Genomic DNA, 144,179 nt, shown 5'->3' with positions numbered 1-144,179 from the left:
TGAGCACTGAGCACCCAGCACCCCGAGCACTGCGCACCCAGCACCCTGAGTACTGAGCACCCAGCACCCTGAGCACTGAGCACCCACCACCCTGAGCACTGAGCACCCAGCACCCTGAGCACTGAGCACCAAGCACCCTGAGTAGTGAGTACACAACGTACTGAGCACCGAGCACCCCGAGCACTGAGCACCCAGCACCCCGAGCACTGAGCACCCAGCGCCCCGAGCACTGAGCACCCAGAACCCTGAGCACTGAGCACCCAGCACCCCGAGCACTGAGAACCCAGCGCCCCGAGCACTGAGCACCCAGCACCCCGAGCACTGAGCACCCAGCACCCTGAGTACTGAGCACCCAGCACCCTGAGTACTGAGCACCCAGCACCCTGAGCACTGAGCACCCAGCACCCTGAGTACTGAGCACCCAGCACCCTGAGTACTGAGCACCCAGCACCCTGAGCACTGAGCACCCAGCACCCTGAGTACTGAGCACCCAACACCCCAAGCACTGAGCACCCTGAGTACTGAGCACCCAGCACCCCAAGCACTGAGCACCCTGAGTACTGAGCACCCAGCACCCTGAGTAATGAGCACCCAGCACCCCGAGCACTGAGCACCCAGCACCCTGAGTACTAAGCACCGAGCAACCTGAGTACTGAGCAGCCAGCACCCTGAGTACTGAGCACCCAGCGTACTGAGCACTGAGCACCCAGCACCCTGAGTACTGCGCACCCAGCACCCTGAGCACTGAGCACCCAGCACCCTGAGTACTGAGCACCGAGCACCCCGAGTACTGAGCACCCAGCACCCCGAGCACTGAGCACCCAGCACCCCGAGCACTGAGCACCCAGCACCCCGAGCACTGAGCACCCAGCACACCGAGCACTGAGCACCCAGCACCCCGAGCATTGCACACCCAGCACCCCGAGCACCGAGCACCCTGAGCACTGAGCACCCAGAACCCTGAGCACTGTGCACCCAGCAACCTGAGTACTGAGCACCCAGCACCCCGAGCACTGAGCACCCTGAGTTCTGAGCACTGAGCACCCTGAGTACTGAGCACTGAGCTCCCTGAGTACTGAGCACCCAGCACCCTGAATACTGAGCACACAGCACCCTGAGCACTGAGCACCGAGCACCCTGAGCACTGAGCACACAGCACCCTGAGCACTGAGCACCCAGCACCCCGAGCAGTGAGCTCCCAGCTCCCTGAGCCCTGAGCACCCTGAGTACTGAGCACTGAGCACCCTGAGTACTGAGGACTGAGCACCTTGAGTACTGAGCACTGAGCACCCTGAGTACTGAGCACCCAGCACCCTGAGCAATGAGCACCCTGAGTACTGAGCACCGAGCACCTCGAGCACTGAGCACCCAGCACCCGGAGTACTGAGCACCCAGCACCCTGAGTACTAAGCACCAAGCACCCTGAGTACTGAGCACCCAATACCCTGAGCACTGAACACCCAGCAGCCTGAGTACTGAGCACCACGAGCACTGAGCACCCAGCATACTGAGTACTGAGCACCCAGCACCCTGAGTACTGAGCACCCAGCAACCTGAGCACTGAGCACCCAGCACCCTGAGTACTGAGCATCTAGCACCCCGAGCACTGAGCACCCAGCACCCTGAGCACTGAGCACCCTGAGGACTGAGCACCCAGCACCCTGAGCACTGAGCACCCAGCACCCCGAGCACTGAGCACCCAGCACCCAGAGCACTGAGCACTGAGCACCCTGAGTAATGAGCACTGAGCACCCTGAGCACTGAGCCTGAGCACCCTGAGTACTGAGCACTGAGCACCCTGGGTACTGAGCACCGAGCACCCTGAGTACTGAGCACCCAGCACCCCGAGCACTGAGCACCGAGCACCCTGAGCACTGAGCACCCAGCAACCTGAGTACTAAGCACCCAGCACCCTGAGTACTGAGCACCCAGCACCCTGAGTACTGAGCACCCAGCACCCTGAGTACTGAGCACCCAGCGTACTGAGCACCGAGCACCCCGAGCACTGAGCACCCAGCACCCTGAGTACTGAGCACCCAGCACCCTGAGCACTGAGCACCCAGCACCCTGAGTACTGAGCACCGAGCACCCTGAGTACTGAGCACCCAGCACCCTGAGTACTGAGCACCCAGCTCCCTGAGAACTGAGGACCCAGCGTACTGAGCACCGAGCACCCAGCACCCTGAGTACTGAGCACCCAGCACCCTGAGCAGTGAGCACCCAGCAACCTGAGTACTGAGCACTGAGCATCCCAAGTACTGAGCACCGAGCACCCCGAGCACTGAGCACCCAGAACCCCGAGCACCGAGCACCCTGAGTACTGAGCACCCAGCACCCTGAGCACTGAGCACCCAGCACCCTGAGCACTGAGCACCCAGCACCCTGAGTACTGAGCACCGAGCACCCCGAGCACTGAGCACCCAGCACCCTGAGCACTGAGCACCCTTAGTACTGAGCACTGTGCACCCTGAGTACTGACCACTGAGCACCTTGAATAGTGAGCACCCAGCACCCTGAGTACTGAGCACCCAGCACCCCGAGCAGTGAGCACCCAGCACCCTGAGCCCTGAGCACCCTGAGTACTGAGCACTGAGCACCCTGAGTACTGAGCACTGAGCACCCTGTGTACTGAGCACCCAGCACCCTGAGCAATGAGCACCCTGAGTACTGAGCACCCAGCACCCTGAGCCCTGAGCACCGAGCACCTCGTGAACTGAGCACCCAGCACCCGGAGTACTGAGCACCCAGCACCCTGAGTACTAAGGACCAAGCACCCTGAGTACTGAGCACCCAATACCCTGAGCACTGAACACACAGCACCCTGAGTACTGAGCACCCCGAGCACTGAGCACCCAGCATACTGAGTACTGAGCACCCAGCACCCTGAGTACTGAGCACCCAGCACCCTGAGCACTGAGCACCCAGCACCCTGAGTACTGAGCATCCAGCACCCCGAGCACTGAGCACCCTGAGTACTGAGCACCCAGCACCCTGAGCACTGAGCACCCAGCACCCCGAGCACTGAGCACCCAGCACCCAGTGCACTGAGCACTGAGCACCCTGAGTACTTAGCACTGAGCACCCTGACCACTGAGCACCCTGCACCCTGAGTATTGAGCACCCAGCACCCTGAGCACTGAGGAACGAGCACCCTGAGTACTAAGCACCCAGCACCCTGAGTACTGAGCAAGCAGCACCCTGAGCACTGAGCACCCAGCACGCTGAGTACTGAGCACTGAGCACCCTGAGTACTGAGCACTGAGCACCCTGAGCACTGAGCACCCAGCACGCTGAAAACTGAGCACTGAGCACCCTGAGCACTGAGCACCCAGCACCCTGAGTACTGAGCACCGAGCACCCTGAGTACTCAGCACCCAGCACTCTGAGCACTGAGTACCCAGCACCCTGAGCACTGAGACACCCAGCACCCCGAGCACTGAGCACCCAGCACCCCGAGCACTGAGCACCCTGCACCCCGAGCACTGAGCCTGAGCACCCTGAGTACTGAGCACTGAGCACCCTGAGTACTGAGCACCGAGCACCCTGAGTACTGAGCACCCAGCACCCTGAGTACTAAGCACCCAGCACCCTGAGTACTGAGCACTGAGCACCCTGAGTACTGAGCACCCAGCACCCTGAGTACTGAGCACCCAGCACCCTGAGTACTAAGCACCCAGCACCCTGAGTACTGAGCACCCAGCACCCTGAGTACTGAGCACCCAGCACCCTGAGTACTGAGCACCCAGCGTAATGAGCACCGAGCACCCCGAGCACTGAGCACCCAGCACCCTGAGTACTGAGCACCCAGCACCCTGAGCACTGAGCACCCAGCACCCTGAGTACTGAGCACCGAGCACCCTGAGTACTGAGCACCCAGCACCCTGAGTACTGAGCAATCAGCTCCCTGAGTACTGAGGACCCAGCGTACTGAGTACCAAGCACCCAGCACCCTGAGTACTGAGCACCCAGCACCCTGAGCACTGAGCACCCAGCACCCTGAGTACTGAGCACTGAGCACCCCGAGTACTGAGCACCGAGCACCCGAGCACTGAGCACCCAGAACCCCGAGCACCGAGCACCCTGAGTACTGAGCACCCAGCACCCTGAGCACTGAGCACCCAGCACCCTGAGCACTGAGCACCCAGCACCCTGAGCACTGAGCACCCAGCACCCTGAGTACTGAGCACCGAGCACCCAGCACCCTGAGCACTGAGCACCCTTAGTACTGAGCACTGAGCACCCTGAGTACTGAGCACTGAGCACCTTGAGTACTGAGCACCCAGCACCCTGAGTACTGAGCATCCAGCACCCTGAGCAATGATCACCCTGAGTACTGAGCACCCAGCACCTTGAGCACTGAGCACCGAGCACCCCGAGCACTGAGCACCCAGCACCCGGAGTACTGAGCACCCAGCACCCTGAGTACTAAGCACCGAGCACCCTGAGTACTGAGCACCCAGCACCCTGAGCACTGAACACACAGCACCCTGGGTACTGAGCACCCCGTGCACTGAGCACCCAGCACCCTGAGGACTGAGCACCGAGCACATTGAGCACTGAGCACCCAGCACCCCGAGCACTGAGCACCCAGCACCCTGAGTACTGAGCACCCAGCACCCTGAGTACTGAGCACCCAGCACACCGAGCACTGAGTACCCAGCACCCTGAGCACTGAGCACCCAGCACCGTGAGCACTGAGCACCCAGAACCCAGAGCACTGAGCACCCAGCGCCCTGAGTACTGAGCACTGAGCACCCAGCTCCCTGAGCACTGAGCACCCAGCACCCTGAGTACTGAGCACTGAGCACCCAGCACCCCGAGCACTGAGCACCCAGCACCCTGAGCACTGAGCACCCAGCACCCGAGTACTGAGCACACAGCACCCTGAGTACTGAGCACCCAGCTCCCTGAGTACTGAGCACCGAGCAGCCTGAGTACTGAGCACCCAGCACCCTGAGCACTGAGCACCCAGCACCCTGAGTACTGAGCACCCAGCACCCCGAGCACTGATCACCCAGCAACCTGAGCACTGAGCACCCAGCACCTGAGTACTGAGCACCCAGCACCCTGAGTAATGAGCACCCAGTTCCCTGAGTACTGAGCACCCAGCACCCCGAGTACTGAGCACCCAGCACCCTGAGTACTGAGCACCCAGCACCCCGAGCACTAAGCACCCAGCACCCCGAGCACTGAGGACCCAGCACCCTGAGCACTGAGCACCCAGCACCCTGAGTACTGAGCACCGAGCACCCTGAGTACTGAGCACCCAGCATCCTAAGCACTGATCACCCAGCACACTCAGTACTGAGCACCAAGTACCCTGAGTACTGAGCACCCAGCACCCCGAGCACTGAGCACCCAGCACCCTGAGTACTGAGCACTGAGCACACAGCACCCCGAGCACTGAGCACCCAGCACCCTGTGTACTGAGCACTGAGTACCCAGTACCCCGAGCACTGAGACCCAGCACCCTGAGCACTGAGCACCCAGCACCCTGAGTACTGAGCACCCAGCACCCCGAGCACTGAGCACCCAGCACCCCGAGCACTGAGCACCCAGCACCCGGAGCAATGAGCACCCAGCACCCTGAGTACTGAGCACCCAGCACCCCCAGTACTGAGCACCCAGCAACCTGAGAACCGAGCAGCCAGCACCCCGAGCGCTGAGCACCCAGCACCCTGAGCACTGAGCACCCAGCACCCTGAGTACTGAGCACTGAGCACCCCGAGTACTGAGCACCCAGCACCCCGAGCACTGAGCACCCAGCACCCTGAGTACTGAGCACCCAGCACCCTGAGTACTGAGCACCCAGCACCCTGAGCACTGAGCAAACAGCACCCTGAGTACTAAGCATCCAACACCCCAAGCACTGAGCACCATGAGTACTGAGCACCCAGCACCCCAAGCACTGAGCACCCTGAGCACTGAGCAGCCAGCACCCTGAGTACTGAGCACCGAGCACCCTGAGTACTGAGCAGCCAGCACCCCGAGCACTGAGCACCCTGCACCCTGAGTACTGAGCACCCAGCACCCTGAGTACTGAGCACCCAGCACCCTGAGTACTAAGCACCGAGCACCCTGAGTACTGAGCACCCAGCACCCTGAGCACTGAACACACAGCACCCTGAGTACTGAGCACCCCGAGCACTGAGCACCCAGCACCCTGAGTACTGAGCACCGAGCACCCCGAGCGCTGAGCACCCAGCACCCCGAGCACTGAGCACCCAGCACCCCGAGCACTGAGCACCCTGCACCCTGAGTACTGAGCACCCAGCACCCTGAGTACTGAGCACCCAGCACCCCGAGCACTGAGTACCCAGCACCCTGAGCACTGAGCACCCAGCACCCTGAGCACTGAGCACCCAGCACCCTGAGCACTGAGCACCCAGCAACCTGAGTACTGAGCACTGAGCACCCAGCACCCCGAGCACTGAGCACCCAGCACCCTGAGTACTGAGCACTGAGCACCCAGCACCCCGAGCACTGAGCACCCAGCACCCTGAGCACTGAGCACCCAGCACCCGAGTACTGAGCACCCAGCACCCTGAGTACTGAGCACCCAGCTCCTTGAGTACTGAGCACCCAGCACCCCGAGTTCTGAGCACCCAGCACCCTGAGTACTGAGCACCCAGCACCCTGAGCACTGAGCACCCAGCACCCGGAGCACTGAGGACCCAGCACCCTGAGCACTGAGCACCCAGCACCCTGAGTACTGAGCACCCAGCACCCTGAGTACTGAGCACCCAGCACACTGAGTACTGAGCACCGAGCACACTGAGTACTGAGCACCCAGCACCCTGAGCACTGATCACCCAGCACCCTGAGTACTGAGCACCGAGTACCCTGAGTACTGTGCACCCAGCACCCCGAGCACTGAGCACCCAGCACCCTGAGTACTGAGCACTGAGCACCCAGCACCCCGAGCACTGAGCACCCAGCACCCTGAGTACTGAGCACCGAGCACCCCGAGCACTGAGCACCCAGCACCCTGAGTACTGAGCTCCGAGCACCCCGAACACTGAGCACCCAGCGCCCAGAGTACTGAGCACCCAGAACAATGAGCACTGAGCACCGAGCACCCCGAGCACTGAGCACCCAGCATCCGGAGTACTGAGCACCCAGGACCCTGAGTACTAAGCACCAAGCACCCTGTGTACTGAGCACCCAGTACCCTGAGCACTGAACACACAGCATCCTGAGTACTGAGCACCCCGAGCACTGAGCACCCAGCATACTGAGTACTGAGCTCCCAGCACCCCGAGCACTGAGCACACAGCACCCTGAGCACTGAGCACCCTGAGTACTGAGCACTGAGCACCCTGAGTACTGAGCAACCAGCACCCTGAGTACTGAGCACCCAGCACCCCAAGCACTGAGTACCCAGCACCCTGAGCACTGAGTACCCAGCACCCTGAGCACTGAGCACCCAGCACACTGAGCACTGAGCACCCAGCACCCTGAGCACTCAGCACCCAGCACCCTGAGTACTGAGCACTGAGCACCCAGCACCCCGAGCACTGAGCACCCAGCACCCTGAGTAATGAGCACTGAGCACCCCGAGTACTGAGCACCCAGCCCCCCGAGCACTGAGCACCCAGCACCCTGAGTACTGAGCACCCAGCACCCCGAGCACTGAGCACCCAGCACCCTGAGTACTGAGCACCCAGCACCCTGAGTACTGAGCACCCAGCGTAATGAGCACCGAGCACCCAGCACCCTGAGTACTGAGCACCCAGCACCCTGAGCACTGAGCACCCAGCACCCTGAGTACTGAGCACTGAGCACCCCGAGTACTGAGCACCGGGCACCCCGAGCACTAAGCACCCAGCACCCCAAGCACCGAGCACCCAGCACCCTGAGCACTGAGCACCCAGCACCCTGAGCACTGAGCACCCAGCACCCTGAGTACTGAGCACTGAGCACCCAGCACCCCGAGCACTGAGCACCCAGCACCCTGAGTACTGAGCACTGAGCACCCAGCACTCTGAGCACTGAGCACCCAGCACCCGAGTACTGATCACCCAGCACCCTGAGTACTGAGCACCCAGAACCCTGAGTACTGAGCACCCAAAACCCCGAGTACTGAGCACCCAGCACCCTGAGCACTGAGCACCCAGCACCCTGAGCACTGAGCACCCAGCACCCCGAGCACTGCGCACCCAGCACCCTGAGTACTGAGCACCCAGCACCTGAGCACTGAGCACCCACCACCCTGAGCACTGAGCACCCAGCACCCTGAGCACTGAGCACCAAGCACCCTGAGTAGTGAGTACACAACGTACTGAGCACCGAGCACCCCGAGCACTGAGCACCCAGCACCCCGAGCACTGAGCACCCAGCGCCCGGAGCACTGAGCACCCAGAACCCTGAGCACTGAGCACCCAGCACCCCGAGCACTGAGAACACAGCACCCCGAGCACTGAGCACCCAGCAACCCGAGCACTGAGCACCCAGCACCCTGAGTACTGAGCACCCAGCACCCTGAGTACTGAGCACCCAGTACCCTGAGCACCCAGCACCCTGAGTACTGAGCACCCAACACCCCAAGCACTGAGCACCCTGAGTACTGAGCACCCAGCACCCCAAGCACTGAGCACCCTGAGTACTGAGCACCCAGCACCCTGAGTAATGAGCACCCAGCACCCCGAGCACTGAGCACCCAGCACCCTGAGTACTGCGCACCCAGCACCCTGAGCACTGAGCACCCAGCACCCTGAGTACTGAGCACCGAGCAAACCGAGTACTGAGCACCCAGCACCCCGAGCACTGAGCACCCAGCACCCCGAGCACTGAGCACCCAGCAACCCGAGCAATGAGCACCCAGCACACCGAGCACTGAGCACCCAGCACCCCGAGCATTGCACACCCAGCACCCCGAGCACCGAGCACCCTGAGCACTGAGCACCCAGCACCCTGAGCACTGTGCACCCAGCACCCTGAGTACTGAGCACCCTGCACCCCGAGCACTGAGCACCCTGAGTACTGAGCACTGAGCACCCTGAGTACTGAGCACTGAGCTCCCTGAGTACTGAGCACCCAGCACCCTGAATACTGAGCACACAGCACCCTGAGCACTGAGCACCGAGCACCCTGAGCACTGAGCACCCAGCACCCCGAGCAGTGAGCTCCCAGCACCCTGAGCCCTGAGCACCCTGAGTACTGAGCACTGAGCACCCTGAGTACTGATCACTGAGCACCCTGAGTACTGAGCACCCAGCACCCTTAGCAATGAGAACCCTGAGTACTGAGCACCGAGCACCTCGAGCACTGAGCACCCAGCACCCGGAGTACTGAGCACCCAGCACCCTGAGTACTAAGCACCAAGCACCCTGAGTACTGAGCACCCAATACCCTGATCACTGAACACCCAGCACCCTGAGTACTGAGCACCACGAGCACTGAGCACCCAGCAAACTGAGTACTGAGCACCCAGCACCCTGAGTACTGAGCACACAGCACCCTGAGCACTGAGCACCCAGCACCCTGAGTACTGAGCATCCAGCACCCCGAGCACTGAGCACCCAGCACCCTAAGCACTGAGCACCCTGAGGACTGAGCACCCAGCACCCTGAGCACTGAGCACCCAGCACCCCGAGCACTGAGCACCCAGCACCCAGAGCACTGAGCACTGAGCACCCTGAGTACTGAGCACTGAGCACCCTGAGCACTGAGCCTGAGCACCCTGAGTACTGAGCACTGAGCACCCTGAGTACTGAGCACTGAGCACCCTGAGTACTGAGCACCCAGCACCCCGAGCACTGAGCACCGAGCACCCTGAGCACTGAGCACCCAGCACCCTGAGTACTAAGCACCCAGCACCCTGAGTACTGAGCACCCAGCACCCTGAGTACTGAGCACCCAGCACCCTGAGTACTGAGCACCCAGCGTACTGAGCACCGAGTACCCCGAGCACTGAGCACCCAGCACCCTGAGTACTGAACACCCAGCACCCTGAGCACTGAGCACCCAGCACCCTGAGTACTGAGCACCGAGCACCCTGAGTACTGAGCACCCAGCACCCTGAGTACTGAGCACCCAGCTCCCTGAGAACTGAGGACCCAGCGTACTGAGCACCGAGCACCCAGCACCCTGAGTACTGAGCACCCAGCACCCTGAGCACTGAGAACCCAGCAACCTGAGTACTGAGCACTGAGCACCCCAAGTACTGAGCACCGAGCCCCCCGAGCACTGAGCACCCAGAACCCCGAGCACCGAGCACCCTGAGTACTGAGCACCCAGCACCATGAGCACTGAGCACCCAGCACCCTGAGCACTGAGCACACAGCACCCTGAGTACTGAGCACCGAGCACCCCGAGCACTGAGCACCCAGCACCCTGAGCACTGAGCACCCTTAGTACTGAGCACTGAGCACCCTGAGTACTGAGCACTGAGCACCTTGAATACTGAGCACCCAGCACCCTGAGTACTGAACACCCAGCACCCCGAGCAGTGAGCACCCAGCACCCTGAGCCCTGAGCACCCTGAGTACTGATCACTGAGCACCCTGAGTACTGAGCACTGAGCACCCTGTGTACTGAGCACCCAGCACCCTGAGCAATGAGCACCCTGTGTACTGAGCACCCAGCACCCTGAGCACTGAGCACCGAGCACCTCGAGCACTGAGCACCCAGCACCCGGAGTACTGTGCACCCAGCACCCTGAGTACTAAGGACCAAGCACCCTGAGTACTGAGCACCCAATACCCTGAGCACTGAACACCCAGCACCCTGAGTACTGAGCACCCCGAGCACTGAGCACCCAGCATACTGAGTACTGAGCACCCAGCACCCTGAGTACTGAGCACCCAGCACCCTGAGCACTGAGCACCCAGCACCCTGAGTACTGAGCATCCAGCACCCCGAGCACTGAGCACCCTGAGTACTGAGCACCCAGCACCCTGAGCACTGAGCACCCAGCACCCCGAGCACTGAGCACCCAGCACCCAGTGCACTGAGCACTGAGCACCCTGAGTACTGAGCACTGAGCACCCTGAGCACTGAGCACCCTGCACCCTGAGTACTGAGCACACAGCACCCTGAGCACTGAGGAACGAGCACCCTGAGTACTAAGCACCCAGCACCCTGAGTACTGAGCACCCAGCACCCTGAGCACTGAGCACCCAGCACGCTGAGTACTGAGCACTGAGCACCCTGAGTACTGAGCACTGAGCACCCTGAGCACTGAGCACCCAGCACGCTGAAAACTGAGCACTGAGCACCCTGAGCACTGAGCACCCAGCACCCTGAGTACTGAGCACCGAGCACCCTGAGTACTGAGCACCCAGCACTGTGAGCACTGAGTACCCAGCACCCTGAGCACTGAGACACCCAGCACCCCGAGCACTGAGCACCCAGCACCCCGAGCACTGAGCACCCTGCACCCCGAGCACTGAGCCTGAGCACCCTGAGTACTGAGCACTGAGCACCCTGAGTACTGAGCACCGAGCACCCTGAGTACTGAGCACCCAGCACACCGAGCACTGAGCACCGAGCACCCTGAGCACTGAGCACCCAGCACCCTGAGTACTAAGCACCCAGCACCCTGAGTACTGAGCACCCAGCACCCTGAGTACTGAGCTCCCAGCACCCTGAGTACTGAGCACCCAGCGTAATGAGCACCGAGCACCCCGAGCACTGAGCACCCAGCACCCTGAGTACTGAGCACCCAGCACCCTGAGCACTGAGCACCCAGCACCCTGAGTACTGAGCACCGAGCACCCTGAGTACTGAGCACCCAGCACCCTGAGTACTGAGCACCCAGCTCCCTGAGTACTGAGGACCCAGCGTACTGAGTACCGAGCACCCAGCACCCTGAGTACTGAGCACCCAGCACCCTGAGCACTGAGCACCCAGCACCCTGAGTACTGAGCACTGAGCACCCCGAGTACTGAGCACCGAGCACCCCGAGCACTGAGCCCCCAGAACCCCGAGCACCGAGCACCCTGAGTACTGAGCACCCAGCACCCTGAGCACTGAGCACCGAGCACCCCGAGCACTGAGCACCCAGCACCCTGAGCACTGAGCACCCTTAGTACTGAGCACTGAGCACCCTGAGTACTGAGCACTGAGCACCTTGAGTACTGAGCACCCAGCACCCTGAGTACTGAGCACAACGCACCCTGAGCAATGATCACCCTGAGTACTGAGCACCCAGCACCTTGAGCACTGAGCACCGAGCACCCCGAGGACTGAGCACCCAGCACCCGGAGTACTGAGCACCCAGCACCCTGAGTACTAAGCACCGAGCACCCTGAGTACTGAGCACCCAGCACCCCGAGCACTGAGCACCCAGCACCCTGGGTACTGAGCACCACGAGCACTGAGCACCCAGCACCCTGAGGACTGAGCACCGAGCACACTGAGCACTGAGCACCCAGCACCCCGAGCACTGAGCACCCAGCACCCTGAGTACTGAGCACCCAGCACCCTGAGTACTGAGCACCCAGCACACCGAGCACTGAGTACCCAGCACCCTGAGCACTGAGCACCCAGCACCGTGAGCACTGAGCACCCAGAACCCAGAGCACTGAGCACCCAGCACCCTGAGTACTGAGCACTGAGCACCCACCACCCTGAGCACTGAGCACCCAGCACCCTGAGTACTGAGCACTGAGCACCCAGCACCCCGAGCACTGATCACCCAGCACCCTGAGCACTGAGCACCCAGCACCCGAGTACTGAGCACCCAGCACCCCGAGCACTGATCACCCAGCACCCTGAGCACTGAGCACCCAGCACCTGAGTACTGAGCACCCAGCACCCTGAGTACTGAGCACCCAGCTCCCTGAGTACTGAGCACCCAGCACCCCGACTACTGAGCACCCAGCACCCTGAGTACTGAGCACCCAGCACCCCGAGCACTAAGCACCCAGCACCCCGAGCACTGAGGACCCAGCACCCTGAGCACTGAGCACCCAGCACCCTGAGTACTGAGCACCGAGCACCCTGAGTACTGAGCACCCAGCACCCTGAGCACTGATCACCCAGCACCCTCAGTACTGAGCACCAAGTACCCTGAGTACTGAGCACCCAGCACCCCGAGCACTGAGCACCCAGCACCCTGAGTACTGAGCACTGAGCACACAGCAACCCGAGCACTGAGCACCCAGCACCCTGTGTACTGAGCACTGATTACCCAGTACCCCGAGCACTGAGACCCAGCACCCTGAGCACTGAGCACCCAGCACCCTGAGTACTGAGCACCCAGCACCCCGAGCACTGAGCACCCAGCACCCCGAGCACTGAGCACCCAGCACCCCGAGCAATGAGCACCCAGCACCCTGAGTACTGAGCACCCAGCACCCCCAGTACTGAGCACCCAGCAACCTGAGAACCGAGCAGCCAGCACCCCGAGCGCTGAGCACCCAGCACCCTGAGCACTGAGCACCCAGCACCCTGAGTACTGAGCACTGAGCACCCCGAGTACTGAGCAAACAGCACCCTGAGCACTGAGCACCCAGCACCCTGAGTACTGAGCACCCAGCACCCTGAGCACTGAGCACCCAGCACCCTGAGTACTGAGCACTGAGCACCCCGAGTACTGAGCACCCAGCACCCCGAGCACTGAGCACCCAGCACCCTGAGTACTGAGCACCCAGCACCCTGAGTACTGAGCACCCAGCACCCTGAGCACTGAGCAAACAGCACCCTGAGTACTAAGCATCCAACACCCCAAGCACTGAGCACCATGAGTACTGAGCACCCAGCACCCCAAGCACTGAGCACCCCGAGCACTGAGCAGCCAGCACCCTGAGTACTGAGCACCGAGCACCCTGAGTACTGAGCAGCCAGCACCCTGAGTACTGAGCACCCAGCATACTGAGCACCGAGCACCCAGCACCCTAAGTACTGAGCACACAGCACGCTGAGCACTGAGCACCCAGCACCCTGAGTACTGAGCACCGAGCACCCTGAGTACTGAGCACCCAGCACCCTGAGCACTGAGCACCCAGCACCCTGAGCACTGAGCACCCAGCATACTGAGTACTGAGCACCCAGCACCCTGAGTACTGAGCACCCAGCACCCTGAGCACTGAGAACCCAGCACCCTCAGTACTGAGCATCCAGCACCCTGAGCACTGAGCAGCCAGCACCCTGAGTACTGAGCACTGAGCACCCAGCACCCCGAGCACTGAGCACCCAGCACCCTGTGTACTGAGCACTGAGTACCCAGCACCCTGAGCACTGAGCACATAGCACCCTGAGCACTGAGCACCCTGAGTACTGAGCACCCAGCACCCTGAGCACTGAGCTCCCAGCACCCCGAGCACTGAGCACCCAACACCCAGAGCACTGAGCACTGAGCACCCTGAGTACTGAGCACTGAGCACCCTGAGCACTGACCACCCAGCACCCCGAGCACCGAGTACCCTGAGTACTAAGCACCGAGCACCTTGAGCACTGAGCACCCAGCACCCTGAGCACTGAGCACCCAGCACCCTGAGTACTGAGCATCCAGCACCCCGAGCACTGAGCAACCTGAGTACTGAGCACCCAGCACCCTGAGCACTGAGCACCCAGCACCCCGAGCACTGAGCACCCAGCACCCAGAGCCCTGAGCACTGAGCACCCTGAGTACTGAGCACTGAGCACCCTGAGCACTGAGCATCCTGCACCCTGAGTACTGAGCACCCAGCACCCTGAGCACTGAGGACCGAGCACCCTGAGTACTAAGCACCCAGCACCCTGAGTACTGAGCACCCAGCACCCTGAGCACTGAGCACCCAGCACGCTGAGTACTGAGCACTGAGCACCCTGAGTACTGAGCACCGAGCACCCTGAGCACTGAGCACCCAGCACGCTGAAAACTGAGCACTGAGCACCCTGAGCACTGAGCACCCAGAACCCAGTGTACTGAGCACCGAGCACCCTGAGTACTGAGCACCCAGCACTCTGAGCACTGAGTACCCAGCACCCTGAGCACTGAGACACCCAGCACCCCGAGCACTGTGCACCCAGCACCCCGAGCACTGAGCACCCTGCACCCCGAGCACTGAGCCTGAGCACCCTTAGTACTGAGCACTGAGCACCCTGAGTACTGAGCACCGAGCAACCTGAGTACTGAGCACCCAGCACCCCGAGCACTGAGCACCGAGCACCCTGAGCACTGAGCACCCAGCACCCTGAGTACTAAGCACCCAGCACCCGGAGTACTGAGCACCCAGCACCCTGATTACTGAGCACCCAGCACCCTGAGTACTGAGCACACAGCGTAATGAGCACTGAGCACCCCGAGCACTGAGCACCCAGCACCCTGAGTACTGAGCACCCAGCACCCTGAGCACTGAGCACCCAGCACCCTGAGTACTGAGCAACGAGCACCCTGAGTACTGACCACCCAGCACCCTGAGTACTGAGCACCCAGCTCCCTGAGTACTGAGGACCCAGCGTACTGAGCACCGAGCACCCAGCACCCTGAGTACAGAGCACCCAGCACCCTGAGCAATGAGCACCCAGCACCCTGAGTACTGAGCACTGAGCACCCCGAGTACTGAGCACCGAGCACCCCGAGCACTGTGCACCCAGAACCCCGAGCACCGAGCACCCTGAGTACTGAGCACCCAGCACCCTGAGCACTGAGCACCCAGCACCCTGAGCACTGAGCACCCAGCACCCTGAGCACTGAGCACCCAGCACCCTGAGTACTGAGCACCGAGCACCCCGAGCACTGAGCACCCAGCACCCTGAGCACTGAGCACCCAGCTCCCTGAGTACTGAGGACCCAGCACCCTGAGTACTGAGCACCCAGCACCCTGAGCACCGAGCACCCAGCACCCCGAGTACTGAGCACCCAGCACCCTGAGTACTGAGCACCCAGCACCCTGAGCAATGATCACCCTGAGTACTGAGCACCCAGCACCTTGAGCACTGAGCACCGAGCACCCCGAGCACTGAGCACCCAGCACCCGGAGTACTGAGCACCCAGCACCCTGAGTACTAAGCACCGAGCACTCTGAGTACTGAGCACCCAGCACCCCGAGCACTGAGCACCCAGCACCCTGAGTACTGAGCACTGAGCACACAGCACCCCGAGCACTGAGCACCCAGCACCCTGTGTACTGAGCACTGAATACCCAGTACCCCGAGCACTGAGACCCAGCACCCTGAGCACTGAGCACCCAGCACCCCGAGTACTGAGCACCCAGCACCCCGAGCACTGAGCACCCAGCACCCCGAGCACTGAGCACCCAGCACCCCCAGCAATGAGCACCCAGCACCCTGAGTACTGAGCACCCAGCACCCCGAGTACTGAGCACCCAGCAATCTGAGAACCGAGCAGGGAGCACCCCGAGGGCTGAGCACCCAGCACCCTGAGCACTGAGCACCCAGCACCCTGAGTACTGAGCACTGAGCACCCAGAGTACTGAGCACCCAGAACCCCGAGCACTGAGCACCCAGCACCCTGAGTACTGAGCACCCAACACCCTGAGTACTGAGCACCCAACACCCTGAGCACTGAGCACCCAGCACCCTGAGTAGTAAGCACCCAACACCCCAAGCACTGAGCACCCTGAGTACTGAGCACCCAGCACCTCAAGCACTGAGCACCCCGAGCACTGAGCAGCCAGCACCCTGAGTACTGAGCACCGAGCACCCTGAGTACTGAGCAGCCAGCACCCTGAGTACTGAGCACCCAGCATACTGAGCACCGAGCACCCAGCACCCTGAGTACTGAGCACACAGCACCCTGAGCACTGAGCACCCAGCACCCTGAGTACTGAGCACCGAGCACCCTGAGTACTGAGCACCCAGCTCCCTGAGTACTGAGGACCCAGCGAACTGAGCACCGAGCACCCAGCACCCTGAGTACAGAGCACCCAGCACCCTGAGCAATGAGCACCCAGCACCCTGAGTACTGAGCACTGAGCACCCCGAGTACTGAGCACCGAGCACCCCGAGCACTGTGCACCCAGAACCCCGAGCACCGAGCACCCTGAGTACTGAGCACCCAGCACCCTGAGCACTGAGCACCCAGCACCCTGAGCACTGAGCACCCAGCACCCTGAGCACTGAGCACACAGCACCCTGAGTACTGAGCACCGAGCACCCCGAGCACTGAGCACCCAGCACCCTGAGCACTGAGCACCCTTAGTACTGAGCACCCAGCACCCTGAGTACTGAGCACTGAGCACCCAGCACCCCGAGCACTGAGCACCAAGCACCCTGTGTACTGAGCTCTGAGTACCCAGCACCCCGAGCACTGAGCACCCAGCACCCTGAGCACTGAGCACCCTGAGTACTGAGCACCCAGCACCCTGAGAACTGAGCACCCAGCACCCCGAGCACTGAGCACCCAGCACACAGAGCACTGAGCACTGAGCAACCTGAGCACTGAGCACCGAGCACCCTGAGTACTGCCCACTGAGCACCCAACACCCCAAGCACTGAGCACCCTGTGCACTGAGCACCCAGCACCCCAAGCACTGAGCACCCTGAGTACTGAGCACCCAGCACCCTGAGTAATGAGCACCCAGCACCCCGAGCACTGAGCACCCAGCACCCTGAGCACTGAGCACCCAGCACGCTGAGTACTGATCACTGAGCACCCTGAGTACTGAGCACCAAGCACCCTGAGCACTGAGCACCCAGCACGCTGAGAACTGAGCACTGAGCACCCTGAGCATTGAGCACCCAGCACCCTGAGTACTGAGCACCGAGCACCCAGAGTACTGAGCACCCAGCACTCTGAGCACTGAGCACCCAGCACCCCGAGCACTGATCACCCAGCACCCCGAGCACTGAGCACCCTGCACCCCGAGCACCGAGCACCCTGAGTACTGAGCACCCAGCACCCTGAGCACTGAGCACCCAGCACCCTGAGCACTGAGCACCCAGCACCCTGAGCACTGAGCACCCAGCACCCTGAGTACCGAGCACCGAGCACCCCGAGCACTGAGCACCCAGCACACTGAGCACTGAGCACCATTAGTACTGAGCACTGAGCACCCTGAGTATTGAGCAATGAGCACCTTGAGTACTGAGCACCCAGCACCCTGAGTACTGAGCACCCAGCACCCTGAGCAATGATCACCCTGAGTACTGAGCACCCAGCACCTTGAGCACTGAGCACCGAGCACCCCGAGCACTGAGCACCCAGCACCCGGAGTACTGAGCACCCAGCACCCTGAGTACAAAGCACCGAGCACCCTGAGTACTGAGCACCCAGCACCGTGAGCACTGAACACACAGCACCCTGAGTACTGAGCACCCTGAGCACTGAGCACCCAGCACCCTGAGTACTGAGCACCGAGCACACTGAGCACTGAGCACCCAGCACCCCGAGCACTGAGCACCCAGCACCCTGAGTACTGAGCACCCAGTACCCTGAGTACTGAGCACCCAGCACCCCGAGCACTGAGTACCCAGCACCCTGAGCACTGAGCACCCAGCACCCTGAGCACTGAGCACCCTGAGTACTGAGCACCGAGCACCCTGAGCACTGAGCACCCAGCACGCTGAAAACTGAGCACCGAGCACCCTGAGCACTGAGCACCCAGCACCCAGAGTACTGAGCACCGAGCACCCTGAGTACTGAGCACCCAGCACTCTGAGCACTGAGTACCCAGCACCCTGAGCACTGAGACACCCAGCACCCCGAGCACTGTGCACCCAGCACCCCGAGCACTGAGCACCCTGCACCCCGAGCACTGAGCCTGAGCACCCTTAGTACTGAGCACTGAGCACCCTGAGTACTGAGCACCGAGCAACCTGAGTACTGAGCACCCAGCACCCCGAGCACTGAGCACCGAGCACCCTGAGCACTGAGCACCCAGCACCCTGAGTACTAAGCACCCAGCACCCGGAGTACTGAGCACCCAGCACCCTGAGTACTGAGCACCCAGCACCCTGAGTACTGAGCACACAGCGTAATGAGCACCGAGCACCCCGAGCACTGAGCACCCAGCACCCTGAGTACTGAGCACCCAGCACCCTGAGCACTGAGCACCCAGCACCCTGAGTACTGAGCAACGAGCACCCTGAGTACTGACCACCCAGCACCCTGAGTACTGAGCACCCAGCTCCCTGAGTACTGAGGACCCAGCGTACTGAGCACCGAGCACCCAGCACCCTGAGTACAGAGCACCCAGCACCCTGAGCAATGAGCACCCAGCACCCTGAGTACTGAGCACTGAGCACCCCGAGTACTGAGCACCGAGCACCCCGAGCACTGTGCACCCAGAACCCCGAGCACCGAGCACCCTGAGTACTGAGCACCCAGCACCCTGAGCACTGAGCACCCAGCACCCTGAGCACTGAGCACCCAGCACCCTGAGCACTGAGCACACAGCACCCTGAGTACTGAGCACCGAGCACCCCGAGCACTGAGCACCCAGCACACTGAGCACTGAGCACCCTTAGTACTGAGCACCCAGCACCCTGAGTACTGAGCACTGAGCACCCAGCACCCCGAGCACTGAGCAGCAAGCACCCTGTGTACTGAGCTCTGAGTACCCAGCACCCCGAGCACTGAGCACCCAGCACCCTGAGCACTGAGCACCCTGAGTACTGAGCACCCAGCACCCTGAGAACTGAGCACCCAGCACCCCGAGCACTGAGCACCCAGCACCCAGAGCACTGAGCACTGAGCAACCTGAGCACTGAGCACCGAGCACCCTGAGTACTGCCCACTGAGCACACAACACCCCAAGCACTGAGCACCCTGTGCACTGAGCACCCAGCACCAAAAGCACTGAGCACCCTGAGTACTGAGCACCCAGCACCCTGAGTAATGAGCACCCAGCACCCCGAGCACTGAGCACCCAGCACCCTGAGCACTGAGCACCCAGCACGCTGAGTACTGAGCACTGAGCACCCTGAGTACTGAGCACCAAGCACCCTGAGCACTGAGCACCCAGCACGCTGAGAACTGAGCACTGAGCACCCTGAGCACTGAGCACCCAGCACCCTGAGTACTGAGCACCGAGCACCCAGAGTACTGAGCACCCAGCACTCTGAGCACTGAGCACCCAGCACCCCGAGCACTGAGCACCCAGCACCCCGAGCACTGAGCACCTTGCACCCCGAGCACCGAGCACCCTGAGTACTGAGCACCCAGCACCCTGAGCACTGAGCACCCAGCACCCTGAGCACTGAGCACCCAGCACCCTGAGCACTGAGCACCCAGCACCCTGAGTACCGAGCACCGAGCACCCCGAGCACTGAGCACCCAGCACACTGAGCACTGAGCACCATTAGTACTGAGCACTGAGCACCCTGAGTATTGAGCAATGAGCACCTTGAGTACTGAGCACCCAGCACCCTGAGTACTGAGCACCCAGCACCCTGAGCAATGATCACCCTGAGTACTGAGCACCCAGCACCTTGAGCACTGAGCACCGAGCACCCCGAGCACTGAGCACCCAGCACTCGGAGTACTGAGCACCCAGCACCCTGAGTACAAAGCACCGAGCACCCTGAGTACTGAGCACCCAGCACCGTGAGCACTGAACACACAGCACCCTGAGTACTGAGCACCCTGAGCACTGAGCACCCAGCACCCTGAGTACTGAGCACCGAGCACACTGAGCACTGAGCACCCAGCACCCCGAGCACTGAGCACCCAGCACCCTGAGTACTGAGCACCCAGCACCCTGAGTACTGAGCACCCAGCACCCCGAGCACTGAGTACCCAGCACCCTGAGCACTGAGCACCCAGCACCCTGAGCACTGAGCACCCAGCACCCTGAGCACTGAGCACCCAGCACCCTGAGTACTGAGCACTGAGCACCCAGCACCCTGAGTACTGAGCACTGAGCACCCAGCACCCCGAGCACTGAGCACCCAGCACCCCGAGCACTGAGCACCCAGCACCCCGAGCAATGAGCACCCAGCACCCTGAGTATTGAGCACCCAGCACCCCGAGTACTGAGCACCCAGCAACCTGAGAACGGAGCAGCCAGCACCCCGAGCGCTGAGCACCCAGCACCATGAGCACTGAGCACCCAGCACCCTGAGTACTGAGCACTGAGCACCCCGAGTACTGAGAACCCAGCACCCCGAGCACTGAGCACCGAGCACCCCGAGCACTGAGCAGCCAGCACCCCGAGCACTGAGCACCCAGCACCCCGAGCACTGAGCACCCAGCACCCTGAGCACTGAGCACTGAGCACTGAGCACCCTGAGCACTGAGCACCCAGAACCCTGAGCACTGAGCACCCAGCATCCTGAGCACTGAGTACTGAGCACCCAGCACGCTGAGCACTGAGCACCCAGCACCCTGAGTACTGAGCACTGAGCACCCCGATTACTGAGCACCCAGCACCCTGAGCGCTGAGCACCCAGCACCCTGAGCACTGAGCACCCAGCACCATGAGTACTGAGCACCGAGCACCCTGAGCACCGAGCACCCAGCACCCTGAGTACTGAGCACCCAGCACCCTGAGCACTGAGCGCCCAGCACCCTGAGTACTGAGCACCGAGCACCCTGAGTACTGAGCACCCAGCACCCTGACCAATGATCACCCTGAGTACTGAGCACCCAGCACCTTGAGCACTGAGCACCGAGCACCCCGAGCACTGAGCACCCAGCACTCGGAGTACTGAGCACCCAGCACCCTGAGTACAAAGCACCGAGCACCCTGAGTACTGAGCACCCAGCACCGTGAGCACTGAACACACAGCACCCTGAGTACTGAGCACCCTGAGCACTGAGCACCCAGCACCCTGAGTACTGAGCACCGAGCACACTGAGCACTGAGCACCCAGCACCCCGAGCACTGAGCACCCAGCACCCTGAGTACTGAGCACCCAGCACCCTGAGTACTGAGCACCCAGCACCCCGAGCACTGAGTACCCAGCACCCTGAGCACTGAGCACCCAGCACCCTGAGCACTGAGCACCCAGCACCCTGAGCACTGAGCACCCAGCACCCTGAGTACTGAGCACTGAGCACCCAGCACCCTGAGTACTGAGCACTGAGCACCCAGCACCCCGAGCACTGAGCACCCAGCACCCCGAGCACTGAGCACCCAGCACCCCGAGCAATGAGCACCCAGCACCCTGAGTATTGAGCACCCAGCACCCCGAGTACTGAGCACCCAGCAACCTGAGAACGGAGCAGCCAGCACCCCGAGCGCTGAGCACCCAGCACCATGAGCACTGAGCACCCAGCACCCTGAGTACTGAGCACTGAGCACCCCGAGTACTGAGAACCCAGCACCCCGAGCACTGAGCACCGAGCACCCCGAGCACTGAGCAGCCAGCACCCCGAGCACTGAGCACCCAGCACCCCGAGCACTGAGCACCCAGCACCCTGAGCACTGAGCACTGAGCACTGAGCACCCTGAGCACTGAGCACCCAGAACCCTGAGCACTGAGCACCCAGCATCCTGAGCACTGAGTACTGAGCACCCAGCACGCTGAGCACTGAGCACCCAGCACCCTGAGTACTGAGCACTGAGCACCCCGATTACTGAGCACCCAGCACCCTGAGCGCTGAGCACCCAGCACCCTGAGCACTGAGCACCCAGCACCATGAGTACTGAGCACCGAGCACCCTGAGCACCGAGCACCCAGCACCCTGAGTACTGAGCACCCAGCACCCTGAGCACTGAGCGCCCAGCACCCTGAGTACTGAGCACCGAGCACCCTGAGTACTGAGCACCCAGCACCTCGAGCACTGAGCACCCAGCACCCTGAGCACTGAGCACCCAGCATACTGAGTACTGAGCACCCAGCACCCTGAGTACTGAGCACCCAGCACCCTGAGCACTGAGCACCCAGCACCCTGAGTACTGAGCATCCAGCACCCCGAGCACTGAGCACCCAGCACCCTGAGTACTGAGCACTGAGCACCCAGCACCCCGAGCACTGAGCACCAAGCACCCTGTGTACTGAGCACTGAGTACCCAGCACCCCGAGCACTGAGCACCCAGCACCCTGAGCACTGAGCACCCTGAGTACTGAGCACCCAGCACCCTGAGTACTGAGCACCCAGCACCCCGAGTACTGAGCACCCAGCAATCTGAGAACCGAGCAGGGAGCACCCCGAGGGCTGAGCACCCAGCACCCTGAGCACTGAGCACCCAGCACCCTGAGTACTGAGCACTGAGCACCCCGAGTACTGAGCACCCAGAACCCCGAGCACTGAGCACCCAGCACCCTGAGTACTGAGCACCCAACACCCTGAGTACTGAGCACCCAACACCCTGAGCACTGAGCACCCAGCACCCTGAGTAGTAAGCACCCAACACCCCAAGCACTGAGCACCCTGAGTACTGAGCACCCAGCACCTCAAGCACTGAGCACCCCGAGCACTGAGCAGCCAGCACCCTGAGTACTGAGCACCGAGCACCCTGAGTACTGAGCAGCCAGCACCCTGAGTACTGAGCACCCAGCATACTGAGCACCGAGCACCCAGCACCCTGAGTACTGAGCACACAGCATACTGAGCACCGAGCACCCAGCACCCTGAGCACTGAGCACCCAGCACCCTGAGCACTGAGCACCCAGCACCCTGAGCACTGAGCACCCAGCACCCTGAGTACCGAGCACCGAGCACCCCGAGCACTGAGCACCCAGCACACTGAGCACTGAGCACCATTAGTACTGAGCACTGAGCACCCTGAGTATTGAGCAATGAGCACCTTGAGTACTGAGCACCCAGCACCCTGAGTACTGAGCACCCAGCACCCTGAGCAATGATCACCCTGAGTACTGAGCACCCAGCACCTTGAGCACTGAGCACCGAGCACCCCGAGCACTGAGCACCCAGCACCCGGAGTACTGAGCACCCAGCACCCTGAGTACAAAGCACCGAGCACCCTGAGTACTGAGCACCCAGCACCGTGAGCACTGAACACACAGCACCCTGAGTACTGAGCACCCTGAGCACTGAGCACCCAGCACCCTGAGTACTGAGCACCGAGCACACTGAGCACTGAGCACCCAGCACCCCGAGCACTGAGCACCCAGCACCCTGAGTACTGAGCACCCAGTACCCTGAGTACTGAGCACCCAGCACCCCGAGCACTGAGTACCCAGCACCCTGAGCACTGAGCACCCAGCACCCTGAGCACTGAGCACCCTGAGTACTGAGCACCGAGCACCCTGAGCACTGAGCACCCAGCACGCTGAAAACTGAGCACCGAGCACCCTGAGCACTGAGCACCCAGCACCCAGAGTACTGAGCACCGAGCACCCTGAGTACTGAGCACCCAGCACTCTGAGCACTGAGTACCCAGCACCCTGAGCACTGAGACACCCAGCACCCCGAGCACTGTGCACCCAGCACCCCGAGCACTGAGCACCCTGCACCCCGAGCACTGAGCCTGAGCACCCTTAGTACTGAGCACTGAGCACCCTGAGTACTGAGCACCGAGCAACCTGAGTACTGAGCACCCAGCACCCCGAGCACTGAGCACCGAGCACCCTGAGCACTGAGCACCCAGCACCCTGAGTACTAAGCACCCAGCACCCGGAGTACTGAGCACCCAGCACCCTGAGTACTGAGCACCCAGCACCCTGAGTACTGAGCACACAGCGTAATGAGCACCGAGCACCCCGAGCACTGAGCACCCAGCACCCTGAGTACTGAGCACCCAGCACCCTGAGCACTGAGCACCCAGCACCCTGAGTACTGAGCAACGAGCACCCTGAGTACTGACCACCCAGCACCCTGAGTACTGAGCACCCAGCTCCCTGAGTACTGAGGACCCAGCGTACTGAGCACCGAGCACCCAGCACCCTGAGTACAGAGCACCCAGCACCCTGAGCAATGAGCACCCAGCACCCTGAGTACTGAGCACTGAGCACCCCGAGTACTGAGCACCGAGCACCCCGAGCACTGTGCACCCAGAACCCCGAGCACCGAGCACCCTGAGTACTGAGCACCCAGCACCCTGAGCACTGAGCACCCAGCACCCTGAGCACTGAGCACCCAGCACCCTGAGCACTGAGCACACAGCACCCTGAGTACTGAGCACCGAGCACCCCGAGCACTGAGCACCCAGCACACTGAGCACTGAGCACCCTTAGTACTGAGCACCCAGCACCCTGAGTACTGAGCACTGAGCACCCAGCACCCCGAGCACTGAGCAGCAAGCACCCTGTGTACTGAGCTCTGAGTACCCAGCACCCCGAGCACTGAGCACCCAGCACCCTGAGCACTGAGCACCCTGAGTACTGAGCACCCAGCACCCTGAGAACTGAGCACCCAGCACCCCGAGCACTGAGCACCCAGCACCCAGAGCACTGAGCACTGAGCAACCTGAGCACTGAGCACCGAGCACCCTGAGTACTGCCCACTGAGCACACAACACCCCAAGCACTGAGCACCCTGTGCACTGAGCACCCAGCACCAAAAGCACTGAGCACCCTGAGTACTGAGCACCCAGCACCCTGAGTAATGAGCACCCAGCACCCCGAGCACTGAGCACCCAGCACCCTGAGCACTGAGCACCCAGCACGCTGAGTACTGAGCACTGAGCACCCTGAGTACTGAGCACCAAGCACCCTGAGCACTGAGCACCCAGCACGCTGAGAACTGAGCACTGAGCACCCTGAGCACTGAGCACCCAGCACCCTGAGTACTGAGCACCGAGCACCCAGAGTACTGAGCACCCAGCACTCTGAGCACTGAGCACCCAGCACCCCGAGCACTGAGCACCCAGCACCCCGAGCACTGAGCACCTTGCACCCCGAGCACCGAGCACCCTGAGTACTGAGCACCCAGCACCCTGAGCACTGAGCACCCAGCACCCTGAGCACTGAGCACCCAGCACCCTGAGCACTGAGCACCCAGCACCCTGAGTACCGAGCACCGAGCACCCCGAGCACTGAGCACCCAGCACACTGAGCACTGAGCACCATTAGTACTGAGCACTGAGCACCCTGAGTATTGAGCAATGAGCACCTTGAGTACTGAGCACCCAGCACCCTGAGTACTGAGCACCCAGCACCCTGAGCAATGATCACCCTGAGTACTGAGCACCCAGCACCTTGAGCACTGAGCACCGAGCACCCCGAGCACTGAGCACCCAGCACTCGGAGTACTGAGCACCCAGCACCCTGAGTACAAAGCACCGAGCACCCTGAGTACTGAGCACCCAGCACCGTGAGCACTGAACACACAGCACCCTGAGTACTGAGCACCCTGAGCACTGAGCACCCAGCACCCTGAGTACTGAGCACCGAGCACACTGAGCACTGAGCACCCAGCACCCCGAGCACTGAGCACCCAGCACCCTGAGTACTGAGCACCCAGCACCCTGAGTACTGAGCACCCAGCACCCCGAGCACTGAGTACCCAGCACCCTGAGCACTGAGCACCCAGCACCCTGAGCACTGAGCACCCAGCACCCTGAGCACTGAGCACCCAGCACCCTGAGTACTGAGCACTGAGCACCCAGCACCCTGAGTACTGAGCACTGAGCACCCAGCACCCCGAGCACTGAGCACCCAGCACCCCGAGCACTGAGCACCCAGCACCCCGAGCAATGAGCACCCAGCACCCTGAGTATTGAGCACCCAGCACCCCGAGTACTGAGCACCCAGCAACCTGAGAACGGAGCAGCCAGCACCCCGAGCGCTGAGCACCCAGCACCATGAGCACTGAGCACCCAGCACCCTGAGTACTGAGCACTGAGCACCCCGAGTACTGAGAACCCAGCACCCCGAGCACTGAGCACCGAGCACCCCGAGCACTGAGCAGCCAGCACCCCGAGCACTGAGCACCCAGCACCCCGAGCACTGAGCACCCAGCACCCTGAGCACTGAGCACTGAGCACTGAGCACCCTGAGCACTGAGCACCCAGAACCCTGAGCACTGAGCACCCAGCATCCTGAGCACTGAGTACTGAGCACCCAGCACGCTGAGCACTGAGCACCCAGCACCCTGAGTACTGAGCACTGAGCACCCCGATTACTGAGCACCCAGCACCCTGAGCGCTGAGCACCCAGCACCCTGAGCACTGAGCACCCAGCACCATGAGTACTGAGCACCGAGCACCCTGAGCACCGAGCACCCAGCACCCTGAGTACTGAGCACCCAGCACCCTGAGCACTGAGCGCCCAGCACCCTGAGTACTGAGCACCGAGCACCCTGAGTACTGAGCACCCAGCACCCTGACCAATGATCACCCTGAGTACTGAGCACCCAGCACCTTGAGCACTGAGCACCGAGCACCCCGAGCACTGAGCACCCAGCACTCGGAGTACTGAGCACCCAGCACCCTGAGTACAAAGCACCGAGCACCCTGAGTACTGAGCACCCAGCACCGTGAGCACTGAACACACAGCACCCTGAGTACTGAGCACCCTGAGCACTGAGCACCCAGCACCCTGAGTACTGAGCACCGAGCACACTGAGCACTGAGCACCCAGCACCCCGAGCACTGAGCACCCAGCACCCTGAGTACTGAGCACCCAGCACCCTGAGTACTGAGCACCCAGCACCCCGAGCACTGAGTACCCAGCACCCTGAGCACTGAGCACCCAGCACCCTGAGCACTGAGCACCCAGCACCCTGAGCACTGAGCACCCAGCACCCTGAGTACTGAGCACTGAGCACCCAGCACCCTGAGTACTGAGCACTGAGCACCCAGCACCCCGAGCACTGAGCACCCAGCACCCCGAGCACTGAGCACCCAGCACCCCGAGCAATGAGCACCCAGCACCCTGAGTATTGAGCACCCAGCACCCCGAGTACTGAGCACCCAGCAACCTGAGAACGGAGCAGCCAGCACCCCGAGCGCTGAGCACCCAGCACCATGAGCACTGAGCACCCAGCACCCTGAGTACTGAGCACTGAGCACCCCGAGTACTGAGAACCCAGCACCCCGAGCACTGAGCACCGAGCACCCCGAGCACTGAGCAGCCAGCACCCCGAGCACTGAGCACCCAGCACCCCGAGCACTGAGCACCCAGCACCCTGAGCACTGAGCACTGAGCACTGAGCACCCTGAGCACTGAGCACCCAGAACCCTGAGCACTGAGCACCCAGCATCCTGAGCACTGAGTACTGAGCACCCAGCACGCTGAGCACTGAGCACCCAGCACCCTGAGTACTGAGCACTGAGCACCCCGATTACTGAGCACCCAGCACCCTGAGCGCTGAGCACCCAGCACCCTGAGCACTGAGCACCCAGCACCATGAGTACTGAGCACCGAGCACCCTGAGCACCGAGCACCCAGCACCCTGAGTACTGAGCACCCAGCACCCTGAGCACTGAGCGCCCAGCACCCTGAGTACTGAGCACCGAGCACCCTGAGTACTGAGCACCCAGCACCTCGAGCACTGAGCACCCAGCACCCTGAGCACTGAGCACCCAGCATACTGAGTACTGAGCACCCAGCACCCTGAGTACTGAGCACCCAGCACCCTGAGCACTGAGCACCCAGCACCCTGAGTACTGAGCATCCAGCACCCCGAGCACTGAGCACCCAGCACCCTGAGTACTGAGCACTGAGCACCCAGCACCCCGAGCACTGAGCACCAAGCACCCTGTGTACTGAGCACTGAGTACCCAGCACCCCGAGCACTGAGCACCCAGCACCCTGAGCACTGAGCACCCTGAGTACTGAGCACCCAGCACCCTGAGTACTGAGCACCCAGCACCCCGAGTACTGAGCACCCAGCAATCTGAGAACCGAGCAGGGAGCACCCCGAGGGCTGAGCACCCAGCACCCTGAGCACTGAGCACCCAGCACCCTGAGTACTGAGCACTGAGCACCCCGAGTACTGAGCACCCAGAACCCCGAGCACTGAGCACCCAGCACCCTGAGTACTGAGCACCCAACACCCTGAGTACTGAGCACCCAACACCCTGAGCACTGAGCACCCAGCACCCTGAGTAGTAAGCACCCAACACCCCAAGCACTGAGCACCCTGAGTACTGAGCACCCAGCACCTCAAGCACTGAGCACCCCGAGCACTGAGCAGCCAGCACCCTGAGTACTGAGCACCGAGCACCCTGAGTACTGAGCAGCCAGCACCCTGAGTACTGAGCACCCAGCATACTGAGCACCGAGCACCCAGCACCCTGAGTACTGAGCACACAGCACCCTGAGCACTGAGCACCCAGCACCCTGAGTACTGAGCACCGAGCACCCTGAGTACTGAGCACCCAGCTCCCTGAGTACTGAGGACCCAGCGTACTGAGCACCGAGCACCCAGCACCCTGAGTACAGAGCACCCAGCACCCTGAGCAATGAGCACCCAGCACCCTGAGTACTGAGCACTGAGCACCCCGAGTACTGAGCACCGAGCACCCCGAGCACTGTGCACCCAGAACCCCGAGCACCGAGCACCCTGAGTACTGAGCACCCAGCACCCTGAGCACTGAGCACCCAGCACCCTGAGCACTGAGCACCCAGCACCCTGAGCACTGAGCACACAGCACCCTGAGTACTGAGCACCGAGCACTCCGAGCACTGAGCACCCAGCACGCTGAGCACTGAGCACCCTTAGTACTGAGCACCCAGCACCCTGAGTACTGAGCACTGAGCACCCAGCACCCCGAGCACTGAGCACCAAGCACCCTGTGTACTGAGCTCTGAGTACCCAGCACCCCGAGCACTGAGCACCCAGCACCCTGAGCACTGAGCACCCTGAGTACTGAGCACCCAGCACCCTGAGAACTGAGCACCCAGCACCCCGAGCACTGAGCACCCAGCACCCAGAGCACTGAGCACTGAGCAACCTGAGCACTGAGCACCGAGCACCCTGAGTACTGCCCACTGAGCACCCAACACCCCAAGCACTGAGCACCCTGTGCACTGAGCACCCAGCACCCCAAGCACTGAGCACCCTGAGTACTGAGCACCCAGCACCCTGAGTAATGAGCACCCAGCACCCCGAGCACTGAGCACCCAGCACCCTGAGCACTGAGCACCCAGCACACTGAGTACTGATCACTGAGCACCCTGAGTACTGAGCACCAAGCACCCTGAGCACTGAGCACCCAGCACGCTGAGAACTGAGCACTGAGCACCCTGAGCACTGAGCACCCAGCACCCTGAGTACTGAGCACCGAGCACCCAGAGTACTGAGCACCCAGCACTCTGAGCACTGAGCACCCAGCACCCCGAGCACTGAGCACCCAGCACCCCGAGCACTGAGCACCCTGCACCCCGAGCACCGAGCACCCTGAGTACTGAGCACCCAGCACCCTGAGCACTGAGCACCCAGCACCCTGAGCACTGAGCACCCAGCACCCTGAGCACTGAGCACCCAGCACCCTGAGTACCGAGCACCGAGCACCCCGAGCACTGAGCACCCAGCACACTGAGCACTGAGCACCATTAGTACTGAGCACTGAGCACCCTGAGTATTGAGCAATGAGCACCTTGAGTACTGAGCACCCAGCACCCTGAGTACTGAGCACCCAGCACCCTGAGCAATGATCACCCTGAGTACTGAGCACCCAGCACCTTGAGCACTGAGCACCGAGCACCCCGAGCACTGAGCACCCAGCACCCGGAGTACTGAGCACCCAGCACCCTGAGTACAAAGCACCGAGCACCCTGAGTACTGAGCACCCAGCACCGTGAGCACTGAACACACAGCACCCTGAGTACTGAGCACCCTGAGCACTGAGCACCCAGCACCCTGAGTACTGAGCACCGAGCACACTGAGCACTGAGCACCCAGCACCCCGAGCACTGAGCACCCAGCACCCTGAGTACTGAGCACCCAGCACCCTGAGTACTGAGCACCCAGCACCCCGAGCACTGAGTACCCAGCACCCTGAGCACTGAGCACCCAGCACCCTGAGCACTGAGCACCCTGAGTACTGAGCACCGAGCACCCTGAGCACTGAGCACCCAGCACGCTGAAAACTGAGCACCGAGCACCCTGAGCACTGAGCACCCAGCACCCAGAGTACTGAGCACCGAGCACCCTGAGTACTGAGCACCCAGCACTCTGAGCACTGAGTACCCAGCACCCTGAGCACTGAGACACCCAGCACCCCGAGCACTGTGCACCCAGCACCCCGAGCACTGAGCACCCTGCACCCCGAGCACTGAGCCTGAGCACCCTTAGTACTGAGCACTGAGCACCCTGAGTACTGAGCACCGAGCAACCTGAGTACTGAGCACCCAGCACCCCGAGCACTGAGCACCGAGCACCCTGAGCACTGAGCACCCAGCACCCTGAGTACTAAGCACCCAGCACCCGGAGTACTGAGCACCCAGCACCCTGAGTACTGAGCACCCAGCACCCTGAGTACTGAGCACACAGCGTAATGAGCACCGAGCACCCCGAGCACTGAGCACCCAGCACCCTGAGTACTGAGCACCCAGCACCCTGAGCACTGAGCACCCAGCACCCTGAGTACTGAGCAACGAGCACCCTGAGTACTGACCACCCAGCACCCTGAGTACTGAGCACCCAGCTCCCTGAGTACTGAGGACCCAGCGTACTGAGCACCGAGCACCCAGCACCCTGAGTACAGAGCACCCAGCACCCTGAGCAATGAGCACCCAGCACCCTGAGTACTGAGCACTGAGCACCCCGAGTACTGAGCACCGAGCACCCCGAGCACTGTGCACCCAGAACCCCGAGCACCGAGCACCCTGAGTACTGAGCACCCAGCACCCTGAGCACTGAGCACCCAGCACCCTGAGCACTGAGCACCCAGCACCCTGAGCACTGAGCACCCAGCACCCTGAGTACTGAGCACCGAGCACCCCGAGCACTGAGCACCCAGCACCCTGAGCACTGAGCACCCTTAGTACTGAGCACTGAGCACCCTGAGTACTGAGCACTGAACACCTTGAGTACTGAGCACCCAGCTCCCTGAGTACTGAGCACCCAGCACCCCGAGTACTGAGCACCCAGCACCCTGAGTACTGAGCACCCAGCACCCTGAGCAATGATCACCCTGAGTACTGAGCACCCAGCACCTTGAGCACTGAGCACCGAGCACCCCGAGCACTGAGCACCCAGCACCCGGAGTACTGAGCACCCAGCACCCTGAGTACTAAGCACCGAGCACTCTGAGTACTGAGCACCCAGCACCCCGAGCACTGAGCACCCAGCACCCTGAGTACTGAGCACTGAGCACACAGGACCCCGAGCACTGAGCACCCAGCACCCTGTGTACTGAGCACTGAGTACCCAGTACCCCGAGCACTGAGACCCAGCACCCTGAGCACTGAGCAACCAGCACCCCGAGTACTGAGCACCCAGCACCCCGAGCACTGAGCACCCAGCACCCCGAGCACTGAGCACCCAGCACCCCCAGCAATGAGCACCCAGCACCCTGAGTACTGAGCACCCAGCACCCCGAGTACTGAGCACCCAGCAATCTGAGAACCGAGCAGGGAGCACCCCGAGGGCTGAGCACCCAGCACCCTGAGCACTGAGCACCCAGCACCCTGAGTACTGAGCACTGAGCACCCCGAGTACTGAGCACCCAGAACCCCGAGCACTGAGCACCCAGCACCCTGAGTACTGAGCACCCAACACCCTGAGTACTGAGCACCCAACACCCTGAGCACTGAGCACCCAGCACCCTGAGTAGTAAGCACCCAACACCCCAAGCACTGAGCACCCTGAGTACTGAGCACCCAGCACCTCAAGCACTGAGCACCCCGAGCACTGAGCAGCCAGCACCCTGAGTACTGAGCACCGAGCACCCTGAGTACTGAGCAGCCAGCACCCTGAGTACTGAGCACCCAGCATACTGAGCACCGAGCACCCAGCACCCTGAGTACTGAGCACACAGCACCCTGAGCACTGAGCACCCAGAACCCTGAGTACTGAGCACCGAGCACCCTGAGTACTGAGCACCCAGCTCCCTGAGTACTGAGGACCCAGCGTACTGAGCACCGAGCACCCAGCACCCTGAGTACAGAGCACCCAGCACCCTGAGCAATGAGCACCCAGCACCCTGAGTACTGAGCACTGAGCACCCCGAGTACTGAGCACCGAGCACCCCGAGCACTGTGCACCCAGAACCCCGAGCACCGAGCACCCTGAGTACTGAGCACCCAGCACCCTGAGCACTGAGCACCCAGCACCCTGAGCACTGAGCACCCAGCACCCTGAGCACTGAGCACACAGCACCCTGAGTACTGAGCACCGAGCACCCCGAGCACTGAGCACCCAGCACACTGAGCACTGAGCACCCTTAGTACTGAGCACCCAGCACCCTGAGTACTGAGCACTGAGCACCCAGCACCCCGAGCACTGAGCAGCAAGCACCCTGTGTACTGAGCTCTGAGTACCCAGCACCCCGAGCACTGAGCACCCAGCACCCTGAGCACTGAGCACCCTGAGTACTGAGCACCCAGCACCCTGAGAACTGAGCACCCAGCACCCCGAGCACTGAGCACCCAGCACCCAGAGCACTGAGCACTGAGCAACCTGAGCACTGAGCACCGAGCACCCTGAGTACTGCCCACTGAGCACCCAACAACCCAAGCACTGAGCACCCTGTGCACTGAGCACCCAGCACCCCAAGCACTGAGCACCCTGAGTACTGAGCACCCAGCACCCTGAGTAATGAGCACCCAGCACCCCGAGCACTGAGCACCCAGCACCCTGAGCACTGAGCACCCAGCACGCTGAGTACTGAGCACTGAGCACCCTGAGTACTGAGCACCAAGCACCCTGAGCACTGAGCACCCAGCACGCTGAGAACTGAGCACTGAGCACCCTGAGCACTGAGCACCCAGCACCCTGAGTACTGAGCACCGAGCACCCAGAGTACTGAGCACCCAGCACTCTGAGCACTGAGCACCCAGCACCCCGAGCACTGAGCACCCAGCACCCCGAGCACTGAGCACCCTGCACCCCGAGCACCGAGCACCCTGAGTACTGAGCACCCAGCACCCTGAGCACTGAGCACCCAGCACCCTGAGCACTGAGCACCCAGCACCCTGAGCACTGAGCACCCAGCACCCTGAGTACCGAGCACCGAGCACCCCGAGCACTGAGCACCCAGCACACTGAGCACTGAGCACCATTAGTACTGAGCACTGAGCACCCTGAGTATTGAGCAATGAGCACCTTGAGTACTGAGCACCCAGCACCCTGAGTACTGAGCACCCAGCACCCTGAGCAATGATCACCCTGAGTACTGAGCACCCAGCACCTTGAGCACTGAGCACCGAGCACCCCGAGCACTGAGCACCCAGCACCCGGAGTACTGAGCACCCAGCACCCTGAGTACAAAGCACCGAGCACCCTGAGTACTGAGCACCCAGCACCGTGAGCACTGAACACACAGCACCCTGAGTACTGAGCACCCTGAGCACTGAGCACCCAGCACCCTGAGTACTGAGCACCGAGCACACTGAGCACTGAGCACCCAGCACCCCGAGCACTGAGCACCCAGCACCCTGAGTACTGAGCACCAAGCACGCTGAGTACTGAGCACCCAGCACCCCGAGCACTGAGTACCCAGCACCCTGAGCACTGAGCACCCAGCACCCTGAGCACTGAGCACCCAGCACCCTGAGCACTGAGCACCCAGCACCCTGAGTACTGAGCACTGAGCACCCAGCACCCTGAGTATTGAGCACTGAGCACACAGCACCCCGAGCACTGAGCACCCAGCACCCTGAGCACTGAGAACCCAGCACCCGAGTACTGAGCACCCAGAACCCTGAGTACTGAGCACCCAGCTCCCTGAGTACTGAGCACCCAGCACCCCGAGTACTGAGCACCCAGCACCCTGAGTACTGAGCACCCAGCACCCCGAGCACTAAGCACCCAGCACCCCGAGCACTGAGCACCCAGCACCCTGTGTACTGAGCACTGAGTACCCAGTACCCCGAGCACTGAGATCCAGCACCCTGAGCACTGAGCACCCAGCAACCCGAGTACTGAGCACCCAGCACCCCGAGCACTGAGCACCCAGCACCCCGAGCACTGAGCACCCAGCACCCCGAGCAATGAGCACCCAGCACCCTGAGTATTGAGCACCCAGCACCCCGAGTACTGAGCACCCAGCAACTTGAGAACGGAGCAGCCAGCACCCCGAGCGCTGAGCACCCAGCACCATGAGCACTGAGCACCCAGCACCCTGAGTACTGAGCACTGAGCACCCCGAGTACTGAGAACCCAGCACCCCGAGCACTGAGCACCGAGCACCCCGAGCACTGAGCAGCCAGCACCCCGAGCACTGAGCACCCAGCACCCCGAGCACTGAGCACCCAGCACCCTGAGCACTGAGCACTGAGCACTGAGCACCCTGAGCACTGAGCACCCAGAACCCTGAGCACTGAGCACCCAGCATCCTGAGCACTGAGTACTGAGCACCCAGCACGCTGAGCACTGAGCACCCAGCACCCTGAGTACTGAGCACTGAGCACCCCGATTACTGAGCACCCAGCACCCTGAGCGCTGAGCACCCAGCACCCTGAGCACTGAGCACCCAGCACCATGAGTACTGAGCACCGAGCACCCTGAGCACCGAGCACCCAGCACCCTGAGTACTGAGCACCCAGCACCCTGAGCACTGAGCGCCCAGCACCCTGAGTACTGAGCACCGAGCACCCTGAGTACTGAGCACCCAGCACCTCGAGCACTGAGCACCCAGCACCCTGAGCACTGAGCACCCAGCATACTGAGTACTGAGCACCCAGCACCCTGAGTACTGAGCACCCAGCACCCTGAGCACTGAGCACCCAGCACCCTGAGTACTGAGCATCCAGCACCCCGAGCACTGAGCACCCAGCACCCTGAGCACTGAGCACTGAGCACCCAGCACCCCGAGCACTGAGCACCAAGCACCCTGTGTACTGAGCACTGAGTACCCAGCACCCCGAGCACTGAGCACCCAGCACCCTGAGCACTGAGCACCCTGAGTACTGAGCACCCAGCACCCTGAGCACTGAGCACCCAGCACCCCGAGCACTGAGCACCCAGCACCCAGAGCAATGAGCACTGAGCACCCTGAGTACTGAGCACTGAGCACCCTGAGCACTGAGCACCGAGCACCCTGAGTACTGAGCACTGAGCACCCTGAGCACTGAGCACCCTGCACCCTGAGTACTGAGCACCCAGCACCCTGAGCTCTGAGGACCGAGCACCCTGAGTACTAAGCACCCAGCACCCTGAGTACTGAGCACCCAGCACCCGGAGTACTGAGCACCCAGCACCCTGAGTACAAAGCACCGAGCACCCTGAGTACTGAGCACCCAGCACCGTGAGCACTGAACACACAGCACCCTGAGTACTGAGCACCCTGAGCACTGAGCACCCAGCACCCTGAGTACTGAGCACCGAGCACACTGAGCACTGAGCACCCAGCACCCCGAGCACTGAGCACCCAGCACCCTGAGTACTGAGCACCCAGCACCCTGAGTACTGAGCACCCAGCACCCCGAGCACTGAGTACCCAGCACCCTGAGCACTGAGCACCCAGCACCCTGAGCACTGAGCACCCAGCACCCTGAGCACTGAGCACCCAGCACCCTGAGTACTGAGCACTGAGCACCCAGCACCCTGAGTACTGAGCACTGAGCACCCAGCACCCCGAGCACTGAGCACCCAGCACCCTGAGCACTGAGCACCCAGCACCCGAGTACTGAGCACCCAGAACCCTGAGTACTGAGCACCCAGCTCCCTGAGTACTGAGCACCCAGCACCCCGAGTACTGAGCACCCAGCACCCTGAGTACTGAGCACCCAGCACCCCGAGCACTGAGCACCCAGCACCCCGAGCACTGAGCACCCAGCACCCTGTGTACTGAGCACTGAGTACCCAGTACCCCGAGCACTGAGATCCAGCACCCTGAGCACTGAGCACCCAGCACCCCGAGTACTGAGCACCCAGCACCCCGAGCACTGAGCACCCAGTACCCCGAGCACTGAGCACCCAGCACCCCGAGCAATGAGCACCCAGCACCCTGAGTATTGAGCACCCAGCACCCCGAGTACTGAGCACCCAGCAACCTGAGAACGGAGCAGCCAGCACCCCGAGCGCTGAGCACCCAGCACCATGAGCACTGAGCACCCAGCACCCTGAGTACTGAGCACTGAGCACCCCGAGTACTGAGAACCCAGCACCCCGAGCACTGAGCACCGAGCACCCCGAGCACTGAGCAGCCAGCACCCCGAGCACTGAGCACCCAGCACCCCGAGCACTGAGCACCCAGCACCCTCAGCACTGAGCACTGAGCACTGAGCACCCTGAGCACTGAGCACCCAGAACCCTGAGCACTGAGCACCCAGCATCCTGAGCACTGAGTACTGAGCACCCAGCACGCTGAGCACTGAGCACCCAGCACCCTGAGTACTGAGCACTGAGCACCCCGATTACTGAGCACCCAGCACCCTGAGCGCTGAGCACCCAGCACCCTGAGCACTGAGCACCCAGCACCATGAGTACTGAGCACCGAGCACCCTGAGCACCGAGCACCCAGCACCCTGAGTACTGAGCAACCAGCACCCTGAGCACTGAGCGCCCAGCACCCTGAGTACTGAGCACCGAGCACCCTGAGTACTGAGCACCCAGCACCTCGAGCACTGAGCACCCAGCACCCTGAGCACTGAGCACCCAGCATACTGAGTACTGAGCACCCAGCACCCTGAGTACTGAGCACCCAGCACCCTGAGCACTGAGCACCCAGCACCCTGAGTACTGAGCATCCAGCACCCCGAGCACTGAGCACCCAGCACCCTGAGTACTGAGCACTGAGCACCCAGCACCCCGAGCACTGAGCAAGAAGCACCCTGTGTACTGAGCACTGAGTACCCAGCACCCCGAGCACTGAGCACCCAGCACCCTGAGCACTGAGCACCCTGAGTACTGAGCACCCAGCACCCTGAGCACTGAGCACCCAGCACCCCGAGCACTGAGCACCCAGCACCCAGAGCAATGAGCACTGAGCACCCTGAGTACTGAGCACTGAGCACCCTGAGCACTGAGCACCGAGCACCCTGAGTACTGAGCACTGAGCACCCTGAGCACTGAGCACCCTGCACCCTGAGTACTGAGCACCCAGCACCCTGAGCACTGAGGACCGAGCACCCTGAGTACTAAGCACCCAGCACCCTGAGTACTGAGCACCCAGCACCCTGAGCACTGAGCACCCAGCACGCTGAGTACTGAGCACTGAGCACCCTGAGTAATGAGCACCGAGCACCCTGATCACTGAGCACCCAGCACGCTGAGTACTGAGCACTGAGCACCCTGAGCACTGAGCACCCAGCACCCTGAGTACTGAGCACCGAGCACCCTGAGTACTGAGCACCAAGCACTCTGAGCACTGAGCACCCAGCACCCTGAGCACTGAGACACCCAGCACCCCGAGCACTGAGCACAAAGCACCCCGAGCATTGAGCACCCTGCACCCTGAGCACTGAGCCTGAGCACCCTGAGTACTGAGCACTGAGCACCCTGAGTACTGAGCACCGAGCACCCTGAGTACTGAGCACCCAGAACCACGAGCACTGAGCACCGAGCACCCTGAGCACTGAGCACCCAGCACCCTGAGTACTAAGCACCCAGGACCCTGAGTACTGAGCACCCAGCACCCTGAGTACTGAGCACCCATCACCCTGAGTACTGAGCACCCAGCGTACTGAGCACCGAGCACCCCGAGCACTGAGCACCCAGCACCCTGAGTACTGAGCACCCAGCACCCTGAGCACTGAGCACCCAGCACCCTGAGTACTGAGCACCGAGCACCGTGAGTACTGATCACCCAGCACCCTGAGTACTGAGCACCCAGCACCCTGAGTACTGAGCACCCAGCGTACTGAGCACCGAGCACCCAGCACCCTGAGTACTGAGCACCCAGCACCCTGAGCACTGAGCACCCAGCACCCTGAGTACTGAGCACTGAGCACCCCGAGTACTGAGCACCGAGCACACCGAGCACTGAGCACCCAGCACCCCGAGCACAGAGCATCCTGTGTACTGAGCACCCAGCACCCTGAGCACTGAGCACCCAGCACCCTGAGCACTGAGCACCCAACACCCTGAGAACTGAGCACCCAGCACCCTGAGTACTGAGCACCCAGCACCCTGGGCACTGAGCAACCTTAGTACTGAGCACTGAGCACCCTGAGTACTGAGCACTGAGCACCCTGAATACTGAGCACCCAGCACCCTGAGTACTGAGCACCCAGCACCCTGAGCAATGATCACCCTGAGTACTGAGCACCCAGCACCTTGAACACTGAGCACCGAGCACCCTGAGCACTGAGCAACCAGCACCCGGAGTACTGAGCACCCAGCACCCTGAGTACTAAGCACCGAGCACCCTGAGTACTGAGCACTGAGCACCCCGAGCACTGAGCACCCAGAACCCCGAGCACCGAGCACCCTGAGTACTGAGCACCCAGCACCCTGAGCACTGAACACACAGCACCCTGAGAACAGAAAACCCCGAGCACTGAGCACCCAGCACTCTGAGTACTGAGCACCGAGCACACTGAGCACTGAGCACCCAGCACCCCGAGCACTGAGCACCCAGCACCCTGAGTACTGAGCACCCAGCACCCTGAGTACTGAGCACCCAGCACCCCGAGCACTGAGTACCCAGCACCCTGAGCACTGAGCACCCAGCACCCTGAGCACTGAGCACCCAGCACCCTGAGCACTGAGCACCCAGCACCCTGAGTACTGAGCACTGAGCACCCAGCACCCCGAGCACTGAGCACCCAGCACCCTGAGTACTGAGCACTGAGCACCCAGCACACCGAGCACTGAGCACCCAGCACCCTGAGCACTGAGCACCTAGCACCTGAGTCCTGAGCACCCAGCACCCTGAGTACTGAGCACCCAGCTCCCTGAGTACTGAGCACCCAGCACCCCGAGTACTGAGCACCCAGCATCCTGAGTACTGAGCACCCAGCTCCCCGAGCACTAAGCACACAGCACCCAGAGCACTGAGGACCCAGCACCCTGATCACTGAGCACCCAGCACCCTGAGTACTGAGCACCGAGCACCCTGAGTACTGAGCACCCAGCACCCTGAGCACTGATCACCCAGCACCCTGAGTACTGAGCACCAAGTACCCTGAGTACTGAGCACCCAGCACCCCGAGCACTGAGCACCCAGCACCCTGAGTACTGAGCACTGAGCACACAGCACCCCGAGCACTGAGCACCCAGCACCCTGTGTACTGAGCACTGAGTACCCAGTACCCCGAGCACTGCGACCCAGCACCCTGAGCACTGAGCACCCAGCACCCCGAGTACTGAGCACCCAGCACCCCGAGCACTGAGCACCCAGCACCCTGAGCACTGAGCACCCAGCACCCCTAGCAATGAGCACCCAGCCCCCTGAGTACTGAGCACCCAGCACCCCGAGTACTGAGCACCCAGCAACCTGAGCACTGAGCACCCAGCACCCCCAGCAATGAGCACCCAGCACCCTGAGTACTGAGCACCCAGCACCCCGAGTACTGAGCACCCAGCAACCTGAGAACCGAGCAGCCAGCACCCCCAGCAATGAGCACCCAGCATCCTGAGTACTGAGCACCCAGCACCCCCAGCAATGAGCACCCAGCACCCTGAGTACTGAGCACCCAGCACCCCGAGTACTGAGAACCCAGCAACCTGAGAACCGAGCAGCCAGCACCCCGAGCGCTGAGCACCCAGCACCCTGAGCACTGAGCACCCAGCACCCTGAGTACTGAGCACTGAGCACCCCGAGCACTGAGCACCCAGCACCCCGAGCACTGAGCACCCAGCACCCTGAGTACTGAGCACCCAGCACCCTGAGTACTGAGCACCCAGCACCCTGAGCACTGAGCACCCAGCACCCTGAGTACTGAGCACTGAGCACCCCGATTACTGAGCACCCAGCACCCTGAGCGCTGAGCACCCAGCACCCTGAGCACTGAGCACCCAGCACCATGAGTACTGAGCACCGAGCACCCTGAGCACCGAGCACCCAGCACCCTGAGTACTGAGCACCCAGCACCCTGAGCACTGAGCACCCAGCACCCTGAGTACTGAGCACCGAGCACCCTGAGTACTGGGCACCCAGCACCTCGAGCACTGAGCACCCAGCACCCTGAGCACTGAGCACCCAGCATACTGAGTACTGAGCACCCAGCACGGTGAGTACTGAGCACCCAGCACCCTGAGCACTGAGCACCCAGCACCCTGAGTACTGAGCATCCAGCACCCCGAGCACTGAGCACCCAGCACCCTGAGTACTGAGCACTGAGCACCCAGCACCCCGAGCACTGAGCACCAAGCACCCTGTGTACTGAGCACTGAGTACCCAGCACCCCGAGCACTGAGCACCCAGCACCCTGAGCACTGAGCACCCTGAGTACTGAGCACCCAGCACCCTGAGCACTGAGCACCCAGCACCCCGAGCACTGAGCACCCAGCACCCAGAGCAATGAGCACTGAGCACCCTGAGTACTGAGCACTGAGCACCCTGAGCACTGAGCACCGAGCACCCTGAGTACTGAGCACTGAGCACCCTGAGCACTGAGCACCCTGCACCCTGAGTACTGAGCACCCAGCACCCTGAGCACTGAGGACCGAGCACCCTGAGTACTAAGCACCCAGCACCCTGAGTACTGAGCACCCAGCACCCTGAGCACTGAGCACCCAGTACGCTGAGTACTGAGCACTGAGCACCCTGAGTAATGAGCACCGAGCACCCTGATCACTGAGCACCCAGCACGCTGAGTACTGAGCACTGAGCACCCTGAGCACTGAGCACCCAGCACCCTGAGTACTGAGCACCGAGCACCCTGAGTACTGAGCACCCAGCACTCTGAGCACTGAGCACCCAGCACCCTGAGCACTGAGACACCCAGCACCCCGAGCACTGAGCACAAAGCACCCCGAGCACTGAGCACCCTGCACCCTGAGCACTGAGCCTGAGCACCCTGAGTACTGAGCACTGAGCACCCTGAGTACTGAGCACCGAGCACCCTGAGTACTGAGCACCCAGAACCCCGAGCACTGAGCACCGAGCACCCTGAGCACTGAGCACCCAGCACCCTGAGTACTAAGCACCCAGGACCCGGAGTACTGAGCACCCAGCACCCTGAGTACTGAGCACCCATCACCCTGAGTACTGAGCACCCAGCGTAGTGAGCACCGAGCACCCCGAGCACTGAGCACCCAGCACCCTGAGTACTGAGCACCCAGCACCCTGAGCACTGAGCACCCAGCACCCTGAGTACTGAGCACCGAGCACCCTGAGTACTGATCACCCAGCACCCTGAGTACTGAGCACCCAGCACCCTGAGTACTGAGCACCCAGCGTACTGAGCACCGAGCACCCAGCACCCTGAGTACTGAGCACCCAGCACCCTGAGCACTGAGCACCCAGCACCCTGAGTACAGAGCACTGAGCACCCCGAGTACTGAGCACCGAGCACACCGAGCACTGAGCACCCAGCACCCCGAGCACAGAGCATCCTGTGTACTGAGCACCCAGCACCCTGAGCACTGAGCACCCAGCACCCTGAGTACTGAGCACCCAGCACCCCGAGTACTGAGCACCCAGCAACCTGAGAACCGAGCAGCCAGCACCCCCAGCAATGAGCACCCAGCATCCTGAGTACTGAGCACCCAGCACCCCCAGCAATGAGCACCCAGCACCCTGAGTACTGAGCACCCAGCACCCCGAGTACTGAGAACCCAGCAACCTGAGAACCGAGCAGCCAGCACCCCGAGCGCTGAGCACCCAGCACCCTGAGCACTGAGCACCCAGCACCCTGAGTACTGAGCACTGAGCACCCTGAGCACTGAGCACCCAGCACCCCGAGCACTGAGCACCCAGCACCCTGAGTACTGAGCACCCAGCACCCTGAGTACTGAGCACCCAGCACCCTGAGCACTGAGCACCCAGCACCCTGAGTACTGAGCACTGAGCACCCCGATTACTGAGCACCCAGCACCCTGAGCGCTGAGCACCCAGCACCCTGAGCACTGAGCACCCAGCACCATGAGTACTGAGCACCGAGCACCCTGAGCACCGAGCACCCAGCACCCTGAGTACTGAGCACCCAGCACCCTGAGCACTGAGCACCCAGCACCCTGAGTACTGAGCACCGAGCACCCTGAGTACTGGGCACCCAGCACCTCGAGCACTGAGCACCCAGCACCCTGAGCACTGAGCACCCAGCATACTGAGTACTGAGCACCCAGCACGGTGAGTACTGAGCACCCAGCACCCTGAGCACTGAGCACCCAGCACCCTGAGTACTGAGCATCCAGCACCCCGAGCACTGAGCACCCAGCACCCTGAGTACTGAGCACTGAGCACCCAGCACCCCGAGCACTGAGCACCAAGCACCCTGTGTACTGAGCACTGAGTACCCAGCACCCCGAGCACTGAGCACCCAGCACCCTGAGCACTGAGCACCCTGAGTACTGAGCACCCAGCACCCTGAGCACTGAGCACCCAGCACCCCGAGCACTGAGCACCCAGCACCCAGAGCAATGAGCACTGAGCACCCTGAGTACTGAGCACTGAGCACCCTGAGCACTGAGCACCGAGCACCCTGAGTACTGAGCACTGAGCACCCTGAGCACTGAGCACCCTGCACCCTGAGTACTGAGCACCCAGCACCCTGAGCACTGAGGACCGAGCACCCTGAGTACTAAGCACCCAGCACCCTGAGTACTGAGCACCCAGCACCCTGAGCACTGAGCACCCAGTACGCTGAGTACTGAGCACTGAGCACCCTGAGTAATGAGCACCGAGCACCCTGAACACTGAGCACCCAGCACGCTGAGTACTGAGCACTGAGCACCCTGAGCACTGAGCACCCAGCACCCTGAGTACTGAGCACCGAGCACCCTGAGTACTGAGCACCCAGCACTCTGAGCACTGAGCACCCAGCACCCTGAGCACTGAGACACCCAGCACCCCGAGCACTGAGCACAAAGCACCCCGAGCACTGAGCACCCTGCACCCTGAGCACTGAGCCTGAGCACCCTGAGTACTGAGCACTGAGCACCCTGAGTACTGAGCACCGAGCACCCTGAGTACTGAGCACCCAGAACCCCGAGCACTGAGCACCGAGCACCCTGAGCACTGAGCACCCAGCACCCTGAGTACTAAGCACCCAGGACCCGGAGTACTGAGCACCCAGCACCCTGAGTACTGAGCACCCATCACCCTGAGTACTGAGCACCCAGCGTAGTGAGCACCGAGCACCCCGAGCACTGAGCACCCAGCACCCTGAGTACTGAGCACCCAGCACCCTGAGCACTGAGCACCCAGCACCCTGAGTACTGAGCACCGAGCACCCTGAGTACTGATCACACAGCACCCTGAGTACTGAGCACCCAGCACCCTGAGTACTGAGCACCCAGCGTACTGAGCACCGAGCACCCAGCACCCTGAGTACTGAGCACCCAGCACCCTGAGCACTGAGCACCCAGCACCCTGAGTACAGAGCACTGAGCACCCCGAGTACTGAGCACCGAGCACACCGAGCACTGAGCACCCAGCACCCCGAGCACAGAGCATCCTGTGTACTGAGCACCCAGCACCCTGAGCACTGAGCACCCAGCACCCTGAGCACTGAGCACCCAGCACCCTGAGCACTGAGCACCCAGCACCCTGAGTACTGAGCACCCAGCACCCTGGGCACTGAGCAACCTTAGTACTGAGCACTGAGCACCCTGAGTACTGAGCACTGAGCACCCTGAATACTGAGCACCCAGCACCCTGAGTACTGAGCACCCAGCACCCTGAGCAATGATCACCCTGAGTACTGAGCACCCAGCACCTTGAACACTGAGCACCGAGCACCCTGAGCACTGAGCAACCAGCACCCGGAGTACTGAGCACCCAGCACCCTGAGTACTAAGCACCGAGCACCCTGAGTACTGAGCACTGAGCACCCCGAGCACTGAGCACCCAGAACCCCGAGCACCGAGCACCCTGAGTACTGAGCACCCAGCACCCTGAGCACTGAACACACAGCACCCTGAGTACAGAAAACCCCGAGCACTGAGCACCCAGCACTCTGAGTACTGAGCACCGAGCACACTGAGCACTGAGCACCCAGCACCCCGAGCACTGAGCACCCAGCACCCTGAGTACTGAGCACCCAGCACCCTGAGTACTGAGCACCCAGCACCCCGAGCACTGAGTACCCAGCACCCTGAGCACTGAGCACCCAGCACCCTGAGCACTGAGCATCCAGCACCCTGAGCACTGAGCACCCAGCACCCTGAGTACTGAGCACTGAGCACCCTGCACCCCGAGCACTGAGCACCCAGCACCCTGAGTACTGAGCACTGAGCACCCAGCACACCGAGCACTGAGCACCCAGCACCCTGAGCACTGAGCACCCAGCACCTGAGTCCTGAGCACCCAGCACCCTGAGTACTGAGCACCCAGCTCCCTGAGTACTGTGCACCCAGCACCCCAAGTACTGAGCACCCAGCATCCTGAGTACTGAGCACCCAGCTCCCCGAGCACTAAGCACACAGCACCCAGAGCACTGAGGACCCAGCACCCTGATCACTGAGCACCCAGCACCCTGAGTACTGAGCACCGAGCACCCTGAGTACTGAGCACCCAGCACCCTGAGCACTGATCACCCAGCACCCTGAGTACTGAGCACCAAGTACCCTGAGTACTGAGCACCCAGCACCCCGAGCACTGAGCACCCAGCACCCTGAGTATTGAGCACTGAGCACACAGCACCCCGAGCACTGAGCACCCAGCACCCTGTGTACTGAGCACTGAGTACCCAGTACCCCGAGCACTGCGACCCAGCACCCTGAGCACTGAGCACCCAGCACCCCGAGTACTGAGCACCCAGCACCCCGAGCACTGAGCACCCAGCACCCTGAGCACTGAGCACCCAGCACCCCGAGCAATGAGCACCCAGCACCCTGAGTACTGAGCACCCAGCACCCCGAGTACTGAGCACCCAGCAACCTGAGCACTGAGCACCCAGCACCCCCAGCAATGAGCACCCAGCACCCTGAGTACTGAGCACCCAGCACCCCGAGTACTGAGCACCCAGCAACCTGAGAACCGAGCAGCCAGCACCCCCAGCAATGAGCACCCAGCATCCTGAGTACTGAGCACCCAGCACCCCCAGCAATGAGCACCCAGCACCCTGAGTACTGAGCACCCAGCACCCCGAGTACTGAGAACCCAGCAACCTGAGAACCGAGCAGCCAGCACCCCGAGCGCTGAGCACCCAGCACCCTGAGCACTGAGCACCCAGCACCCTGAGTACTGAGCACTGAGCACCCCGAGTACTGAGCACCCAGCACCCCGAGCACTGAGCACCCAGCACCCTGAGTACTGAGCACCCAGCACCCTGAGTACTGAGCACCCAGCACCCTGAGCACTGAGCACCCAGCACCCTGAGTACTAAGCACCCAACACCCCAAGCACTGAGCACCCTGAGTACTGAGCACCCAGCACCCCAAGCACTGAGCACCCCGAGCACTGAGAAGCCAGCACCCTGAGTACTGAGCACCGATCACCCTGAGTACTGAGCAGCCAGCACCCTGAGTACTGAGCACCCAGCATACTGAGCACCGAGCACCCAGCACCCTGAGTACTGAGCACACAGCACCCTGAGCACTGAGCACCCAGCACCCTTAGTACTGAGCACCGAGCACCCTGAGTACTGAGCACCCAGCACCCCGAGCACTGAGCACCCAGCACCCTGAGTACTGAGCACCCAGCATACTGCGTACTGAGCACCCAGCACCCTGAGTACTGAGCACCCAGCACCCTGAGCACTGAGCACCCAGCACCCTGAGTACTGAGCATCCAGCACCCCGAGCACTGAGCACCCAGCACCCTGAGTACTGAGCACTGAGCACCCAGCACCCCGAGCACTGAGCACCCAGCACCCTGTGTACTGAGCACTGAGTACCCAGCACCCCGAGCACTGAGCACCCAGCACCCTGAGCACTGAGCACCCTGAGTACTGAGCACCCAGCACCCTGAGCACTGAGCACCCAGCACGCCGAGCACTGAGCACCCAGCACCCAGAGCACTGAGCACTGAGCACCCTGAGTACTGAGCACTGAGCACCCTGAGCACTGAGCACCGAGCACCCTGAGTACTGAGCACTGAGCACCCAACACCCCAAGCACTGAGCACCCTGAGCACTGAGCACCCAGCACCCTGTGTACTGAGCACTGAGTACCCAGTACCCCGAGCACTGCGACCCAGCACCCTGAGCACTGAGCACCCAGCACCCCGAGTACTGAGCACCCAGCACCCCGAGCATGGGGCACCCAGCACCCTGAGCACTGAGCACCCAGCACCCCGAGCAATGAGCACCCAGCACCCTGAGGACTGAGCACCGAGCACCCCGAGTACTGAGCACCCAGCAACCTGAGCACTGAGCACCCAGCATACTGAGCACCGAGCACCCAGCACCCTGAGTACTGAGCACACAGCACCCTGAGCACTGAGCACCCAGCACCCTGAGTACTGAGCACCGAGCACCCTGAGTACTGAGCACCCAGCACCCCGAGCAATGAGCACCCAGCACCCTGAGCACTGAGCACCCAGCATACTGAGTACTGAGCACCCAGCACCCTGAGCACTGAGCACCCAGCACCCTGAGCACTGAGCACCCAGCACCCTGAGTACTGAGCATCCAGCACCCCGAGCACTGAGCACCCAGCACCCTGAGTACTGAGCACTGAGCACCCAGCACCCCGAGCACTGAGCACCCAGCACCCTGTGTACTGAGCACTGAGTACCCAGCACCCCGAGCACTGAGCACCCAGCACCCTGAGCACTGAGCACCCTGAGTACTGAGCACCCAGCACCCTGAGTACTGAGCACCCAGCACCCCGAGCACTGAGCACCCAGCACCCAGAGCACTGAGCACTGAGCACCCTGAGTACTGAGCACTGAGCACCCTGAGCACTGAGCACCGAGCACCCTGAGTACTGAGCACTGAGCACCCAACACCCCAAGCACTGAGCACCCTGAGCACTGAGCACCCAGCACCCCAAGCACTGAGCACCCTGAGTACTGAGCACCCAGCACCCTGAGTAATGAGCACCCAGCACCCCGAGCTCTGAGCACCCAGCACCCTGAGTACAAAGCACCGAGCAACCTGAGTACTGAGCAGCCAGCACCCTGAGTACTGAGCACCCAGCGTACTGAGCACCGAGCACCCAGCACCCTGAGTACTGAGCACCCAGAACCCTGAGCACTGAGCACCCAGCAACCTGAGTACTGAGCACCGAGCAGCCCGAGTACTGAGCACCCAGAACCCCGAGCACTGAGCACCCAGCACCCTGAGCACTGAGCACCCAGCATACTGCATACTGAGCACCCAGCACCCTGAGTACTGAGCACCCAGTACCCTGAGCACTGAGCACCCAGCACCCTGAGTACTGAGCATCCAGCTCCCCGAGCACTGAGCACCCAGCACCCTGAGTACTGAGCACTGAGCACCCAGCACCCCGAGCACTGAGCACCCACCACCCTGTGTACTGAGCACTGAGTACCCAGCACCCCGAGCACTGAGCACCCAGCACCCTGAGCACTGAGCACCCTGAGTACTGAGCACCCAGCACCCTGAGCACTGAGCACCCAGCACCCCGAGCACTGAGCACCCAGCACCCAGAGCACTGAGCACTGAGCACCCTGAGTACTGAGCACTGAGCACCCTGAGCACTGAGCACCGAGCACCCTGAGTACTGAGCACAGAGCACCCAACACCCCAAGCACTGAGCACCCTGAGCACTGAGCACCCAGCACCCCAAGCACTGAGCACCCTGAGTACTGAGCACCCAGCACCCTGAGTAATGAGCACCCAGCACCCTGAGTACTGAGCACCCAGCTCCCTGAGTACTGAGCACCCAGCACCCTGAGCACTGAGCACCCAGCACCCTGAGTACTGAGCACTGAGCACACAGCACCCCGAGCACTGAGCACCCAGCACCCTGTGTACTGAGCACTGAGTACCCAGTACCCCGAGCACTGCGACCCAGCACCCTGAGCACTGAGCACCCAGCACCCCGAGTACTGAGCACCCAGCACCCCGAGCATGGGGCACCCAGCACCCTGAGCACTGAGCACCCAGCACCCTGAGTACTGAGCACCGAGCACCCCGAGTACTGAGCACCCAGCAACCTGAGCACTGAGCACCCAGCAACCCCAGCAATGAGCACCCAGCACCCTGAGTACTGAGCACCCAGCACCCCGAGTACTGAGCACCCAGCAACCTGAGAACCGAGCAGCCAGCACCCCCAGCAATGAGCACCCAGCACCCTGAGTACTGAGCACCCAGCACCCCCAGCAATGAGCACCCAGCACCCTGAGTACTGAGCACCCAGCACCCCGTGTACTGAGCACCCAGCAACCTGAGAACCGAGCAGCCAGCACCCCGAGCGCTGAGCACCCAGCACCCTGAGCACTGAGCACCCAGCACCCTGAGTACTGAGCACTGAGCACCCCGAGTACTGAGCACCCAGCACCCCGAGCACTGAGCACCCAGCACCCTTAGTACTGAGCACCCAGCACCCTGAGTACTGAGCACCCAGCACCCTGAGCACTGAGCACCCAGCACCCTGAGTACTAAGCACCCAACACCCCAAGCACTGAGCACCCAGAGTACTGAGCACCCAGCACCCCAAGCACTGAGCACCCCGAGCACTGAGCACCCAGCACCCTGAGTACTGAGCACCGAGCACCCTGAGTACTGAGCAGCCAGCACCCTGAGTACTGAGCACCCAGCATACTGAGCACCGAGCACCCAGCACCCTGAGTACTGAGCACACAGCACCCTGAGCACTGAGCACCCAGCACCCTGAGTACTGAGCACCGAGCACCCTGAGTACTGAGCACCCAGCACCCCGAGCACTGAGCACCCAGCACCCTGAGCACTGAGCACCCAGCATACTGCGTACTGAGCACCCAGCACCCTGAGTACTGAGCAAACAGCACCCAGAGCACTGAGCACCCAGCACCCTGAGTACTGAGCATCCAGCACCCCGAGCACTGAGCACCCAGCACCCTGAGTACTGAGCACTGAGCACCCAGCACCCCGAGCACTGAGCACCCAGCACCCTGTGTACTGAGCACTGAGTACCCAGCACCCCGAGCACTGAGCACCCAGCACCCTGAGCACTGAGCACCCTGAGGACTGAGCACCCAGCACCCTGAGCACTGAGCACCCAGCACCCTGAGCACTGAGCACCCAGCACCCAGAGCACTGAGCCCTGAGCACCCTGAGTACTGAGCACTGAGCACCCTGAGCACTGAGCACCGAGCACCCTGAGTACTGAGCACTGAGCACCCTGAGTACTGAGCACCCAGCATCCCGAGCACTGAGCACCCAGCACCCTGTGTACTGAGCACTGAGTACCCAGTACCCCGAGCACTGCGACCCAGCACCCTGAGCACTGAGCACCCAGCACCCCGAGCATGGGGCACCCAGCACCCTGAGCACTGAGCACCCAGCACCCCGAGCAATGAGCACCCAGCACCCTGAGTACTGAGCACCGAGCACCCCGAGTACTGAGCACCCAGCAACCTGAGCACTGAGCACCCAGCACCCCCAGCAATGAGCACCCAGCACCCTGAGTACTGAGCACCCAGCACCCCGAGTACTGAGCACCCAGCAACCTGAGAACCGAGCAGCCAGCACCCCCAGCAATGAGCACCCAGCACCCTGAGTACTGAGCACCCAGCACCCCCAGCAATGAGCACCCAGCACCCTGAGTACTGAGCACCCAGTACCCTGAGTACTGAGCACCCAGCAACCTGAGAACCGAGCAGCCAGCACCCCGAGCGCTGAGCACCAAGCACCCTGAGCACTGAGCACCCAGCACCCTGAGTACTGAGCACTGAGCACCCCGAGTACTGAGCACCCAGCACCCCGAGCACTGAGCACCCAGCACCCTGAGTACTGAGCACCCAACACCCTGAGTACTGAGCACCCAGCACCCTGAGCACTGAGCACCCAGCACCCTGAGTACTAAGCACCCAACACCCCAAGCACTGAGCACCCTGAGAACTGAGCACCCAGCACCCCAAGCACTGAGCACCCCGAGCACTGAGCAGCCAGTACCCTGAGGACTGAGGACCGAGCACCCTGAGTACTGAGCAGACAGCACCCTGAGAACTGAGCACCCAGCATACTGAGCACCGAGCACCCAGCACCCTGAGTACTGAGTACACAGCACCCTGAGCACTGAGCACCCAGCACCCTGAGTACTGAGGACCGAGCACCCTGAGTACTGAGCACCCAGCACCCCGAGCACTGAGCACCCAGCACCCTGAGCACTGAGCACCCAGCATACTGAGTACTGAGCACCCAGCACCCTGAGCACTGAGCACCCAGCACCCTGAGCACTGAGCACCCAGCAACCTGAGTACTGAGCATCCAGCACCCCGAGCACTGAGCACCCAGCACCCTGAGTACTGAGCACTGAGCACCCAGCACCCCGAGCACTGAGCACCCAGCACCCTGTGTACTGAGCACTGAGTACCCAGCACCCCGAGCACTGAGCACCCGGCACCCTGAGCACTGAGCACCCTGAGTACTGAGCACCCAGCACCCTGAGCACTGAACACCCAGCACCCCGAGCACTGAGCACCCAGCACCCAGAGCACTGAGCACTGAGCACCCTGAGTACTGAGCACTGAGCACCCTGAGCACTGAGCACCGAGCACCCTGAGTACTGAGCAATGAGCACCCAACACCCCAAGCACTGAGCACCCTGAGCACTGAGCACCCAGCACCCCAAGCACTGAGCACCCTGAGTACTGAGCACCCAGCACCCTGAGTAATGAGCACCCAGCACCCCGAGCTCTGAGCACCCAGCACCCTGAGTACAAAGCACCGAGCAACCTGAGTACTGAGCAGCCAGCACCCTGAGTACTGAGCACCCAGCGTACTGAGCACCGAGCACCCAGCACCCTGAGTACTGAGCACCCAGAACCCTGAGCACTGAGCACCCAGCACCCTGAGTACTGAGCACCGAGCAGCCCGAGTACTGAGCACCCAGAACCCCGAGCACTGAGCACCCAGCACCCAGAGCACTGAGCACTGAGCACCCTGAGTACTGAGCACTGAGCACCCTGAGCACTGAGCACCGAGCACCCTGAGTACTGAGCACAGAGCACCCAACACCCTGAGTACTGAGCACTGAGCACACAGCACCCCGAGCACTGAGCACCGAGCACCCTGAGTACTGAGCACTGAGCACCCAGCACCCTGAGTACTGAGCACTGAGCACACAGCACCCCGAGCACTGAGCACCCAGCACCCTGTGTACTGAGCACTGAGTACCCAGTACCCCGAGCACTGCGACCCAGCACCCTGAGCACTGAGCACCCAGCACCCCGAGTACTGAGCACCCAGCACCCCGAGCATGGGGCACCCAGCACCCTGAGCACTGAGCACCCAGCACCCTGAGTACTGAGCACCGAGCACCCCGAGTACTGAGCACCCAGCAACCTGAGCACTGAGCACCCAGCAACCCCAGCAATGAGCACCCAGCACCCTGAGTACTGAGCACCCAGCACCCCGAGTACTGAGCACCCAGCAACCTGAGAACCGAGCAGCCAGCACCCCCAGCAATGAGCACCCAGCACCCTGAGTACTGAGCACCCAGCACCCCCAGCAATGAGCACCCAGCACCCTGAGTACTGAGCACCCAGCACCCCGAGTACTGAGCACCCAGCAACCTGAGAACCGAGCAGCCAGCACCCCGAGCGCTGAGCACCCAGCACCCTGAGCACTGAGCACCCAGCACCCTGAGTACTGAGCACTGAGCACCCCGAGTACTGAGCACCCAGCACCCCGAGCACTGAGCACCCAGCACCCTGAGTACTGAGCACCCAGCCCCCTGAGTACTGAGCACCCAGCACCCTGAGCACTGAGCACCCAGCACCCTGAGTACTAAGCACCCAACACCCCAAGCACTGAGCACGCAGAGTACTGAGCACCCAGCACCCCAAGCACTGAGCACCCCTAGCACTGAGCAGCCAGCACCCTGAGTACTGAGCACCGAGCACCCTGAGTACTGAGCAGCCAGCACCCTGAGTACTGAGCACCCAGCATACTGAGCACCGAGCACCCAGCACCCTGAGTACTGAGCACACAGCACCCTGAGCACTGAGCACCCAGCACCCTGAGTACTGAGCACCGAGCACCCTGAGTACTGAGCACCCAGCACCCCGAGCACTGAGCACCCAGCACCCTGAGCACTGAGCACCCAGCATACTGCGTACTGAGCACCCAGCACACTGAGTACTGAGCAAACAGCACCCAGAGCACTGAGCACCCAGCACCCTGAGTACTGAGCATCCAGCACCCCGAGCACTGAGCACCCAGCACCCTGAGTACTGAGCACTGAGCACCCAGCACCCCGAGCACTGAGCACCCAGCACCCTGTGTACTGAGCACTGAGTACCCAGCACCCCGAGCACTGAGCACCCAGCACCCTGAGCACTGAGCACCCTGAGGACTGAGCACCCAGCACCCTGAGCACTGAGCACCCAGCACCCTGAGCACTGAGCACCCAGCACCCAGAGCACTGAGCCCTGAGCACCCTGAGTGCTGAGCACTGAGCACCCTGAGCACTGAGCACCGAGCACCCTGAGTACTGAGCACTGAGCACCCTGAGTACTGAGCACCCAGCATCCCGAGCACTGAGCACCTAGCACCCTGTGTACTGAGCACTGAGTACCCAGTACCCCGAGCACTGCGACCCAGCACCCTGAGCACTGAGCACCCAGCACCCCGAGTCCTGAGCACCCAGCACCCCGAGCATGGGGCACCCAGCACCCTGAGCACTGAGCACCCAGCACCCCGAGCAATGAGCACCCAGCACCCTGAGTACTGAGCACCGAGCACCCCGAGTATTGAGCACCCAGCAACCTGAGCACTGAGCACCCAGCACCCCCAGCAATGAGCACCCAGCACCCTGAGTACTGAGCACCCAGCACCCCGAGTACTGAGCACCCAGCAACCTGAGAACCGAGCAGCCAGCACCCCCAGGAATGAGCACCCAGCACCCTGAGTACTGAGCACCCAGCACCCCCAGCAATGAGCACCCAGCACCCTGAGTACTGAGCACCCAGTACCCCGAGTACTGAGCACCCAGCAACCTGAGAACCGAGCAGCCAGCACCCCGAGCGCTGAGCACCAAGCACCCTGAGCACTGAGCACCCAGCACCCTGAGTACTGAGCACTGAGCACCCCGAGTACTGAGCACCCAGCACCCCGAGCACTGAGCACCCAGCACCCTGAGTACTGAGCACCCAACACCCTGAGTACTGAGCACCCAGCACCCCAAGCACTGAGCACCCCGAGCACTGAGCAGCCAGTACCCTGAGGACTGAGCACCGAGCACCCTGAGTACTGAGCAGACAGCACCCTGAGAACTGAGCACCCAGCATACTGAGCACCGAGCACCCAGCACCCTGAGTACTGAGTACACAGCACCCTGAGCACTGAGCACCCAGCACCCTGAGTACTGAGGACCGAGCACCCTGAGTACTGAGCACCCAGCACCCCGAGCACTGAGCACCCAGCACCCTGAGCACTGAGCACCCAGCATACTGAGTACTGAGCACCCAGCACCCTGAGCACTGAGCACCCAGCACCCTGAGCACTGAGCACCCAGCAACCTGAGTACTGAGCATCCAGCACCCCGAGCACTGAGCACCCAGCACCCTGAGTACTGAGCACTGAGCACCCAGCACCCCGAGCACTGAGCAACCAGCACCCTGTGTACTGAGCACTGAGTACCCAGCACCCCGAGCACTGAGCACCCAGCACCCTGAGCACTGAGCACCCTGAGTACTGAGCACCCAGCACCCTGAGCACTGAACACCCAGCACCCCGAGCACTGAGCACCCAGCACCCAGAGCACTGAGCACTGAGCACCCTGAGCACTGAGCACCGAGCACCCTGAGTACTGAGCACTGAGCACCCAACACCCCAAGCACTGAGCACCCTGAGCACTGAGCACCCAGCAACCCAAGCACTGAGCACCCTGAGTACTGAGCACCCAGCACCCTGAGTAATGAGCACCCAGCACCCTGAGTACTGAGCACCCAGCTCCCTGAGTACTGAGCACCCAGCACCCCGAGCACTGAGCACCCAGCACCCTGAGTACTGAGCACTGAGCACACAGCACCCCGAGCACTGAGCACCCAGCACCCTGTGTACTGAGCACTGAGTACCCAGTACCCCGAGCACTGCGACCCAGCACCCTGAGCACTGAGCACCCAGCACCCCGAGTACTGAGCACCCAGCACCCCGAGCATGGGGCACCCAGCACCCTGAGCACTGAGCACCCAGCACCCCGAGCAATGAGCACCCAGCACCCTGAGTACTGAGCACCGAGCACAACGAGTACTGAGCACCCAGCAACCTGAGCACTGAGCACCCAGCACCCCCAGCAATGAGCACCCAGCACCCTGAGTACTGAGCACCAGGCACCCCGAGTACTGAGCACCCAGCACCCTGAGCACTGAGCACCCAGCACCCTGAGTACTGAGCACCCAACACCCTGAGCACTGAGCACCCAGCACCCTGAGTACTAAGCACCCAACACCACAAGCACTGAGCACCCTGAGTACTGAGCACCCAGCACCCCAAGCACTGAGCACCCCGAGCACTGAGCAGCCAGTACCCTGAGTACTGAGCACCGAGCACCCTGAGTACTGAGCAGCCAGCACCCTGAGAACTGAGCACCCAGCATACTGAGCACCGAGCACCCAGCACCCTGAGTACTGAGCACACAGCACCCTGAGCACTGAGCACCCAGCACCCTGAGTACTGAGCACCGAGCACCCTGAGTACTGAGCAGCCAGCACCCTGAGTACTGAGCACCCAGCATACTGAGCACCGAGCACCCAGCACCCTGAGTACTGAGCACACAGCACCCTGAGCACTGAGCACCCAGCACCCTGAGTACTGAGCACCGAGCACCCTGAGTACTGAGCACCCAGCACCCCGAGCACTGAGCACCCAGCACCCTGAGCACTGAGCACCCAGCATACTGCGTACTGAGCACCCAGCACCCTGAGTACTGAGCAAACAGCACCCAGAGCACTGAGCACCCAGCACCCTGAGTACTGAGCATCCAGCACCCCGAGCACTGAGCACCCAGCACCCTGAGTACTGAGCACTGAGCACCCAGCACCCCGAGCACTGAGCACCCAGCACCCTGTGTACTGAGCACTGAGTACCCAGCACCCCGAGCACTGAGCACCCAGCACCCTGAGCACTGAGCACCCTGAGGACTGAGCACCCAGCACCCTGAGCACTGAGCACCCAGCACCCTGAGCACTGAGCACCCAGCACCCAGAGCACTGAGCCCTGAGCACCCTGAGCTCTGAGCACTGAGCACCCTGAGCACTGAGCACCGAGCACCCTGAGTACTGAGCACTGAGCACCCTGAGTACTGAGCACCCAGCATCCCGAGCACTGAGCACCCAGCACCCTGTGTACTGAGCACTGAGTACCCAGTACCCCGAGCACTGCGACCCAGCACCCTGAGCACTGAGCACCCAGCACCCCGAGTCCTGAGCACCCAGCACCCCGAGCATGGGGCACCCTGCACCCTGAGCACTGAGCTCCCAGCACCCCGAGCAATGAGCACCCAGCACCCTGAGTACTGAGCACCGAGCACTCCGAGTACTGAGCACCCAGCAACCTGAGCACTGAGCACCCAGCACCCCCAGCAATGAGCACCCAGCACCCTGAGAACTGAGCACCCAGCACCCCGAGTACTGAGCACCCAGCAACCTGAGAACTGAGCAGCCAGCACCCCCAGCAATGAGCACCCAGCACCCTGAGTACTGAGCACCCAGCACCCCCAGCAATGAGCACCCAGCACCCTGAGTACTGAGCACCCAGTACCCCGAGTACTGAGCACCCAGCAACCTGAGAACCGAGCAGCCAGCACCCCGAGCGCTGAGCACCAAGCACCCTGAGCACTGAGCACCCAGCACCCTGAGTACTGAGCACTGAGCACCCCGAGTACTGAGCACCCAGCACCCCGAGCACTGAGCACCCAGCACCCTGAGTACTGAGCACCCAACACCCTGAGTACTGAGCACCCAGCACCCTGAGCACTGAGCACCCAGCACCCTGAGTACTAAGCACCCAACACCCCAAGCACTGAGCACCCTGAGTACTGAGCACCCAGCACCCCGAGCACTGAGCACCCAGCACCCTGAGCACTGAGCACCCAGCATACTGAGTACTGAGCACCCAGCACCCTGAGCACTGAGCACCCAGCACCCTGAGCACTGAGCACCCAGCAACCTGAGTACTGAGCATCCAGCACCCCGAGCACTGAGCACCCAGCACCCTGAGTACTGAGCACTGAGCACCCAGCACCCCGAGCACTGAGCACCCACCACCCTGTGTACTGAGCACTGAGTACCCAGCACCCCGAGCACTGAGCACCCAGCACCCTGAGCACTGAGCACCCTGAGTACTGAGCACCCAGCACCCTGAGCACTGAACACCCAGCACCCCGAGCACTGAGCACCCAGCACCCAGAGCACTGAGCACTGAGCACCCTGAGCACTGAGCACCGAGCACCCTGAGTACTGAGCACTGAGCACCCAACACCCCAAGCACTGAGCACCCTGAGCACTGAGCACCCAGCACCCCAAGCACTGAGCACCCTGAGTACTGAGAACCCAGCTCCCTGAGTAATGAGCACCCAGCACCCTGAGTACTGAGCACCCAGCTCCCTGAGTACTGAGCACCCAGCACCCCGAGCACTGAGCACCCAGCACGCTGAGTACTGAGCACTGAGCACACAGCACCCCGAGCACTGAGCACCCAGCACCCTGTGTACTGAGCACTGAGTACCCAGTACCCCGAGCACTGCGACCCAGCACCCTGAGCAATGAGCACCCAGCACCACGAGTACTGAGCACCCAGCACCCCGAGCATGGGGCACCCAGCACCCTGAGCACTGAGCACCCAGCACCCCGAGCAATGAGCACCCAGCACCCTGAGTACTGAGCACCGAGGACCCCGAGTACTGAGCACCCAGCAACCTGAGCACTGAGCACCCAGCACCCCCAGCAATGAGCACCCAGCACCCTGAGTACTGAGCACCAGGCACCCCGAGTACTGAGCACCCAGCAACCTGAGAACCGAGCAGCCAGCACCCTCAGCAATGAGGACCCAGCACCCTGAGTACTGAGCACCCAGCACCACCAGCAATGAGCACCCAGCACCCTGAGTACTGAGCACCCCGCACCTCGAGTACTGAGCACCCAGCAACCTGAGAACCGAGCAGCCAGCACTCCGAACGCTGAGCACCCAGCACCCTGAGCACTGAGCACCCAGCACCCTGAGTACTGAGCACTGAGCACCCCGAGTACTGAGCACCCAGCACCCTGAGCACTGAGCACCCAGCACCCTGAGTACTGAGCACCCAGCACCCCGAGCACTGAGCACCCAGCACCCTGAGCACTGAGCACCCTGAGTACTGAGCACCCAGCACCCTGAGCACTGAACACCCAGCACCCCGAGCACTGAGCACCCAGCACCCAGAGCACTGAGCACTGAGCACCCTGAGCACTGAGCACCGAGCACCCTGAGTACTGAGCACTGAGCACCCAACACCCCAAGCACTGAGCACCCTGAGCACTGAGCACCCAGCACCCCAAGCACTGAGCACCCTGAGTACTGAGAACCCAGCACCCTGAGTAATGAGCACCCAGCACCCTGAGTACTGAGCACCCAGCTCCCTGAGTACTGAGCACCCAGCACCCCCAGCAATGAGCACCCAGCACCCTGAGTACTGAGCACCCCGCACCTCGAGTACTGAGCACCCAGCAACCTGAGAACCGAGCAGCCAGCACTCCGAGCGCTGAGCACCCAGCACCCTGAGCACTGAGCACCCAGCACCCTGAGTACTGAGCACTGAGCACCCCGAGTACTGAGCACCCAGCACCCCGAGCACTGAGCACCCAGCACCCTGAGTACTGAGCACCCAGCACCCTGAGTACTGAGCACCCAGCACCCTGAGCACTGAGCACCCAGCACCCTGAGTACTAAGCACCCAACACCCCAAGCACTGAGCACCCTGAGTACTGAGCACCCAGCACCCCAAGCACTGAGCACCCCGAGCACTGAGCAGCCAGTACCCTGAGTACTGAGCACCGAGCACCCTGAGTACTGAGCAGCCAGCACCCTGAGAACTGAGCACCCAGCATACTGAGCACCGAGCACCCAGCACCCTGAGTACTGAGCACACAGCACCCTGAGCACTGAGCACCCAGCACCCTGAGTACTGAGCACCGAGCACCCTGAGTACTGAGCACCCAGCACCCTGAGCACTGAGCACCCAGCACCCTGAGCACTGAGCACCCAGCATACTGAGTACTGAGCACCCAGCACCCTGAGCACTGAGCACCCAGCACCCTGAGCACTGAGCACCCAGCACCCTGAGTACTGAGCATCCAGCACCCCGAGCACTGAGCACCCAGCACCCTGAGTACTGAGCACTGAGCACCCAGCACCCCGAGCACTGAGCACCCAGCACCCTGTGTACTGAGCACTGAGTACCCAGCACCCCGAGCACTGAGCACCCAGCACCCTGAGCACTGAGCACCCTGAGTACTGAGCACCCAGCACCCTGAGTACTGAGCACCCAGCACCCCGAGCACTGAGCACCCAGCACCCAGAGCACTGAGCACTGAGCACCCTGAGTACTGAGCACTGAGCACCCTGAGCACTGAGCACCGAGCACCCTGAGTACTGAGCACTGAGCACCCAACACCCCAAGCACTGAGCACCCTGAGCACTGAGCACCCAGCACCCCAAGCACTGAGCACCCTGAGTACTGAGCACCCAGCACCCCGAGCTCTGAGCACCCAGCACCCTGAGTACTAAGCACCGAGCAACCTGAGTACTGAGCAGCCAGCACCCTGAGTACTGAGCACCCAGCGTACTGAGCACCGAGCACCCAGCACCCTGAGTACTGAGCACCCAGCACCCTGAGCACAGAGCACCCAGCACCCTGAGTACTGAGCACCGAGCACCCCGAGTACTGAGCACCCAGCACCCCGAGCACTGAGCACCCAGCACCCCGAGCACTGAGCACCCAGCACCCCGAGCACTGAGCACCCAGCACCCCGAGCACTGAGCACCTAGCACCCCGAGCACTGCGCACACAGCACCCCGAGCACCGAGCACCCTGAGTACTAAGCACCGAGCACCCTGAGCACTGAGCACCCAGCACCCTTAGCACTGAGCACACAGTACCCTGAGTACTGAGCACCCAGCACCCCGAGCACTGAGCACACAGCACCCTGAGCACTGAGCACCCATCTCCCCGAGCAGTGAGCACGGAGCACCCTGAGCCCTGAGCAACCTGAGTCCTGAGCACTGAGCACCCTGAGTACTGAGCACTGAGCACCCTGAGTACTGAGCACCCAGCACCCTGAGCAATGAGCACCCAGAGTACTGAGCCCCCAGCACCCTGAGCACTGAGCACAGAGCACCTAGAGCACTGAGCACCCAGCACCCGGAGTACTGAGCACCCAGCACCCTGAGTACTAAGCACCAAGCACCCTGAGTACTGAGCACCCAATACCCTGAGCACTGAACACACAGCACCCTGAGTACTGAGCACCCCGAGCACTGAGCACCCAGCATACTGAGTACTGAGCACCCAGCACCCTGAGTACTGAGCAACCAGCACCCAGAGCACTGAGCACTGAGCACCCTGAGTACTGAGCACTGAGCACCCTGAGCACTGAGCACCCTGAGTACTGAGCACTGAGCACCCTGAGCACTGAGCACCATGCACCCTGAGTACTGAGCACCCAGCACCCTGAGCACTGAGGACCGAGCACCCTGAGCACTGAGCACCATGCACCCTGAGTACTGAGCACCCAGCACCCTGAGCACTGAGCACCCAGCACCCTGAGCACTGAGGACCGAGCACCCTGAGTACTGAGCACCCAGCACCCCAAGCACTGAGCACCCCGAGCACTGAGCAGCCAGCACCCTGAGTACTGAGCACCGAGCACCCTGAGTACTGAGCTGCCAGCACCCTGAGTACTGAGCACCCAGCATACTGAGCACCGAGCACCCAGCACCCTGAGTACTGAGCACACAGCACCCTGAGCACTGAGCACCCAGCACCCTGAGTACTGAGCACCGAGCACCCTGAGTACTGAGCACCCAGCACCCCGAGCACTGAGCACCCAGCACCCTGAGCACTGAGCACCCAGCATACTTCGTACTGAGCACCCAGCACCTTGAGTACTGAGCACCCAGCACCCTGAGCACTGAGCACCCAGCACCCTGAGTACAGAGCATCCAGCACCCCGAGCACTGAGCACCCAGCACCCTGAGTACTGAGCACTGAGCACCCAGCACCCCGAGCACTGAGCACCCAGCACCCTGTGTACTGAGCACTGAGTACCCAGCACCCCGAGCACTGAGCACCCAGCACCCTGAGCACTGAGCACCGTGAGTATTGAGCACCCAGCACCCTGAGCACTGAGCACCCAGCACCCCGAGCACTGAGCACCCAGCACCCAGAGCACTGTGCACTGAGCACCCTGAGTACTGAGCACTGAGAACCCAACACCCCAAGCACTGAGCACCCTGAGCACTGAGCACCCAGCACCCCAAGCACTGAGCACCCAGCACCCTGTGTACTGAGCACTGAGTACCCAGTACCCCGAGCACTGCGACCCAGCACCCTGAGCACTGAGCACCCAGCACCCCGAGTACTGAGCACCCAGCACCCCGAGCATGGGGCACCCAGCACCCTGAGCACTGAGCACCCAGCACCCCGAGCAATGAGCACCCAGCACCCTGAGTACTGAGGACCGAGCACCCCGAGTACTGAGCACCCAGCAACCTGAGCAATGAGCACCCAGCACCCCCAGCAATGAGCACCCAGCACCCTGAGTACTGAGCACCCAACACCCCGAGTACTGAGCACCCAGCAACCTGAGAACCGAGCAGCCAGCACCCCGAGCGCTGAGCACCCAGCACCCTGAGCACTGAGCACCCAGCACCCTGAGTACTGAGCACTGAGCACCCCGAGTACTGAGCACCCAGCACCCTGAGTACTGAGCACCCAGCACCCTGAGTACTGAGCACCCAGCACCCTGAGCACTGAGCACCCAGCACCCTGAGTACTAAGCACCCAACACCCCAAGCACTGAGCACCCTGAGTACTGAGCACCCAGCACCCCAAGCACTGAGCACCCCGAGCACTGAGCAGCCAGTACCCTGAGTACTGAGCACCGAGCACCCTGAGTAATGAGCAGCCAGCACCCTGAGAACTGAGCAGCCAGCATACTGAGCACTGAGCACCCAGCACCCTGAGTACTGAGCACCGAGCACCCTGAGTACTGTGCACCCAGCACCCCGAGCACTGAGCACCCAGCACCCTGAGCACTGAGCACCCAGCATAATGAGTACTGAGCACCCAGCACCCTGAGCACTGAGCACCCAGCACCCTCAGCACTGAGCACCCAGCACCCTGAGTACTGAGCATCCAGCACCCCGAGCACTGAGCACCCAGCACCCTGAGTACTGAGCACCCAGCACCCCGAGCACTGACCACCCAGCACCCTGTGTACTGAGCACTGAGTACCCAGCACCCCGAGCACTGAGCACCCAGCACCCTGAGTACTGAGCACTGAGCACACAGCACCCCGAGCACTGAGAACCCAGCACCCTGTGTACTGAGCACTTAGTACCCAGTACCCCGAGCACTGTGACCCAGCACCCTGAGCACTGAGCACCCAGCACCCCGAGTACTGAGCACCCAGCACCCCGAGCACTGAGCACCCAGCACCCCGAGCACTGAGCACCCAGCACCCCGAGCAATGAGCACCCAGCACCCTGAGTACTGAGCACCCAGCACCCCGAGTACTGAGCACCCAGCAACCTGAGAACGGAGCAGCCAGCACCCCGAGCGCTGAGCACCCAGCACCCTGAGCACTGAGCACCCAGCACCCTGAGTACTGAGCACTGAGCACACCGAGTACTGAGCACCCAGCACCCCGAGCACTGAGCACCGAGCACCCCGAGCACTGAGCACCCAGCACCCCGAGCACTGAGCACCCAGCACCCCGAGCACTGAGCACCCAGCACCCTGAGCACTGAGCACTGAGCACCCTGAGCACTGAGCACCCAGCACCCTGAGCACTGAGCACCCAGCATCCTGAGCACTGAGTACTGAGCACCCAGCACGCTGAGCACTGAGCACACAGCACCCTGAGTACTGAGCACTGAGCACCCCGATTACTGAGCACCCAGCACCCCGAGCGCTGAGCACCCAGCACCCTGAGCACTGAGCACCCAGCACCCTGAGGTACTGAGCACTGAGCACCCCGAGCACTGAGCACCCAGCACCCCGAGCACTGAGCACCGAGCACCCCGAGCACTGAGCAACCAGCACCCCGAGCACTGAGCACCGAGCACCCCGAGCACTGAGCACCCAGCACCCCGAGCACTGAGCACTGAGCACCCAGCACCCCGAGCACTGAGCACCCAGCACCCTGAGCACTGAGCACCCAGCACCCGAGTACTGATCACCCAGCACCCTGAGTACTGAGCACCCAGCACCCTGAGTACTGAGCACACAGCACCCCGAGCACTGAGCACTGAGCACCCAGCACCCTGAGCACTGAGCACCCAGCACCCGAGTACTGATCACCCAGCACCCTGAGTACTGAGCACCCAGCACCCTGAGTACTGAGCACACAGCACCCCGAGCACTGAGCACTGAGCACCCAGCACCCTGAGTACTAAGCACCCAACACCCCAAGCACTGAGCACCCCGAGCACTGAGCAGCCAGCACCCTGAGTACTGAGCACCGAGCACCCTGAGTACTGAGCACCCAGCACCCTGATTACTGAGCACCGAGCACCCTGAGCACCGAGCACCCAGCACCCTGAGTACTGAGCACCCAGCACCCTGAGCACTGAGCACCCAGCACCCTGAGTACTGAGCACCGAGCACCCTGACTACTGAGCACCCAGCACCCCGAGCACTGAGCACCCAGCACCCTGAGCACTGAGCACCCAGCATACTGAGTACTGAGCACACAGCACCCTGAGTACTGTGCACCCAGCACCCTGAGCACTGAGCACCCAGCACCCTGAGTACTGAGCATCCAGCACCCCGAGCACTGAGCACCCAGCACCCTGAGTACTGAGCACTGAGCACCCAGCACCCCGAGCACTGAGCACCCAGCACTCTGTGTACTGAGCACTGAGTACACAGCACCCCGACCACTGAGCACCCAGCACCCTGAACACTGAGCACCCTGAGTACTGAGCACCCAGCACCCTGAGCACTGAGCACCCAGCACCCCGAGCACTGAGCACCCAGCACCCAGAGCACTGAGCACTGAGCACCCTGAGTACTGAGCACTGAGCACCCTGAGCACTGAGCACCGAGCACCCTGAGTACTGAGCACTGAGCACCCTGAGCACTGAGCACCCTGCACCCTGAGTACTGAGCAACCAGCACCCTGAGCACTGAGGACCGAGCACCCTGAGTACTAAGCACCCAGCACCCTGAGTACTGAGCACCCAGCACCCTGAGCACTGAGCACCCAGCACGCTGAGTACTGAGCACTGAGCACCCTGAGTACTGAGCACCGAGCACCCTGAGCACTGAGCACCCAGCACGCTGAGTACTGAGCACTGAGCACCCTGAGCACTGAGCACCCAGCACCCTGAGTACTGAGCACCGAGCACCATGAGTACTGAGCACCCAGCAATCTGAGCACTGAGCACCCAGCACCCTGAGCACTGAGACACCCAGCACCCCGAGCACTGAGCACCCAGCATCCCGAGCACTGAGCACCCTGCACCCTGAGCACTGAGCCTGAGCACCCTGAGTACTGAGCACTGAGCACCCTGAGTACTGAGCACTGAGCACCCTGAGTACTGAGCACCCAGCACCCCGAGCACTGAGCACCGAGCACCCTGAGCACTGAGCACCCAGCACCCTGAGTACTAAGCACCCAGCACCCTGAGTACTGAGCACCCAGCACCCTGAGTACTGAGCACCCAGCGTACTGAGCACTGAGCACCCAGCACCCTGAGTACTGAGCACCCAGCACCCTGAGCACTGAGCACCCAGCACCCTGAGTACTGAGCACCGAGCACCCTGAGTACTGAGCACCCAGCACCCTGAGTACTGAGCACCCAACACCCTGAGTACTGAGCACCCAGCGTACTGAGCACCGAGCACCCAGCACCCTGAGTACTGAGCACCCAGCACCCTGAGCACTGAGCTCCCAGCACCCTGAGTACTGAGCACTGAGCACCCCGAGTACTGAGCACCGAGCACACCGAGCACTGAGCACCCAGCATCCCGAGCACCGAGCACCCTGTGTACTGAGCACCCAGCACCCTGAGCACTGAGCACCCAGCACCCTGAGCACTTAGCACCCAGCACCCTGAGCACTGAGCACCCAGCACCCTGAGTACTGAGCACCGAGCACCCCGAGCACTGAGCACCCAGCACCCTGAGCACTGAGCAACCTTAGTACTGAGTACTGAGCACCCTGAGTACTGAGCACTGAGCACCCTGAGTACTGAGCACCCAGCACCCTGAGTACTGAGCACCCAGCTCCCTGAGCAATGATCACCCTGAGTACTGAGCACCCAGCACCCTGAGTACTAAGCACCGAGCACCCTGAGTACTGAGCAATGAGCACCCCGAGTACTGAGCACCGAGCACCCCGAGCACTGAGCACCCAGAACCCCGAGCACCGAGCACCCTGAGTACTGAGCACCCAGCACCCTGAGCACTGAACACACAGCACCCTGAGTACAGAAAACCCCTAGCACTGAGAACCCAGCACCCTGAGTACTGAGCACCGAGCACACTGAGCACTGAGCACCCAGCACCCCGAGCACTGAGCACCCAGCACCCTGAGTACTGAGCACCCAGCACCCTGAGTACTGAGCACCCAGCACCCCGAGCACTGAGTACCCAGCACCCTGAGCACTGAGCACCCAGCACACTGAGCACTGAGCACCAAGCACCCTGAGCACTGAGCACCCAGCACCCTGAGTTCTGAGCACTGAGCACCCAGCACCCCGAGCACTGAGCACCCAGCACCCTGAGTACTGAGCACTGAGCACCCAGCACCCTGAGCACTGAGCACCCAGCACCCTGAGCACTGAGCACCCAACACCCGAGTACTGAGCACCCAGCACCCTGAGTAGTGAGCACCCAGCTCCCTGAGTACTGAGCACCCAGCACCCCGAGTACTGAGCACCCAGCACCCTGAGTACTGAGCACCCAGCACCCCGAGCACTAAGCACACAGCACCCAGAGCACTGAGGACCCAGCACCCTGAGCACTGAGCAGCCAGCACCCTGAGTACTGAGCACCGAGCACCCTGAGTACTGAGCACCCAGCACCCTGAGCACTGATCACCCAGCACCCTGAGTACTGAGCACCAAGTACCCTGAGTACTGAGCACTGAGAACACAGCACCCTGAGCAATGAGCACCCAGCACCCTGTGTACTGAGCACTGAGCACCCAGCACCCCGAGCACTGAGCACCCAGCACCCCGAGCAATGAGCACCCAGCACCCTGAGTACTGAGCACCCAGCACCCCGAGTACTGAGCACCCAGCAACCTGAGAACCGAGCAGCCAGCACCCCGAGCACTGAGCACCCAGCACACTGAGCACTGAGCACCCAGCACCCTGAGTACTGAGCACTGAGCACCCTGAGTACTGAGCACCCAGCACCCCGAGCACTGAGCACCGAGCACCCCGAGCACTGAGCACCCAGCGCCCCGAGCACTGAGCACCCAGCACCCCGAGCACGGATCACCCAGCACCCTGAGCACTGAGCACCCAGCACCCTGAGTACTGAGCACCCAGCACCCTGAGTACTGAGCACCCAGCACCCCGAGCACTAAGCACACAGCACCCAGAGCACTGAGGACCCAGCACCCCGAGCACTGAGCACCCAGCACCCTGAGTACTGAGCACCCAGCACCCTGAGTACTGAGCACCCAGCACCCTGAGCACTGAGCACCCAGCACCCTGAGTACTAAGCACCCAACACCCCAAGCACTGAGCACCCTGAGTACTGAGCACCCAGCACCACAAGCACTGAGCACCCTGAATACTGAGCACCCAGCACCCTGAGTAATGAGCACCCAGCACCCCGAGCACTGAGCACCCAGCACCCTGAGCACTGAGCACCGAGCACACTGAGCACTGAGCACCCAGCACCCCGAGCACTGAGCACCCAGCACCCTGAGTACTGAGCACCCAGCACCCTGAGTACTGAGCACCCAGCACCCCGAGCACTGAGTACCCAGCACCCTGAGCACTGAGCACCCAGCACCCTGAGCACTGAGCACCCAGCACCCTGAGCACTGAGCACCCAGCACCCTGAGTACTGAGCACTGAGCACCCAGCACCCCGAGCACTGAGCACCCAGCACCCTGAGTAATGAGCACCCAGCACCCCGAGCACTGAGCACCCAGCACCCCGAGCACTGAGCACCCAGCACCCTGAGTACTGAGCACCCAGCACCCTGAGTACTGAGCAGCCAGCACCCCGAGCACTGAGTACCCAGCACCCTGAGCACTGAGCACCCAGCACCCTGAGCACTGAGCACCCAGCACCCTGAGCACTGAGCACCCAGCACCCTGAGTACTGAGCACTGAGCACCCAGCACCCCGAGCACTGAGCACCCAGCACCCTGAGTACTAAGCACTGAGCACCCAGCACCCCGAGCACTGAGCACCCAGCACCCTGAGCACTGAGCACCCAGCACCCGAGTACTGAGCACCCAGCACCCTGAGTACTGAGCACCCAGCTCCCTGAGTACTGAGCACCCAGCACCCCGAGTACTGAGCACCCAGCACCCTGAGTACTGAGCACCCAGCACCCCGAGCACTAAGCACCCAGCACCCCGAGCACTGAGCACCCAGAACCCTGTGTACTGAGCACTGAGTACCCAGTACCCCGAGCACTGAGATCCAGCACCCTGAGCACTGAGCACCCAGCACCCCGAGTACTGAGCACCCAGCACCCCGAGCACTGAGCACCCAGCACCCCGAGCACTGAGCACCCAGCACCCCGAGCAATGAGCACCCAGCACCCTGAGTATTGAGCACCCAGCACCCCGAGTACTGAGCACCCAGCAACCTGAGAACGGAGCAGCCAGCACCCTGAGCGCTGAGCACCCAGCACCCTGAGCACTGAGCACCCAGCACCCTGAGTACTGAGCACTGAGCACCCCGAGTACTGAGCACCCAGCACCCCGAGCACTGAGCACCGAGCACCCCGAGAACTGAGCACCCAGCACCCCGAGCACTGAGCACCCAGCACCCCGAGCACTGAGCACCCAGCACCCTGAGCACTGAGCACTGAGCACCCTGAGCACTGAGCACCCAGAACCCTGAGCACTGAGCACCCAGCATCCTGAGCACTGAGTACTGAGCACCCAGCACGCTGAGCACTGAGCACCCAGCACCATGAGTACTGAGCACTGAGCACCCCGATTACTGAGCACCCAGCACCCTGAGCGCTGAGCACCCAGCACCCTGAGCACTGAGCACCCAGCACCATGAGTACTGAGCACCGAGCACCCTGAGCACCGAGCACCCAGCACCCTGAGTACTGAGCACCCAGCACCCTGAGCACTGAGCACCCAGCACCCTGAGTACTGAGCACCGAGCACCCTGAGTACTGAGCACCCAGCACCTCGAGCACTGAGCACCCAGCACCCTGAGCACTGAGCACCCAGCATACTGAGTACTGAGCACCCAGCACCCTGAGTACTGAGCACCCAGCACCCTGAGTACTGAACACCCAGCACCCTGAGTACTGAGCATCCAGCGCCCCGAGCACTGAGCTCCCAGCACCCTGAGTACTGAGCACTGAGCACCCAGCACCCCGAGCACTGAGCACCCAGCACCCTGTGTACTGAGCACTGAGTACCCAGCACCCCGAGCACTGAGCACCCAGCACCCTGAGCACTGAGCACCCTGAGTACTGAGCACCCAGCACCCTGAGCACTGAGCACCCAGCACCCCGATCACTGAGCACCCAGCACCCAGAGCACTGAGCACTGAGCACCCTGAGTACTGAGCACTGAGCACCCTGAGCACTGAGCACCGAGCACCCTGAGTACTGAGCACTGAGCACCCTGAGCACTGAGCACCCTGCACCCTGAGTACTGAGCACCCAGCACCCTGAGCACTGAGGACCGAGCACCCTGAGTACTAAGCACCCAGCACCCTGAGTACTGAGCACCCAGCACCCTGAGCACTGAGCACCCAGCACGCTGAGTACTGAGCACTGAGCACCCTGAGTACTGAGCACCGAGCACCCTGAGCACTGAGCACCCAGCACGCTGAGTACTGAGCACTGAGCACCCTGAGCACTGAGCACCCAGCACCCTGAGTACTGAGCACCGAGCACCCTGAGTACTGAGCACCCAGCACTCTGAGCACTGAGCACCCAGCACCCTGAGCACTGAGACACCCAGCACCCCGAGCACTGAGCACCCAGCACCCCGAGCACTGAGCACCCTGCACCCTGAGCACTGAGCCTGAGCACCCTGAGTACTGAGCACTGAGCACCCTGAGTACTGAGCACCGAGCACCCTGAGTACTGAGCACCCAGAACCCCGAGCACTGAGCACCAAGCACCCTGAGCACTGAGCACCCAGCACCCTGAGTACTAAGCACCCAGGACCCTGAGTACTGAGCACCCAGCACCCTGAGTACTGAGCACCCAGCACCCTGAGCACTGAGCAACCTTAGTACTGAGCACTGAGCAGCCTGAGTACTGAGCACTGAGCACCCTGAGTACTGAGCACCCAGCACCCTGAGTACTGAGCACCCAGCACCCTGAGCAATGATCACCCTGAGTACTGAGCACCCAGCACCATGAGCACTGAGCACCGAGCACCCTGAGCACTGAGCAACCAGCACCCGGAGTACTGAGAACCCAGCACCCTGAGTACTAAGCACCGAGCACCCTGAGTACTGAGCACTGAGCACCCCGAGCACTGAGCACCCAGAACCCCGAGCACCGAGCACCCTGAGTACTGAGCACCCAGCACCCTGAGCACTGAACACACAGCACCCTGAGTACAGAAAACCCCGAGCACTGAGCACCCAGCACTCTGAGTACTGAGCACCGAGCACACTGAGCACTGAGCACCCAGCACCCCGAGCACTGAGCACCCAGCACCCTGAGTACTGTGCACCCAGCACCCTGAGTACTGAGCACCCAGCACCCCGAGCACTGAGTACCCAGCACCCTGAGCACTGAGCACCCAGCACCCTGAGCACTGAGCACCCAGCACCCTGAGCACTGAGCACCCAGCACCCTGAGTACTGAGCACTGAGCACCCAGCACCCCGAGCATTGAGCACCCACCAACCTGAGTACTGAGCACTGAGCACCCAGCACCCCGAGCACTGAGCACCCAGCACCCTGAGCACTGAGCACCCAGCACCTGAGTCCTGAGCACCCAGCACCCTGAGGACTGAGCACCCAGCTCCCTGAGTACTGAGCACCCATCACCCCGAGTACTGAGCACCCAGCATCTTGAGTACTGAGCACCCAGCTCCCCGAGCACTAAGCACACAGCACCCAGAGCACTGAGGACCCAGCACCCTGAGCACTGAGCACCCAGCACCCTGAGTACTGAGCACCGAGCACCCTGAGTACTGAGCACCCAGCACCCTGAGCACTGATCACCCAGCACCCTGAGTACTGAGCACCAAGTACCCTGAGTACTGAGCACCCAGCACCCCGAGCACTGAGCACCCAGCACCCTGAGTACTGAGCACTGAGCACACAGCACCCCGAGCACTGAGCACCCAGCACCCTGTGTACTGAGCACTGAGTACCCAGTACCCCGAGCACTGCGACCCAGCACCCTGAGCACTGAGCACCCAGCACCCCGAGTACTGAGCACCCAGCACCCCGAGCACTGAGCACCCAGCACCCTGAGCACTGAGCACCCAGCACCCCGAGCAATGAGCACCCAGCACCCTGAGTACTGAGCACCCAGCACCCCGAGTACTGAGCACCCAGCAACCTGAGCACTGAGCACCCAGCACCCCCAGCAATGAGCACCCAGCCCCCTGAGTACTGAGCACCCAGCACCCCGAGTACTGAGCACCCAGCAACCTGAGAACCGAGCGGCCAGCACCCCCAGCAATGAGCACCCAGCATCCTGAGTACTGAGCACCCAGCACCCCCAGCAATGAGCACCCAGCACCCTGAGAACTGAGCACCCAGCACCCCGAGTACTGAGAACCCAGCAACCTGAGAACCGAGCAGCCAGCACCCCGAGCGCTGAGCACCCAGCACCCTGAGCACTGAGCACCCAGCACCCTGAGTACTGAGCACTGAGCACCCCGAGTACTGAGCACCCAGCACCCCGAGCACTGAGCACCCAGCACCCTGAGTACTGAGCACCCAGCACCCTGAGTACTGAGCACCCAGCACCCTGAGCACTGAGCACCCAGCACCCTGAGTACTAAGCACCCAACACCCCAAGCACTGAGCACCCTGAGTACTGAGCACCCAGCACCCCAAGCACTGAGCACCCCGAGCACTGAGCAGCCAGCACCCTGAGTACTGATCAGCCAGCACCCTGAGTACTGAGCACCCAGCATACTGAGCACCGAGCACCCAGGACCCTGAGTACTGAGCACACAGCACCCTGAGCACTGAGCACCCAGCACCCTGAGTACTGAGCACCGAGCACCCTGAGTACTGAGCACCCAGCACCCCGAGCACTGAGCACCCAGCACCCTGAGCACTGAGCACCCAGCATACTGCGTACTGAGCACCCAGCACCCTGAGTACTGAGCACCCAGCACCCTGAGCACTGAGCACCCAGCACCCTGAGTACTGAGCATCCAGCACCCCGAACACTGAGCACCCAGCACCCTGAGTACTGAGCACTGAGCACCCAGCACCCCGAGCACTGAGCACCCAGCACCCTGTGTACTGAGCACTGAGTACCCAGCACCCCGAGCACTGAGCACCCAGCACCCTGAGCACTGAGCACCCTGAGTACTGAGCACCCAGCACCCTGAGCACTGAGCACCCAGCACCCCGAGCACTGAGCACCCAGCACCCAGAGCACTGAGCACTGAGCACCCTGAGTACTGAGCACTGAGCACCCTGAGCACTGAGCACCGAGCACCCTGAGTACTGAGCACTGAGCACCCAACACCCCAAGCACTGAGCACCCTGAGCACTGAGCACCCAGCACCCCAAGCACTGAGCACCCTGAGTACTGAGCACCAAGCACCCTGAGTAATGAGCACCCAGCACCCTGAGTACTGAGCACCCAGCTCCCTGAGTACTGAGCACCCAGCACCCCGAGCACTGAGCACCCAGCACCCTGAGTACTGAGCACTGAGCACACAGCACCCCGAGCACTGAGCACCCAGCACCCTGTGTACTGAGCACTGAGTACCCAGTACCCCGAGCACTGCGAACCAGCACCCTGAGCACTGAGCACCCAGCACCCCGAGTACTGAGCACCCAGCACCCCGAGAATGGGGCACCCAGCACCCTGAGCACTGAGCACCCAGCACCCCGAGCAATGAGCACCCAGCACCCTGAGTACTGAGCACCGAGCACCCCGAGTACTGAGCACCCAGCAACCTGAGCACTGAGCACCCAGCACCCCCAGCAATGAGCACCCAGCACCCTGAGTACTGAGCACCCAGCACCCCCAGCAATGAGCACCCAGCACCCTGAGTACTGAGCACCCAGCATCCCGAGTACTGAGCACCCAGCAACCTGAGAACCGAGCAGCCAGCACCCCGAGCGCTGAGCACCCAGCACCCTGAGCACTGAGCACCCAGCACCCTGAGTACTGAGCACTGAGCACCCCGAGTACTGAGCACCAAGCACCCCGAGCACTGAGCACCCAGCACCCTGAGTACTGAGCACCCAGCACCCTGAGTACTGAGCACCCAGCACCCTGAGCACTGAGCACCCAGCACCCTGAGTACTAAGCACCCAACACCCCAAGCACTGAGCACCCTGAGTACTGAGCACCCAGCACCCCAAGCACTGAGCACCCCGAGCACTGAGCAGCCAGCACCCTGAGTACTGAGCACCGAGCACCCTGAGTACTGAGCAGCCAGCACCCTGAGTACTGAGCACCCAGCATACTGAGCACCGAGCACCCAGCACCCTGAGTACTGAGCAAACAGCACCCTGAGCACTGAGCACCCAGCACCCTGAGTACTGAGCACCGAGCACCCTGAGTACTGAGCACCCAGCACCCCGAGCACTGAGCACCCAGCACCCTGAGCACTGAGCACCCAGCATACTGCGTACTGAGCACCCAGCACCCTGAGTACTGAGCACCCAGCACCCTGAGCACTGAGCACCCAGCACCCTGAGTACTGAGCATCCAGCACCCCGAGCAGTGAGCACCCAGCACCCTGAGTACTGAGCACTGAGCACCCAGCACCCCGAGCACTGAGCACCCAGCACCCTGTGTACTGAGCACTGAGTACCCAGCACCCCGAGCACTGAGCACCCAGCACCCAGAGCACTGAGCACCCACCACCCTGAGTACTGAGCACCCAGCACCCCGAGCACTGAGCACCCAGCACCCTGAGTACTGAGCACTGAGCACACAGCACCCCGTGCACTGAGCACCCAGCACCCTCTGTACTGAGCACTGAGTACCCAGTACCCCGAGCACTGCGACCCAACACCCTGAGCATTGAGCACCCAGCACCCCGAGTACTGAGCACCCAGCACCCCGAGCATGGGGCACCCAGGACCCTGAGCACTGAGCACCCAGCACCCCGAGCAATGAGCACCCAGCACCCTGAGTACTGAGCACCGAGCACCCCGAGTACTGAGCACCCAGCAACCTGAGCACTGAGCACCCAGCACCCCCAGCAATGAGCACCCAGCACCCCGAGCACTGAGCACCCAGCACCCCGAGCACTGAGCACCCAGCACCCCGAGCACTGAGCACCCAGCACCCTGAGCACTGAGCACTGAGCACTGAGCACCCTGAGCACTGAGCACCCAGAACCCTGAGCACTGAGCACCGAGCATCCTGAGCACTGAGTACTGAGCACCCAGCACGCTGAGCACTGAGCACCCAGCACCCTGAGTACTGAGCACTGAGCACCCCGATTACTGAGCACCCAGCACCCTGAGCGCTGAGCACCCAGCACCCTGAGCACTGAGCACCCAGCACCATGAGTACTGAGCACCGAGCACCCTGAGCACCGAGCACCCAGCACCCTGAGTACTGAGCACCCAGCACCCTGAGCACTGAGCACCCAGCACCCTGAGTACTGAGCACCGAGCACCCTGAGTACTGAGCACTGAGCACCCTGAGCACTGATCACCGAGCACCCTGAGTACTGAGCACTGAGCACCCAACAGCCCAAGCACTGAGCACCCTGAGCACTGAGCACCCAGCAACCCCAAGCACTGAGCACCCTGAGTACTGAGCACCCAGCACCCTGAGTTATGAGCACCCAGCACCCTGAGTACTGAGCACCCAGCTCCCTGAGTACTGAGCACCCAGCACCCCGAGCACTGAGCACCCAGCACCCTGAGTACTGAGCACTGAGCACACAGCACCCCGAGCACTGAGCACCCAGCACACTCTGTACTGAGCACTGAGTACCCAGTACCCCGAGCACTGCGACCCAGCATCCTGAGCATTGAGCACCCAGCACCCCGAGTACTGAGCACCCAGCACCCCGAGCATGGGGCACCCAGCACCCTGAGCACTGAGCACCCAGCACCCCCAGCAATGAGCACCCAGCACCCTGACTACTGAGCACCGAGCACCCCGAGTACTGAGCACCCAGCAACCTGAGCACTGAGCACCCAGCACCCCCAGCAATGAGCACCCAGCACCCCGAGCACTGAGCACCCAGCACCCCGAGCACTGGGCACCCAGCACCCTGAGCACTGAGCACCCAGCACCCTGAGCACTGGGCACTGAGCACTGAGCACCCTGAGCACTGAGCACCCAGAACCCTGAGCACTGAGCACCCAGCATCCTGAGCACTGAGTACTGAGCACCCAGCACGCTGAGCACTGAGCACCCAGCACCCCGAGCACTGAGCACCCAGCACCCGGAGTACTGAGAACCCAGCACCCTGAGTACTAAGCACCGAGCACCCTGAGTACTGAGCACTGAGCACCCCGAGCACTGAGCACCCAGAACCCCGAGCACCGAGCACCCTGAGTACTGAGCACCCAGCACCCTGAGCACTGAACACACAGCACCCTGAGTACAGAAAACCCCGAGCACTGAGCACCCAGCACTCTGAGTACTGAGCACCGAGCACACTGAGCACTGAGCACCCAGCACCCCGAGCACTGAGCACCCAGCACCCTGAGTACTGAGCACCCAGCACCCTGAGTACTGAGCACCCAGCACCCTGAGCACTGAGTACCCAGCACCCTGAGCACTGAGCACCCAGCACCCTGAGCACTGAGCACCCAGCACCCTGAGCACTGAGCACCCAGCACCCTGAGTACTGAGCACTGAGCACCCAGCACCCCGAGCACTGAGCACCCAGCACCCTGAGTACTGAGCACTGAGCACCCAGCACCCCGAGCACTGAGCACCCAGCACCCTGAGCACTGAGCACCCAGCACCTGAGTCCTGAGCACCCAGCTCCCTGAGGACTGAGCACCCAGCTCCCTGAGTACTGAGCACCCAGCACCCCGAGTACTGAGCACCCAGCATCCTGAGTACTGAGCACCCAGCTCCCCGAGCACTAAGCACACAGCACCCAGAGCACTGAGGACCCAGCACCCTGAGCACTGAGCACCCAGCACCCTGAGTACTGAGCACCGAGCACCCTGAGTACTGACCACCCAGCACCCTGAGCACTGATCACCCAGCACCCTGAGTACTGAGCACCAAGTACCCTGAGTACTGAGCACCCAGCACCCCGAGCACTGAGCACCCAGCACCCTGAGTACTGAGCACTGAGCACACAGCACCCCGAGCACTGAGCACCCAGCACCCTGTGTACTGAGCACTGAGTACCCAGTACCCCGAGCACTGCGACCCAGCACCCTGAGCACTGAGCACCCAGCACCCCGAGTACTGAGCACCCAGCACCCCGAGCACTGAGCACCCAGCACCCTGAGCACTGAGCACCCAGCACCCCGAGCAATGAGCACCCAGCACCCTGAGTACTGAGCACCCAGCACCCCGAGTACTGAGCACCCAGCAACCTGAGCACTGAGCACCCAGCACCCCAGCAATGAGCACCCAGCACCCTGAGTACTGAGCACCCAGCACCCCGAGTACTGAGCACCCAGCAACCTGAGTACTGAGCACCCAGCACCCCCAGCAATGAGCACCCAGCATCCTGAGTACTGAGCACCCAGCACCCCCAGCAATGAGCACCCAGCACCCTGAGTACTGAGCACCCAGCACCCAGAGTACTGAGAACCCAGCAACCTGAGAACCGAGCAGCCAGCACCCCGAGCGCTGAGCACCCAGCACCCTGAGCACTGAGCACCCAGCACCCTGAGTACTGAGCACTGAGCACCCCGAGTACTGAGCACCCAGCACCCCGAGCACTGAGCACCCAGCACCCTGAGTACTGAGCACCCAGCACCCTGAGTACTGAGCACCCAGCACCCTGAGCACTGAGCACCCAGCACCCTGAGTACTAAGCACCCAACACCCCAAGCACTGAGCACCCTGAGTACTGAGCACCCAGCACCCCAAGCACTGAGCACCCCGAGCACTGAGCAGCCAGCATCCTGAGTACTGAGCACCGAGCACCCTGAGTACTGAGCACCCAGCACCCTGAGTACTGAGCACACAGCACCCTGAGCACTGAGCACCCAGAACCCTGAGTACTGAGCACCGAGCACCCTGAGTACTGAGCACCCAGCACCCTGAGAACTGAGCACCCAGCACCCTGAGCACTGAGCACCCAGCATACTGCGTACTGAGCACCCAGCACCCTGAGTACTGAGCACCCAGCACCCTGAGCACTGAGCACCCAGCACCCTGAGTACTGAGCATCCAGCACCCCGAGCACTGAGCACCCAGCACCCTGAGTACTGAGCACTGAGCACCCAGCACCCCGAGCACTGAGCACCCAGCACCCTGTGTACTGAGCACTGAGTACCCAGCACCCCGAGCACTGAGCACCCAGCACCCTGAGCACTGAGCACCCTGAGTACTGAGCACCCAGCACCCTGAGCACTGAGCACCCAGCACCCCGAGCACTGAGCACCCAGCATCCAGAGCACTGAGCACTGAGCACCCTGAGTACTGAGCACTGAGCACCCTGAGCACTGAGCACCGAGCACCCTGAGTACTGAGCACTGAGCACCCAACACCCCATGCACTGAGCACCCTGAGCACTGAGCACCCAGCACCCCGAGCACTGAGCACCCTGAGTACTGAGCACCCAGCACCCTGAGTAATGAGCACCCAGCACCCTGAGTACTGAGCACCCAGCTCCCTGAGTACTGAGCACCCAGCACCCCGAGCACTGAGCACCCAGCACCCTGAGTACTGAGCACTGAGCACACAGCACCCCGAGCACTGAGCACCCAGCACCCTGTGTACTGAGCACTGAGTACCCAGTACCCCGAGCACTGCGACCCAGCACCCTGAGCACTGAGCACCCAGCACCCCGAGTACTGAGCACCAAGCACCCCGAGAATGGGGCACCCAGCACCCTGAGCACTGAGCACCCAGCACCCCGAGCAATGAGCACCCAGCACCCTGAGTACTGAGCACCGAGCACCCCGAGTACTGAGCACCCAGCAACCTGAGCACTGAGCACCCAGCACCCCCAGCAATGAGCACCCAGCACCCTGAGTACTGAGCACCCAGCACCCCGAGTACTGAGCACCCAGCAACCTGAGAACCGAGCAGCCAGCACCCCCAGCAATGAGCACCCAGCACCCTGAGTACTGAGCACCCAGCACCCCCGGCAATGAGCACCCAGCACCCTGAGTACTGAGCACCCAGCATCCCGAGTACTGAGCACCCAGCAACCTGAGAACCGAGCAGCCAGCACCCCGAGCCCTGAGCACCCAGCACCCTGAGCACTGAGCACCCAGCACCCTGAGTACTGAGCACTGAGCACCCCGAGTACTGAGCACCCAGCACCCCGAGCACTGAGCACCCAGCACCCTGAGTACTGAGCACCCAGCACCCTGAGTACTGAGCACCCAGCACCCTGAGCACTGAGCACCCAGCACCCTGAGTACTAAGCACCCAACACCCCAGACACTGAGCACCCTGAGTACTGAGCACCCAGCACCCCAAGCACTGAGCACCCCGAGCACTGAGCAGCCAGCACCCTGAGTACTGAGCACCGAGCACCCTGAGTACTGGTCAGCCAGCACCCTGAGTACTGAGCACCCAGCATACTGAGCACCGAGCACCCAGCACCCTGAGTACTGAGCACACAGCACCCTGAGCACTGAGCACCCAGCACCCTGAGTACTGAGCACCGAGCACGCTGAGTACTGAGCACCCAGCACCCCGAGCACTGAGCACCCAGCACCCTGAGCACTGAGCACCCAGCATACTGCGTACTGAGCACCCAGCACCCTGAGTACTGATCACCCAGCACCCTGAGCACTGAGCACCCAGCACCCTGAGTACTGAGCATCCAGCACCCCGAGCAGTGAGCACCCAGCACCCTGAGTACTGAGCACTGAGCACCCAGCACCCCGAGCACTGAGCACCCAGCACCCTGTGTACTGAGCACTGAGTACCCAGCACCCCGAGCACTGAGCACCCAGCACCCAGAGCACTGAGCACCCAGCACCCTGAGTACTGAGCACCCAGCACCCCGAGCACTGAGCACCCAGCACCCTGAGTACTGAGCACTGAGCACACAGCACCCCGAGCACTGAGCACCCAGCACCCTCTGTACTGAGCACTGAGTACCCAGAACCCCGAGCACTGCGACCCAGCACCCTGAGCATTGAGCACCCAGCACCCTGAGTACTGAGCACCCAGCACCCCGAGCATGGGGCACCCAGGACCCTGAGCACTGAGCACCCAGCACCCCGAGCAATGAGCACCCAGCACCCTGAGTACTGAGCACCGAGCACCCCGAGTACTGAGCACCCAGCAACCTGAGCACTGAGCACCCAGCACCCCCAGCAATGAGCACCCAGCACCCCGAGCACTGAGCACCCAGCACCCCGAGCACTGAGCACCCAGCACCCCGAGCACTGAGCACCCAGCACCCTGAGCACTGAGCACTGAGCACTGAGCACCCTGAGCACTGAGCACCCAGAACCCTGAGCACTGAGCACCCAGCATCCTGAGCACTGAGTACTGAGCACCCAGCACGCTGAGTACTGAGCACCCAGCAACCTGAGTACTGAGCACCCAGCACCCCCAGCAATGAGCACCCAGCATCCTGAGTACTGAGCACCCAGCACCCCCAGCAATGAGCACCCAGCACCCTGAGTACTGAGCACCCAGCACCCAGAGTACTGAGAACCCAGCAACCTGAGAACCGAGCAGCCAGCACCCCGAGCGCTGAGCACCCAGCACCCTGAGCACTGAGCACCCAGCACCCTGAGTACTGAGCACTGAGCACCCCGAGTACTGAGCACCCAGCACCCCGAGCACTGAGCACCCAGCACCCTGAGTACTGAGCACCCAGCACCCTGAGTACTGAGCACCCAGCACCCTGAGCACTGAGCACCCAGCACCCTGAGTACTAAGCACCCAACACCCCAAGCACTGAGCACCCTGAGTACTGAGCACCCAGCACCCCAAGCACTGAGCACCCCGAGCACTGAGCAGCCAGCACCCTGAGTACTGAGCACCGAGCACCCTGAGTACTGAGCAGCCAGCACCCTGAGTACTGAGCACCCAGCATACTGAGCACCGAGCACCCAGCACCCTGAGTACTGAGCACACAGCACCCTGAGCACTGAGCACCCAGCACCCTGAGTACTGAGCACCGAGCACCCTGAGTACTGAGCACCCAGCTCCCTGAGAACTGAGCACCCAGCACCCTGAGCACTGAGCACCCAGCATACTGCGTACTGAGCACCCAGCACCCTGAGTACTGAGCACCCAGCACCCTGAGCACTGAGCACCCAGCACCCTGAGTACTGAGCATCCAGCACCCCGAGCACTGAGCACCCAGCACCCTGAGTACTGAGCACTGAGCACCCAGCACCCCGAGCACTGAGCACCCAGCACCCTGTGTACTGAGCACTGAGTACCCAGCACCCCGAGCACTGAGCACCCAGCACCCTGAGCACTGAGCACCCTGAGTACTGAGCACCCAGCACCCTGAGCACTGAGCACCCAGCACCCCGAGCACTGAGCACCCAGCACCCAGAGCACTGAGCACTGAGCACCCTGAGTACTGAGCACTGAGCACCCTGAGCACTGAGCACCGAGCACCCTGAGTACTGAGCACTGAGCACCCAACACCCCATGCACTGAGCACCCTGAGCACTGAGCACCCAGCACCCCAAGCACTGAGCACCCTGAGTACTGAGCACCCAGCACCCTGAGTAATGAGCACCCAGCACCCTGAGTACTGAGCACCCAGCTCCCTGAGTACTGAGCACCCAGCACCCCGAGCACTGAGCACCCAGCACCCTGAGTACTGAGCACTGAGCACACAGCACCCCGAGCACTGAGCACCCAGCACCCTGTGTACTGAGCACTGAGTACCCAGTACCCCGAGCACTGCGACCCAGCACCCTGAGCACTGAGCACCCAGCACCCCGAGTACTGAGCACCCAGCACCCCGAGAATGGGGCACCCAGCACCCTGAGCACTGAGCACCCAGCACCCCGAGCAATGAGCACCCAGCACCCTGAGTACTGAGCACCGAGCACCCCGAGTACTGAGCACCCAGCAACCTGAGCACTGAGCACCCAGCACCCCCAGCAATGAGCACCCAGCACCCTGAGTACTGAGCACCCAGCACCCCGAGTACTGAGCACCCAGCAACCTGAGAACCGAGCAGCCAGCACCCCCAGCAATGAGCACCCAGCACCCTGAGTACTGAGCACCCAGCACCCCCAGCAATGAGCACCCAGCACCCTGAGTACTGAGCACCCAGCATCCCGAGTACTGAGCACCCAGCAACATGAGAACCGAGCAGCCAGCACCCCGAGCGATGAGCACCCAGCACCCTGAGCACTGAGCACCCAGCACCCTGAGTACTGAGCACTGAGCACCCCGAGTACTGAGCACCCAGCACCCCGAGCACTGAGCACCCAGCACCCTGAGTACTGAGCACCCAGCACCCTGAGTACTGAGCACCCAGCACCCTGAGCACTGAGCACCCAGCACCCTGAGTACTAAGCACCCAACACCCCAAGCACTGAGCACCCTGAGTACTGAGCACCCAGCACCCCAAGCACTGAGCACCCCGAGCACTGAGCAGCCAGCACCCTGAGTACTGAGCACCGAGCACCCTGAGTACTGGTCAGCCAGCACCCTGAGTACTGAGCACCCAGCATACTGAGCACCGAGCACCCAGCACCCTGAGTACTGAGCACACAGCACCCTGAGCACTGAGCACCCAGCACCCTGAGTACTGAGCACCGAGCATGCTGAGTACTGAGCACCCAGCACCCCGAGCACTGAGCACCCAGCACCCTGAGCACTGAGCACACAGCATACTGCGTACTGAGCACCCAGCACCCTGAGTACTGATCACCCAGCACCCTGAGCACTGAGCACCCAGCACCCTGAGTACTGAGCATCCAGCACCCCGAGCAGTGAGCACCCAGCACCCTGAGTACTGAGCACTGAGCACCCAGCACCCCGAGCACTGAGCACCCAGCACCCTGTGTACTGAGCACTGAGTACCCAGCACCCCGAGCACTGAGCACCCAGCACCCAGAGCACTGAGCACCCAGCACCCTGAGTACTGAGCACCCAGCACCCTGAGCACTGAGCACCCAGCACCCTGAGTACTGAGCACTGAGCACACAGCACCCCGAGCACTGAGCACCCAGCACCCTCTGTACTGAGCACTGAGTACCCAGTACCCCGAGCACTGCGACCCAGCACCCTGAGCATTGAGCACCCAGCACCCTGAGTACTGAGCACCCAGCACCCCGAGCATGGGGCACCCAGGACCCTGAGCACTGAGCACCCAGCACCCCGAGCAATGAGCACCCAGCACCCTGAGTACTGAGCACCCAGCACCCCGAGCACTGAGCACCCAGCACCCTGAGCACTGAGCACTGAGCACCCTGAGCACTGAGCACCCAGTACCCTGAGCACTGAGCACCCAGCATCCTGAGCACTGAGTACTGAGCACCCAGCACGCTGAGCACTGAGCACCCAGCACCCTGAGTACTGAGCACTGAGCACCCCGATTACTGAGCACCCAGCACCCTGAGCGCTGAGCACCCAGCACCCTGAGCACTGAGCACCCAGCACCATGAGTACTGAGCACCGAGCACCCTGAGCACCGAGCACCCAGCACCCTGAGTACTGAGCACCCAGCACCCTGAGCACTGAGCACCCAGCACCCTGAGTACTGAGCACCGAGCACCCTGAGTACTGAGCACTGAGCACCCTGAGCACTGAGCACCGAGCACCCTGAGTACTGAGCACTGAGCACCCAACACCCCAAGCACTGAGCACCCTGAGCACTGAGCACCCAGCACCCCAAGCACTGAGCACCCTGAGTACTGAGCACCCAGCACCCTGAGTAATGAGCACCCAGCACCCTGAGTACTGAGCACCCAGCTCCCTGAGTACTGAGCACCCAGCACCCCGAGCACTGAGCACCCAGCACCCTGAGTACTGAGCACTGAGCACACAGCACCCCGAGCACTGAGCACCCAGCACACTCTGTACTGAGCACTGAGTACCCAGTACCCCGAGCACTGCGACCCAGCATCCTGAGCATTGAGCACCCAGCACCCCGAGTACTGAGCACCCAGCACCCCGAGCATGGGGCACCCAGCACCCTGAGCACTGAGCACCCAGCACCCCGAGCAATGAGCACCCAGCACCCTGAGTACTGAGCACCGAGCACCCCGAGTACTGAGCACCCAGCAACCTGAGCACTGAGCACCCAGCACCCCCAGCAATGAGCACCCAGCACCCCGAGCACTGAGCACCCAGCACCCCGAGCACTGAGCACCCAGCACCCCGAGCACTGAGCACCCAGCACCCTGAGCACTGGGCACTGAGCACTGAGCACCCTGAGCACTGAGCACCCAGAACCCTGAGCACTGAGCACAAAGCATCCTGAGCACTGAGTACTGAGCACCCAGCACGCTGAGCACTGAGCAACCAGCACCCTGAGTACTAAGCACCCAGGACCCTGAGTACTGAGCACCCAGCACCCTGAGTACTGAGCACCCTGAGCACTGAGCACCCTGAGTACTGAGCACCCAGCACCCTGAGCACTGAGCAACCAGCACCCCGAGCACTGAGAACCCAGCACCCAGAGCACTGAGCACTGAGCACACTGAGTACTGAGCACTGAGCACCCTGAGCACTGATCACCGAGCACCCTGAGTACTGAGCACTGAGCACCCTGAGCACTGAGCACCCTGCACCCTGAGTACTGAGCACCCAGCACCCTGAGCACTGAGGACCGAGCACCCTGAGTACTAAGCACCCAGCACCCTGAGTACTGAGCACCCAGCACCCTGAGCACTGAGCACCCAGCACGCTGAGTACTGAGCACTGAGCACCCTGAGTACTGAGCACCGAGCACCCTGAGCACTGAGCACCCAGCACGCTGAGTAATGAGCACTGAGCACCCTGAGCACTGAGCACCCAGCACCCTGAGTACTGAGCACCGAGCACCCTGAGCACTGAGACACCCAGCACCCCGAGCACTGAGCACCCAGCAATCCGAGCACTGAGCACCCTGCACCATGAGCACTGAGCCTGAGCACCCTGAGTACTGAGCACTGAGCACCCTGAGTACTGAGCACCGATCACCCTGAGTACTGAGCACCCAGAACCCCGAGCACTGAGCACCGAGCACCCTGAGAACTGAGCACCCAGCACCCTGAGTACTAAGCACCCAGGACCCTGAGTACTGAGCACCCAGCACCCTGAGTACTGAGCACCCATCACCCTGAGTACTGAGCACCCAGCGTACTGAGCACCGAGCACCCCGAGCACTGAGCACCCAGCACCCTGAGTACTGAGCACCCAGCACCCTGCGCACTGAGCACCCTGAGCACTGAGTACCCAGCACCCCGAGCACTGAGCACCCAGCACCCTGAGCACTGAGCACCCTGAGTACTGAGCACCCAGCACCCTGAGCACTGAGCACCCAGCACCCCGAGCACTGAGCACCCAGCACCCAGAGCACTGAGCACTGAGCACCCTGAGTACTGAGCACTGAGCACCCTGAGCACTGAGCACCGAGCACCCTGAGTACTGAGCACTGAGCACCCAACACCCCATGCACTGAGCACCCTGAGCACTGAGCACCCAGCACCCCAAGCACTGAGCACCCTGAGTACTGAGCACCCAGCACCCTGAGTAATGAGCACCCAGCACCCTGAGTACTGAGCACCCAGCTCCCTGAGTACTGAGCACCCAGCACCCCGAGCACTGAGCACCCAGCACCCTGAGTACTGAGCACTGAGCACACAGCACCCCGAGCACTGAGCACCCAGCACCCTGTGTACTGAGCACTGAGTACCCAGTACCCCGAGCACTGCGACCCAGCACCCTGAGCACTGAGCACCCAGCACCCCGAGTACTGAGCACCCAGCACCCCGAGAATGGGGCACCCAGCACCCTGAGCACTGAGCACCCAGCACCCCGAGCAATGAGCACCCAGCACCCTGAGTACTGAGCACCGAGCACCCCGAGTACTGAGCACCCAGCAACCTGAGCACTGAGCACCCAGCACCCCCAGCAATGAGCACCCAGCACCCTGAGTACTGAGCACCCAGCACCCCGAGTACTGAGCACCCAGCAACCTGAGAACCGAGCAGCCAGCACCCCCAGCAATGAGCACCCAGCACCCTGAGTACTGAGCACCCAGCACCCCCAGCAATGAGCACCCAGCACCCTGAGTACTGAGCACCCAGCATCCCGAGTACTGAGCACCCAGCAACATGAGAACCGAGCAGCCAGCACCCCGAGCGATGAGCACCCAGCACCCTGAGCACTGAGCACCCAGCACCCTGAGTACTGAGCACTGAGCACCCCGAGTACTGAGCACCCAGCACCCCGAGCACTGAGCACCCAGCACCCTGAGTACTGAGCACCCAGCACCCTGAGTACTGAGCACCCAGCACCCTGAGCACTGAGCACCCAGCACCCTGAGTACTAAGCACCCAACACCCCAAGCACTGAGCACCCTGAGTACTGAGCACCCAGCACCCCAAGCACTGAGCACCCCGAGCACTGAGCAGCCAGCACCCTGAGTACTGAGCACCGAGCACCCTGAGTACTGGTCAGCCAGCACCCTGAGTACTGAGCACCCAGCATACTGAGCACCGAGCACCCAGCACCCTGAGTACTGAGCACACAGCACCCTGAGCACTGAGCACCCAGCACCCTGAGTACTGAGCACCGAGCATGCTGAGTACTGAGCACCCAGCACCCCGAGCACTGAGCACCCAGCACCCTGAGCACTGAGCACACAGCATACTGCGTACTGAGCACCCAGCACCCTGAGTACTGATCACCCAGCACCCTGAGCACTGAGCACCCAGCACCCTGAGTACTGAGCATCCAGCACCCCGAGCAGTGAGCACCCAGCACCCTGAGTACTGAGCACTGAGCACCCAGCACCCCGAGCACTGAGCACCCAGCACCCTGTGTACTGAGCACTGAGTACCCAGCACCCCGAGCACTGAGCACCCAGCACCCAGAGCACTGAGCACCCAGCACCCTGAGTACTGAGCACCCAGCACCCTGAGCACTGAGCACCCAGCACCCTGAGTACTGAGCACTGAGCACACAGCACCCCGAGCACTGAGCACCCAGCACCCTCTGTACTGAGCACTGAGTACCCAGTACCCCGAGCACTGCGACCCAGCACCCTGAGCATTGAGCACCCAGCACCCTGAGTACTGAGCACCCAGCACCCCGAGCATGGGGCACCCAGGACCCTGAGCACTGAGCACCCAGCACCCCGAGCAATGAGCACCCAGCACCCTGAGTACTGAGCACCCAGCACCCCGAGCACTGAGCACCCAGCACCCTGAGCACTGAGCACTGAGCACCCTGAGCACTGAGCACCCAGTACCCTGAGCACTGAGCACCCAGCATCCTGAGCACTGAGTACTGAGCACCCAGCACGCTGAGCACTGAGCACCCAGCACCCTGAGTACTGAGCACTGAGCACCCCGATTACTGAGCACCCAGCACCCTGAGCGCTGAGCACCCAGCACCCTGAGCACTGAGCACCCAGCACCATGAGTACTGAGCACCGAGCACCCTGAGCACCGAGCACCCAGCACCCTGAGTACTGAGCACCCAGCACCCTGAGCACTGAGCACCCAGCACCCTGAGTACTGAGCACCGAGCACCCTGAGTACTGAGCACTGAGCACCCTGAGCACTGAGCACCGAGCACCCTGAGTACTGAGCACTGAGCACCCAACACCCCAAGCACTGAGCACCCTGAGCACTGAGCACCCAGCACCCCAAGCACTGAGCACCCTGAGTACTGAGCACCCAGCACCCTGAGTAATGAGCACCCAGCACCCTGAGTACTGAGCACCCAGCTCCCTGAGTACTGAGCACCCAGCACCCCGAGCACTGAGCACCCAGCACCCTGAGTACTGAGCACTGAGCACACAGCACCCCGAGCACTGAGCACCCAGCACACTCTGTACTGAGCACTGAGTACCCAGTACCCCGAGCACTGCGACCCAGCATCCTGAGCATTGAGCACCCAGCACCCCGAGTACTGAGCACCCAGCACCCCGAGCATGGGGCACCCAGCACCCTGAGCACTGAGCACCCAGCACCCCGAGCAATGAGCACCCAGCACCCTGAGTACTGAGCACCGAGCACCCCGAGTACTGAGCACCCAGCAACCTGAGCACTGAGCACCCAGCACCCCCAGCAATGAGCACCCAGCACCCCGAGCACTGAGCACCCAGCACCCCGAGCACTGAGCACCCAGCACCCCGAGCACTGAGCACCCAGCACCCTGAGCACTGGGCACTGAGCACTGAGCACCCTGAGCACTGAGCACCCAGAACCCTGAGCACTGAGCACAAAGCATCCTGAGCACTGAGTACTGAGCACCCAGCACGCTGAGCACTGAGCAACCAGCACCCTGAGTACTAAGCACCCAGGACCCTGAGTACTGAGCACCCAGCACCCTGAGTACTGAGCACCCTGAGCACTGAGCACCCTGAGTACTGAGCACCCAGCACCCTGAGCACTGAGCAACCAGCACCCCGAGCACTGAGAACCCAGCACCCAGAGCACTGAGCACTGAGCACACTGAGTACTGAGCACTGAGCACCCTGAGCACTGATCACCGAGCACCCTGAGTACTGAGCACTGAGCACCCTGAGCACTGAGCACCCTGCACCCTGAGTACTGAGCACCCAGCACCCTGAGCACTGAGGACCGAGCACCCTGAGTACTAAGCACCCAGCACCCTGAGTACTGAGCACCCAGCACCCTGAGCACTGAGCACCCAGCACGCTGAGTACTGAGCACTGAGCACCCTGAGTACTGAGCACCGAGCACCCTGAGCACTGAGCACCCAGCACGCTGAGTAATGAGCACTGAGCACCCTGAGCACTGAGCACCCAGCACCCTGAGTACTGAGCACCGAGCACCCTGAGCACTGAGACACCCAGCACCCCGAGCACTGAGCACCCAGCAATCCGAGCACTGAGCACCCTGCACCATGAGCACTGAGCCTGAGCACCCTGAGTACTGAGCACTGAGCACCCTGAGTACTGAGCACCGATCACCCTGAGTACTGAGCACCCAGAACCCCGAGCACTGAGCACCGAGCACCCTGAGCACTGAGCACCCAGCACCCTGAGTACTAAGCACCCAGGACCCTGAGTACTGAGCACCCAGCACCCTGAGTACTGAGCACCCATCACCCTGAGTACTGAGCACCCAGCGTACTGAGCACCGAGCACCCCGAGCACTGAGCACCCAGCACCCTGAGTACTGAGCACCCAGCACCCTGCGCACTGAGCACCCAGCACCCTGAGTACTGAGCACCGAGCACCCTGAGTACTGAGCACCCAGCACCCTGAGTACTGAGCACCCAGCACCCTGAGTACTGAGCACCCAGCGTACTGAGCACTGAGCACCCAGCACCCTGAGTACTGAGCACTGAGCACCCCGAGTACTGAGCACCGAGCACACCGAGCACTGAGCACCCAGCACCCCGAGCACAGAGCACCCTGTGTACTGAGCACCCAGCACCCTGAGCACTGAGCACCCAGCACCCTGATCACTGAGCACCCAGCACCCTGAGCACTGAGCACCCAGCACACTGAGTACTGAGCACCCAGCACCCTGAGCACTGAGCAACCTTAGTACTGAGCACTGAGCACCCTGAGTACTGAGCACCCAGCACCCTGAGTACTGAGCACCCAGCACCCCGAGCAATGAGCACCCAGCACCCTGAGTACTGAGCACCCAGCAATCTGAGTACTGAGCACCCAGCACACCGAGTACTGAGCACCCAGCAACCTGAGACCCGAGCAGCCAGCACCCCCAGCAATGAGCACCCAGCATCCTGAGTACTGAGCACCCAGCACCCCCAGCAATGAGCACCCAGCACCCTGAGTACTGAGCACCCAGCACCCCGAGTACTGAGAACCCAGCAACCTGAGAACCGAGCAGCCAGCACCCCGAGCGCTGAACACCCAGCACCCTGAGCACTGAGCACCCAGCACCCTGAGTACTGAGCACTGAGCACCCCGAGTACTGAGCACCCAGCACCCCGAGCACTGGGCACCCAGCACCCTGAGTACTGAGCACCCAGCACCCTGAGTACTGAGCACCCAGCACCCTGAGCACTGAGCACCCAGCACCCTGAGTACTAAGCACCCAACACCCCAAGCACTGAGCACCCTGAGTACTGAGCACCCAGCACCCCAAGCACTGAGCACCCCGAACACTGAACAGCCAGCACCCTGAGTACTGAGCACCGAGCACCCTGAGTACTGAGCAGCCAGCACCCTGAGTACTGAGCACCCAGCATACTGAGCACCGAGCACCCAGCACCCTGAGTACTGAGCACACAGCACCCTGAGCACTGAGCACCCAGCACCCTGAGTACTGAGCACCGAGCACCCTGAGTACTGAGCACCCAGCACCCCGAGCACTGAGCACCCAGCACCCTGAGCACTGAGAACCCAGCATACTGCGTATTGAGCACCCAGCACCCTGAGTACTGAGCACCCAGCACCCTGAGCACTGAGCACCCAGCACCCTGAGTACTGAGCATCCAGCACCCCGAGCACTGAGCACCCAGCACCCTGAGTACTGAGCACTGAGCACACAGCACCCCGAGCACTGAGCACCCAGCACCCTGTGTACTGAAAACTGAGTACCCAGCACCCCGAGCACTGAGCACCCAGCACCCTGAGCACTGAGCACCCTGAGTACTGAGCACCCAGCACCCTGAGCACTGAGCACCCAGCACCCCGAGCACTGAGCACCCAGCACCCAGAGCACTGAGCACTGAGCACCCTGAGTACTGAGCACTGAGCACCCTGAGCACTGAGCACCGAGCACCCTGAGTACTGAGCACTGAGCACCCAACACCCCAAGCACTGAGCACCCTGAGCACTGAGCACCCAGCACCCCAAGCACTGAGCACCCTGAGTACTGAGCACCCAGCACCCTGAGTAATGAGCACCCAGCAACCTGAGTACTGAGCACCCAGCTCCCTGAGTACTGAGCACCCAGCACCCCGAGCACTGAGCACCCAGCTCCCTGAGTACTGAGCACTGAGCACACAGCACCCCGAGCACTGAGCACCCAGCACCCTGTGTACTGAGCACTGAGTACCCAGTACCCCGAGCACTGCGACCCAGCACCCTGAGCACTGAGCACCCAGCACCCCGAGTACTGAGCACCCAGCACCCCGAGCATGGGGCACCCAGCACCCTGAGCACTGAGCACCCAGCACCCCGAGCAATGAGCACCCAGCACCCTGAGTACTGAGCACCGAGCACCCCGAGTACTGAGCATCCAGCAACCTGAGCACTGAGCACAAAGCACCCTGAGTACTGAGCACTGAGCACCCTGAGCACTGAGCACCGAGCACCCTGAGTACTGAGCACTGAGCACCCAACACCCCAAGCACTGAGCACCCTGAGCACTGAGCACCCAGCACCCCAAGCACTGAGCACCCTGAGTACTGAGCACCCAGCACCCTGAGTAATGAGCACCCAGCACCCTGAGTACTGAGCACCCAGCTCCCTGAGTACTGAGCACCCAGCACCCCGAGCACTGAGCACCCAGCACCCTGAGTACTGAGCACTGAGCACACAGCACCCCGAGCACTGAGCACCCAGCACACTCTGTACTGAGCACTGAGTACCCAGTACCCCGAGCACTGCGACCCAGCATCCTGAGCATTGAGCACCCAGCACCCCGAGTACTGAGCACCCAGCACCCCGAGCATGGGGCACCCAGCACCCTGAGCACTGAGCACCCAGCACCCCGAGCAATGAGCACCCAGCACCCTGAGAACTGAGCACCGAGCACCCCGAGTACTGAGCACCCAGCAACCTGAGCACTGAGCACCCAGCACCCCCAGCAATGAGAACCCAGCACCCCGAGCACTGAGCACCCAGCACCCCGAGCACTGAGCACCCAGCACCCCGAGCACTGAGCACCCAGCACCCTGAGCACTGGGCACTGAGCACTGAGCACCCTGAGCACTGAGCACCCAGAACCCTGAGCACTGAGCACCCAGCATCCTGAGCACTGAGTACTGAGCACCCAGCACGCTGAGCACTGAGCACCCAGCACCCTGAGTACTGAGCACTGAGCACCCCGATTACTGAGCACCCAGCACCCTGAGCGCTGAGCACCCAGCACCCTGAGCACTGAGCACCCAGCACCATGAGTACTGAGCACCGAGCACCCTGAGCACCGAGCACCCAGCACCCTGAGTACTAAGCACCCAGGACCCTGAGTACTGAGCACCCAGCACCCTGAGTACTGAGCACCCTGAGCACTGAGCACCCTGAGTACTGAGCACCCAGCACCCTGAGCACTGAGCACCCAGCACCCCGAGCACTGAGCACCCAGCACCCAGAGCACTGAGCACTGAGCACACTGAGCACTGAGCACTGAGCACCCTTAGCACTGAGCACCGAGCACCCTGAGTACTGAGCACTGAGCACCCTGAGCACTGAGCACCCTGCACCCTGAGTACTGAGCACCCAGCACCCTGAGCACTGAGGACCGAGCACCCTGAGTACTAAGCACCCAGCACCCTGAGTACTGAGCACCCAGCACCCTGAGCACTGAGCACCCAGCACGCTGAGTACTGAGCACTGAGCACCCTGAGTACTGAGCACCGAGCACCCTGAGAACTGAGCACCCAGCACGCTGAGTAATGAGCACTGAGCACCCTGACCACTGAGCACCCAGCACCCTGAGTACTGAGCACCGAGCACCCTGAGTACTGAGCATCCAGCACTCTGAGCACTGAGCACCCAGCACCCTGAGCACTGAGACACCCAGCACCCCGAGCACTGAGCACCCAGCAATCCGAGCACTGAGCACCCTGCACCCTGAGCACTGAGCCTGAGCACCCTGAGTACTGAGCACTGAGCACCCTGAGTACTGAGCACCGATCACCCTGAGTACTGAGCACCCAGAACCCCGAGCACTGAGCACCGAGCACCCTGAGCACTGAGCACCCAGCACCCTGAGTACTAAGCACCCAGGACCCTGAGTACTGAGCACCCAGCACCCTGAGTACTGAGCACCCATCACCCTGAGTACTGAGCACCCAGCGTACTGAGCACCGAGCACCCCGAGCACTGAGCACCCAGCACCCTGAGTACTGAGCACCCAGCACCCTGCGCACTGAGCACCCAGCACCCTGAGTACTGAGCACCGAGCACCCTGAGTACTGAGCACCCAGCACCCTGAGTACTGAGCACCCAGCACCCTGAGTACTGAACACCCAGCGTACTGAGCACCGAGCACCCAGCACCCTGAGTACTGAGCACCCAGCACCCTGAGCACTGAGCACCCAGCACCCTGAGTACTGAGCACTGATCACCCCGAGTACTGAGCACCGAGCACACCGAGCACTGAGCACCCAGCACCCCGAGCACAGAGCACCCTGTGTACTGAGCACCCAGCACCCTGAGCACTGAGCACCCAGCACCCTGAGCACTGAGCACCCAGCACCCTGAGCACTGAGCACCCAGCACACTGAGTACTGAGCACCCAGCACCCTGAGCACTGAGCAACCTTAGTACTGAGCACTGAGCACCCTGAGTACTGAGCACTGAGCACCCTGAGTACTGAGCACCCAGCACCCTGAGTACTGAGCACCCAGCACCCCGAGCAATGAGCACCCAGCACCCTGAGTACTGAGCACCCAGCACCCTGAGTACTGAGCACCCAGCACACCGAGTATTGAGCACCCAGCAACCTGAGAACCGAACAGCCAGCACCCCCAGCAATGAGCACCCAGCATCCTGAGTACTGAGCACCCAGCACCCCCAGCAATGAGCACCCAGCACCCTGAGTACTGAGCACCCAGCACCCCGAGTACTGAGAACCCAGCAACCTGAGAACCGAGCAGCCAGCACCCCGAGCGCTGAACACCCAGCACCCTGAGCACTGAGCACCCAGCACCCTGAGTACTGAGCACTGAGCACCCCGAGTACTGAGCACCCAGCACCCCGAGCACTAAGCACCCAGCACCCTGAGTACTGAGCACCCAGCACCCTGAGTACTGAGCACCCAGCACCCTGAGCACTGAGCACCCAGCACCCTGAGTACTAAGCACCCAACACCCCAAGCACTGAGCACCCTGAGTACTGAGCACCCAGCACCCCAAGCACTGAGCACCCCGAGCACTGAACAGCCAGCACCCTGAGTACTGAGCACCGAGCACCCTGAGTACTGAGCAGCCAGCACCCTGAGTACTGAGCACCCAGCATACTGAGCACCGAGTACCCAGCACCCTGAGTACTGAGCACACAGCACCCTGAGCACTGAGCACCCAGCACCCTGAGTACTGAGCAACGAGCACCCTGAGTACTGAGCACCCAGCACCCCGAGCACTGAGCACCCAGCACCCTGAGCACTGAGAACCCAGCATACTGCGTATTGAGCACCCAGCACCCTGAGTACTAAGCACCCAGCACCCTGAGCACTGAGCACCCAGCACCCTGAGTACTGAGCATCCAGCACCCCGAGCACTGAGCACCCAGCACCCTGAGTACTGAGCACTGAGCACCCAGCACCCCGAGCACTGAGCACCCAGCACCCTGTGTACTGAGAACTGAGTACCCAGCACCCTGAGCACTGAGCACCCAGCACCCTGAGCACTGAGCACCCTGAGTACTGAGCACCCAGCACCCTGAGCACTGAGCACCCAGCACCCCGAGCACTGAGCACCCAGCACCCAGAGCACTGAGCACTGAGCACCGAGAGTACTGAGCACTGAGCACCCTGAGCACTGAGCACCGAGCACCCTGAGTACTGAGCACTGAGCACCCAACACCCCAAGCACTGAGCACCCTGAGCACTGAGCACCCAGCACCCCAAGCACTGAGCACCCTGAGTACTGAGCACCCAGCACCCTGAGTAATGAGCACCCAGCACCCTGAGTACTGAGCACCCAGCTCCCTGAGTACTGAGCACCCAGCACCCCGAGCACTGAGCACCCAGCTCCCTGAGTACTGAGCACTGAGCACACAGCACCCCGAGCACTGAGCACCCAGCACCCTGTGTACTGAGCACTGAGTACCCAGTACCCCGAGCACTGCGACCCAGCACCCTGAGCACTGAGCACCCAGCACCCCGAGTACTGAGCACCCAGCACCCCGAGCATGGGGCACCCAGCACCCTGAGCACTGAGCACCCAGCACCCCGAGCAATGAGCACCCAGCACCCTGAGTACTGAGCACCGAGCACCCCGAGTACTGAGCATCCAGCAACCTGAGCACTGAGCACCCAGCACCCCCAGCAATGAGCACGCAGCACCCTGAGTACTGAGCACCCAGCACCCCGAGTACTGAGCACCCAGCAACCTGAGAACCGAGCAGCCAGCACCCCCAGCAATGAGCACCCAGCACCCTGAGTACTGAGCACCCAGCACCCCCAGCAATGAGCACCCAGCACCCTGAGTACTGAGCACCCAGCATCCCGAGTACTGAGCACCCAGCAACCTGAGAACTGAGCAGCCAGCACCCCGAGCGCTGAGCACCCAGCACCCTGAGCACTGAGCACCCAGCACCCTGAGTACTGAGCACTGAGCACCCCGAGTACTGAGCACCCAGCACCCCGAGCACTGAGCACCCAGCAGCCTGAGTACTGAGCACCCAGCACCCTGAGTACTGAGCACCCAGCACCCTGAGCACTGAGCACCCAGCACCCTGAGTACTAAGCACCCAACACCCCAAGCACTGAGCACCCTGAGTACTGAGCACCCAGCACCCCAAGCACTGAGCACCCCGAGCACTGAACAGCCAGCACCCTGAGTACTGAGCACCGAGCACCCTGAGTACTGAGCAGCCAGCACCCTGAGTACTGAGCACCCAGCATACTGAGCACCGAGCACCCAGCACCCTGAGTACTGAGCACACAGCACCCTGAGCACTGAGCACCCAGCACCCTGAGTACTGAGCACCGAGCACCCTGAGTACTGAGCACCCAGCACCCCGAGCACTGAGCACCCAGCACCCTGAGCACTGAGAACCCAGCATACTGCGTATTGAGCACCCAGCACCCTGAGTACTGAGCACCCAGCACCCTGAGCACTGAGCACCCAGCACCCTGAGTACTGAGCATCCAGAACCCCGAGCACTGAGCACCCAGCACCCTGAGTACTGAGCACTGAGCACCCAGCACCCCGAGCACTGAGCACCCAGCACCCTGTGTACTGAGCACTGAGTACCCAGCACCCCGAGCACTGAGCACCCAGCACCCTGAGCACTGAGCACCCTGAGTACTGAGCACCCAGCACCCTGAGCACTGAGCACCCAGCACCCCGAGCACTGAGCACCCAGCACCCAGAGCACTGAGCACTGAGCACCCTGAGTACTGAGCACTGAGCACCCTGAGCACTGAGCACCGAGCACCCTGAGTACTGAGCACTGAGCACCCAACACCCCAAGCACTGAGCACCCTGAGCACTGAGCACCCAGCACCCCAAGCACTGAGCACCCTGAGTACTGAGCACCCAGCACCCTGAGTAATGAGCACCCAGCTCCCTGAGTACTGAGCACCCAGCTCCCTGAGTACTGAGCACCCAGCACCCCGAGCACTGAGCACCCAGCACCCTGAGTACTGAGCACTGAGCACACAGCACCCCGAGCACTGAGCACCCAGCACCCTGTGTACTGAGCACTGAGTACCCAGTACCCCGAGCACTGCGACCCAGCACCCTGAGCACTGAGCACCCAGCACCCCGATTACTGAGCACCCAGCACCCCGAGCATGGGGCACCCAGCACCCTGAGCACTGAGCACCCAGCACCCCGAGCAATGAGCACCCAGCACCCTGAGTACTGAGCACCCAGCACCCCGAGTACTGAGCACCCAGCAACCTGAGAACCGAGCAGCCAGCACCCCCAGCAATGAGCACCCAGCACCCTGAGTACTGAGCACCCAGCACCCCCAGCAATAAGCACCCAGCACCCTGAGTACTGAGCACCCAGCATCCCGAGTACTGAGCACGCAGCAACCTGAGAACCGAGCAGCCAGCACCCCGAGCGCTGAGCACCCAGCACCCTGAGTACTGAGCACTGAGCACCCCGAGTACTGAGCACCCAGCACCCCGAGCACTGAGCACCCAGCACCCTGAGTACTGAGCACCCAGCACCCTGAGTACTGAGCACCCAGCACCCTGAGCACTGAGCACCCTGAGTACTGAGCACTGAGCACCCAGCACCCCGAGCACTGAGCACCCAGCACCCTGTGTACTGAGCACTGAGTACCCAGCACCCCGAGCACTGAGCACCCAGCACCCTGAGCACTGAGCACCCTGAGTACTGAGCACCCAGCACCCTGAGCACTGAGCACCCAGCACCCCGAGCACTGAGCACCCAGCACCCAGAGCACTGAGCACTGAGCACCCTGAGTACTGAGCACTGAGCACCCTGAGCACTGAGCACCGAGCACCCTGAGTACTGAGCACTGAGCACCCAACACCCCAAGCACTGAGCACCCTGAGCACTGAGCACCCAGCACCCCAAGCACTGAGCACCCTGAGTACTGAGCACCCAGCACCCTGAGTAATGAGCACCCAGCACCCTGAGTACTGAGCACCCAGCTCCCTGAGTACTGAGCACCCAGCACCCCGAGCACTGAGCACCCAGCACCCTGAGTACTGAGCACTGAGCACACAGCACCCCGAGCACTGAGCACCCAGCACCCTGTGTACTGAGCACTGAGTACCCAGTACCCCGAGCACTGCGACCCAGCTCCCTGAGCATTGAGCACCCAGCACCCCGAGTACTGAGCACCCAGCACCCCGAGCATGGGGCACCCAGCACCCTGAGCACTGAGCACCCAGCACCCCGAGCAATGAGCACCCAGCCCCCTGAGTACTGAGCACCGAGCACCCCGAGTACTGAGCACCCAGCAACCTGAGCACTGAGCACCCAGCACCCCCAGCAATGAGCACCCAGCACCCTGAGTACTGAGCACCCAGCACCCCGAGTACTGAGCACCCAGCAACCTGAGAACCGAGCAGCCAGCACCCCCAGCAATGAGCACCCAGCACCCTGAGTACTGAGCACCCAGCACCCCCAGCAATGAGCACCCAGCACCCTGAGTACTGAGCACCCAGCACCCCGAGTACTGAGCACCCAACAACCTGAGAACCGAGCAGCCAGCACCCCGAGCGCTGAGCACCCAGCACCCTGAGCACTGAGCACCCAGCACCCTGAGTAGTGAGCACTGAGCACCCCGAGTACTGAGCACCCAGCATCCCGAGCACTGAGCACCCAGCACCCTGAGTACTGAGCACCCAGCACCCTGAGTACTGAGCACCCAGCACCCTGAGCACTGAGCACCCAGCACCCTGAGTACTAAGCACCCAACACCCCAACCACTGAGCACCCTGAGAACTGAGCACCCAGCACCCCAAGCACTGAGCACCCCGAGCACTGAGCAGCCAGTACCCTGAGTACTGAGCACCGAGCACCCTGAGTACTGAGCAGCCAGCACCCTGAGAACTGAGCACCCAGCATACTGAGCACCGAGCACCCAGCACCCTGAGTACTGAGTACACAGCACCTTGAGCACTGAGCACCCAGCACCCTGAGTACTGAGCACCAAGCACCCTGATTACTGAGCACCCAGCACCCCGAGCACTGAGCACCCAGCACCCTGAGCACTGAGCACCCAGCATACTGAGTACTGAGCACCCAGCACCCTGAGCACTGAGCACCCAGCACCCTGAGCACTGAGCACCCAGCACCCTGAGTACTGAGCATCCAGCACCCCGAGCACTGAGTACCCAGCACCCTGAGTACTGAGCACTGAGCACCCAGCACCCCGAGCACTGAGCACCCAGCACCGTGTGTACTGAGCACTGAGTACCCAGCACCCCGAGCACTGAGCACCCAGCACCCTGAGTACTGAGCACGCTGAGTACTGAGCACCCAGCACCCTGAGCACTGAACACCCAGCACCCCGAACACTGAGCACCCAGCACCCAGAGCACTGAGCACTGAGCACCCTGAGTACTGAGCACTGAGCACCCTGAGAACTGAGCACCGAGCACCCTGAGTACTGAGCACTGAGCACCCAACACCCCAAGCACTGAGCTACCTGAGCACTGAGCACCCAGCACGCCAAGCACTGAGCACCCTGAGAACTGAGCACCCAGCACCCTGAGTAATGAGCACCCAGCACCCTGAGTACTGAGCACCCAGCTCCCTGAGTACTGAGCACCCAGCACCCCGAGCACTGAGCACCCAGCACCCTGAGTACTGAGCACTGAGCACACAGCACCCCGAGCACTGAGCACCCAGCACCCTGTGTACTGAGCACTGAGTACCCAGTACCCCGAGCACTGCGACCCAGCACCCTGAGCACTGAGCACCCAGCACCCCGAGTACTGAGCACCCAGCACCCCGAGCATGGGGCACCCAGCACCCTGAGCACTGAGCACCCAGCACCCCGAGCAATGAGCACCCAGCACCCTGAGTACTGAGCACCGAGCACCCCGAGTACTGAGCACCCAGCAACCTGAGCACTGAGCACCCAGCATCCCCAGCAATGAGCACCCAGCACCCTGAGTACTGAGCACCCAGTACCCCGAGTACTGAGCACCCAGCAGCCTGAGAACCGAGCAGCCAGCACCCCCAGCAATGAGCACCCAGCACCCTGAGTACTGAGCACCCAGCACCCCCAGCAATGAGCACCCAGCACCCTGAGTACTGAGCACCCAGCACCCCGAGTACTGAGCACCCAGCAACCTGAGAACCGAGCAGCCAGCACCCCGAGCGCTGAGCACCCAGCACCCTGAGCACTGAGCACCCAGCACCCTGAGTACTGAGCACTGAGCACCCCGAGTACTGAGCATCCAGCACCCCGAGCACTGAGCACCCAGCACCCTGAGTACTCAGCACCCAGCACCCTGAGTACTGAGCACCCAGCACCCTGAGCACTGAGCACCCAGCACCCTGAGTACTAAGCACCCAACACCCCAAGCACTGAGCACCCTGAGTACTGAGCACCCAGCACCCCAAGCACTGAGCACCCCGAGCACTGAGCAGCCAGTACCCTGAGTACTGAGCACCGAGCACCCTGAGTACTGAGCAGCCAGCACCCTGAGAACTGAGCACCCAGCATACTGAGCACCGAGCACCCAGCACCCTGAGTACTGAGCACACAGCACCCTGAGCACTGAGCACCCAGCACCCTGAGTACTGAGCACCGAGCACCCTGAGTACTGAGCACCCAGCACCCCGAGCACTGAGCACCCAGCACCCTGAGCACTGAGCACCCAGCATACTGAGTACTGAGCACCCAGCACCCTGAGCACTGAGCACCCAGCACCCTGAGCACTGAGCACCCAGCACCCTGAGTACTGAGCATCCAGCACCCCGAGCACTGAGCACCCAGCACCCTGAGTACTGAGCACTGAGCACCCAGCACCCCGAGCACTGAGCACCCAGCACCCTGTGTACTGAGCACTGAGTACCCAGCACCCCGAGCACTGAGCACCCAGCACCCTGAGCACTGAGCACCCTGAGTACTGAGCACCCAGCACCCTGAGCACTGAGCACCCTGCACCCCGAGCACTGAGCACCCAGCACACAGAGCACTGAGCACTGAGCACCCTGAGTACTGAGCACTGAGCACCCTGAGCACTGAGCACCGAGCACCCTGAGTACTGAGCACTGAGCACCCAACACCCCAAGCACTGAGCACCCTGAGCACTGAGCACCCAGCACCCCAAGCACTGAGCACCCTGAGTACTGAGCACCCAGCACCCTGAGTAATGAGCACCCAGCACCCCGAGCTCTGAGCACCCAGCACCCTGAGTACTAAGCACCGAGCAACCTGAGTACTGAGCAGCCAGCACCCTGAGTACTGAGCACCCAGCGTACTGAGCACCGAGCACCCAGCACCCTGAGTACTGAGCACCCAGCACCCTGAGCACTGAGCACCCAGCACCCTGAGTACTGAGCACCGAGCACCCCGAGCACTGAGCACCCAGCACCCTGTGTACTGAGAACTGAGTACCCAGCACCCTGAGCACTGAGCACCCAGCACCCTGAGCACTGAGCACCCTGAGTACTGAGCACCCAGCACCCTGAGCACTGAGCACCCAGCACCCCGAGCACTGAGCACCCAGCACCCAGAGCACTGAGCACTGAGCACCCTGAGTACTGAGCACTGAGCACCCTGAGCACTGAGCACCGAGCACCCTGAGTACTGAGCACTGAGCACCCAACACCCCAAGCACTGAGCACCCTGAGCACTGAGCACCCAGCACCCTGAGTACTGAGCACCCAGCACCCCGAGCACTGAGCACCCAGCACCCTGTGTACTGAGAACTGAGTACCCAGCACCCTGAGCACTGAGCACCCAGCACCCTGAGCACTGAGCACCCTGAGTACTGAGCACCCAGCACCCTGAGCACTGAGCACCCAGCACCCCGAGCACTGAGCACCCAGCACCCAGAGCACTGAGCACTGAGCACCCTGAGTACTGAGCACTGAGCACCCAACACCCCAAGCACTGAGCACCCTGAGCACTGAGCACCCAGCACCCCAAGCACTGAGCACCCTGAGTACTGAGCACCCAGCACCCTGAGTAATGAGCACCCAGCACCCTGAGTACTGAGCACCCAGCTCCCTGAGTACTGAGCACCCAGCACCCCGAGCACTGAGCACCCAGCTCTCTGAGTACTGAGCACTGAGCACACAGCACCCCGAGCACTGAGCACCCAGCACCCTGTGTACTGAGCACTGAGTACCCAGTACCCCGAGCACTGCGACCCAGCACCCTGAGCACTGAGCACCCAGCACCCCGAGTACTGAGCACCCAGCACCCCGAGCATGGGGCACCCAGCACCCTGAGCACTGAGCACCCAGCACCCCGAGCAATGAGCACCCAGCACCCTGAGTACTGAGCACCGAGCACCCTGAGTACTGAGCATCCAGCAACCTGAGCACTGAGCACCCAGCACCCCCAGCAATGAGCACGCAGCACCCTGAGTACTGAGCACCCAGCACCCCGAGTACTGAGCACCCAGCAACCTGAGAACCGAGCAGCCAGCACCCCCAGCAATGAGCACCCAGCACCCTGAGTACTGAGCACCCAGCACCCCCAGCAATGAGCACCCAGCACCCTGAGTACTGAGCACCCAGCATCCCGAGTACTGAGCACCCAGCAACCTGAGAACCGAGCAGCCAGCACCCCGAGCGCTGAGCTCGGAGCAGCCTGAGCACTGAGCACCCAGCACCCTGAGTACTGAGCACTGAGCACCCCGAGTACTGAGCACCCAGCACCCCGAGGACTGAGCACCCAGCACCCTGAGTACTGAGCACCCAGCACCCTGAGTACTGAGCACCCAGCACCCTGAGCACTGAGCACCCAGCACCCTGAGTACTAAGCACCCAACACCCCAAGCACTGAGCACCCTGAGTACTGAGCACCCAGCACCCCAAGCACTGAGCACCCAGAGCACTGAACAGCCAGCACCCTGAGTACTGAGCACCGAGCACCCTGAGTACTGAGCAGCCAGCACCCTGAGTACTGAGCACCCAGCATACTGAGCACCGAGAACCCAGCACCCTGAGTACTGAGCACACAGCACCCTGAGCACTGAGCACCCAGCACCCTGAGTACTGAGCACCGAGCACCCTGAGTACTGAGCTCCCAGCACCCCGAGCACTGAGCACCCAGCACCCTGAGCACTGAGAACCCAGCATACTGCGTATTGAGCACCCAGCACCCTGAGTACTGAGCACCCAGCACCCTGAGCACTGAGCACCCAGCACCCTGAGCACTGAGCACCCAGCACCCTGAGTACTGAGCATCCAGAACCCCGAGCACTGAGCACCCAGCACCCTGAGTACTGAGCACTGAGCACCCAGCACCCCGAGCACTGAGCACCCAGCACCCTGTGTACTGAGCACTGAGTACCCAGCACCCCGAGCACTGAGCACCCAGCACCCTGAGCACTGAGCACCCTGAGTACTGAGCACCCAGCACCCTGAGCACTGAGCACCCAGCACCCCGAGCACTGAGCACCCAGCACCAAGAGCACTGAGCACTTAGCACCCTGAGTACTGAGCACTGAGCACCCTGAGCACTGAGCACCGAGCACCCTGAGTACTGAGCACTGAGCACCCAACACCCCAAGCAATGAGCACCCTGAGCACTGAGCACCCAGCACCCCAAGCACTGAGCACCCTGAGTACTGAGCACCCAGCACCCTGAGTAATGAGCACACAGCTCCCTGAGTACTGAGCACCCAGCTCCCTGAGTACTGAGCACCCAGCACCCCGAGCACTGAGCACCCAGCACCCTGAGTACTGAGCACTGAGCACACAGCACCCCGAGCACTGAGCACCCAGCACCCTGTGTACTGAGCACTGAGTACCCAGTACCCCGAGCACTGCGACCCAGCACCCTGAGCACTGAGCACCCAGCACCCCGAGTACTGAGCACCCAGCACCCCGAGCATGGGGCACCCAGCACCCTGAGCACTGAGCACCCAGCACCCCGAGCAATGAGCACCCAGCACCCTGAGTACTGAGCACCCAGCACCCCGAGTACTGAGCACCCAGCAACCTGAGAACCGAGCAGTCAGCACCCCCAGCAATGAGCACCCAGCACCCTGAGTACTGAGCACCCAGCACCCCCAGCAATGAGCACCCAGCACCCTGAGTACTGAGCACCCAGCATCCCGAGTACTAAGCACGCAGCAACCTGAGAACCGAGCAGCCAGCACCCCGAGCGCTGAGCACCCAGCACCCTGAGCACTAAGCACCCAGCACCCTGAGTACTGAGCACTGAGCACCCCGAGTACTGAGCACCCAGCACCCCGAGCACTGAGCACCCAGCACCCTGAGTACTGAGCACCCAGCACCCTGAGTACTGAGCACCCAGCACCCTGAGCACTGAGCACCCAGCACCCTGAGTACTGAGCACTGAGCACCCAGCACCCCGAGCACTGAGCACCCAGCACCCTGTGTACTGAGCACTGAGTACCCAGCACCCCGAGCACTGAGCACCCAGCAACCTGAGCACTGAGCACCCTGAGTACTGAGCACCCAGCACCCTGAGCACTGAGCACCCAGCACCCCGAGCACTGAGCACCCAGCACCCAGAGCACTGAGCACTGAGCACCCTGAGTACTGAGCACTGAGCACCCTGAGCACTGAGCACCGAGCACCCTGAGTACTGAGCACTGAGCACCCAACACCCCAAGCACTGAGCACCCTGAGCACTGAGCACCCAGCACCCCAAGCACTGAGCACCCTGAGTACTGAGCACCCAGCACCCTGAGTAATGAGCACCCAGCACCCTGAGTACTGAGCACCCAGCTCCCTGAGTACTGAGCACCCAGCACCCCGAGCACTGAGCACCCAGCACCCTGAGTACTGAGCACTGAGCACACAGCACCCCGAGCACTGAGCACCCAGCACCCTGTGTACTGAGCACTGAGTACCCAGTACCCCGAGCACTGCGACCCAGCTCCCTGAGCATTGAGCACCCAGCACCCCGAGTACTGAGCACCCAGCACCCCGAGCATGGGGCACCCAGCACCCTGAGCACTGAGCACCCAGCACCCCGAGCAATGAGCACCCAGCCCCCTGAGTACTGAGCACCGAGCACCCCGAGTACTGAGCACCCAGCAACCTGAGCACTGAGCACCCAGCACCCCCAGCAATGAGCACCCAGCACCCTGAGTACTGAGCACCCAGCACCCCGAGTACTGAGCACCCAGCAACCTGAGAACCGAGCAGCCAGCACCCACAGCAATGAGCACCCAGCACCCTGAGTACTGAGCACCCAGCACCCCCAGCAATGAGCACCCAGCACGCTGAGTACTGAGCACCCAGCACCCCGAGTACTGAGCACCCAACAACCTGAGAACCGAGCAGCCAGCACCCTGAGCAATGAGCACCCAGCACCCTGAGTACTAAGCACCCAACACCCCAAGCACTGAGCACCCTGAGAACTGAGCACCCAGCACCCCAAGCACTGAGCACCCCGAGCACTGAGCAGCCAGTACCCTGAGTACTGAGCACCGAGCACCCTGAGTACTGAGCAGCCAGCACCCTGAGAACTGAGCACCCAGCATACTGAGCACCGAGCACCCAGCACCCTGAGTACTGAGTACACAGCACCTTGAGCACTGAGCACCCAGCACCCTGAGTACTGAGCACCAAGCACCCTGATTACTGAGCACCCAGCACCCCGAGCACTGAGCACCCAGCACCCTGAGCACTGAGCACCCAGCATACTGAGTACTGAGCACCCAGCACCCTGAGCACTGAGCACCCAGCACCCTGAGCACTGAGCACCCAGCACCCTGAGTACTGAGCATCCAGCACCCCGAGCACTGAGTACCCAGCACCCTGAGTACTGAGCACTGAGCACCCAGCACCCCGAGCACTGAGCACCCAGCACCGTGTGTACTGAGCACTGAGTACCCAGCACCCCGAGCACTGAGCACCCAGCACCCTGAGTACTGAGCACCCTGAGTACTGAGCACCCAGCACCCTGAGCACTGAACACCCAGCACCCCGAACACTGAGCACCAAGCACCCAGAGCACTGAGCACTGAGCACCCTGAGTACTGAGCACTGAGCACCCTGAGAACTGAGCACCGAGCACCCTGAGTACTGAGCACTGAGCACCCAACACCCCAAGCACTGAGCTACCTGAGCACTGAGCACCCAGCACCCCAAGCACTGAGCACCCTGAGAACTGAGCACCCAGCACCCTGAGTAATGAGCACCCAGCACCCTGAGTACTGAGCACCCAGCTCCCTGAGTACTGAGCACCCAGCACCCCGAGCACTGAGCACCCAGCACCCTGAGTACTGAGCACCCAGCACCCCAAGCACTGAGCACCCTGAGTACTGAGCACCCAGCACCCCCAGCAATGAGCACCCAGCACCCTGAGTACTGAGCACCCAGCACCCCGAGTACTGAGCACCCAGCAACCTGAGAACCGAGCAGCCAGCACCCCGAGAGCTGAGCACCCAGCACCCTGAGCACTGAGCACTGAGCACCCCGAGTACTGAGCATCCAGCACCCCGAGCACTGAGCACCCAGCACCCTGAGTACTGAGCACCCAGCACCCTGAGTACTGAGCACCCAGCACCCTGAGCACTGAGCACCCAGCACCCTGAGTACTAAGCACCCAACACCCCAAGCACTGAGCACCCTGAGTACTGAGCACCCAGCACCCCAAGCACTGAGCACCCCGAGCACTGAGCAGCCAGTACCCTGAGTACTGAGCACCGAGCACCCTGAGTACTGAGCAGCCAGCACCCTGAGAACTGAGCACCCAGCATACTGAGCACCGAGCACCCAGCACCCTGAGTACTGAGCACACAGCACCCTGAGCACTGAGCACCCAGCACCCTGAGTACTGAGCACCGAGCACCCTGAGTACTGAGCACCCAGCACCCCGAGCACTGAGCACCCAGCACCCTGAGCACTGAGCACCCAGCATACTGAGTACTGAGCACCCAGCACCCTGAGCACTGAGCACCCAGCACCCTGAGCACTGAGCACCCAGCACCCTGAGTACTGAGCATCCAGCACCCCGAGCACTGAGCACCCAGCACCCTGAGTACTGAGCACTGAGCACCCAGCACCCCGAGCACTGAGCACCCAGCACCCTGTGTACTGAGCACTGAGTACCCAGCACCCCGAGCACTGAGCACCCAGCACCCTGAGCACTGAGCACCCTGAGTACTGAGCACCCAGCACCCTGAGCACTGAGCACCCAGCACCCCGAGCACTGAGCACCCAGCACACAGAGCACTGAGCACTGAGCACCCTGAGTACTGAGCACTGAGCACCCTGAGCACTGAGCACCGAGCACCCTGAGTACTGAGCACTGAGCACCCAACACCCCAAGCACTGAGCACCCTGAGCACTGAGCACCCAGCACCCCAAGCACTGAGCACCCTGAGTACTGAGCACCCAGCACCCTGAGTAATGAGCACCCAGCACCCCGAGCTCTGAGCACCCAGCACCCTGAGTACTAAGCACCGAGCAACCTGAGTACTGAGCAGCCAGCACCCTGAGTACTGAGCACCCAGCGTACTGAGCACCGAGCACCCAGCACCCTGAGTACTGAGCACCCAGCACCCTGAGCACTGAGCACCCAGCACCCTGAGTACTGAGCACCGAGCACCCCCAGCACTGAGCACCCAGCACCCCGAGCACTGAGCACTCAGCACCCCGAGCACTGAGCACCCAGCACCCCGAGCACTGAGCACCCAGCACCCCGAGCACTGAGCACCCAGCACCCCGAGCACTGCGCACACAGCACCCCGAGCACCGAGCACCCTGAGTACTAAGCACCGAGCACCCTGAGCACTGAGCACCCAGCACCCTAAGCACTGAGCACCCAGCACCCTGAGTACTGAGCACCCAGCACCCCGAGCACTGAGCACACAGCACCCTGAGCACTGAGCACCCAGCTCCCCGAGCAGTGAGCACCCAGCACCCTGAGCCCTGAGCAACCTGAGTCCTGAGCACTGAGCACCCTGAGTACTGAGCACTGAGCACCCTGAGTACTGAGCACCCAGCACCCTGAGCAATGAGCACCCAGATTACTGAGCACCCAGCACCCTGAGCCCTGAGCACTGAGCACAGAGCACCTAGAGCACTGAGCACCCAGCACCCGGAGTACTGAGCACCCAGCACCCTGAGTACTAAGCACCAAGCACCCTGAGTACTGAGCACCCAATACCCTGAGCACTGAACACACAGCACCCTGAGTACTGAGCACCCCGAGCACTGAGCACCCAGCATACTGAGCACCCAGCACCCTGAGTACTGAGCACCCAGCACCCAGAGCACTGAGCACTGAGCACCCTGAGTACTGAGCACTGAGGACCCTGAGCACTGAGCACCATGCACCCTGAGTACTGAGCACCCAGCACCCTGAGCACTGAGGACCGAGCACCCTGAGTACTAAGCACCCAGCACCCTGAGTACTGAGAAAACAGCACCCTGAGCACTGAGCACCCAGAACGCTGAGTACTGAGCACTGAGCACCCTGAGTACTGAGCACCGAGCACCCTGAGCACTGAGCACCCATCACGCTGAGAACTGAGCACTGAGCACCCTGAGCGCTGAGCACCCAGCACCCTGAGTACTGAGCACCGAGCACCCTGAGTACTGAGCACCCAGCACTCTGAGCACTGAGCACCCAGCACCCTGAGCACTGAGACACCCAGCACCCCGAGCACTGAGCACCCAGCACCCCGAGTACTGAGCACCCAGCAACCTGAGAACCTAGCAGCCAGCACCCCGAGCGCTGAGCACCCAGCACCCTGAGCACTGAGCACCCAGCACCCTGAGTACTGAGCACTGAGCACCCCGAGTACTGAGCACCCAGCACCCCGAGCACTGAGCACCCAGCACCCTGAGTACTGAGCACCCAGCACCCTGAGTACTGAGCACCCAGCACCCTGAGCACTGAGCACCCAGCACCCTGAGTACTAAGCACCCAACACCCCTAGCACTGAGCACCCTGAGTACTGAGCACCCAGCACCCCAAGCACTGAGCACCCCGAGCACTGAGCAGCCAGCACCCTGAGTACTGAGCACCGAGCACCCTGAGTACTGAGCTGCCAGCACCCTGAGTACTGAGCACCCAGCATACTGAGCACCGAGCACCCAGCACCCTGAGTACTGAGCACCCAGCACCCTGAGCACTGAGCACCCAGCACCCTGAGTACTGAGCACCGAGCACCCTGAGTACTGAGCACCCAGCACCCCGAGCACTGAGCACCCAGCACCCTGACCACTGAGCACCCAGCATACTGCGTACTGAGCACCCAGCACCCTGAGTACTGAGCACCCAGCACCCTGAGCACTGAGCACCCAGCACCCTGAGTACTGAGCATGCAGCACCCCGAGCACTGAGCACCCAGCACCCTGAGTACTGAGCACTGAGCACCCAGCACCCCGAGCACTGAGCACCCAGCACCCTGTGTACTGAGCACTGAGTACCCAGCACCCCGAGCACTGAGCACCCAGCACCCTGAGCACTGAGCACCCTGAGTACTGAGCACCCAGCACCCTGAGAACTGAGCACCCAGCACCCCGAGCACTGAGCACCCAGCACCCAGAGCACTGAGCACTGAGCACCCTGAGTACTGAGCACTGAGCACCCTGAGCACTGAGCACCGAGCACCCTGAGTACTGAGCACTGAGCACCCAACACCCCAAGCACTGAGCACCCTGAGCACTGAGCACCCAGCACCCCAAGCACTGAGCACCCTGAGTACTGAGCACCCAGCACCCTGAGTAATGAGCACCCAGCACCCTGAGTACTGAGCACCCAGCTCCCTGAGTACTGAGCACCCTGCACCCCGAGCACTGAGCACCCAGCACCCTGAGTACTGAGCACTGAGCACACAGCACCCCGAGCACTGAGCACCCAGCACCCTGTGTACTGAGCACTGAGTACCCAGTACCCCGAGCACTGCGACCCAGCACCCTGAGCACGGAGCACCCAGCACCTTGAGTACTGAGCACCCAGCACCCCGAGCATGGGGCACCCAGCACCCTGAGCACTGAGCACCCAGCACCCCGAGCAATGAGCACCCAGCACCCTGAGTACTGAGCACCGAGCACCCCGTGTACTGAGCACCCAGCAACCTGAGCACTGAGCATCCATCACCCCCAGCAATGAGCACCCAGCACCCTGAGTACTGAGCACCCAGCACCCCGAGTACTGAGCACCCAGCAACCTGAGAACCGAGCAGCCAGCACCCCCAGCAATGAGCACCCAGCACCCTGAGTACTGAGCACCCAGCACCCCCAGCAATGAGCACCCAGCACCCTGAGTACTGAGCACCCAGCACCCCGAGTACTGAGCACCCAGCAACCTGAGAACCGAGCAGCCAGCACCCCGAGCGCTGAGCACCCAGCACCCTGAGCACTGAGCACCCAGCACCCTGAGTACTGAGCACTGAGCACCCCGAGTACTGAGCACCCAGCACCCCGAGCACTGAGCACCCAGCACCCTGAGTACTGAGCACCCAGCACCCTGAGCACTGAGCACCCAGCACCATGAGTACTAAGCACCCAACACCCCAAGCACTGAGCACCCTGAGTACTGAGCACCCAGCACCCCAAGCACTGAGCACCCCGAGCACTGAGCAGCCAGCACCCTGAGTACTGAGCACCGAGCACCCTGAGTACTGAGCTGCCAGCACCCTGAGTACTGAGCACCCAGCATACTCTGCACCGAGCACCCAGCACCCTGAGTACTGAGCACACAGCACCCTGAGCACTGAGCACCCAGCACCCTGAGTACTGAGCACCGAGCACCCTGAGTACTGAGCACCCAGCACCCCGAGCACTGAGCACCCAGCACCCTGACCACTGAGCACCCAGCATACTGCGTACTGAGCACCCAGCACCCTGAGTACTGAGCACCCAGCACCCTGAGCACTGAGCACCCAGCACCCTGAGTACTGAGCATCCAGCACCCCGAGCACTGAGCACCCAGCACCCTGAGTACTGAGCACTGAGCACCCAGCACCCCGAGCACTGAGCACCCAGCACCCTGTGTACTGAGCACTGAGTACCCAGCACCCCGAGCACTGAGCACCCAGCACCCTGAGCACTGAGCACCCTGAGTACTGAGCACCCAGCACCCTGAGCACTGAGCACCCAGCACCCCGAGCACTGAGCACCCAGCACCCAGAGCACTGAGCACTGAGCACCCTGAGTACTGAGCACTGAGCACCCTGAGCACTGAGCACCGAGCACCCTGAGTACTGAGCACTGAGCACCCAACACCCCAAGCACTGAGCACCCTGAGCACTGAGCACCCAGCACCCCAAGCACTGAGCACCCTGAGTACTGAGCACCCAGCACCCTGAGTAATGAGCACCCAGCACCCTGAGTACTGAGCACCCAGCTCCCTGAGTACTGAGCACCCTGCACCCCGAGCACTGAGCACCCAGCACCCTGAGTACTGAGCACTGAGCACACAGCACCCCGAGCACTGAGCACCCAGCACCCTGTGTACTGAGCACTGAGTACCCAGTACCCCGAGCACTGCGACCCAGCACCCTGAGCACGGAGCACCCAGCACCCCGAGCAATGAGCACCCAGCACCCTGAGTACTGAGCACCGAGCACCCCGTGTACTGAGCACCCAGCAACCTGAGCACTGAGCACCCAGCACCCCCAGCAATGAGCACCCAGCACCCTGAGTACTGAGCACCCAGCACCCCGAGTACTGAGCACCCAGCAACCTGAGAACCGAGCAGCCAGCACCCCGAGTACTGAGCACCCAGCACCCCCAGGAATGAGCACCCAGCACCCTGAGTACTGAGCACCCAGCACCCCGAGTACTGAGCACCCAGCAACCTGAGAACCGAGCAGCCAGCACCCCGAGCGCTGAGCACCCAGCACCCTGAGCACTGAGCACCCAGCACCCTGAGTACTGAGCACTGAGCACCCCGAGTACTGAGCACCCAGCACCCCGAGCACTGAGCACCCAGCACCCTGAGTACTGAGCACCCAGCACCCTGAGCACTGAGCACCCAGCACCCTGAGTACTAAGCACCCAACACCCCAAGCACTGAGCACCCTGAGTACTGAGCACCCAGCACCCCAAGCACTGAGCACCCCGAGCACTGAGCAGCCAGTACCCTGAGTACTGAGCACCGAGCACCCTGAATACTGAGCAGCCAGCACCCTGAGAACTGAGCACCCAGCATACTGAGCACCGAGCACCCAGCACCCTGAGTACTGAGCACACAGCACCCTGAGCACTGAGCACCCAGCACCCTGAGTACTGAGCACCGAGCACCCTGAGTACTGAGCACCCAGCACCCCGAGCACTGAGCACCCAGCACCCTGAGCACTGAGCACCCAGCATACTGAGTACTGAGCACCCAGCACCCTGAGCACTGAGCACCCAGCACCCTCAGCACTGAGCATCCAGCACCCTGAGTACTGAGCATCCAGCACCCCGAGCACTGAGCACCCAGCACCCTGAGTACTGAGCACTGAGCACCCAGCACCCCGAGCACTGAGCACCCAGCACCCTGTGTACTGAGCACTGAGTACCCAGCACCCCGAGCACTGAGCACCCAGCACCCTGAGCACTGAGCACCCTGAGTACTGAGCACCCAGCACCCTGAGCACTGAGCACCCAGCACCACGAGCATTGAGCACCCAGCACCCTGAGCACTGAGCACCCAGCACCCTGAGTACTAAGCACCCAACACCCCAAGCACTGAGCACCCTGAGTACTGAGCACCCAGCACCCCAAGCACTGAGCACCCCGAGCACTGAGCAGCCAGTACCCTGAGTACTGAGCACCGAGCACCCTGAGTACTGAGCAGCCAGCACCCTGAGAACTGAGCACCCAGCATACTGAGCACCGAGCACCCAGCACCCTGAGTACTGAGCACACAGCACCCTGAGCACTGAGCACCCAGCACCCTGAGTACTGAGCACCGAGCACCCTGAGTACTGAGCACCCAGCACCCCGAGCACTGAGCACCCAGCACCCTGAGCACTGAGCACCCAGCATACTGAGTACTGAGCACCCAGCACCCTGAGCACTGAGCACCCAGCACCCTGAGCACTGAGCACCCAGCACCCTGAGTACTGAGCATCCAGCACCCCGAGCACTGAGCACCTAGCACCCTGAGTACTGAGCACTGAGCACCCAGCACCCCGAGCACTGAGCACCCAGCACCCTGTGTACTGAGCACTGAGTACCCAGCACCCCGAGCACTGAGCACCCAGCACCCTGAGCACTGAGCACCCTGAGTACTGAGCACCCAGCACCCTGAGCACTGAGCACCCAGCACCCCGAGCACTGAGCACCCAGCACACAGAGCACTGAGCACTGAGCACCCTGAGTACTGAGCACTGAGCACCCTGAGCACTGAGCACCGAGCACCCTGAGTACTGAGCACTGAGCACCCAACACCCCAAGCACTGAGCACCCTGAGCACTGAGCACCCAGCACCCCAAGCACTGAGCACCCTGAGTACTGAGCACCCAGCACCCTGAGTAATGAGCACCCAGCACCCCGAGCTCTGAGCACCCAGCACCCTGAGTACTAAGCACCGAGCAACCTGAGTACTGAGCAGCCAGCACCCTGAGTACTGAGCACCCAGCGTACTGAGCACCGAGCACCCAGCACCCTGAGTACTGAGCACCCAGCACCCTGAGCACTGAGCACCCAGCACCCTGAGTACTGAGCACCGAGCACCCCGAGCACTGAGCACCCAGCACCCCGAGCACTGAGCACTCAGCACCCCGAGCACTGAGCACCCAGCACCCCGAGCACTGAGCACTCAGCACCCCGAGCACTGAGCACCCAGCACCCCGAGCACTGCGCACACAGCACCCCGAGCAACGAGCACCCTGAGTACTAAGCACCGAGCACCCTGAGCACTGAGCACCCAGCACCCTTAGCACTGAGCACCCAGCACCCTGAGTACTGAGCACCCAGCACCCCGAGCACTGAGCACACAGCACCCTGAGCACTGAGCACCCAGCTCCCCGAGCAGTGAGCACCCAGCACCCTGAGCCCTGAGCAACCTGAGTCCTGAGCACTGAGCACCCTGAGTACTGAGCACTGAGCACCCTGAGTACTGAGCACCCAGCACCCTGAGCAATGAGCACCCAGATTACTGAGCACCCAGCACCCTGAGCCCTGAGCACTGAGCACAGAGCACCTAGAGCACTGAGCACCCAGCACCCGGAGTACTGAGCACCCAGCACCCTGAGTACTAAGCACCAAGCACCCTGAGTACTGAGCACCCAATAACCTGAGCACTGAACACACAGCACCCTGAGTACTGAGCACCCCGAGCACTGAGCACCCAGCATACTGAGCACCCAGCACCCTGAGTACTGAGCACCCAGCACCCAGAGCACTGAGCACTGAGCACCCTGAGTACTGAGCACTGAGGACCCTGAGCACTGAGCACCATGCACCCTGAGTACTGAGCACCCAGCACCCTGAGCACTGAGGACCGAGCACCCTGAGTACTAAGCACCCAGCACCCTGAGTACTGAGAAAACAGCACCCTGAGCACTGAGCACCCAGAACGCTGAGTACTGAGCACTGAGCACCCTGAGTACTGAGCACCGAGCACCCTGAGCACTGAGCACCCAGCACGCTGAGAACTGAGCACTGAGCACCCTGAGCGCTGAGCACCCAGCACCCTGAGTACTGAGCACCGAGCACCCTGAGTACTGAGCACCCAGCACTCTGAGCACTGAGCACCCAGCACCCTGAGCACTGAGACACCCAGCACCCCGAGCACTGAGCACTGAGCACCCTGAGTACTGAGAAAACAGCACCCTGAGCACTGAGCACCCAGAACGCTGAGTACTGAGCACTGAGCAACCTGAGTACTGAGCACCGAGCACCCTGAGTACTGAGCACCGAGCACCCTGAGTACTGAGCACCCAGCACTCTGAGTACTGAGCACCCAGCAACCTGAGAACCTAGCAGCTAGCACCCCGAGCGCTGAGCACCCAGCACCCTGAGCACTGAGCACCCAGCACCCTGAGTACTGAGCACTGAGCACCCCGTGTACTGAGCACCCAGCACCCCGAGCACTGAGCACCCAGCACCCTGAGTACTGAGCACCCAGCACCCTGAGTACTGAGCACCCAGCACCCTGAGCACTGAGCACCCAGCACCCTGAGTACTGAGCACCCAACACCCCAAGCACTGAGCACCCTGAGTACTGAGCACCCAGCACCCCAAGCACTGAGCACCCCGAGCACTGAGCAGCCAGCACCCTGAGTACTGAGCACCGAGCACCCTGAGTACTGAGCTGCCAGCACCCTGAGTACTGAGCACCCAGCATACTGAGCACCGAGCACCCAGCACCCTGAGTACTGAGCACCCAGCACCCTGAGCACTGATCACCCAGCACCCTGAGTACTGAGCACCGAGCACCCTGAGTACTGAGCACCCAGCACCCCGAGCACTGATCACCCAGCACCCTGACCACTGAGCACCCAGCATACTGCGTACTGAGCACCCAGCACCCTGAGTACTGAGCACCCAGCACCCTGAGCACTGAGCACCCAGCACCCTGAGTACGGAGCATGCAGCACCCCGAGCACTGAGCACCCAGCACCCTGAGTACTGAGCACTGAGCACCCAGCACCCCGAGCACTGAGCACCCAGCACCCTGTGTACTGAGCACTGAGTACCCAGCACCCCGAGCACTGAGCACCCAGCACCCTGAGCACTGAGCACCCTGAGTACTGAGCACCCAGCACCCTGAGCACTGAGCACCCAGCACCCCGAGCACTGAGCACCCAGCACCCAGAGCACTGAGCACTGAGCACCCTGAGTACTGAGCACTGAGCACCCTGAGCACTGAGCACCGAGCACCCTGAGTACTGAGCACTGAGCACCCAACAACCCAAGCACTGAGCACCCTGAGCACTGAGCACCCAGCACCCCAAGCACTGAGCACCCTGAGTACTGAGCACCCAGCACCCTGAGTAATGAGCACCCAGCACCCCGAGTACTGAGCACCCAGCAACCTGAGAACCGAGCAGCCAGCACCCCCAGCAATGAGCACCCAGCACCCTGAGTACTGAGCACCCAGCACTCCCAGCAATGAGCACCCAGCACCCTGAGTACTGAGCACCCAGCACCCCGAGTACTGAGCACCCAGCAACCTGAGAACCGAGCAGCCGGCACCCCGAGCGCTGAGCACCCAGCACCCTGAGCACTGAGCACCCAGCACGCTGAGTACTGAGCACTGAGCACCCCGAGTACTGAGCACCCAGCACCCCGAGCACTGAGCACCCAGCACCCTGAGTACTGAGCACCCAGCACCCTGAGCACTGAGCACCCAGCACCCTGAGTACTAAGCACCCAACACCCCAAGCACTGAGCACCCTGAGTACTGAGCACCCAGCACCCCAAGCACTGAGCACCCCGAGCACTGAGCAGCCAGCACCCTGAGTACTGAGCACCGAGCACCCTGAGTACTGAGCTGCCAGCACCCTGAGTACTGAGCACCCAGCATACTGAGCTCCGAGCACCCAGCACCCTGAGTACTGAGCACACAGCACCCTGAGCACTGAGCACCCAGCACCCTGAGTACTGAGCACCGAGCACCCTGAGTACTGAGCACCCAGCACCCCGAGCACTGAGCACCCAGCACCCTGACCACTGAGCACCCAGCATACTGCGTACTGAGCACCCAGCACCCTGAGTACTGAGCACCCAGCACCCTGAGCACTGAGCACCCAGCACCCTGAGTACTGAGCATCCAGCACCCCGAGCACTGAGCACCCAGCACCCTGAGTACTGAGCACTGAGCACCCAGCACCCCGAGCACTGAGCACCCAGCACCCTGTGTACTGAGCACTGAGTACCCAGCACCCCGAGCACTAAGCACCCAGCACCCTGAGCACTGAGCACCCTGAGTACTGAGCACCCAGCACCCTGAGCACTGAGCACCCAGCACCCTGAGCACTGAGCACCCAGCACCCAGAGCACTGAGCACTGAGCACCCTGAGTACTGAGCACTGAGCACCCTGAGCACTGAGCACCGAGCACCCTGAGTACTGAGCACTGAGCACCCAACACCCCAAGCACTGAGCACCCTGAGCACTGAGCACCCAGCACCCCAAGCACTGAGCACCCTGAGTACTGAGCACCCAGCACCCTGAGTAATGAGCACCCAGCACCCTGAGTACTGAGCACCCAGCTCCCTGAGTACTGAGCACCCTGCACCCCGAGCACTGAGCACCCAGCACCCTGAGTACTGAGCACTGAGCACACAGCACCCCGAGCACTGAGCACCCAGCACCCTGTGTACTGAGCACTGAGTACCCAGTACCCCGAGCACTGCGACCCAGCACCCTGAGCACGGAGCACCCAGCACCCCGAGTACTGAGCACCCAGCACCCCGAGCATGGGGCACCCAGCACCCTGAGCACTGAGCACCCAGCACCCCTAGCAATGAGCACCCAGCACCCTGAGTACTGAGCACCGAGCACCCCGTGTACTGAGCACCCAGCAACCTGAGCACTGAGCACCCAGCACCCCCAGCAATGAGCACCCAGCACCCTGAGTACTGAGCACCCAGCACCCCGAGTACTGAGCACCCAGCAACCTGAGAACCGAGCAGCCAGCACCCCCAGCAATGAGCACCCAGCACCCTGAGTACTGAGCACCCAGCACCCCCAGCAATGAGCACCCAGCACCCTGAGTACTGAGCACCCAGCACCCCGAGTACTGAGCACCCAGCAACCTGAGAACCGAGCAGCCAGCACCCCGAGCGCTGAGCACCCAGCACCCTGAGCACTGAGCACCCAGCACCCTGAGTACTGAGCACTGAGCACCCCGAGTACTGAGCACCCAGCACCACGAGCACTGAGCACCCAGAACCCTGAGTACTGAGCACCCAGCACCCTGAGCACTGAGCACCCAGCACCCTGAGTACTAAGCACCCAACACCCCAAGCACTGAGCACCCTGAGTACTGAGCACCCAGCACCCCAAGCACTGAGCACCCCGAGCACTGAGCAGCCAGTACCCTGAGTACTGAGCACCGAGCACCCTGAGTACTGAGCTGCCAGCACCCTGAGAACTGAGCACCCAGCATACTGAGCACTGAGCACCCAGCACCCTGAGTACTGAGCACCGAGCACCCTGAGTACTGAGCACCCAGCACCCCGAGCACTGAGCACCCAGCACCCTGAGCACTGAGCACCCAGCATACTGAGTACTGAGCACCCAGCACCCTGAGCACTGAGCACCCAGCACCCTCAGCACTGAGCACCCAGCACCCTGAGTACTGAGCATCCAGCACCCCGAGCACTGAGCACCCAGCACCCTGAGTACTGAGCACTGAGCACCCAGCACCCCGAGCACTGAGCACCCAGCACCCTGTGTACTGAGCACTGAGTACCCAGCACCCCGAGCACTGAGCACCCAGCACCCTGAGCACTGAGCACCCTGAGTACTGAGCACCCAGCACCCTGAGCACTGAGCACCCAGCACCACGAGCACTGAGCACCCAGCACCCAGAGCACTGAGCACTGAGCACCCTGAGTACTGAGCACTGAGCACCCTGAGCACTGAGCACCGAGCACCCTGAGTACTGAGCACTGAGCACCCAACACCCCAAGCACTGAGCACCCTGAGCACTGAGCACCCAGCACCCCAAGCACTGAGCACCCTGAGTACTGAGCACCCAGCACCCTGAGTACTGAGCACCCAGCACCCTGAGTACTGAGCACCCAGCACCCTGAGCACTGAGCACCCAGCACCCTGAGTACTAAGCACCCAACACCCCAAGCACTGAGCAGCCTGAGTACTGAGCACCCAGCACCCCAAGCACTGAGCACCCCGAGCACTGAGCAGCCAGCACCCTGAGTACTGAGCACCGAGCACCCTGAGTACTGAGCTGCCAGCACCCTGAGAACTGAGCACCCAGCATACTGAGCACCGAGCACCCAGCACCCTGAGTACTGAGCACACAGCACCCTGATCACTGAGCACCCAGCACCCTGAGTACTGAGCACCGAGCATCCTGAGTACTGAGCACCCAGCACCCCGAGCACTGAGCACCCAGCACCCTGAGCACTGAGCACCCAGCATACTGCGTACTGGGCACCCAGCACCCTGAGTACTGAGCACCCAGCACCCTGAGCACTGAGTACCCAGCACCCCGAGCACTGAGCACCCAGCACCCTGAGCACTGAGCACCCTGAGTACTGAGCACCCAGCACCCTGAGCACTGAGCACCCAGCACCCCGAGCACTGAGCACCCAGCACCCAGAGCACTGAGCACTGAGCACCCTGAGTACTGAGCACTGAGCACCCTGAGCACTGAGCACCGAGCACCCTGAGTACTGAGCACTGAGCACCCAACACCCCAAGCACTGAGCACCCTGAGCACTGAGCACCCAGCACCCCAAGCACTGAGCACCCTGAGTACTGAGCACCCAGCACCCTGAGTAATGAGCACCCAGCACACTGAGTACTGAGCACCCAGCTCCCTGAGTACTGAGCACCCTGCACCCCGAGCACTGAGCACCCAGCACCCTGAGTACTGAGCACTGAGCACACAGCACCCCGAGCACTGAGCACCCAGCACCCTGTGTACTGAGCACTGAGTACCCAGTACCCCGAGCACTGCGACCCAGCACCCTGAGCACGGAGCACCCAGCACCTTGAGTACTGAGCACCCAGCACCCCGAGCATGGGGCACCCAGCACCCTGAGCACTGAGCACCCAGCACCCCGAGCAATGAGCACCCAGCACCCTGAGTACTGAGCACTGAGCACCCCGTGTACTGAGCACCCAGCAACCTGAGCACTGAGCACCCAGCACCCCCAGCAATGAGCACCCAGCACCCTGAGTACTGAGCACCCAGCACCCCGAGTACTGAGCACCCAGCAACCTGAGAACCGAGCAGCCAGCACCCCCAGCAATGAGCACCCAGCACCCTGAGTACTGAGCACCCAGCACCCCCAGCCATGAGCACCCAGCACCCTGAGTACTGAGCACCCAGCACCCCGAGTACTGAGCACCCAGCAACCTGAGAACCGAGCAGCCAGCACCCCGAGCGCTGAGCACCCAGCACCCCAAGCACTGAGCACCCTGAGTACTGAGCACCCAGCACCCTGAGTACTGAGCACCCAGCACCCTGAGTACTGAGCACCCAGCACCCTGAGCACTGAGCACCCAGCACCCTGAGTACTAAGCACCCAACACCCCAAGCACTGAGCACCCTGAGTACTGAGCACCCAGCACCCCAAGCACTGAGCACCCCGAGCACTGAGCAGCCAGCACCCTGAGTACTGAGCACCGAGCACCCTGAGTACTGAGCTGCCAGCACCCTGAGAACTGAGCACCCAGCATACTGAGCACCGAGCACCCAGCACCCTGAGTACTGAGCACACAGCACCCTGAGCACTGAGCACCCAGCACCCTGAGTACTGAGCACCGAGCACCCTGAGTACTGAGCACCCAGCACCCCGAGCACTGAGCACCCAGCACCCTGAGCACTGAGCACCCAGCATACTGCGTACTGGGCACCCAGCACCCTGAGTACTGAGCACCCAGCACCCTGAGCACTGAGCACCCAGCACCCTGAGTACTGAGCATCCAGCACCCCGAGCACTGAGCACCCAGCACCCTGAGTACTGAGCACTGAGCACCCAGCACCCCGAGCACTGAGCACCCAGCACCCTGTGTACTGAGCACTGTGTACCCAGCACCCCGAGCACTGAGCACCCAGCACCCTGAGCACTGAGCACCCTGAGTACTGAGCACCCAGCACCCTGAGCACTGAGCACCCAGCACCCCGAGCACTGAGCACCCAGCACCCAGAGCACTGAGCACTGAGCACCCTGAGTACTGAGCACTGAGGACCCTGAGCACTGAGCACCATGCACCCTGAGTACTGAGCACCCAGCACCCTGAGCACTGAGGACCGAGCACCCTGAGTACTAAGCACCCAGCACCCTGAGTACTGAGAAAACAGCACCCTGAGCACTGAGCACCCAGAACGCTGAGTACTGAGCACTGAGCACCCTGAGTACTGAGCACCGAGCACCCTGAGCACTGAGCACCCAGCACGCTGAGAACTGAGCACTGAGCACCCTGAGCGCTGAGCACCCAGCACCCTGAGTACTGAGCACCGAGCACCCTGAGTACTGAGCACCCAGCACTCTGAGCACTGAGCACCCAGCACCCTGAGCACTGAGACACCCAGCACCCCGAGCACTGAGCACCCAGCACCCCGAGTACTGATCACCCAGCAACCTGAGAACCGAGCAGCCAGCACCCCGAGCGCTGAGCACCCAGCACCCTGAGCACTGAGCACCCAGCACCCTGAGTACTGAGCACTGAGCACCCCGAGTACTGAGCACCCAGCACCCCGAGCACTGAGCACCCAGCACCCTGAGTACTGAGCACCCAGCACCCTGAGTACTGAGCACCCAGCACCCTGAGCACTGAGCACCCAGCACACTGAGTACTAAGCACCCAACACCCCAAGCACTGAGCACCCTGAGTACTGAGCACCCAGCACCCCAAGCACTGAGCACCCCGAGCACTCAGCAGCCAGCACCCTGAGTACTGAGCACCGAGCACCCTGAGTACTGAGCTGCCAGCACCCTGAGTACTGAGCACCCAGCATACTGAGCACTGAGCACCCAGCACCCTGAGTACTGAGCACACAGCACCCTGAGCACTGAGCACCCAGCACCCTGAGTACTGAGCACCGAGCACCCTGAGTACTGAGCACCCATCACCCCGAGCACTGAGCACCCAGCACCCTGACCACTGAGCACCCAGCATACTGCGTACTGAGCACCCAGCACCCTGAGTACTGAGCACCCAGCACCCTGAGCACTGAGCACCCAGCACCCTGAGTACTGAGCATCCAGCACCCCGAGCACTGAGCACCCAGCACCCTGAGTACTGAGCACTGAGCACCCAGCACCCCGAGCACTGAGCACCCATCACCCTGTGTACTGAGCACTGAGTACCCAGCACCCCGAGCACTGAGCACCCAGCACCCTGAGCACTGAGCACTCTGAGTACTGAGCACCCAGCACCCTGAGCACTGAGCACCCAGCACCCCGAGCACTGAGCACCCAGCACCCAGAGCACTGAGCACTGAGCACCCTGAGTACTGAGCACTGAGCACCCTGAGCACTGAGCACCGAGCACCCTGAGTACTGAGCACTGAGCACCCAACACCCCAAGCACTGAGCACCCTGAGCACTGAGCACCCAGCACCCCAAGCACTGAGCACCCTGAGTACTGAGCACCCAGCACCCTGAGTAATGAGCACCCAGCACCCTGAGTACTGAGCAACCAGCTCCCTGAGTACTGAGCACCCTGCACCCCGAGCACTGAGCACCCAGCACCCTGAGTACTGAGCACTGAGCACACAGCACCCCGAGCACTGAGCACCCAGCACCCTGTGTACTGAGCACTGAGTACCCAGTACCCCGAGCACTGCGACCCAGCACCCTGAGCACGGAGCACCCAGCACCTTGAGTACTGAGCACCCAGCACCCCGAGCATGGGGCACCCAGCACCCTGAGCACTGAGCACCCAGCACCCCGAGCAATGAGCACCCAGCACCCTGAGTACTGAGCACCGAGCACCCCGTGTACTGAGCACCCAGCAACCTGAGCACTGAGCACCCAGCACCCCCAGCAATGAGCACCCAGCACCCTGAGTACTGAGCACCCAGCACCCCGAGTACTGAGCACCCAGCAACCTGAGAACCGAGCAGCCAGCACCCCCAGCAATGAGCACCCAGCACCCTGAGTACTGAGCACCCAGCACCCCCAGCAATGAGCACCCAGCACCCTGAGTACTGAGCACCCAGCACCCCGAGTACTGAGCACCCAGCAACCTGAGAACCGAGCAGCCAGCACCCCGAGCGCTGAGCACCCAGCACCCTGAGCACTGAGCACCCAGCACCCTGAGTACTGAGCACTGAGCACCCCGAGTACTGAGCACCCAGCACCCCGAGCACTGAGCACCCAGAACCCTGAGTACTGAGCACCCAGCACCCTGAGCACTGAGCACCCAGCACCCTGAGTACTAAGCACCCAACACCCCAAGCACTGAGCACCCTGAGTACTGAGCACCCAGCACCCCAAGCACTGAGCACCCCGAGCACTGAGCAGCCAGTACCCTGAGTACTGAGCACCGAGCACCCTGAGTACTGAGCAGCCAGCACCCTGAGAACTGAGCACCCAGCATACTGAGCACCGAGCACCCAGCACCCTGAGTACTGAGCACACAGCACCCTGAGCACTGAGCACCCAGCACCCTGAGTACTGAGCACCGAGCACCCTGAGTACTGAGCACCCAGCACACCGAGCACTGAGCACCCAGCACCCTGAGCACTGAGCACCCAGCATACTGACTACTGAGCACCCAGCACCCTGAGCACTGAGCACCCAGCACCCTCAGCACTGAGCACCCAGCACCCTGAGTACTGAGCATCCAGCACCCCGAGCACTGAGCACCCAGCACCCTGAGTACTGAGCACTGAGCACCCAGCACCCCGAGCACTGAGCACCCAGCACCCTGTGTACTGAGCACTGAGTACCCAGCACCCCGAGCACTGAGCACCCAGCACCCTGAGCACTGAGCACCCTGAGTACTGAGCACCCAGCACCCTGAGCACTGAGCACCCAGCACCACGAGCACTGAGCACCCAGCACCCAGAGCACTGAGCACTGAGCACCCTGAGTACTGAGCACTGAGCACCCTGAGCACTGAGCACCGAGCACCCTGAGTACTGAGCACTGAGCACCCAACACCCCAAGCACTGAGCACCCTGAGCACTGAGCACCCAGCACCCCAAGCACTGAGCACCCTGAGTACTGAGCACCCAGCACCCTGAGTACTGAGCACCCAGCACCCTGAGTACTGAGCACCCAGCACCCTGAGCACTGAGCACCCAGCACCCTGAGTACTAAGCACCCAACACCCCAAGCACTGAGCACCCTGAGTACTGAGCACCCAGCACCCCAAGCACTGAGCACCCCGAGCACTGAGCAGCCAGCACCCTGAGTACTGAGCACCGAGCACCCTGAGTACTGAGCTGACAGCACCCTGAGAACTGAGCACCCAGCATACTGAGCACCGAGCACCCAGCACCCTGAGTACTGAGCACACAGCACCCTGAGCACTGAGCACCCAGCACCCTGAGTACTGAGCACCGAGCACCCTGAGTACTGAGCACCCAGCACCCCGAGCACTGAGCACCCAGCACCCTGAGCACTGAGCACCCAGCATACTGCGTACTGGGCACCCAGCACCCTGAGTACTGAGCACCCAGCACCCTGAGCACTGAGCACCCAGCACCCTGAGTACTGAGCATCCAGCACCCCGAGCACTGAGCACCCAGCACCCTGAGTACTGAGCACTGAGCACCCAGCACCCCGAGCACTGAGCACCCAGCACCCTGTGTACTGAGCACTGAGTACCCAGCACCCCGAGCACTGAGCACCCAGCACCCTGAGCACTGAGCACCCTGAGTACTGAGCACCCAGCACCCTGAGCACTGAGCACCGAGCACCCCGAGCACTGAGCACCCAGCACCCAGAGCACTGAGCACTGAGCACCCTGAGTACTGAGCACTGAGGACCCTGAGCACTGAGCACCATGCACCCTGAGTACTGAGCACCCAGCACCCTGAGCACTGAGGACCGAGCACCCTGAGTACTAAGCACCCAGCACCCTGAGTACTGAGAAAACAGCACCCTGAGCACTGAGCACCCAGAACGCTGAGTACTGAGCACTGAGCACCCTGAGTACTGAGCACCGAGCACCCTGAGCACTGAGCACCCAGCACGCTGAGAACTGAGCACTGAGCACCCTGAGCGCTGAGCACCCAGCACCCTGAGTACTGAGCACCGAGCACCCTGAGTACTGAGCACCCAGCACTCTGAGCACTGAGCACCCAGCACCCTGAGCACTGAGACACCCAGCACCCCGAGCACTGAGCACCCAGCACCCCGAGTACTGAGCACCCAGCAACCTGAGAACCGAGCAGCCAGCACCCCGAGCGCTGAGCACCCAGCACCCTGAGCACTGAGCACCCAGCACCCTGAGTACTGAGCACTGAGCACCCCGAGTACTGAGCACCCAGCACCCCGAGCACTGAGCACCCAGCACCCTGAGTACTGAGCACCCAGCACCCTGAGTACTGAGCACCCAGCACCCTGAGCACTGAGCACCCAGCACACTGAGTACTAAGCACCCAACACCCCAAGCACTGAGCACCCTGAGTACTGAGCACCCAGCACCCCAAGCACTGAGCACCCCGAGCACTGAGCAGCCAGCACCCTGAGTACTGAGCACCGAGCACCCTGAGTACTGAGCTGCCAGCACCCTGAGTACTGAGCACCCAGCATACTGAGCACTGAGCACCCAGCACCCTGAGTACTGAGCACACAGCACCCTGAGCACTGAGCACCCAGCACCCTGAGTACTGAGCACCGAGCACCCTGAGTACTGAGCACCCATCACCCCGAGCACTGAGCACCCAGCACCCTGAACACTGAGCACCCAGCATACTGCGTACTGAGCACCCAGCACCCTGAGTACTGAGCACCCAGCACCCTGAGCACTGAGCACCCAGCACCCTGAGTACTGAGCATCCAGCACCCCGAGCACTGAGCACCCAGCACCCTGAGTACTGAGCACTGAGCACCCAGCACCCCGAGCACTGAGCACCCAGCACCCTGTGTACTGAGCACTGAGTACCCAGCACCCCGAGCACTGAGCACCCAGCACCCTGAGCACTGAGCACCCTGAGTACTGAGCACCCAGCACCCTGAGCACTGAGCACCCAGCACCCCGAGCACTGAGCACCCAGCACCCAGAGCACTGAGCACTGAGCACCCTGAGTACTGAGCACTGAGCACCCTGAGCACTGAGCACCGAGCACCCTGAGTACTGAGCACTGAGCACCCAACACCCCAAGCACTGAGCACCCTGAGCACTGAGCACCCAGCACCCCAAGCACTGAGCACCCTGAGTACTGAGCACCCAGCACCCTGAGTAATGAGCACCCAGCACCCTGAGTACTGAGCAACCAGCTCCCTGAGTACTGAGCACCCTGCACCCCGAGCACTGAGCACCCAGCACCCTGAGTACTGAGCACTGAGCACACAGCACCCCGAGCACTGAGCACCCAGCACCCTGTGTACTGAGCACTGAGTACCCAGTACCCCGAGCACTGCGACCCAGCACCCTGAGCACGGAGCACCCAGCACCTTGAGTACTGAGCACCCAGCACCCCGAGCATGGGGCACCCAGCACCCTGAGCACTGAGCACCCAGCACCCCGAGCAATGAGCACCCAGCACCCTGAGTACTGAGCACCGAGCACCCCGTGTACTGAGCACCCAGCAACCTGAGCACTGAGCACCCAGCACCCCCAGCAATGAGCACCCAGCACCCTGAGTACTGAGCACCCAGCACCCCGAGTACTGAGCACCCAGCAACCTGAGAACCGAGCAGCCAGCACCCCCAGCAATGAGCACCCAGCACCCTGAGTACTGAGCACCCAGCACCCCCAGCAATGAGCACCCAGCACCCTGAGTACTGAGCACCCAGCACCCCGAGTACTGAGCACCCAGCAACCTGAGAACCGAGCAGCCAGCACCCCGAGCGCTGAGCACCCAGCACCCTGAGCACTGAGCACCCAGCACCCTGAGTACTGAGCACTGAGCACCCCGAGTATTGAGCACCCAGCACCCCGAGCACTGAGCACCCAGAACCCTGAGTACTGAGCACCCAGCACCCTGAGCACTGAGCACCCAGCACCCTGAGTACTAAGCACCCAACACCCCAAGCACTGAGCACCCTGAGTACTGAGCACCCAGCACCCCAAGCACTGAGCACCCCGAGCACTGAGCAGCCAGTACCCTGAGTACTGAGCACCGAGCACCCTGAGTACTGAGCAGCCAGCACCCTGAGAACTGAGCACCCAGCATACTGAGCACCGAGCACCCAGCACCCTGAGTACTGAGCACACAGCACCCTGAGCACTGAGCACCCAGCACCCTGAGTACTGAGCACCGAGCACCCTGAGTACTGAGCACCCAGCACCCCGAGCACTGAGCACCCAGCACCCTGAGGACTGAGCATCCAGCATACTGAGTACTGAGCACCCAGCACCCTGAGCACTGAGCACCCAGCACCCTCAGCACTGAGCACCCAGCACCCTGAGTACTGAGCATCCAGCACCCCGAGCACTGAGCACCCAGCACCCTGAGTACTGAGCACTGAGCACCCAGCACCCCGAGCACTGAGCACCCAGCACCCTGTGTACTGAGCACTGAGTACCCAGCACCCCGAGCACTGAGCACCCAGCACCCTGAGCACTGAGCACCCTGAGTACTGAGCACCCAGCACCCTGAGCACTGAGCACCCAGCACCACGAGCACTGAGCACCCAGCACCCAGAGCACTGAGCACTGAGCACCCTGAGTACTGAGCACTGAGCACCCTGAGCACTGAGCACCGAGCACCCTGAGTACTGAGCACTGAGCACCCAACACCCCAAGCACTGAGCACCCTGAGCACTGAGCACCCAGCACCCCAAGCACTGAGCACCCTGAGTACTGAGCACCCAGCACCCTGAGTACTGAGCACCCAGCACCCTGAGTACTGAGCACCCAGCACCCTGAGCACTGAGCACCCAGCACCCTGAGTACTAAGCACCCAACACCCCAAGCACTGAGCACCCTGAGTACTGAGCACCCAGCACCCCAAGCACTGAGCACCCCGAGCACTGAGCAGCCAGCACCCTGAGTACTGAGCACCGAGCACCCTGAGTACTGAGCTGCCAGCACCCTGAGAACTGAGCACCCAGCATACTGAGCACCGAGCACCCAGCACCCTGAGTACTGAGCACCGAGCACCCTGAGTACTGAGCACCCAGCACCCCGAGCACTGAGCACCCAGCACCCTGAGCACTGAGCACCCAGCATACTGCGTACTGGGCACCCAGCACCCTGAGTACTGAGCACCCAGCACCCTGAGCACTGAGCACCCAGCACCCTGAGTACTGAGCATCCAGCACCCCGAGCACTGAGCACCCAGCACCCTGAGTACTGAGCACTGAGCACCCAGCACCCCGAGCACTGAGCACCCAGCACCCTGTGTACTGAGCACTGAGTACCCAGCACCCCGAGCACTGAGCACCCAGCACCCTGAGCACTGAGCACCCTGAGTACTGAGCACCCAGCACCCTGAGCACTGAGCACCCAGCACCCCGAGCACTGAGCACCCAGCACCCAGAGCACTGAGCACTGAGCACCCTGAGTACTGAGCACTGAGGACCCTGAGCACTGAGCACCATGCACCCTGAGTACTGAGCACCCAGCACCCTGAGCACTGAGGACCGAGCACCCTGAGTACTAAGCACCCAGCACCCTGAGTACTGAGAAAACAGCACCCTGAGCACTGAGCACCCAGAACGCTGAGTACTGAGCACTGAGCACCCTGAGTACTGAGCACCGAGCACCCTGAGCACTGAGCACCCAGCACGCTGAGAACTGAGCACTGAGCACCCTGAGCGCTGAGCACCCAGCACCCTGAGTACTGAGCACCGAGCACCCTGAGTACTGAGCACCCAGCACTCTGAGCACTGAGCACCCAGCACCCTGAGCACTGAGACACCCAGCACCCCGAGCACTGAGCACCCAGCACCCCGAGTACTGAGCACCCAGCAACCTGAGAACCGAGCAGCCAGCACCCCGAGCGCTGAGCACCCAGCACCCTGAGCACTGAGCACCCAGCACCCTGAGTACTGAGCACTGAGCACCCCGAGTACTGAGCACCCAGCACCCCGAGCACTGAGCACCCAGCACCCTGAGTACTGAGCACCCAGCACCCTGAGTACTGAGCACCCAGCACCCTGAGCACTGAGCACCCAGCACACTGAGTACTAAGCACCCAACACCCCAAGCACTGAGCACCCTGAGTACTGAGCACCCAGCACCCCAAGCACTGAGCACCCCGAGCACTGAGCAGCCAGCACCCTGAGTACTGAGCACCGAGCACCCTGAGTACTGAGCTGCCAGCACCCTGAGTACTGAGCACCCAGCATACTGAGCACTGAGCACCCAGCACCCTGAGTACTGAGCACACAGCACCCTGAGCACTGAGCACCCAGCACCCTGAGTACTGAGCACCGAGCACCCTGAGTACTGAGCACCCATCACCCCGAGCACTGAGCACCCAGCACCCTGACCACTGAGCACCCAGCATACTGCGTACTGAGCACCCAGCACCCTGAGTACTGAGCACCCAGCACCCTGAGCACTGAGCACCCAGCACCCTGAGTACTGAGCATCCAGCACCCCGAGCACTGAGCACCCAGCACCCTGAGTACTGAGCACTGAGCACCCAGCACCCCGAGCACTGAGCACCCAGCACCCTGTGTACTGAGCACTGAGTACCCAGCACCCCGAGCACTGAGCACCCAGCACCCTGAGCACTGAGCACCCTGAGTACTGAGCACCCAGCACCCTGAGCACTGAGCACCCAGCACCCCGAGCACTGAGCACCCAGCACCCAGAGCACTGAGCACTGAGCACCCTGAGTACTGAGCACTGAGCACCCTGAGCACTGAGCACCGAGCACCCTGAGTACTGAGCACTGAGCACCCAACACCCCAAGCACTGAGCACCCTGAGCACTGAGCACCCAGCACCCCAAGCACTGAGCACCCTGAGTACTGAGCACCCAGCACCCTGAGTAATGAGCACCCAGCACCCTGAGTACTGAGCAACCAGCTCCCTGAGTACTGAGCACCCTGCACCCCGAGCACTGAGCACCCAGCACCCTGAGTACTGAGCACTGAGCACACAGCACCCCGAGCACTGAGCACCCAGCACCCTGTGTACTGAGCACTGAGTACCCAGTACCCCGAGCACTGCGACCCAGCACCCTGAGCACGGAGCACCCAGCACCTTGAGTACTGAGCACCCAGCACCCCGAGCATGGGGCACCCAGCACCCTGAGCACTGAGCACCCAGCACCCCGAGCAATGAGCACCCAGCACCCTGAGTACTGAGCATCCAGCACCCCGAGCACTGAGCACCCAGCACCCTGAGTACTGAGCACTGAGCACCCAGCACCCCGAGCACTGAGCACCCAGCACCCTGTGTACTGAGCACTGAGTACCCAGCACCCCGAGCACTGAGCACCCAGCACCCTGAGCACTGAGCACCCTGAGTACTGAGCACCCAGCACCCTGAGCACTGAGCACCCAGCACCCCGAGCACTGAGCACCCAGCACCCAGAGCACTGAGCACTGAGCACCCTGAGTACTGAGCACTGAGGACCCTGAGCACTGAGCACCATGCACCCTGAGTACTGAGCACCCAGCACCCTGAGCACTGAGGACCGAGCACCCTGAGTACTAAGCACCCAGCACCCTGAGTACTGAGAAAACAGCACCCTGAGCACTGAGCACCCAGAACGCTGAGTACTGAGCACTGAGCACCCTGAGTACTGAGCACCGAGCACCCTGAACACTGAGCACCCAGCACGCTGAGAACTGAGCACTGAGCACCCTGAGCGCTGAGCACCCAGCACCCTGAGTACTGAGCACCGAGCACCCTGAGTACTGAGCACCCAGCACTCTGAGCACTGAGCACCCAGCACCCTGAGCACTGAGACACCCAGCACCCCGAGCACTGAGCACCCAGCACCCCGAGTACTGAGCACCCAGCAACCTGAGAACCGAGCAGCCAGCACCCCGAGCGCTGAGCACCCAGCACCCTGAGCACTGAGCACCCAGCACCCTGAGTACTGAGCACTGAGCACCCCGAGTACTGAGCACCCAGCACCCCGAGCACTGAGCACCCAGCACCCTGAGTACTGAGCACCCAGCACCCTGAGTACTGAGCACCCAGCACCCTGAGCACTGAGCACCCAGCACACTGAGTACTAAGCACCCAACACCCCAAGCACTGAGCACCCTGAGTACTGAGCACCCAGCACCCCAAGCACTGAGCACCCCGAGCACTGAGCAGCCAGCACCCTGAGTACTGAGCACCGAGTACCCTGAGTACTGAGCTGCCAGCACCCTGAGTACTGAGCACCCAGCATACTGAGCACTGAGCACCAAGCACCCTGAGTACTGAGCACACAGCACCCTGAGCACTGAGCACCCAGCACCCTGAGTACTGAGCACCGAGCACCCTGAGTACTGAGCACCCATCACCCCGAGCACTGAGCACCCAGCACCCTGACCACTGAGCACCCAGCATACTGCGTACTGAGCACCCAGCACCCTGAGTACTGAGCACCCAGCACCCTGAGCACTGAGCACCCAGCACCCTGAGTACTGAGCATCCAGCACCCCGAGCACTGAGCACCCAGCACCCTGAGTACTGAGCACTGAGCACCCAGCACCCCGAGCACTGAGCACCCAGCACCCTGTGTACTGAGCACTGAGTACCCAGCACCCCGAGCACTGAGCACCCAGCACCCTGAGCACTGAGCACCCTGAGTACTGAGCACCCAGCACCCTGAGCACTGAGCACCCAGCACCCCGAGCACTGAGCACCCAGCACCCAGAGCACTGAGCACTGAGCACCCTGAGTACTGAGCACTGAGCACCCTGAGCACTGAGCACCGAGCACCCTGAGTACTGCGCACTGAGCACCCAACACCCCAAGCACTGAGCACCCTGAGCACTGAGCACCCAGCACCCCAAGCACTGAGCACCCTGAGTACTGAGCACCCAGCACCCTGAGTAATGAGCACCCAGCACCCTGAGTACTGAGCAACCAGCTCCCTGAGTACTGAGCACCCTGCACCCCGAGCACTGAGCACCCAGCACCCTGAGTACTGAGCACTGAGCACACAGCACCCCGAGCACTGAGCACCCAGCACCCTGTGTACTGAGCACTGAGTACCCAGTACCCCGAGCACTGCGACCCAGCACCCTGAGCACGGAGCACCCAGCACCTTGAGTACTGAGCACCCAGCACCCCGAGCATGGGGCACCCAGCACCCTGAGCACTGAGCACCCAGCACCCCGAGCAATGAGCACCCAGCACCCTGAGTACTGAGCACCGAGCACCCCGTGTACTGAGCACCCAGCAACCTGAGCACTGAGCACCCAGCACCCCCAGCAATGAGCACCCAGCACCCTGAGTACTGAGCACCCAGCACCCCGAGTACTGAGCACCCAGCAACCTGAGAACCGAGCAGCCAGCACCCCCAGCAATGAGCACCCAGCACCCTGAGTACTGAGCACCCAGCACCCCCAGCAATGAGCACCCAGCACCCTGAGTACTGAGCACCCAGCACCCCGAGTACTGAGCACCCAGCAACCTGAGAACCGAGCAGCCAGCACCCCGAGCGCTGAGCACCCAGCACCCTGAGCACTGAGCACCCAGCACCCTGAGTACTGAGCACTGAGCACCCCGAGTACTGAGCACCCAGCACCCCGAGCACTGAGCACCCAGCACCCTGAGTACTGAGCACCCAGCACCCTGAGCACTGAGCACCCAGCACCCTGAGTACTAAGCACCCAACACCCCAAGCACTGAGCACCCTGAGTACTGAGCACACAGCACCCCAGGCACTGAGCACCCCGAGCACTGAGCAGCCAGCACCCTGAGTACTGAGCACCGAGCACCCTGAGTACTGAGCTGCCAGCACCCTGAGTACTGAGCACCCAGCATACTGAGCACCGAGCACCCAGAGTACTGAGCACCCAGCATACTGAGCACTGAGCACCAAGCACCCTGAGTACTGAGCACACAGCACCCTGAGCACTGAGCACCCAGCACCCTGAGTACTGAGCACCGAGCACCCTGAGTACTGAGCACCCATCACCCCGAGCACTGAGCACCCAGCACCCTGACCACTGAGCACCCAGCATACTGCGTACTGAGCACCCAGCACCCTGAGTACTGAGCACCCAGCACCCTGAGCACTGAGCACCCAGCACCCTGAGTACTGAGCATCCAGCACCCCGAGCACTGAGCACCCAGCACCCTGAGTACTGAGCACTGAGCACCCAGCACCCCGAGCACTGAGCACCCAGCACCCTGTGTACTGAGCACTGAGTACCCAGCACCCCGAGCACTGAGCACCCAGCACCCTGAGCACTGAGCACCCTGAGTACTGAGCACCCAGCACCCTGAGCACTGAGCACCCAGCACCCCGAGCACTGAGCACCCAGCACCCAGAGCACTGAGCACTGAGCACCCTGAGTACTGAGCACTGAGCACCCTGAGCACTGAGCACCGAGCACCCTGAGTACTGCGCACTGAGCACCCAACACCCCAAGCACTGAGCACCCTGAGCACTGAGCACCCAGCACCCCAAGCACTGAGCACCCTGAGTACTGAGCACCCAGCACCCTGAGTAATGAGCACCCAGCACCCTGAGTACTGAGCAACCAGCTCCCTGAGTACTGAGCACCCTGCACCCCGAGCACTGAGCACCCAGCACCCTGAGTACTGAGCACTGAGCACACAGCACCCCGAGCACTGAGCACCCAGCACCCTGTGTACTGAGCACTGAGTACCCAGTACCCCGAGCACTGCGACCCAGCACCCTGAGCACGGAGCACCCAGCACCTTGAGTACTGAGCACCCAGCACCCCGAGCATGGGGCACCCAGCACCCTGAGCACTGAGCACCCAGCACCCCGAGCAATGAGCACCCAGCACCCTGAGTACTGAGCACCGAGCACCCCGTGTACTGAGCACCCAGCAACCTGAGCACTGAGCACCCAGCACCCCCAGCAATGAGCACCCAGCACCCTGAGTACTGAGCACCCAGCACCCCGAGTACTGAGCACCCAGCAACCTGAGAACCGAGCAGCCAGCACCCCCAGCAATGAGCACCCAGCACCCTGAGTACTGAGCACCCAGCACCCCCAGCAATGAGCACCCAGCACCCTGAGTACTGAGCACCCAGCACCCCGAGTACTGAGCACCCAGCAACCTGAGAACCGAGCAGCCAGCACCCCGAGCGCTGAGCACCCAGCACCCTGAGCACTGAGCACCCAGCACCCTGAGTACTGAGCACTGAGCACCCCGAGTACTGAGCACCCAGCACCCCGAGCACTGAGCACCCAGCACCCTGAGTACTGAGCACCCAGCACCCTGAGCACTGAGCACCCAGCACCCTGAGTACTAAGCACCCAACACCCCAAGCACTGAGCACCCTGAGTACTGAGCACACAGCACCCCAGGCACTGAGCACCCCGAGCACTGAGCAGCCAGCACCCTGAGTACTGAGCACCGAGCACCCTGAGTACTGAGCTGCCAGCACCCTGAGTACTGAGCACCCAGCATACTGAGCACCGAGCACCCAGCACCCTGAGTACTGAGCACACAGCACCCTGAGCACTGAGCACCCAGCACCCTGAGTACTGAGCATCCAGCACCCCGAGCACTGAGCACCCAGCACCCTGAGTACTGAGCACTGAGCACCCAGCACCCCGAGCACTGAGCACCCAGCACCCTGTGTACTGAGCACTGAGTACCCAGCACCCCGAGCACTGAGCACCCAGCACCCTGAGCACTGAGCACCCTGAGTACTGAGCACCCAGCACCCTGAGCACTGAGCACCCAGCACCCCGAGCACTGAGCACCCAGCACCCAGAGCACTGAGCACTGAGCACCCTGAGTACTGAGCACTGAGCACCCTGAGCACTGAGCACCGAGCACCCTGAGTACTGAGCACTGAGCACCCAACACCCCAACCACTGAGCACCCTGAGCACTGAGCACCCAGCACCCCAAGCACTGAGCACCCTGAGTACTGAGCACCCAGCACCCTGAGTAATGAGCACCCAGCACCCTGAGTACTGAGCACCCAGCTCCCTGAGTACTGAGCACCCTGCACCCCGAGCACTGAGCACCCAGCACCCTGAGTACTGAGCACTGAGCACACAGCACCCCGAGCACTGAGCACCCAGCACCCTGTGTACTGAGCACTGAGTACCCAGTACCCCGAGCACTGCGACCCAGCACCCTGAGCACGGAGCACCCAGCACCCCGAGTACTGAGCACCCAGCACCCCGAGCATGGGGCACCCAGCACCCTGAGCACTGAGCACCCAGCACCCCGAGCAATGAGCACCCAGCACCCTGAGTACTGAGCACCGAGCACCCCGTGTACTGAGCACCCAGCAACCTGAGCACTGAGCACCCAGCACCCCCAGCAATGAGCACCCAGCACCCTGAGTACTGAGCACCCAGCACCCCGAGTACTGAGCACCGAGCAACCTGAGAACCGAGCAGCCAGCACCCCCAGCAATGAGCACCCAGCACCCTGAGTACTGAGCACCCAGCACCCCCAGCAATGAGCACCCAGCACCCTGAGTACTGAGCACCCAGCACCCCGAGTACTGAGCACCCAGCAACCTGAGAACCGAGCAGCCAGCACCCCGAGCGCTGAGCACCCAGCACCCTGAGCACTGAGCACCCAGCACCCTGAGTACTGAGCACTGAGCACCCCGAGTACTGAGCACCCAGCACCCCGAGCACTGAGCACCCAGCACCCTGAGTACTGAGCACCCAGCACCCTGAGCACTGAGCACCCAGCACCCTGAGTACTAAGCACCCAACACCCCAAGCACTGAGCACCCTGAGTACTGAGCACCCAGCACCCCAAGCACTGAGCACCCCGAGCACTGAGCAGCCAGTACCCTGAGTACTGAACACCGAGCACCCTGAGTACTGAGCAGCCAGCACCCTGAGAACTGAGCACCCAGCATACTGAGCACCGAGCACCCAGCACCCTGAGTACTGAGCACACAGCACCCTGAGCACTGAGCACCGAGCACCCTGAGTACTGAGCACCGAGCACCCTGAGTACTGAGCACCCAGCACCCCGAGCACTGAGCACCCAGCACCCTGAGCACTGAGCACCCAGCATACTGAGTACTGAGCACTGAGCACCCAGCACCCCGAGCACTGAGCACCCAGCACCCTGAGTACTGAGCACTGAGCACCCAGCACCCCGAGCACTGAGCACCCAGCACCCTGTGTACTGAGCACTGAGTACCCAGCACCCCGAGCACTGAGCACCCAGCACCCTGAGCACTGAGCACCCTGAGTACTGAGCACCCAGCACCCTGAGCACTGAGCACCCAGCACCCCGAGCACTGAGCACCCAGCACCCAGAGCACTGAGCACTGAGCACCCTGAGTACTGAGCACTGAGCACCCTGAGCACTGAGCACCGAGCACCCTGAGTACTGAGCACTGAGCACCCAACACCCCAAGCACTGAGTACCCTGAGCACTGAGCACCCAGCACCCCAAGCACTGAGCACCCTGAGTACTGAGTACCCAGCACCCTGAGTAATGAGCACCCAGCACCCTGAGTACCGAGCACCCAGCTCCCTGAGTACTGAGCACCCTGCACCCCGAGCACTGAGCACCCAGCACCCTGAGTACTGAGCACTGAGCACACAGCACCCCGAGCACTGAGCACCCAGCACCCTGTGTACTGAGCACTGAGTACCCAGTACCCCGAGCACTGCGACCCAGCACCCTGAGCACGGAGCACCCAGCACCCCGAGTACTGAGCACCCAGCACCCCGAGCATGGGGCACCCAGCACCCTGAGCACTGAGCACCCAGCACCCCGAGCAATGAGAACCCAGCACCCTGAGTACTGAGCACCGAGCACCCCGTGTACTGAGCACCCAGCAACCTGAGCACTGAGCACCCAGCACCCCCAGCAATGAGCACCCAGCACCCTGAGTACTGAGCACCCAGCACCCCGAGTACTGAGCACCCAGCAACCTGAGAACCGAGCAGCCAGCACCCCCAGCAATGAGCACCCAGCACCCTGAGTACTGAGCACCCAGCACCCCCAGCAATGAGCACCCAGCACCCTGAGTACTGAGCACCCAGCACCCCGAGTACTGAGCACCCAGCAACCTGAGAACCGAGCAGCCAGCACCCCCAGCAATGAGCACCCAGCACCCTGAGTACTGAGCACCCAGCACCCCCAGCAATGAGCACCCAGCACTCCGAGCATGGGGCACCCAGCACCCTGAGCACTGAGCACCCAGCACCCCGAGCAATGAGAACCCAGCACCCTGAGTACTGAGCACCGAGCACCCCGTGTACTGAGCACCCAGCAACCTGAGCACTGAGCACCCAGCACCCCCAGCAATGAGCACCCAGCACCCTGAGTACTGAGCACCCAGCACCCCGAGTACTGAGCACCCAGCAACCTGAGAACCGAGCAGCCAGCACCCCCAGCAATGAGCACCCAGCACCCTGAGTACTGAGCACCCAGCACCCCGAGCACTGAGCACCCAGCACCCTGAGTACTGAGCACCCAGCACCCTGAGCACTGAGCACCGAGCACCCTGAGTACTGAGCACCCAGCACCCCGAGCACTGAGCACCCAGCACCCTGACCACTGAGCACCCAGCATACTGCGTACTGAGCACCCAGCACCCTGAGTACTGAGCACCCAGCACCCTGAGCACTGAGCACCCAGCACCCTGAGTACTGAGCATGCAGCACCCCGAGCACTGAGCACCCAGCACCCTGAGTACTGAGCACTGAGCACCCAGCACCCCGAGCACTGAGCACCCAGCACCCTGTGTACTGAGCACTGAGTACCCAGCACCCCGAGCACTGAGCACCCAGCACCCTGAGCACTGAGCACCCTGAGTACTGAGCACCCAGCACCCTGAGCACTGAGCACCCAGCACCCCGAGCACTGAGCACCCAGCACCCAGAGCACTGAGCACTGAGCACCCTGAGTACTGAGCACTGAGCACTGAGCACCGAGCACCCTGAGTACTGAGCACTGAGCACCCAACACCCCAAGCACTGAGCACCCTGAGCACTGAGCACCCAGCACCCCAAGCACTGAGCACCCTGAGTACTGAGCACCCAGCACCCTGAGTAATGAGCACCCAGCACCCTGAGTACTGAGCACCCAGCTCCCTGAGTACTGAGCACCCTGCACCCCGAGCACTGAGCACCCAGCACCCTGAGTACTGAGCACTGAGCACACAGCACCCCGAGCACTGAGCACCCAGCACCCTGTGTACTGAGCACTGAGTACCCAGTACCCCGAGCACTGCGACCCAGCACCCTGAGCACGGAGCACCCAGCACCTTGAGTACTGAGCACCCAGCACCCCGAGCATGGGGCACCCAGCACCCTGAGCACTGAGCACCCAGCACCCCGAGCAATGAGCACCCAGCACCCTGAGTACTGAGCACCGAGCACCCCGTGTACTGAGCACCCAGCAACCTGAGCACTGAGCACCCAGCACCCCCAGCAATGAGCACCCAGCACCCTGAGTACTGAGCACCCAGCACCCCGAGTACTGAGCACCCAGCAACCTGAGAACCGAGCAGCCAGCACCCCCAGCAATGAGCACCCAGCACCCTGAGTACTGAGCACCCAGCACCCCCAGCAATGAGCACCCAGCACCCTGAGTACTGAGCACCCAGCACCCCGAGTACTGAGCACCCAGCAACCTGAGAACCGAGCAGCCAGCACCCCGAGCGCTGAGCACCCAGCACCCTGAGCACTGAGCACCCAGCACGCTGAGTACTGAGCACTGAGCACCCCGAGTACTGAGCACCCAGTACCCCGAGCACTGAGCACCCAGCACCCTGAGTACTGAGCACCCAGCACCCTGAGCACTGAGCACCCAGCACCCTGAGTACTAAGCACCCAACACCCCAAGCACTGAGCACCCTGAGTACTGAGCACCCAGCACCCCAAGCACTGAGCACCCCGAGCACTGAGCAGCCAGCACCCTGAGTACTGAGCACCGAGCACCCTGAGTACTGAGCTGCCAGCACCCTGAGTACTGAGCACCCAGCATACTGAGCTCCGAGCACCCAGCACCCTGAGTACTGAGCACACAGCACCCTGAGCACTGAGCACCCAGCACCCTGAGTACTGAGCACCGAGCACCCTGAGTACTGAGCACCCAGCACCCCGAGCACTGAGCACCCAGCACCCTGACCACTGAGCACCCAGCATACTGCGTACTGAGCACCCAGCACCCTGAGTACTGAGCACCCAGCACCCTGAGCACTGAGCACCCAGCACCCTGAGTACTGAGCATCCAGCACCCCGAGCACTGAGCACCCAGCACCCTGAGTACTGAGCACTGAGCACCCAGCACCCCGAGCACTGAGCACCCAGCACCCTGTGTACTGAGCACTGAGTACCCAGCACCCCGAGCACTGAGCACCCAGCACCCTGAGCACTGAGCACCCTGAGTACTGAGCACCCAGCACCCTGAGCACTGAGCACCCAGCACCCCGAGCACTGAGCACCCAGCACCCAGAGCACTGAGCACTGAGCACCCTGAGTACTGAGCACTGAGCACCCTGAGCACTGAGCACCGAGCACCCTGAGTACTGAGCACTGAGCACCCAACACCCCAAGCACTGAGCACCCTGAGCACTGAGCACCCAGCACCCCAAGCACTGAGCACCCTGAGTACTGAGCACCCAGCACCCTGAGTAATGAGCACCCAGCACCCTGAGTACCGAGCACCCAGCTCCCTGAGTACTGAGCACCCTGCACCCCGAGCACTGAGCACCCAGCACCCTGAGTACTGAGCACTGAGCACACAGCACCCCGAGCACTGAGCACCCAGCACCCTGTGTACTGAGCACTGAGTACCCAGTACCCCGAGCACTGCGACCCAGCACCCTGAGCACGGAGCACCCAGCACCCCGAGTACTGAGCACCCAGCACCCCGAGCATGGGGCACCCAGCACCCTGAGCACTGAGCACCCAGCACCCCGAGCAATGAGAACCCAGCACCCTGAGTACTGAGCACCGAGCACCCCGTGTACTGAGCACCCAGCAACCTGAGCACTGAGCACCCAGCACCCCCAGCAATGAGCACCCAGCACCCTGAGTACTGAGCACCCAGCACCCCGAGTACTGAGCACCCAGCAACCTGAGAACCGAGCAGCCAGCACCCCCAGCAATGAGCACCCAGCACCCTGAGTACTGAGCACCCAGCACCCCCAGCAATGAGCACCCAGCACCCTGAGTACTGAGCACCCAGCACCCCGAGTACTGAGCACCCAGCAACCTGAGAACCGAGCAGCCAGCACCCCCAGCAATGAGCACCCAGCACCCTGAGTACTGAGCACCCAGCACCCCCAGCAATGAGCACCCAGCACTCCGAGCATGGGGCACCCAGCACCCTGAGCACTGAGCACCCAGCACCCCGAGCAATGAGAACCCAGCACCCTGAGTACTGAGCACCGAGCACCCCGTGTACTGAGCACCCAGCAACCTGAGCACTGAGCACCCAGCACCCCCAGCAATGAGCACCCAGCACCCTGAGTACTGAGCACCCAGCACCCCGAGTACTGAGCACCCAGCAACCTGAGAACCGAGCAGCCAGCACCCCCAGCAATGAGCACCCAGCACCCTGAGTACTGAGCACCCAGCACCCCGAGCACTGAGCACCCAGCACCCTGAGTACTGAGCACCCAGCACCCTGAGCACTGAGCACCGAGCACCCTGAGTACTGAGCACCCAGCACCCCGAGCACTGAGCACCCAGCACCCTGACCACTGAGCACCCAGCATACTGCGTACTGAGCACCCAGCACCCTGAGTACTGAGCACCCAGCACCCTGAGCACTGAGCACCCAGCACCCTGAGTACTGAGCATGCAGCACCCCGAGCACTGAGCACCCAGCACCCTGAGTACTGAGCACTGAGCACCCAGCACCCCGAGCACTGAGCACCCAGCACCCTGTGTACTGAGCACTGAGTACCCAGCACCCCGAGCACTGAGCACCCAGCACCCTGAGCACTGAGCACCCTGAGTACTGAGCACCCAGCACCCTGAGCACTGAGCACCCAGCACCCCGAGCACTGAGCACCCAGCACCCAGAGCACTGAGCACTGAGCACCCTGAGTACTGAGCACTGAGCACTGAGCACCGAGCACCCTGAGTACTGAGCACTGAGCACCCAACACCCCAAGCACTGAGCACCCTGAGCACTGAGCACCCAGCACCCCAAGCACTGAGCACCCTGAGTACTGAGCACCCAGCACCCTGAGTAATGAGCACCCAGCACCCTGAGTACTGAGCACCCAGCTCCCTGAGTACTGAGCACCCTGCACCCCGAGCACTGAGCACCCAGCACCCTGAGTACTGAGCACTGAGCACACAGCACCCCGAGCACTGAGCACCCAGCACCCTGTGTACTGAGCACTGAGTACCCAGTACCCCGAGCACTGCGACCCAGCACCCTGAGCACGGAGCACCCAGCACCTTGAGTACTGAGCACCCAGCACCCCGAGCATGGGGCACCCAGCACCCTGAGCACTGAGCACCCAGCACCCCGAGCAATGAGCACCCAGCACCCTGAGTACTGAGCACCGAGCACCCCGTGTACTGAGCACCCAGCAACCTGAGCACTGAGCACCCAGCACCCCCAGCAATGAGCACCCAGCACCCTGAGTACTGAGCACCCAGCACCCCGAGTACTGAGCACCCAGCAACCTGAGAACCGAGCAGCCAGCACCCCCAGCAATGAGCACCCAGCACCCTGAGTACTGAGCACCCAGCACCCCCAGCAATGAGCACCCAGCACCCTGAGTACTGAGCACCCAGCACCCCGAGTACTGAGCACCCAGCAACCTGAGAACCGAGCAGCCAGCACCCCGAGCGCTGAGCACCCAGCACCCTGAGCACTGAGCACCCAGCACGCTGAGTACTGAGCACTGAGCACCCCGAGTACTGAGCACCCAGCACCCCGAGCACTGAGCACCCAGCACCCTGAGTACTGAGCACCCAGCACCCTGAGCACTGAGCACCCAGCACCCTGAGTACTAAGCACCCAACACCCCAAGCACTGAGCACCCTGAGTACTGAGCACCCAGCACCCCAAGCACTGAGCACCCCGAGCACTGAGCAGCCAGCACCCTGAGTACTGAGCACCGAGCACCCTGAGTACTGAGCTGCCAGCACCCTGAGTACTGAGCACCCAGCATACTGAGCTCCGAGCACCCAGCACCCTGAGTACTGAGCACACAGCACCCTGAGCACTGAGCACCCAGCACCCTGAGTACTGAGCACCGAGCACCCTGAGTACTGAGCACCCAGCACCCCGAGCACTGAGCACCCAGCACCCTGACCACTGAGCACCCAGCATACTGCGTACTGAGCACCCAGCACCCTGAGTACTGAGCACCCAGCACCCTGAGCACTGAGCACCCAGCACCCTGAGTACTGAGCATCCAGCACCCCGAGCACTGAGCACCCAGCACCCTGAGTACTGAGCACTGAGCACCCAGCACCCCGAGCACTGAGCACCCAGCACCCTGTGTACTGAGCACTGAGTACCCAGCACCCCGAGCACTGAGCACCCAGCACCCTGAGCACTGAGCACCCTGAGTACTGAGCACCCAGCACCCTGAGCACTGAGCACCCAGCACCCCGAGCACTGAGCACCCAGCACCCAGAGCACTGAGCACTGAGCACCCTGAGTACTGAGCACTGAGCACCCTGAGCACTGAGCACCGAGCACCCTGAGTACTGAGCACTGAGCACCCAACACCCCAAGCACTGAGCACCCTGAGCACTGAGCACCCAGCACCCCAAGCACTGAGCACCCTGAGTACTGAGCACCCAGCACCCTGAGTAATGAGCACCCAGCACCCTGAGTACTGAGCACCCAGCTCCCTGAGTACTGAGCACCCTGCACCCCGAGCACTGAGCACCCAGCACCCTGAGTACTGAGCACTGAGCACACAGCACCCCGAGCACTGAGCACCCAGCACCCTGTGTACTGAGCACTGAGTCCCCAGTACCCCGAGCACTGCGACCCAGCACCCTGAGCACGGAGCACCCAGCACCCCGAGTACTGAGCACCCAGCACCCCGAGCAATGAGCACCCAGCACCCTGAGTACTGAGCACCGAGCACCCCGTGTACTGAGCACCCAGCAACCTGAGCACTGAGCACCCAGCACCCCCAGCAATGAGCACCCAGCACCCTGAGTACTGAGCACCCAGCACCCCGAGTACTGAGCACCCAGCAACCTGAGAACCGAGCAGCCAGCACCCCCAGCAATGAGCACCCAGCACCCTGAGTACTGAGCACCCAGCACCCCCAGCAATGAGCACCCAGCACCCTGAGTACTGAGCACCCAGCACCCCGAGTACTGAGCACCCAGCAACCTGAGAACCGAGCAGCCAGCACCCCGAGCGCTGAGCACCCAGCACCCTGAGCACTGAGCACCCAGCACCCTGAGTACTGAGCACTGAGCACCCCGAGTACTGAGCACCCAGCACCACGAGCACTGAGCACCCAGAACCCTGAGTACTGAGCACCCAGCACCCTGAGCACTGAGCACCCAGCACCCTGAGTACTAAGCACCCAACACCCCAAGCACTGAGCACCCTGAGTACTGAGCACCCAGCACCCCAAGCACTGAGCACCCCGAGCACTGAGCAGCCAGTACCCTGAGTACTGAGCACCGAGCACCCTGAGTACTGAGCTGCCAGCACCCTGAGAACTGAGCACCCAGCATACTGAGCACCGAGCACCCAGCACCCTGAGTACTGAGCACACAGCACCCTGAGCACTGAGCACCCAGCACCCTGAGTACTGAGCACCGAGCACCCTGAGTACTGAGCACCCAGCACCCCGAGCACTGAGCACCCAGCACCCTGAGCACTGAGCACCCAGCATACTGAGTACTGAGCACCCAGCACCCTGAGCACTGAGCACCCAGCACCCTCAGCACTGAGCACCCAGCACCCTGAGTACTGAGCATCCAGCACCCCGAGCACTGAGCACCCAGCACCCTGAGTACTGAGCACTGAGCACCCAGCACCCCGAGCACTGAGCACCCAGCACCCTGTGTACTGAGCACTGAGTACCCAGCACCCCGAGCACTGAGCACCCAGCACCCTGAGCACTGACCACCCTGAGTACTGAGCACCCAGCACCCTGAGCACTGAGCACCCAGCACCACGAGCACTGAGCACACAGCAACCAGAGCACTGAGCACTGAGCACCCTGAGTACTGAGCACTGAGCACCCTGAGCACTGAGCACCGAGCACCCTGAGTACTGAGCACTGAGCACCCAACACCCCAAGCACTGAGCACCCTGAGCACTGAGCACCCAGCACCCCAAGCACTGAGCACCCTGAGTACTGAGCACCCAGCACCCTGAGTACTGAGCACCCAGCACCCTGAGTACTGAGCACCCAGCACCCTGAGCACTGAGCACCCAGCACCCTGAGTACTAAGCACCCAACACCCCAAGCACTGAGCACCCTGAGTACTGAGCACCCAGCACCCCAAGCACTGAGCACCCCGAGCACTGAGCAGCCAGCACCCTGAGTACTGAGCACCGAGCACCCTGAGTACTGAGCTGCCAGCACCCTGAGAACTGAGCACCCAGCATACTGAGCACCGAGCACCCAGCACCCTGAGTACTGAGCACACAGCACCCTGAGCACTGAGCACCCAGCACCCTGAGTACTGAGCACCGAGCACCCTGAGTACTGAGCACCCAGCACCCCGAGCACTGAGCACCCAGCACCCTGAGCACTGAGCACCCAGCATACTGCGTACTGGGCACCCAGCACCCTGAGTACTGAGCACCCAGCACCCTGAGCACTGAGTACCCAGCACCCCGAGCACTGAGCACCCAGCACCCTGAGCACTGAGCACCCTGAGTACTGAGCACCCAGCACCCTGAGCACTGAGCACCCAGCACCCCGAGCACTGAGCACCCAGCACCCAGAGCACTGAGCACTGAGCACCCTGAGTACTGAGCACTGAGCACCCTGAGCACTGAGCACCGAGCACCCTGAGTACTGAGCACTGAGCACCCAACACCCCAAGCACTGAGCACCCTGAGCACTGAGCACCCAGCACCCCAAGCACTGAGCACCCTGAGTACTGAGCACCCAGCACCCTGAGTAATGAGCACCCAGCACCCTGAGTACTGAGCACCCAGCTCCCTGAGTACTGAGCACCCTGCACCCCGAGCACTGAGCACCCAGCACCCTGAGTACTGAGCACTGAGCACACAGCACCCCGAGCACTGAGCACCCAGCACCCTGTGTACTGAGCACTGAGTACCCAGTACCCCGAGCACTGCGACCCAGCACCCTGAGCACGGAGCACCCAGCACCTTGAGTACTGAGCACCCAGCACTCCGAGCATGGGGCACCCAGCACCCTGAGCACTGAGCACCCAGCACCCCGAGCAATGAGCACCCAGCACCCTGAGTACTGAGCACTGAGCACCCCGTGTACTGAGCACCCAGCAACCTGAGCACTGAGCACCCAGCACCCCCAGCAATGAGCACCCAGCACCCTGAGTACTGAGCACCCAGAACCCCGAGTACTGAGCACCCAGCAACCTGAGAACCGAGCAGCCAGCACCCCCAGCAATGAGCACCCAGCACCCTGAGTACTGAGCACCCAGCACCCCCAGCAATGAGCACCCAGCACCCTGAGTACTGAGCACCCAGCACCCCGAGTACTGAGCACCCAGCAACCTGAGAACCGAGCAGCCAGCACCCCGAGCGCTGAGCACCCAGCACCCTGAGCACTGAGCACCCAGCACCCTGAGTACTGAGCACTGAGCACCCCGAGTACTGAGCACCCAGCACCCCGAGCACTGAGCACCCAGCACCCTGAGTACTGAGCACCCAGCACCCTGAGCACTGAGCACCCAGCACCCTGAGTACTAAGCACCCAACACCCCAAGCACTGAGCACCCTGAGTACTGAGCACCCAGCACCCCAAGCACTGAGCACCCCGAGCACTGAGCAGCCAGCACCCTGAGTACTGAGCACCGAGCACCCTGAGTACTAAGCTGCCAGCACCCTGAGTACTGAGCACCCAGCATACTGAGCACCGAGCACCCAGCACCCTGAGTACTGAGCACACAGCACCCTGAGCACTGAGCACCCAGCACCCTGAGTACTGAGCACCGAGCACCCTGAGTACTG

Source organism: Microtus oregoni, unplaced genomic scaffold, assembly GCF_018167655.1.
Source record: "Microtus oregoni isolate MIOR12 unplaced genomic scaffold, Mior012 000051F_ref0000332, whole genome shotgun sequence".
NCBI classification, from domain to species: Eukaryota; Metazoa; Chordata; class Mammalia; order Rodentia; family Cricetidae; genus Microtus; species Microtus oregoni.
Note: the sequence above shows the minus strand (reverse complement) of the source record.